The sequence below is a fragment of the Schistocerca cancellata genome, chromosome 4, assembly GCF_023864275.1.
Source record: "Schistocerca cancellata isolate TAMUIC-IGC-003103 chromosome 4, iqSchCanc2.1, whole genome shotgun sequence".
Classification (NCBI taxonomy): domain Eukaryota; kingdom Metazoa; phylum Arthropoda; class Insecta; order Orthoptera; family Acrididae; genus Schistocerca; species Schistocerca cancellata.
Genome location: NC_064629.1, coordinates 772,356,554 through 772,500,732, shown reverse-complemented (window position 1 = coordinate 772,500,732; position 144,179 = coordinate 772,356,554). Strand labels below are relative to the sequence as shown.

The 144,179-nt window shown below is 42.6% G+C and overlaps 1 long non-coding RNA gene across 1 annotated transcript; it reads right to left on the bottom strand.

Annotated features, from left to right (window-relative positions):
- Nucleotides 1-35,914: 35,914 nt before the first annotated feature.
- On the bottom strand, nucleotides 35,915-99,667 carry LOC126184585 (uncharacterized). The gene is made up of 2 exons (XR_007536846.1): nucleotides 99,586-99,667; nucleotides 35,915-36,195 (listed from the first exon to the last, which is right to left on the bottom strand). It is a non-coding gene; the product is annotated as an uncharacterized LOC126184585 (long non-coding RNA).
- Between the last annotated feature and the right edge of the window lie 44,512 nt (nucleotides 99,668-144,179).

Below are 144,179 nucleotides of genomic sequence, written 5' to 3'. Positions count from 1 at the left end.
TAGCCGGCCGCTGTGGCCGAGCGGTTCTAGGCGCTTCAGTCCGGAACCGAGCTGCTACTACGGTCGCAGGTTCGAATCCTGCCTCGGGCATGGATGTGTGTGATGTCCTCAGGTTAGCTAGGTTTAAGTAGTTCTAAGTTCTAGGGGACTGATGACCTCAGATTTTAAGTCCCATAGTGCTTAGAGCCATTTGAACCATTTTTGCCCCCTTTCTCTTTGGCTTCCATTTTCTATGGCTTCCACGGTCACTGCAGATCACGTCTACAACTAAACTCTACAAGCCACCTTAAAGAGGGTGGCGGAAGGTACTATAATTTCACTATAATTTCTCCCCTTTCTGTTCCATTCGCGATTGGTAGCCGGGAATACCGACAGTCAGTAAGTCTGCGTACGAGCTCAAGTTTCTCTCATTTCCACGACAGACCCATTTCGCTAGATGTGCGTGGGGGGGGGGGGGGGGGGAAATGATATGATGCCCGATTATTCCTGGATAGTACGCTCTCGAAATTTTAATTGTCTCCGTTGTGTACAACGCCACTCTTGTAACGTTTGCCATTGAAGTTTGACGAGCACTTCCGTAATGCTCTTCTTTAGAGCTTCTCTATCTTCTGTATTAATCGTACCTGGCAAATATCCCAGCAGAAGAGCAATACTCAAGAAACGGTCTATCGAATGTTTTGTTAGTCACTCCTTAAGTAACATAATTTCAGTTCCATAGGATTCTTCCAATGAATCTCAAAGTAGCCGTTACTTTTCCTACAACAACTTGTATGTGGTCATTCCAGTTTAGTTCATTCTGGCCGAATGCTCTTGGAGCTTTTCGTTTCATATAGTTAATAGTGATTTACCGCCAACGACGTAATCGAACATTAATCAGTCTCTCCCACTATTTGTGCGCAATACGTTTCACGTGTTTACGTTACGGTGCCCTGCCATCCGCTGCATCAAGCCTCGATCCTCTATAGGCCTTGTTTCATGTTGCTACAGTTTTCTTGTGATGTAACTGTCATATACATGGTGATTCAAAATTCCTATTAAAGACTTCCAGGGGTTGAAGAGAAGATAGAATTAGTTGATGAATTTTTTGATAAGGAATTCATGTCCGGAAATGTACGGTTAGGATATAAAATAAGTTTGAGAATCGGATCAGTTTCAAATTAACCGCTTCAAAGTACGCACAAAAGGTGAGAAAAGAGCCCCGTCGTTAGTCCCTGTTGTAATTATGACATTGCTTAAGACCGTCATTCGTCTACAACAACGGCTGCAAGATACTGGTTCGTGCGAAAGAAGGAGGGTTGGCTGTGATACTCCACGGACGCGCTGCACTTTCAGCGAAGTCGTTCGTCACAAAGAAGAGAAACCGAGGACAAGTACTCGAAACATTTCCCATGCCTTGTGGTCCTACAGCACACAGGTTAGACCTCATTGTCGCCTCTGTGCGAGTACCGTGGAGCAGTAGATTTGAAAGTGATAAGCCGGACGGGTTGACCGAGCGGTTCTAGGCGCGATAGTCTGGAACCGCGCGACCGCTACGGTCGCAGGTTCGAATTTTGCCTCGGGCATGGATGTGTGTGATGTCCTTAGGTTAGTTAGGTTTCATTAGTTCTAAGTTCTAGGGGACTGATGACCTCAGAAATTAAGTCCCATAGTGCTCAGAGCCATTTTGAAAGTGATACGATCATCAAACTGTTGCTACTTCCATACGGTACACTTCCTTATCAAAATATTAAGTTCCTTCCACAATCCTTACAAACCTGTAATAGGAATTTAGAATCATTCCATATATTGCAGCGTCACCCACGAAATGTAGCCACCTACGTCATCCACCACTAATAACAGCTCCGGAATAAATCTTTCGAGGCTGCGGTCTATTCTAGGCTAGTTATACGAATGAGTGTTCTACCTGATGACTCACTATCGGCAACCAAGTTGCTTCTACCGATTTGAGATTTCTTCTAAGAAGAGAAAATACGTATTCGTACAGAAACGGCTAACACATTTTGACATTATTCTGATTTCAGGAAGAGGATCTTCATCGATTATGTTGTCTGAAGTAATCTTACACAGTTTCCACAGAGAGCTGCTCGTCTATTTTGCCAGTCCATTGTGCCTGAGTGGTGCAATTCATTTCCGTATCAACTATTGTGTTGGTAATGACAGCCATGAAACTACGCAAGCCCTTTCTCGGCTGTTATTATTTTCCCTAAGTAAGCAGCTTTGTACTACATTCCGCCCCAGAATCGTACTGTCGCAATAACTTCGTTCAGCATCGATTTCAGAAATTAAGACAGATTTCTACGGTATATTTGGAAGAGTTTCCAAGTAAATACAGCAACTGACGTAAAATATTTGACAAAGTAAATTTTTCGACAATTTTTTTTGTTTCTGTAACCCTCTTCAGTCTCTGCCGTGTCGTTGTTATCCAATACGCCCAGGGGTAGGCCCAGAAGCCTTTAGAGGGTGCGACGTGCTACTGTCTGTAATTGGCGCTTACTTAAAAACCTTTACATTTTGTGATGGTTCATATTAGTTTGCTTCAATGTATTAACCATTAAGGCAAATAGCGATCCATACAGAATTTAGTCGCTAAAATTCTAATACGTATCTTCAAGACCATTACATTTACTGTAATCAGTAGTGCCGTAAACAGGTGTTGACTAGAAGTCTCAAACGATAGATTCTGACTTCCATTTTTCAAAAAATTATACAGCAAGGTTATTGGTTGTAACTGGTTTGACACTTGATGATGTTTTGTAGTTAACATATGTGTTTTATTTAATTTAGATCTTCTTGATATTTCACATGTTTTATACTACTTCAGATGTGGAGCGGATTTCATAAGCAGACAACATATAACGAAAGTTAAATCTGACATATTTCCACACTTCTTATGTAGTATCCCACTGACTGTTGCAATACTGGAATAACGCCTTTAACGAAACCACAGTCCATTCCTTTACCCTTATCTGACAAAAAGAAATCACTCTGGTTTTGTTGACTTACTCGAGGAAAGTAAAGTCAGATCTTGAAATCTGAAGAACCGAAGTCGTGGAGAGCAAAGAAATAGTATGTCATTGATCGTAGGATCTTACCTGGGTTATGGAAACGAAGTAGCGCGTTTCTCCGCTTCGTAATGCCACATCAGGTGCTGGTGATTAAAGAGGCACTAACGTTAGTGTATATGTCCCATATGCTGACTACCCGGGTTCGAGTCCCGGCGGGGACAGGGATTTTCACCTGCCTCGAGATGACTGGGTGTTTGTGTTGCCCTTATCATTTCATAATCATTCATGAAAGTCACGAGATTGGACTGTCCAAAGGTTGGGAATTTGTACAGGCGCTGATAACCGCGTAGTTGAGCGCCCAACAAACCAAACATCATCAAACAAAAACATATGCTGAATAAAAAGGTTAATTCGAGGAGACACTTGTAATCTGGACTGGAATAGATGTTATTTTGGTTTGTATTGTCACAGAAGCCAGATGATTCTGCCATATGCGAAGTAATTAAGTAAAAATGAACTTATTGTGGCTTATCCTACAATAGGCAGAGAATGTAGTTCGTGCAACTTTAGTGTCTCTGTCAGTGTTATTAGTACGTTTCTAGTTTGGTAGGGGTAATATTTAAAAAAGCTGTCAAATCTGGTATTGGCGTGAGTAAGTATTTGTGTAGAGAAATCACACCGAGAATCATTCACCTTCGCGTAAGATACACGGTATAAGCAGCTGCGTCTCACCACCAGTAAAATCTGCAGGCTACACTCGTTATCCTCCGTCGCTACAAACTGCGCTTGAATTTAACAGCCCAAATTGACTTTTGCGGATGCAGACCATTAGCTACGTATCACAAGCTGTACACAGTTCCAGTACTCCGACCCTCTGTTTGGATGTTCATAAGGTTTTCATTAATGTTTATTTCTCTTTCTCATTACTTAACAATTTACTAACGGCATTGGCATCGAAAAATGGTAAATATGAATGTAACTTAGTGAAAGCGTCTCCCTTTTAATATGTTAATGCGACATTCCACTAATAGCGTGCGGTTTAGCAGCGCGGCATCGGACTGAATGGTTGGCTCTGAGCACTATTGGACTTAACATCTTAGGTCATCAGTCACCCAGAACTTAGAACTACTTAAACCTAACTAACCTAAAGACATCACACACATCCATGCCCGAGGCAGGATTCGAACCTGCGACCGTAGCAGTCCCGCCGTTCCGGACTGCAGCGCCTAGAACCGCAAGACTGATTCGGGGAGCTTAAACACTTCTTAAAACACATGAACTTAATGTCTTTGGTCCTGACTAAAAGGGGTCAGCAAGGTTAACATTTAAAGTTCAGTCAGAGTCGATGTCCTTGCAGGAGGCTCGCCAACTCCAATGCATAAGAAAGCTAGTGGAAATCGACCATGGAGTGGCTGAAAGAAATACCCTTTGATTTTCATGAAATGGCTAAAGGAAACCGTTGACGACTTCACCGTGCGTGATTGTAAGAGATTTGACGTTGTTTCCTGTTGAGAGAACATGAAGAGCTCACACACGTAGTTGTAGAAGAAATTATTTGTTCTCAAATAACGATGGACATATATGTACGATGGATGAAATCGAGCTAGAAGTCGTAAAGTAAAGAGAATAATTGCAGGCAGAACTTCCGTGAAGGTAGCGCCGCTGCATCGAAATGCGGAAGTTGCTAGATCGTGCCCCGCTGGGTCAAGAGCGAAGATTTTAGTAGTGCCGCTACTATGAGTGTCTGCGCAAAGGCATACACAGTGGATCATTTAAATTTTGTGACCTGAAAGTGACTGAGACATCCAGATAACCAGCAAACTGACTGAACAAGCCGCCAAATGCCTGTTTTTTCTCTTTTAAAACAATGTACGTGAATTCCTCTTAGTAGCTTCAGAGCTTCACTAACGGAAGTATCTACCATCCCCTCGATATCTTCAATTTTGTCAAGTGTATTTCTCAGCCGTTACGCCACAAATTGTATCTCTCTCACTCGGTAATAAATTTATGGTGTTTTAGTTTCTTGCTAGTTAGTACGTAACCGACTGTATATAATAATTTAATGCCTTGAACCTTTCACATGCTGAAAATACGCTGCTTTTCCCTTTAAGCAGTTATTCTCGAAAGGTTCTCAAGCTAGCGTAGGCGTTAATAATTTCTGTCCAATTTCTTACATAAACTCCCATTTTGGACCGAATTAGCCGGCCAGGGTGGCCGAGCGGTTCTAGGCGCCACAGTTTGGAGCCGAGCAACCGCTCCGGTCGCAGATTCGAATCCTGCCTCGGGCATGGATGTGTGTGATGTCCTTAGGTTAGTTACGTTATTTAGTTCTAAGTTCTAGGCGGCTGATGACCTCAGCAGTTGAGTCGCATAGTGCTCAGAGCCATTTGAACCATTTGGATCGAATTTTTCTTGAAAATTCGTCCTTGTAGACAAAAGGGGTCCATAAAGCCATATATTAATAAGAACTAAAGAATTCTCTTTATGTTGTTAGGCCATCAGCAATCATCATTGCTTCAAACTTCAGCCAGTCTGATATTCTTCTTTTACCATTGGTCTTGCGTGTGTTGTGAATTTCAGTGTGCATCCCAGGTTAACAGCTGATTGTGACAAGTTTCGTTTCTACTTTATAACAGTTTCGTTATTTCAGAAGTAATTACTTCGACTTAGAAAGAAAAAAAAATACTATTGATTGATCTCTTAGCCTGTATTTACCATCGACTTGAGAACTGCCGAGGTTTAATTGAGCAACTGATATTAAACTTTGATCACCGAAAACATAATAAAAATAACGAATTTGAGAAGTTATGTGTCTAAATAAACGTCATTAATCAGGCGACAACTCCATTCCAAGAGTTATAAGAGTTATCGTTTCCACTAGCAAATTTTCGCAAAGTGAGATGCTTGTGGCGCGCCAGAAACTTGTGAAGAATTACAAATAATTTTTCACTGTAATCCTATGAAAAAGTTGAACTACGTTGCTTCCATGTTTAGAAATAATCGAGGTAGGAGTATCTGCTGGAAAGACTGTCACTGATGTAATGATCAGCACTTGAATTTTAGTACCTAACTGAATTTCATGTCACACGAAACGCAAAGGCCATTACCATGCACTTCGTAAATGAGAGGTACACATTTAAGTCGCATTATGTCCGTTTTGATTTTGAAAATGAACGCGTCAAGTTAGGTGGTAAACATAATAACTGCTACCATTAGGAAATGAATCCGCTCCTATCTTCAGCGAGAATTTTTTTATTCCTCTGTTTTCTTTTCTTTTCCTTCGGCTTTATTTCACGCTGATGGACGTAGTCATTTACGGCCAAAGAAGAGTTCTTCTAACGTCGCACAGCATATCCTAACGATGACAAGGGCGCCTTACCGCGATATTAGCGTGACACACAAATTTAGCCATCTAATCCATTTAGCTGTCTGATATTAGGGTCAGACAGTAATGCACGTAAATTGCTACTCGCTTTCGAACGTCCTGATGAGCTGCCGGAATGCAACCAAAGAAGAGCGCTACTGCATAAGCTAATCGGCCGAGCTCTGCGCCCGCTGAAGGAACACGCGCGGCGCACATTCGATTTGTGCATCGGAAATCCATACAGCGACGGGATTATTTGCGCTCTGGTTCCTGGCGCAGTTTCTCCCACGGCGCTAGGCTTTCTTCCCCGGCCCTCAATGAACTTGTGTTTCCACAAATTTTTGTTGCTCTCCTTTTGTACTATGACTAACGAGCGCTCGGGAAATCGATGATAAATAATTCATACGAGACATCCTTACTTTTTGCTCGTACAGCCACAATGAAGACTCGCGTTATAAGATGCGGCGCCAACGTTATTGCCACTTCCCTCGTCCACTCCATATGGATGGCATAGCGTCACCGCTGACGCTCCGTTTCCAGTATCTTTTCTTATTTCGTTGCGTATTAACTCTGTCGTATTACGCATAAACACGTTTATGGTTCACAGCGGGCATGGCAGCGCGTCGGTCTTTGTAATGTAATAGCGAGGTTTCAAGTTCTTTGCGCCGCTGTAGGCTCTTGCAGAACCAACGGCTGGTAGTCTTCATTTCACGGCAAGTTACATCTTAAAACGTGACCTTAGTACAGAATGTCACTGGCTTTAATGCCTCATTAGGCTAAACTTACTGATTTAACGCTTTCACATGAAGAGGAAATCAAATTACATGTTGTAATGGTTAGACTGACGTTCTGCACCGAAAGGTCTCGCGCTGCACCCCCTTCAGGCTCTTGAGAATTATATCTCTCGTTTTCATCTTCGCGTTCACCGTGCATAAAGAATCAGCTGCATCTCACATTACGCACTAATGATAATAAACCGCCATAAATTAATAGATATGTATTACTTAAAGTGATTCAACCTGTTCTACTTGTCCGTTAAGTGAGTGCAAAGCGCTATCGATTTCTGTGAAAGTGTAGCTGAATTCTGTATTCAGATCATCGTTGACAGTTCCAGTAAATCAACAAGTTATAAAACTTCCCGTATTCCTCAGCGTTCTTCAGTTATAACAATGGAAGGAGTAATTGGAAACGAAAGATGAACTGGTGATCCGGAATCAATCAAGTGCGATAACTGAAACTCATTAAAATATAGTTTCATATCTTATTCAATAGCGATAACATCATTCGTATTCAGTGATATGAAAGGCGTGATTTCGATCAGTTCTAGGTGACCGTGATCGCGTTGCATAAGCAGGGAATGAGAGTAGGAAAGACAATACTTATTAGTCATTACCTTTGCATTCAGATTTCCGATTCAAGCAGCTGAAGACGAACATCGTACCTACAACTGGCTCAAGAAGTATTTAAACGAAATCCAACCCAATTCTCACAAGGTTTCTAGGAATATTTTTCCGTTGATAAAATCTGTCGGGAATTTTATCTCCAATATAAGCAACGTTATCAACAGTTCGCCAAACGAAGCTCACCCAACCGTGGAGGCGAACTTCGATAGTTGGTCATATCTTCAAACATCAATAAAAATTCTCCCAACCAAGTACATTCTTTCTCCCTCTCTAAAAATGATAAAAGCTTACGAAGCATAGCGTTACTGAAATTTGGCAATACCACAGAGTTTACACAGCGCTTATTACGTACACAGAAATTCGATTCTATGGAACATTACATCCGTTTTTTCTCATGTGACAAATGAGACGCAGCTGTTCGAGATTTCCTTGTGTTGTTCCCACGTTCTGATTCAGATTGTAGGCGTTCTTCTCATGGTCTGTGCTTCACAACAAATAGCCATTTGCCATCTCTTCAGTTTTCGAGCTACTGCCTCACGCATTTCGTATCTCTTAATAAACAGAGAGGTGTAAATGTTAGCCCAAAAACTCTTAGACCGAAAAACTTGTTCTTCGTCCGTTTAAATATGGCATTCATATTTATTACAACTTAAATTCTAGTAAGCAATTTTAGAACATCTCGTGACCAATATACTGTACATTCCATTGTATGTCTTTGTGCAGATGAAGCATTTCGTGATCGTATGTCTGTTACATGTACAAGCAAAGAGGACGAGTAGAGGCCAATGAAACAAACAAATAATCCCAGTAAACGTAGATCCGGAAGCCATACGACGGAGTACATTGAACACTACATAATTTAATCCCCGAGGACCCAGACCGCTGATATGCATTGGAGGACACAAACATTACACCAAGCGTTCCATATGGCCACCATTCATGTGAAGACATCTCCTCATCGATGCCTGTACACGTTCAAAGCGTGTTCTGAATGCATTGACATTGACCCACAATCCGTTCTCGGAATTCATCGACACTGTTAAAAAAATGGTTCAAATGGCTCTGAGCACTATGGGACTTAACATCTGAGGTCATCAGTCCCCTAGAACTTAGGACTACTTAAACGTAACTAACCTAAGAACATCACACACATCCATTCCCGAGGCAGAATTCGAACCTGCGACCGTAGCGGTCACGCGGTTCCAGACTGAAGCTCCTAGAACCGCTCGGCCACTCCGGGAGGCATTGACACTGTCAACAGGGCTGTACAGCAACAAAACTGTTCAGTACCCCCATCCCCCAAAAAAGTCCAACGAGTTGAGCTCGAGGGACCTGATACTGGCGAAAGATGACTGATACACTTGCTGTCGAAACGCTGTTTACCAGTACTTAGGTGTCTGCACTGATGATGAAACCAAACGAGCGCAGTTTATCACTCTGTAATTCACGCCACACTTGCAGTGTTTCGAAGTAAACGTACCCTTAGACATCAGCGGTGTTGCATGGTTGCAGTTGTGTATACATCGTAACGGTGCCCATGTTTATTAGGATTATTTGCTTGTTTCGTTTGTTCCTATAACCCAGAACAGAACTGCAGCCTGCATAGTACTCCTGCTAAAAGTAGGGTTCGAGTAGTGTATAGTGTAATTTCATGTTACATACTCGAGAAAATATAATTTTATCGTGCAAGCACATTAATACTGCTGGGCAGGACAGGCAGCCCTAATAGCTTCGCAGACATACAAGTAACCTGGAACAAAATACCCTGTGACAGACATGGAAGAAACCGGTTGTTGTCACTCTTATATAAATAGCAGACACTGCTTTCCATATTTTTCCTTCTTTTCTGTCAAAAAACTTAAATCACGTAAAAATTTCGACTTCTTGCTTTTCTTAATGCTATTGTTTCCTTACTTGCTTTTCATATAATTTTGCGTTTACCTTTTCCATCATTTTGTTCCTGGTTAATCCCTTAATTATTAATTATTAATATTTTATTATGAAAAGAGATCCTTGATATTATTACCGATTCTTGAGTAATGCTGTCCTTTTGTTTATTCCAATCATTCAGTAAATTATAGTCATCCTGCTGCACATATATTTGTTTAGCTCATTAGCTTTCAGTGTACTTTGTATTCTTTCTATATTTACTCGCTACTACATCGTTTCCTGCTTCGTTTTTCTATTACGCGTATCACATTTTCTTGTAATCCAAATATTTTTTGTGCCCAATTTACGGTTAGATTTTAATTACTCGCCTGAAGCTAAGTATTCCTACCACAGGAACAATATACTAATGGTCTGTATTTACAGAAACAAGTTTCTCACTACACGTTTGGATAGAAGGGAGGTAGACTTGTCGATGTCGAGTTTACTAGCCAGTAGGACTGGGATGCAGTGTCAACCTGTTTGAAGAATCATATTGACTGGATTAAAGGTACAAAATAAAATTTAAGCAGAGGAGTTTGGATGGGGAGTCAAGCCTGGCTCCTTATGAACATGTGCCCAGCGTATGAAGCACTGCAACACAGTTTTCTTCCCATGTTAGCAGTGTACATCCGTATAAACAACTTTTTTCTATTTTATCTATGATTTCTAAATTCGCTTTCTGATTCTGCTATGCCTATTTCCTTTTTGACTCATTTTTGTACATTTTGTCCTCTTTATAAGGTTTCATTCCTGTTATAACAAACGCAAAAAGTCATCGTCGCAAACGAGCAGCATTGTTGAGTTTCCAAGCCGACTAGATATACTTCGTCTACGAGGGTGTGATTCGGTAAACAACCTCACACATGGGAATAGATTACACCGCGGCACAGAAAGGAACTACGTGCCGCCATTTGGCGCCATCGCTGCCGATAGCTATTTATAGAGAGCGTTTTTTTTCCCCTCCCTAATGAGTCCGAAAGTCTCTAGCGGGAGAAAAAACCGTTGTCTGGGTGAAGTAAATTGAGGGAAGAGTAAAAAAAAATTGTTTCACTTATGTATTCTTCAGACGTGGGGATAATCAGCAACGAGCAGTTATTTTTCGTTTTTTAATAAAAGAATAGTGTGTATAGGACAAAGATGGGTCGGCAGAGGGAAGGGCGGCGCTGGCGCCAGCGCCGGCAAGGGTTGCGGCCGCTCATTACAATAATGATTGTCATTTGGCGGCGCGCCGCGCCAGTACAGCTCCGCGCAGAGGCGCCCGCCACTGCAGCACTGCCCTGCTGTTTGCCTCTCTCTCCCCTCCTCAGGTATCTACGTCTCGTCAACCACAAAATGTCTAATGTTTCCTCTCTGCATCTCCACACTTCACATCTCGACTGTACACTTTAAAAAAAGGGGGGAGGGGGGAGGGGGGAGGGGAAAGAAACTACGCGCATTGCAACTCCGTGTTTATGTTCTCCATCATTGTACAAGGAAATAAGAACGAAATTTGTATAACCGTGAATAGACACAGAGCTAACTTCTATAGTGCGTGAAGAAAGTGTCAGAGGAAATGAATGAAATTATCGCGTGGCATTGATGGGCAGAAGTCTCCACCTGGGAAGTTCGGTCGTCAAGTTGCAAATGTTTTCAGTTGACGCCACACTGGGTGACCTGCGTGTCAATGATGACAAGGAAAACACGACACCCAGTCCTCGAGGTGAGGAAATCTCCGAGGCGGCCGGGAATCCAACCCGGACCGGCTGTATGTCAGTCAGACGCCCCGAACCACCTAGCTATGGGGACGGACTATATCATAGTTGCATATAGTTCATAATATATAGTTGCCATTTCACAAATAATACTATTTCTAGCCTCAAACGAACAATTGGATACAATATGGAAGACACTAGGCTCGTATTCGGGTTGGAACGATAAAAGCAATGAACTACCATATGTAAGGAGCCAGGTTGACAACAATATTCAGTTATCATAGTCTAGGCGCTCTGGTTTTCATAGACCACTTGAGACGAAAGCCGGAACGACTGCTTTGCCACCTACGTCATTCTGCAATTGAGCTACTGTTCCGTCTTTGATGAGCTCCCAGTTAGGCTCCAACCTCCTACGTTCCTTGATTATTTTGTTTTCGGAGAGTGTGTGGTTCCCACCTGCGACGGACTACCTCGATTTTGATTTCCTATGGTTTCTGTAAATTGCCTAAGGAAAATACCGGGGTGTTTCATTTCACTGGGGCATGTTCTGTTTCGTTTCCCATCCTTCTCAAATTTGAATCTGTGTCCGTGCTTAACGACCAGTGTTCTACTGCTAATAACCAGGAAGACGACAAGGATCTAAATTACGGCATTTCTTTCGTCCTTCATACCTCCCTTCTTAGATGTAGCCTAAGTCACTTCACTGATGATAGAGCGATGCAGAGAGTAAATGGTATTCGAAATTCAACCTATTTCTGGGCCTGTCTACCTTTTACTATTGTAGAAATACTCTAAAGTTGCGTATTAATAACATATCACACTCTGACAAAAAGTTTCATACTCACAACTGCAGTCCACTGTATCACACAGATATTAAAATCTACAATTGAATGTGTGAAGTAAGAAAGCGTACGGATATGAAGTAGACCAATGGCATCGGTTGAACAGCAAATAAACCTAGTAGCAACTCATTACTGAATTATCAGGAATCCACAGTCCATTTTGCAAAGATGAATACTGACAGAAGTATTGTAGCCGTTTGTGGGATCGAATGATTATACTAATATGGTACAGAGGGTATAAGCAAATACGGGCAGCAGCGATTATCCTCACATTGCTCCATTTATGGTAGAGGAAGATTACAAGTGAACTCGTAGATGCTAGTTACCTGGCGAAAACCTGCTTACAATATTTCGAGGAAGTATTCTAAGTTTCAGAATAATCGACACTCCCCGTAAGTAGCTAATATAAGGTGCGTGAAAATAAAATTACGTTAATTAGATTTCGCCTATAGTCGTCTACGGAATCGTAGTTCTCACATGTAACGAGGTATATGCCTCATACATGCCACAAAGAAAAGTACTGTATGCTCTGTTTGTCTCTATTGTTATTATTATTACTATTAATATTGTTGTTGTTATACTTCTTCGAGAAGCAGTACAACCGAATACGGAATAAAGTGCGCTGGGCGCGCGGCCAGCTTGTTCGTGGCAGCAGCGGCAGCCCCGACGTGGCGACATGTTGTCGGAAGCTTGCGGGCTGCTGTCCAAGGACTCCGCCCACGGCGCCAGCCCCAAAACTGCTTTCGTGTCTTCACGCCGAGGCCGGTCTCTGCACGCCACCGCTTGACGTTTCAATCCGCTACAAACAAGATCCATCTTGGAGTGCACATCCAGTTCTCTCTTGCCCCACATGATCGCATTCTCTAATCATACGTGACGTAGCGTCTCGGAATGTTGCGAGCGCTAATGTAAAATAACGTCAAGTAATTTACTAATACGTTGAATTAACTTGTAATGAGTAAAAACAAAGCATCCGCAAGGAAAATCAGCAAAAATAAATCAATAAAAGTTCATTTTATCACAAGATCTATGATCATAGCCAGGAATATATAAAAGATTCAAGCTGTAAACTTTCCTGCAACATGAAACTAGCACACATACATTTGCATTCGTTAAATTATCACTTCATGAAGTATAGTGAAAATATGGTGATAACATTACCAGCCATTTCTAAAATAGAGTTTCAAAACAGTTCTTTCTATGTTATCAAGTTATTTGTTTGGCCCTTAACCAAAAAATTATAGTATAATGTCGAAATAGTCCATTATGTTTACACGACAAAGAACATCATTTTTTAAAAAAATCTTCGTAATATTCCAGATAAAAGCAGTTCCCGTCCTAAGCAACAAGAAAAAGAAAAAATTCTACTTGTTTGCAATGGCCTGTGAGTCCTTCAGAAATAACTTCTTGAGACACTTTTAGAGATAATGTGGACTATACCTTAAATTCTTGCTTGTAAAAATTAGATTAAACCTATGTTTGATCAATTTTCTGAAGCCGAGAAAGTCGTGGAAAATATCTTAGGCCTATATACGTAATAAGGTGATCTTTCCTAGTTTAACTGGGTATTTCTCGAACTTGGACATAAAAGTACAGTTCATTTGAATACGGTGCTAGTACATGAAAACCAAGAAGCTATCCCTATCCAGCTTAAATGTTGTAATTTCAGGAATACTTCTGAAACACAATGACTATCATTATCAACAAAAGAAACAGTAAATTAATTATATTGAAAAAATTGTGAGGGCAAGTTTTATCTGTTTTCAATAATTTACAAACATTTTCCTTCGGTAAATATATTCATGGGAACATTGCGGATGGTTTTGTTCAGGCGTGATACGATCATAATAATCCTGGAAAGTTCTTGGCTGAGTCTAACAGGAATTGAATTTGACGACTTTGTATGAGGGCAGCTCACGCCCTCTATTGTAATAAAATAGTCAAGAACCTGTTATTTTGAACCCATACATATTTAGTATCTTCAAATACCTGAAGTTACTCCAGCTCCGATCATAGAGAATTTAAATGAAGATTCACATCTCACTTTTGTACAGTCAAACCACGCCAGGAGTCATGCGAACTCACAAATGCTTCTTAATACCTTTCGGTAAACCATATATAACCGTATATAGCAATAGTTTTCGGGTCGTGTTACATTACCTAACGAACTTCCCACAGACTGATACCTTTCATCAACAAGTCAGTTACAACGAACAACCGGAAACAGCTGTTAATAACTTGAGTGTTTTATAGCACAACGCAATGTACGCCCCGTTGACGTTGATTCCTCTGTTGCGTCAGTCGAAACAAGTAATAGCTGTTACTTTTAGATTGTTTCCCTTTGACGGAGAGCGCTGTTATTCTATCACTTCGAATGCCGTTATCAGCAGAGTATTTGTTACCCGGTGCTGTAGATTGCATGCTTTTGATTGTATGGCTTCTGCACTGTGCCAATATGTTTGTGTGTTCAGGATACAGTCTTTCTCTTTAAACTGCACTGGATGTTGCAAAGAAAAGAATGAGCCAAATCACATCGCGATACAAAAGATATTTCCATACATGAATTAAGAATTAAGGGCGTAAAATTTCACATAGTATTTTTATATGTCAGGTAAGGGTTTGACATAGTTGTCGACAAATTCGTATAAGTCACTCCAATGCTGACTGCAAAAGTGATGCCAAATATAAAGAAAGTTGTAATACTTGGTAATAGCTGAAATAAATGGAACCAAAGAAATCAGAATAATTTATGTTACAGCGATACTGAATTAAAGCAAGGGCCACACTTTTCAAAAACTGCCTTTCGCTTTTTAATTGTAACGCCAAGTTTCTCATTTATCTAAGTGTTAGATCGGCGATTTACCTACTGTACTCCAAAGTAATTTCCATCATTGATTCAGGATGGAATAAAAGCCCAAATGTTAAAATAATTCTCGTTACCCAAAGTACATGCGTAAAAATGTGAAAACACGAGAAACGCACATGTGCACATATAAAGACGCAAGAACTATTAAAAAAAGAAAATTTTCGTGTAATGGTATGACAGTATATTAGTAATAGCTTATAAACGAGATCATAAACTGGCAAAATAATTAACAGGCTGAGATAATATCCACCGAAAAGGCTTAAATCGGTGGATGTGGAAACAATCAGCCAGTAATCTACATTCACAAAAGTAGTATGACCTGCCAGTATAAAAACAGCGTAGTATTTGTCCAAAAAGGTATCCATATCTACCGTTACTTGTGAAATAATTTACAATTTGAAAAATCTTAATCAAAGATTGCAAACTGTGATTTAGTGAAGATAAAGCAGTTAGTGTCAGGAAATAGCAGCAAACAATAGATACCCATATACTGCCCATTCTGTAATATTATCATTAAAAATAGTACGTGAGAAGAATAGCAAGCGAAATGAGTATCGTTCTTCAGATGGTAGTCGTCAGAGTTTACGACGAATTCTTAACACTTCTTGCCCTTTTTTATTTATTCTCTGTTTTTTAGGTTACTGAGGAACAAACACCTCTCCCGACCTGTAATGCTGTTGATGAAACGACAACATCTTACTTCTTTAAAGTGTTTCAAGAAGAAAACATTCATTTTGATACAACCATATTCAACTAATAGTAAACATGTTACTGAATTATATAAAAAAAGAGTGATTTTATGGCGGATTCTGATTTTGGCCTCACAATGAAATCTTATAAGAGCTTTTAGTTACCTACTTCATTAAACACACTGTAAATCACCTACGTCACTGTGATATGTAGAAAGTGGTTTTCCTCCCTCTTTTCTATCATATTTTTGCCGTCCCTACCAGGCAGTGCATTAGTCATATTTACTTGTTCCAGTTTTGTATAGTATCTTGAGCTAAATCCTTGTAGTTCAGCAGTTTTCAACAAATTTTCAAAGTGACGTTGTTCTCTGTGAGTGTATCTACTGTGAAACGTTAAGCGCCTCGAACGGAAACTGGTTTAAAATACGATTCGCAAATTACGTTTATTTTTTGACACCGTCTTTTTTAAATGCTGGAATAATTCATTCAGTTAGGTCACTCCCGGTTCATTCCCATGTTAATGAAAATTCCAACTCTGGCTTTGCTCGTAGTCTGTCAGTTGGAAGTAAAAACATAAACAAAAAATAGTGCTGATCCATTTTTTATGTTTCAAGTATTTTAAAAATTGATAAGTCAATTATCTTCACACAACCCAAAAATAGAAAGCATGTAGGTCGTTTACTAATATAATTAAAAAGAAAAATGTTTTTAAAATCAGAATCTTTGTTGTTTGTATCTGTTGTCGAATCTTGACCCGGAACAGGGGCACAGGTTAATTTGTTAAAATGTGTGATCTGTTTCAAAAATTTTAAATTAGTAATGTATTCGACTCTATATGTGTCCATGTTTTATTCATCAAATCATATTTTTCTGACCCTCAGTACCTCTGTGCGATCACATGTCAAGATTAAATTTAACACAATAAATGTCTCAACTCAATTTACAGAATAAAGAAAAAAGAAGAAACTGCAAAAAGAAGAAAGCGAGTAAAATATTATATTTCTTGAAGTTCATAGCAGTGTAATTTTGTCACTTGTGTCAGTTTTTATTTGTAACGATAAAACAAGTTTTATCTTATCTTTGATAAGTATGCGATCGCATTGATCCACTTGCGACTTCTACCGAGAGAGTGAAGTCGACACAGACAGAGTGGCTCTGCGGTGTGAATTGGTTGCCTACGGGTGTCAATCAACGGAAATTAGCCCGATAATTACAAATAAGGCAGATATCGAATTATTTCCGACACACATCCAAATTTCTAACATTCTCGTCTCTAGCGAGATAACACAGTAGCAGCGTCAATGTATTGTACTATGTTACAGTGAAGAGGAGTTTTTTCCGTACTCATACGTCCATAGTGATAAAATTATTCCCAGTTTAATTAAATCAGTTCAAGTGAAGGCCCCGGCTCCTTGTACAAGACGAAGCTCGCGATCGACTTCGACGGCAGGTTAAACACTTCCCCTCTCAAGCTTTTGGTGCTGCTGAAAATAGTTGTGCTGCAGAAACCGACTATCGTAATTTACTAAAGCGCTTTACCTATTAAGCTTAAGCTGTTTACAGGTAGTAGAATAGCGATATGCATGTTGACTCAGAAGTAAACATGTGATAAGTTTTCACGACATGGTATGTTGTGTGCATGTCGCGAAGCCTGTATAAGTTGCGTGACTCCGATTCTCTCCTAGTGGAAGTGTCACTTACACGTAATACCGATATTTTTCTCATGTATTTCTTTATACGTAATATAGTTTTTCTGTTGTGTTCTAAATATACTGTGTCTTTTACTGCACAATCAGTAGTAATGTACATATCCTTTTCCACAGGTATCAGCTGAATGCCCTGCCATGAATTACTTTATGCGACCAGCTGTAACGACATTTCCAAGAGTTTGATATCAGTATTTAATCGGTTGCAGTTTCGAGGCATATTTTTAATAAAGCCGCTCGTGTGTGTGTGTGTGTGTGTGTGTGTGTGTGTGTGTATTAACTGTAACACGTCTGTTCCATTGGGTATTTTTTCACTTTTCGCTGGCGTGGTGTCCGACGCAAGGAAATCCAGGGGATGAGAGTGCTTTATCCGGATCTGTGTTAATTGTCGTCACGAAGAGGAGAGCGTAATGCCAGCTGGGATGTGCGCAGTCGCTGCCGCATCGATTGCAGCGGCGCAGGCGGGCTCGCTTCAGTCTAAAGAAACCTCCTCATTCAGCGCGGAACAACATGTTCACCAAGCAACAATGCGCCACACGCCATTCTACTACGTGACAGCTTGTCTGCACAATTGCTCACTATATTCCATTTAGTAGGACCACCATGTTTTCCAACACTCGCTTTTTCTTCCACGTTTCTCTCAAAGTAATTTGGCTGTAGGAATTAACAGTCAAATCAAGTGATAAATTTTGTAATAATTTGTTACGAACTTAACAATTTTTTCTATTTTCATCTGTATTTGTCTGCTTATTTAAAGACTCTTTAATGTATGGATTGTCTGAATGTCATGCTCCGTGTATTTCTATACCACGTCAGTCACTTCATCAATCTCTGCAGGTCTTGCCGTATACAGCAACTTCCTCTGTCAGTTTAACCAGTCGTGGGTGCTTCAGAATATACCCTTACAGTACTTTGATTACCACAACCATTTATTCCATTTCCTTACCCATTCGAGAATGGAAGAATGACTCTCTATAATGCTCCGCATGAGTTTAGCATCATGGTCACTTCACGTACTGTGTTTCAGATGACAAATATTGGGTAACTCTTCTTCCAGTGAACGCTGCCGGAATTTTATCAGCAGATCTCTCTGTGACGTACAAGGCCTCTCTTGCAGCGACTGCCACTATAACCTTCACACTCTCGCGCATATTAAACAATCACGTGACGAAACGTGCTTCACTTCTTGGAAGCTTCTCTATCTACTATGTTAATTATATCTGGTAAATGCCACAGAAAGAGGACAAATACTGAATAGCGTTTGATCTAGGCTTTTGTATGCTGCCTTATTTGTGAGTGAAATATGTCTCCACAGAATTCCTCCAGTGAATTTCAATATTGGATCTCCTTTTTCTACAACCAGCTATACGTGGTCGTTGCATTTCACGTCGTTCCGACAAATTTTTCTTTATATTTTATTGTTTTTATTGATTTCAGAGATTGGTAGCTAATCATGCAAGCGAAAAATAATTATTCTTTCCTCTTATTATGCGCAATACGCCATATTTTTTGTGTGCAAAGGTAACCGCTGATCTTTGAACTACGCTTTCGTTCTATGTGGGGCATCCTGTATTTCGCTACATTTTAATGGCCATCTGACTTCCCGATGAAGAACAGTATCCACTAACAACTTCGGACCGAGCGAGGTGGCGCAGTGGTTAGACACTGGACTCGCATTCGGGAGGTCGACGGTTCAATCCCGCGTCCGGCCATCCTGATTTAGGTTTTCCGTGATTTCCCTAAATCGCTCCAGGCAAATGCCGGGATGGTTCCTTTCAAAGGGCACGGCCGACTTCCTTCCCCGTCCTTCCCTAATCCGATGAGACCGATGACCTCGCTGTCTGGTCTCCTTCCCCGAAACAACCGACCAACAACTTCGGGAAACTTTCAGCATCTTCAATCAGAACATATGTGTAAATCGAGAAAACAGTATATCTATAACACCCCATTATCGTACTTCTGAAGTCCGTTTCGCAGTGGACGATTTCTCCCAGTTAATGAAGTCATACTGAATTCTGTCTGCTAGGAAGCCCTCGCTCCAGTCACAAAGCTAGTCAGATATTCCATAAGCTTCTTCTCCACAGATCTCTTTCATCCACTACTTTATGCAAAATGGTTTTAGTTTTTGCTCTATTTCATTGTTTGCTTTTAAACAAACGTTTAAACCAATACAGTATTGCATCTCGCAATGTTCGGACTGTTTACGATTAAATTTCTCACTGAGTTCTGCATACAGCCCTCATATTAACCCGCTTAGCAGAGACTGACACGCTAACTTGTGTGCGTCGCTCAACCCAGAGGTGTCGAGCCCTGATAGTGGCAGACAGTTTTATCTTCATAACTTTATAGGAAAGAAATCAGAGACAATGGTGTCAAGTGCTTAATCACCTATATGCTTGGGTAGATCTCAGATCTCACTTAAATGTCTCTTGATTTGAACATAAACGACACTGGTGATAGTGGATCATTATTTATCATTATTTCACTTTCTTATACAGCGCGTAACAAAAACATTTGGATAAACTTTCAGGAAATATTCCGCACACATAGAGGAAGAAAATACGCTTTGTTTCGAAGTTAGAGCTTAGTTCTACAAGTTTTCAACACATTAATCATAGGAAACAGATAGGAAAAGTACGTAACACCACACTATGAAACTCTTTTTGAATGAAATGTTCAAAATGCCCTCCATTGGCAAGGATACATGCATCAAACTGCCATCGCATTGGTTCCCTGATGCACTGATGTATCTATGGAGAGCTGCGTTGTTGTTTCGCAGATGTCTCCAATACATACACAATGACTCTGCACTGTACACATTGTACCAGGATTCCGTGCACATTAGATTTCAAATGAAGCCACAAATAAAAATGTAGTGCGGTTAAGTCCAGTGAGCGTGGAGGCCAATTGGTCCACCTCTGCCTATCTATCTGTCACGAAATCTGTTGTTTAGAAGCTTACCACCATTAACACTGAAATGAAGATGAGTTCCATATTGCATGAAGTACATGCTTTGTCGCACTAACAGAGGCACATGTTATAGCAGAAGACGTAGAGTACTCTCTAAGAAAGTATGGTAAGTTACTCCGTTGAACCCAAGTGGAAGAACAGCAGGCCTTGACAGTCACCAACATTGCCGGCCAAAACGTTAACAGAAAATCTTTATTGATGACGTAACAGCAAAATTTCTTGAGGGTTATTGAGAGCCCATACGTGCTAATTGTGACAATCTGCGCTAAAGTGAGGACTGACACATTGTTGAGTGAGCCATTCGCAGAAGTGTACCCGTGCAGGGAAATCAGCTGATGATATTGCCTGCACACGCTGTACGTGGTTCGGATACTACACGTCCTCATGTAGCACTCTCCAGACAGTCGTGTGGTGAACATTACTTGTTGCAGCTAATTGTCTTACGGTGACAGTAGGATTGTCGTCAAAGGCACGAAGAAGTTTCTCCTCCAGTTGAGGTATCATCGTTCTTCTAGGCCTCCCTCAATCGTGACTAGTAGGCTTAAACGCCCCATGCACCGTAAGACGAAGATCAGTTGCATCAAAGGTCTTTCTGTCGGAGCACCGTAGTTCTGGAAGTCTATTCCGATGCAAACATTGAGCGTTACAGTCATTACCATCTGATAATCAGTACAGCAAATGGGCATCAGGCAATTTCGAACTGCACATCAATTGCACTCTTGTAAACCAAGTCCGTGATGCGCCAAACAGTTGATGCTTCATGCCTGCACAGTCCTTGATGATAGTTGATGCTAAGTGCTTGGTGCTAGGAGAGCAATGAGGTTAGTCGCAGTTCAACACAAGCAATGAAGTGAGTCAGATTTCAACATTATCTTCGCTCCATTGGAACAACAAACACTGGCGATCAACCTAAGATTTAGAACTTACCGTAAATCCTAACCAAACGCAACCAAGAGGGTACTTTGAACATTTCGTCTAAGAAGGCCTTTCATGTAATTCTAGTACATTGTGTTTCTGTGTGCTTCCCATGATTAATGTGATTATGAAGAGAAATAGAAAATGAACCCTAACATGGTAATAAAGCGTTTTGCGATCCATATCCATAGTTTAATTCTTCAATGTATGAGGAATGTTTGCCGAGAGTGCGGACATATCTTCTGTTACATCCGGTATTCCTGAGCAGCAATGGCAGTATTCTAAAAGCGAACTGTATAACGGAAGCATCGTACATCCTTATAAAACAATAATTATTACAGATTTCGGTGGGCGTATTAGACAGTTTCTTGGGCTTCGTAGTCGGGAGGAAGATAAGAAGTTAACGTCTCGTCGACAACAAGACGACCAGAGGCGTGGCTCTCCAGATGGATGACTGAGTTTAACGCTTCCCTTGCGTTTCCACTTCACCATAACACAGCTAACTTGGGCACATAAAACTCCTGCCAAATCCGTCTGACGGAACAACTGGGAACATAATGTATCCGAACACTCTCAACTCTCTTCGCGGATTCATTCTGACAGAAAACGTATCAGTAACGTTGAGGAATTATGCCTACACTCCCACCTCGCTGGATGCGTGGCTTGGGATAAAAGACATGTCTTCAATTGTCTATCCGAAAACTTATGATCAAATGATGTACAACTGCAAGCTAAAACATCCACCTCGTTGCTACATAAATAAGCAAAACTGTCAGTTTTGTGTTAAATAGACCATATGTATTTGAAACCATCATGAAGGAAAGGGAAGATGGTTAGGCTTGAACGTCCCTTTGATGATGAGGCCTTCAGAGACGGCACACAATGTCAGATCGGAAAAGGAGATCGACCGTGGCCTTTTCAAATGAACTATCACGACATGTATCTTGAGCAGCTATGTAAAAGCACGGAAAACTGAAATCTAGATGGGATTTGAAGCATCGTCCTCGAAAATGTGAGTGCAGTGACAACCATTTCACTAGCCTGCACTGTCAAAACTATACTAAAAATGGCAATGCTCAGCATTAAACAGGAAAGGTCTACAAGGTAGTAAGTTCAGTGAAACACTTTATATGTTATATTTTGTATGAAGGCAGATTACATAGCCAGAAATTTCATGAATAAATTGTCTCATGAAATTATTTCTCTAATACATGTTATTTAAGGCCATTCAATGGTAATTTCTGGGAGGGTTACTGAGTCCATTCTGTTGTATATATGTGTTCAACATGTCAGTGTGTTATTGTTAAGTAATTCTAGAAATATACGAAATGTTAGTATAAGTTTTTGAGCTGTATAGGGAAACATAATTCGTGTGACACTTCGTTGCATCATGAAGCATAAGGTACGCAGCTTATTTTTACTATAAACTATGCTTTTTATGGTCGTACGAAATATTTCACTTTTGTTAGGACACCTAGTAAATGAATAAAGAAGCAACTGAAAGTCTGGACGTAGAGGACTGAATCCTAAGCGGACTCCGAGACACGTCGTTTACACCTTTCTCATCGGAAAAGTAATATATTAAAGGAAATCCTTGCTACTGAAATAAATTTTAGAGAGCATTATCAATAGTCCTCACATATCAGAATCTGGGGAGGTCTCCGTGTCTTGGTCCTCCTGTATTTAACACTGCGTCTCGTTTCTTCTCGTTATGTTCCTTATGTTATTGTAAACATATAAATCGTTAGCGTCATTTTATATCAAATAAAGTAGTTTAATTTTTTCTTATTTTTTCATGGAAGTTAAGAATAGCTTGTTTTCAGATTAACCAGTGTTTATGGATTTTCAAGGACGAAACTGATTACTAATACATCGCAAATGGAAGGCGGGAATGCTTACAGGATTTGTTACCTAATATAAAAAAAAGTTTAATCTTATCAAGAAAATCGTAGCAATAGGTTAAATATAAAAATCTAGATTATTTTTAATTTAAATATTTGATAAGAGGTAGGAACTAAAATGAAGTACTTCCTACGGCGCTATATGTAGCGATCGCCTGGTGTATCGTTTGGGAAGCTTAGCACTCAAGTCACGCATAAGATTTCCACCTTTTCCCGTAAACTAGTGGCCACGTTTTAAGCTGTTACATAGGCGGGTCAGCCACACGACATATTTCAAAAGCCATCAAAATCGATGATTTAAATGGTCGCCTCTTAGGCTCTACAGGTTTTTACTTAAAAGCTGTCTCGCCGCAATTATAGAGACCCTTTATGCTAGATGCTTATTTATACATTATCTCTTGTTTTAAGCGAAATAAGCCGAGAACAAAAATTTCTCGGTCTCGGCCATTGGCCGGGCTAAGTATTAAGGAAGAATCAGATAGCTGGTAATAACCACGCCACGACAGTGCCTTCGCATCTTTTACGCTCGCGAGTAAGGGCGCAATAAAGCACATGCAGCTCCCGCCGTTGATTAAAAATCTAATGCGATATGCGCCGGACGGACCCTCCCCTCCGATACGATGGGTGCGTGCGCCCGCGTGCCCGTGTGGATTTAATTTATCGGAGCCCTCTCATTGGCTCAATGTTTCGTGACGTCAGCTACAATGTACCCACACAATATGAGCAGCGTGTACAGTCGCCTCCACCTCACCATGGCTCAACAATCGCCCTCTCGCCGAGCCGCCATTTCCCGTAGCCCCCGCCGCCGACGCCGCTCACATGCGTACGACATAATTTACCTACCATCTCTTTCCACTTTCCTCTCAATGCTAAAATGTATTCAGTTTCACGTTACCGTAAAGCAAAGAAGGAAGTAACTGAATTAACAACGCCATCGTGGTTCTTTACGAAGACAGCCTCGATAGATTTTGAGCAGCAATGTGGTAGAAGCATGGTATTCTGTTATATTGCCACTGGATGAGAAATTGCTAAGTAATTTTCCGAATTACGTAATGGTAGTTCTCGCGACGTTTACAGCTATCTAATACGTATTTTTCCGTTCTCTCTTGAAATAAGAGTTTATATGTGTCACAGAAACTACCAAATAAAATTGTAGGGCTCAGTCCGATCTACAGAATTTTCATACTGCAGTAAAAGAAGACCATTATTCACTGGTAATTTAAGATTTAATGTAGCAATCCTTAAGCCAAAAAATGTTTCTGAGCACTATGGGACTTAACTGCTTAGGTCATCAGTCCCCTCTAACTTAGAACTACTTAAACCTAACTAACCTAAAGACATCACACACTTCCATGCCCGAGGCAGGATTCGAACCTGCGACCGTAACGGTCGCGCGGCTCCAGACTGAAGCGCCTAGAACCGCTCGACCACTCCGGCCGGCTTAAGCCAAAAAATTAGAAATTTAATCCGAAACTTGTTTCTTAAGGAATAATAATCACTGCACATACGTCTAGAGGGAGCTAAATTTTCGCAGAACCACTGTACTCGTTTTACACGAGTAGACGAAATACGGCGTCCTGGTAGTGAACAGAATCACGCATTAATTTAAAGTAAACCAAGTTCTACATTAGCACTTTTCAATCTCACATACATCCTTTACAAAGAAAAAAGTTCAAAATCGGTGTCCCGTGCGTACTTTTTTCGCTGCTGAATACATCACTCTGAAAAATAGTAACCGATTCCATCATCATCATAAACTGCTAGAAAACTTTTTGCTCATCATCAGAGTATCAGTCGTGAAAACAAAAGTGAATAAATTTCTTAATTGCTCTAAGTGTATCTCTATAATTGCAATAAGTTCTTTATTTTCCTCGGGGCATTAATAGCCTTGCTTTCCGTTGGGTCTTCATTATGATGCAACCTTTATTTCTTACAACTCTTAGCATAGGAACAGAGGGAAAACTTTTTTCTATGTTACTAGGGGCGTCGGCAAAATACTAAAACAACACGTGTCGCATGGATTTCGAGTGTTCACTCCATATCCCCGAAGCGTTAAGTATGGTAACTTCTGAGAGTAGCTGCTGCGAGAAAGATTCAAAATCTTAGAACAGACAACTTTGGCTACATTGAAAGTAACAGATTTCCTATGCGAGCCAGTTTTGTTTGTCTCTCGCTGGTCTCAGACAAACTCCAATCAGAAAACAGATTTCAAAAGTTAAATAAGTAGTAGAGCAAATAAACTCTTACTGTAGAAATGCGGACCTACCAAGGATACTACGCTTATGATGGAAAAGAACTCAGTCACTACCACGGCAACACTGCAGCGAAATCAGAGTAGAAGTCATTTTGCTCGTAGCCTCCTAATTGCTGATTTCAAAGAAAGTGAGATCACTGTGACACTTTCAGACTCTCAGTCTGGCTAACAAAACACAGAACAGTTACTACTGTAGTCCACAGAATTGGGATTAACAGAACATGGAAGCTTGTTGTCTGCCAGATGGCTGGAAAAAAAAGATTAGTTGTAAGGATGCTTTGTCATGAAAAGTATCTGGTCCCTATTAGCGCGCCGGCCAGTGTGGCCGAGCGGTTCTAGGCGCTTCAGTCTGGCACCGCGCGACCGCTACGGTTGCAGGTTCGAATCCTGCCTCGGGCATGGATGTGTGTTATGTCCTTAGGTTAGTTAGGTTTAAGTAGTTCTAAGATCTAGGGGACTAATGACCTCAGATGTTAAGTCCCATAGTGCTCAGAGCCATTTGAACCATTTTTGAACCTATTAGCGCTCGTTCATGTGAGTTGTGTCCAATCTTCGCCTCTATGATGGCTTGACCTCTGTAGGGGCCACTTTCAGTGAGGTCTCTGAATAACTGTGGAGGAATGGGCTACCATTGTTCCTCAAGAGTCGAAACAAGAGATGATGATGATGTTTGTTTTGTGGGGCGCTCAACTGCGCGGTCATCAGCTCCCGTACAAAGCCCCAATCTTTCCACAGTCCAATCTAGCCACTTCCACGAATGATGATTAAATGTTGAGGACAACACAAACATCCTGTCCCCGGGCAGAGAAAATCGAACCCGACACCACGTGATCGAGACGCAGCAATGCTAGCCACTAGACCACGAGCTGCGTACGAAACAAGAGAAAGTAGTGATATTTGACGCTGAGGTCTGGAGTGAAGTCGACGTTCCAACTCTTGGGAAAGGCGTCCCATTGGGTCATGTCGGGACTCTAGGCAGGCCAGTCCTTCTAGGAATGTTATTATCTGCAAACTATTGCCTCACTGATACTGCTTTATGACACGGTCGATTGTCCTCTTCATACAAACATTAATCGTGTCCAAAATGGTCCTGTACTGTACGCATTGCTACAAAATGCGTCCATATTCTTCCGCATTTAGTGTCTTCTCAACCGCAGAAAGGAAGAAGGAAGTTTAGCGTCCGGTCGAGAACGAAGTCATTAGAGACGGAGCACAAACTCAGGGAAGGATGGGGAAGGAAGTCGACCGTGCCCTCTCATAGGAACCCTCAGGGGAGCATAAGGGACAACACGCTAGCCACAGAAACACACCTATAGAAAACAATCTTCTCAGTAGTTCGCTGTTGGCACTACATATGGGCCGGCCGCTGTGGCATGGATGTGTGTTATGTCCTTAGGTTAGTTAGGTTTAAGTAGTTCTAAGTCTAGGGAACTGATGACCTCAGATGTTTAGTTCCATAGTGCTTAGAGCCATTTGAACCATTTGAGCCACTACACATGATGGCAGTTAACGTTCTCTATGCATTCGCCGAACGCCAACCCTGCCATCGGACTGGCACAGGGTATATCGTGATTCATCGCTCCAAATCACTCAAATTCAGTCATCCACTGTCCAGTGGCTTCGCTCTCTACATCACTTCAAGCATCGCTGAGCACTTACTACGAAAATGTACCGGGTGATCAAAAAGTCAGTAAAAATTTGAAAACTTAATAAACCACGGAATAATGTAGATAGAGAGGTAAAAATTGACACACATACTTGGAATGACATGGGGTTTTATTAAAACAAAAAAAACACCCCATATTGCTAGATGCGTGACAGATCTCTTGCGTGTGGCGTTTGGTGATGATCGTGTGCTCAGCCGCCTGTTTCGTCATGCTTGGCCTCCCGGGTCCCCAGACCTCAGTCTGTGCGATTATTGGCTTTAGGGTTACCTGAAGTAGCAAGTGTGTCGTGATCGACCGACATCTCTAGGGATGCTGAAAGACAACATCTGACGCCAAAAATGGTTCAAATGGCTCTGAGCATTATGGGACTTAACATCTGTGGTCATCAGTCCCCTAGAACTTAGAACTACTTAAACCTAACTAACCTAAGGACATCACACACATCCACGCCCGACGCAGGATTCGAACCTGCGACCGTAGTAGTCGCGCGGTTCCGGACTGAGCGCCTGAACCGCTAGACCACCGCGGCCGGCTCCGACGCCAATGCCTCACCATAACTCCGGACATGCTTTACAGTGCTGTTCGCAACATTATTCCTCGACTACAGCTATTGTTCAGGAATGATGGTGGACATATTGAGCATTTCCTGTAAAGAACATCAGCTTTGCTTTGTCTTACTGTGTTATGCTAATTATTGCTATTCTGATCAGATGAAGCGCCATCTGTGGGAAATTTTTTGAACTTTTGTATTCTTTTGGTTCTAATAAAACGCCATGTCATTCCAAGCATGTGTGTCAATTTGTACCTCTCTATCTACATTATTGCATGATTTATTCAGTTTTCAAAACTATGCTGACTTTTTGATCACGCGGTATGCGGAGCTGCTCGACCATTGCAACTCGTTCCTTTTAACTTCTTTCGCGCAGTCATAGTGCTAGCTGGACTACTGCTACCACTTTAGAACTCAATAGAGATTCCGTCCACTGATTTCAAGCTGCTTTTTACAATAATCCTCCGCAATGCTCGGCAGTCCCTGTCCGTCAACACATATCGTGCCTCAACGTGGTTTAGCTATGGTTGTTCCTTCCAGTTTCCTCTTAACAATCCCAAGTGTTGACATGTCGCTGATGTATTCGATACTCAGGAGACACCCAACGACTAGTCCATCCTCGAAGTAGAGTTCTCCCGGCCGACCCATCTACTGCTGCGGCTAACCGGCAGCACGATACTGCATGAATCCTTTTATACTGGCGGATTCATCTCTCTTGACATCAAGTACTCAATGTCGGAGTACAGGTGGTGTCCGGATTCTTTGATCGGAATAATCTGTCATTGTAGGGGAAAAGGTACGAGTCTAACATTGTTTTCTCGTGGCATAGAAAGTAATTAATGGTCGAGGTAACGTTGTCGTTGAGAATTTGACTCGTATTCGGAAGGTGTAGGCTTCATTTTCCCGTCTGTCTATCTGACGTGCATTCCAGATGCCACCTACAAATAGTCTAATTTGGTCTCACCCTTTCCGAGATAAACCTGTAGGGCAGTCTCTGAATACCTAGACGTTTCCGGGCATTAAAAAATACACTTCCTTCAACAACTTTAGGTACTTCCGATTGTCGCAGGTTCGAATCCTGCCTTGGGCATGGATGTGTGTGATGTCCTTAGGTTAGTTAGGTTTACGTAGTTCTAAGTTCTAGGGGACTAATGACCTCGGATGTTAAGTCCCACAGTGCTCAGAGCCACTTGAACCATTTTTGAACCTTCCGATTGTCGTCCCCATGTACGTTATCGTAAGATAAAGTCATCTTTTGGCGAAATATGGTCATTACTTGGTTTACTTCTGAGTGATTATGCCACATAATTCCAGACTCGATGGTTATCTCCCTTCATTGTTTCTCTGTTTTACTAGAAGTGCACTGCATACTCTTTGTGATTGCTCTTTTCACCTCTACCTACTCTCATCGTTATAAACATACAAAATAAAATAATCAATGAGTGTAAGGATGATTCCACAGTGCGAGGCTCGCCTCAGCCACCGTACAGTTATGACACAGTCTACACAGTTGCTCTTTGGTCTTGTATGTTTATTTTGGTCCACAGCAGTCTCCTATAGACAGTGCTTTGGTGTAACTGTTTAAATTTCTCACACGCCGTAAACGGATTGCTGGGGCCAGAAACGATGAACATTATGTGTAAACTTCGGGAATGATAGTAGTTGTCATGTTGTGTATCAGAGAACTCACAGCATTGGACGTTTCTAGTATGCTGAGTTTCGTTGCCATTGGTGATGGAGTCATCAGTCTCAGGTACTTGAAATCTGCAGGCAGCACACACCCCACAATGGGGACCGACTCAAATCTTAAATACAGTTTGTAGATGAGAGTGTTCTTTTTTGGTGTTATGTGTGGTATGTTTCACGTCGGGATCTTATATGCACATGCTCCTGTATTATGTCATTGGAAACATTTGTTCAATCTGCTTTTTAGACAATCTGACTGTCAGATGCCACTCAGGACAAACGACCAGGATTCGCACATCTTCTGAATATTCAAAACCGATTTGTAAATAAAGCGATAGGTTGTGTTAAATTAAAAATAGCAACCACCCACCCACCCACGCACAAACACAAACACTAACACACGCACACACACACACACACACACACACACATTATACTGAAAGTTGCTCGATTCAAGGTAGACGAGGCCTCTTTGATGTACATCTATTCCAAAAGTTTTAAACAGGGTTAAGGTAGGGCATTATTAGCCACTTCTTCGTCTAATTTGGGGTCGCACAACATTCAGTGACTTGTGCTCTCTCTAGGAGAATGGTTTCTTCGTTTCATTCTCTGTGAGTCGTCTAACATGATTCAAAATGCCGTTCCTAGCTAGACGAGCAGTAGTTTCTCAACGTGAGAACATGAAGCGGTGGAGGTGTCATCAACCAGAAGGCTAGTTTAAACACTGTAGCACTATGCTAAGCATGATATCATACTGACTGGTGATCCCAACTTCTCTTTCCATCTATAAAACTAGGAAAACCGCCAATTATAAAGAATTCTAAATTCGGATGTCACCTCACACTGTTCACATACATAAGCAGCACAAAGGGTGAAATCCACGAAAACTACAGGACTACATTCAATGATAGTCTTTGAATGAAAGGTCATTCGAATTTGTATCCCAAACCTTACCCTCTACATATGCCCGTCAGAAAATACGCTATCCCAAGGAACAATAATTACAGGTTCCTATTGAACATTTTACATGATTTCAGGTGACCTTGTCGAGAATATCTGCGAAGTAAAATCATGCTCCCATTTAAGGAGGAGACTGTACAGTACAGCTACTGACTTCAGCTCTCACAAACTTGGACCAATATTTAAGAGGTCTGATGCTTAAGTCCCTCTTCGAGCCGTTCCAGGTTTCTCTAACTATCGAAAAAGTTCCTTAAATCAGTCTATGACTTTCTTCCCTAGCGTTGTCCGTGTTCCATCTGTGATGACCTCGACGTGGACGACACGTTAAACGTCAAGTCTTCATCTTGTTTTATTCTCCCATTTGTGTAATACTCTAACAGAATAAATTCTTACTACTGCAGCAGCAACTATTCTACATGCAGTGGATATCACAAAAGTTTTATGTAATTCCAAAGCAATTTTTGTATGCTTGTAAGGCGCTGAATCATTCATTTTAATTACCTGAAGTCGCGGTGTATGAGTAAGTGATTGCAAATTGAACTACGTGTCTGTAAACGTCTATAACACCCTGTTACCTACCCAGATATATCTTCGAAACGACATCGAAGTGTGGTCACACAAAGAAAGTTTCTGCTATAAGCTCTGGCTCGTAGTTCAGATTCCATCATCTCTAATAGGAGAAACTTCCACATTCTTTTCTTTCTTTCTTCATTCATAGCACCATCACTCCAGTAAATGTGAGGATAGTTCCCTACAGTTATAGCGTGACTCAAATTGTTATTTGAGGACAATAGTGATGTCGGGAAAAAGCTGTAATTTCCTGATGCCGATATTTACTTCAGTCTTCTAACTGGTTTGATGCAGCCTTCTAGGACTTATGTTCCTGTCCCAATCTCTTCACATCTCAAAGTAGCACTTATACGCAACGCCCTCATTTATTTGCTGGATATATTCCAATCTCTGGCTACGCCTACAGTTTTCACGCGTTACAGCTCCTTCTAGTAACATAGAAGTTGTTCCCTGGTTTCTTAAGACATATCCTATCATCCTGTGCCTTCTTCTTGTCAGTGATTTTACATATTCCTTTCCTCGCCGATTCTGCGGAGAAACCGCTCAAACATTCTCTTATCAGTTCAACTAATTTACAGCACCTTTCTATAGCACCACGCCTCAAACGCTTCGAGTATCTTCTTTTCTAGTTTTCCACACTCCATTGTTCACTCCGAATAATGCTGTGCTCCAAAAGTACATTCTCAGAAATTTTTTCTTCAAATGAAGCCGAAGTTCGATCTAGTAGACTTCTTTTGGCCAAGAATGCCATCTTTTCTGTGACACTTTGCTTTCTATGCCCTCTTTGATTTGTCCGCCGTGTGTTATTTTGCTTTCTTCATATCATTAACAGCGACAGCGTCTGTGCTTATGCACTAACTGCATTCATTACACTATAGTGTCCTTCACACAAGATGCTTGTCTGAGGGAATTTTATCGTAATAAATACAGTTACTGCGTAAACACAAACACTGTCGCCATTAACGATGTAATCACACCTGGCAGGGGTGAAATGAAGATACAAAAATAACATTAGTCTTCCTACGGTTTGTTTCACGAATGTGCGACCATTTAGATTGCGACTGCGTGATATATGGAGGTTTGGACCCGTCTAGGGGCGTTCTCGGACAGCCGAAGGGTTTAAGGCGACCACTCATGACAAACGGGAAATCCGTTCTTGTCGCGGTCCAGCTCAAATTTTCATTTGTCACAAGTAGCTTATCTTCACAATTTGTGAATCAATTCCACAATTCTTTCGCTTTGTCTTTCTCGTGATCACCAATTTTGATTTTAAATTTGCTTTAATCACAGTCCACATTCTGCGCTCATATGGTAGGTCATTTAACAGGTGAAATAAAGTTTACTTTTACATTGTCAGTTCCATGAGATGACGAAGGATGGTGAGGTAGTGAAACATTCACTTAAAATTTCGTCTTCTTTAGTTGACAGGAGTTGTAATTTCTGAAATACAGACTAAAATGTTCAAAAGAAATGAGCACCTTACTGTGATTTAAGAGTGCTACTTTTAAACTGATACGTAACTGAGGGATGGAGCTGACAAAAGGAATCGGAAAACCGCTTTTCGACAGGGCAGGAGCAGGTGAGCGTTAGGACAGAACAGCGCCGGGGCAGGAAATCAGTAGGGCGGCTGGAGAGCGAAATTGTGAAGCAGCGGCCACGGCGTATCGGAGAAGGGCGATCGCGCTTAATCGCGGCTATTGTATGTTAAACTGCTCCTCCTCTGCCGGCGACGACCGCGCCAATTGGCTGCAGCAGGACGCGGCCGCCTACAACGTAAATGCACACAGCCTTTCAGGCGGGAGAGAACGAAAGAGTACCAAATCCAGGCACAATTATCACAGCAAGAGTGTCAAGATGCTTCGCGAATGGCCAAAAACTGAGGCACCGATGATTCTCTTGTGCACCTCCCATTATGTTTCATTCCTGAGATACGGTAGGCGCAGGTACACATATTTAAACACACAGTATTTTTCGGCCAGCATACTGTGCTCAGCTTCTGACTTTCATCGTAAGTAACAGCAAACAAACTCACTAGCCCTCAGATTGAAAGATTAGCTAACACCATGCCAGCTTCAACTCTTTATTACCAAAATGAAAGTCGTAATAGTTTGTAAAAATAAGTAAGAAATACCCTTTCCTTGAGAGAGACTGATTTTTATATGAAATATACACTTCATTTCATTGTCGTTAAGCTAATTTCGATCCCTTCTTTGTTAGCAACATCACATAAAAGTTACGTTATATATTTCCGATCCAAACAGGTGAGTGGGAAGAAGAACATGTAACGGCGTCCCATATTCTCGCCGAATGGTAAAATATAGGACAGTCCCAGATACGTTTTCATTTCAAGACACAGGATGTACTGACCTAATTTACTAAGTGCTGGTACGGTAACTTATCCCATACGTGGGCTACACTTTTTTCGTTCTAAACATAGATATTCATAAGTGTGAGCTTAGGATACTACGCAATTCAGCGAAAGTGCCGAATGCAATTACATGTCGCACTTCCCACAGTGCAAGTTCGATCTCGACGTGATGACAAAAGAAAGCATTAAATGTAATCTTTGTGTGACGTTTTCTAATACTGATCAATGACATTAGCTAGTAGCCAATGGCATAATAGTTTCTTTCAAATAAAAAACAGGTTCACGTAAGGAAACAATTTTATTAGAAAATTTAATGTGAATGACTATAGCAAAAAATTAATGTGAACTACTTTCGTTCAAATTAATTTCTGTGATTGATACATATGAGAAACTGATATGACAACAATCTGAAACTACAAAGTGTCACCATATGCAGCACGGGCAGTAAATGGCTGTGAGATATTACACGTAAAAGGGGGAAAAACGAAGCCATTGTCAATTAGAAGGCTAGTTTGAATGCCCCAGTACATGTTTAGGTATGATATTTTACGAGATGGTGCGAAGTTTATTTCCTCTGATTTGTAAACCACTTTGAATAGGGACATACAGATTATATGCAGCTACGGTGCTACATAATTTTGTGCTTGCGTAACGTATTGCCAAGAGTGGAGCTGAAGTTCCCAGTAGAGGTACTAGGCCTGCACGATATCGAATGTTAAAATTCAGGACTTAATAAAACGAAATTATGCCAAAAGAATTGGTGAAGTAAGTTTTTCTTTATTCCATATGGCATTATTGAAAGAAGGTATGTCAGTTTGCTCATTTGTCTCTCTCCATGATTTGTAGTGATTCTAACTGCAAATGTAGCTGAACTATGTTTGTTTAGGAGTTCCAAAATGTGCTTCTTCAGTTTAAATTTTCATCAACATGAACACCTAAGAATTTTGAAGTTTCCAAACTATTTATTATTTCTTACACTTATAACCGGTATTATTCCTAGGTGTGCAGAACTGAATATGTTGTGATTTGCAGAAAACTAGTCAATGATAGTTTTAACAACAGTGTTTACCATTTCTACTGTTTCTATATGTCTGCTTGTATTGATTACAATGCTAACACCACCGCAAAAGAACTGTTCTTCTTGTTGTATATTAGACGGAAGATTGCTTAGACGTATGAGGAACCGTAGCGCATCTAGGACTGAGCCTTGGGGAACTCTATACTTTATTTTTCCCCACTCAAAATAATGTGCCGGGACTACATTGGTTACATTATTAAGAACAACTTTCCTTTATTTGGTTAGTTATGACATTATCCGTTGGTTGACTATACCATTAATCCCATGAAACTTCGATTTATCTATGAGAATACTGTGATTCGCGCAGCCAAATACCTTAGACTGGTCGCATAAAACACCAGCCGGTGCTATTTTATAATTTAATGCTTGCAAAATTTAGTGAGTGAACATGTAAATGATATTCTCATTAGAGCAACTCTTCTGAAATCCAAACTGTGACTTGTTGAGAATATTATTGTTGCTCAGGCGAGATACTGTTCTAGAATACGTCACCACCTCAAAAATTTTGGAAATTGATGTTAGCAGTGAAACAGTTCCGCAGTTATTGATATCTCTCCTCTCAACTTTCTTAAAGAGGGAGGTTTGTCATAAAATACAGAGTTTAAGTAATGTCTTTTTGTACCTTCATTTGGGTACACGCAGCACCTAGGCTCGTTGAGTACAATCACTTCCATGGCTTAACACATCATTCTGCAATCCACATCTCCACACATTACATCTTATGTTGCCTAAAATGCTATCTTAAATGATGTCTTATAATTTCCTTGCTACCAAGAGAAATATTTCTTCCATTAAAAGATGTCTTAGTATTATACAAAATAAATTTAAATTAAATTAAAATACGCAGGAATGGAGAGAAAGACATAAAAAAACGTCAGTTACTTGCTCGCTTGGCTGTATTTAACCTCCTGTCCTCACGATATTCTCGTGGTACAGTTCTTACAGAACAGTTATGGACAATAAATGCAATGCTTTAAATACTAATCAACATGCGTACGATGCAGTAGGAATGACGTAAGTAGGCGAAAGTAAGTAGGGAATATTGATATGGTGACAGTTATGATTGTTTAGTATGACGATAGCAGTATGAGTGATATGTAATGGAATCCTATTCTTCAAGTTTCTAGTAGACGCAAAAAGTAATAATGACAGATACACTCCAATGGCGTTTTATGTAGCCAGATGATGATCGTATTGACCGACACTAGTAGCAAGTGGAATGTTGCTCATTTATCAGCTTCTAGTGCTTTACTAAAAACTGCTACAGTTAAAAATGTTTTACTTCTTCGATCAAAAATACAGAAGTGGATTCTGTAAATTACTGCAAACTGAATCAGAAACGTGAACAGCGATCAGCGCTAATTCTGTTAAGTCCAAGATCTTCGGAATCACTTGAGGCATGTTGTAAAAATTTCTTTGCTTCTTACTCTGCTCTCATAACCTTGTGTTTTTAAGTGTTGTGGCAAAAAGGATAAAGCAAGGTTTGGCATAATTTTACACTTTTCATTACAGTCACTCTCGTGTATTTCACATTTCGTATGACAGCATACAGTGGGAATTTCACAGACCCTTTCGTTTGTTTCTAAAGTCTTATATCACATTTTTCTTGTACACAAACATGCTTACACGGCAGCTCTTTCAAACTTTCGCGGATCGTTCTGAAATCCAGCGGGCTGCGCTTGTGGAGAAGGAAGAGTGCTTTGATGTGAGGTGTGAGGTGTCCCCTGCAACTTCAGACAGCCGCTGGTCAACGGCTGCTAGCTTCCGTTCGTTTGTCGCACCTGAAACACAACAAACCAAACGCACTTCAGTTCCGGTTCATTTATCTGGAACTGAATTCGTTTGTTACGCCATCGGCAAGAGCATGGAACGCAGTGCCTAGGTATTCACAAGCGCTAGCGGGTCAAACAACGTGGCGAGTGCATGATGTCAGTTAATGCATGGATATTTAACCAGATATAAAGTGAATTCCGCGTCGTGCAACAAACTCGAAACACAACTTGAAAGTAGGTCACACGTTCCATGTATATAGAAAATTAAGTACTATTTTCACACTTACTCCACATTTTTACAATTTATGACCCTAGCTTTTTGTAATCACGGTAGTTTTTGATAACAAGGGATCGTCTTTAAAATTCGAATACATTCGATACTTGCATTTATTTTAGTTTGGCTTTTTGCGTGAGTCATTTCTGTGGGCTGTTGAAGGGTGGATTAGTTCCACGGATAAAAATGCGTCTGTTTCCAGGTTCTAGAAGTCCGAAAATGTCTCAGACTGCAAGTTCCACGTAAACGCCGCCGCTAACGTGCTGCGTGTAAAAACGTTCTGGTTTCGAACGCGATGCACTTCACCCTAACTACAGTGATATCCGGAAGCGTGTTGCCGCTGCCGTGTTGATAGCACTCTACCAGACAGCATTGTTATCTACATACATATACACATTCCGCAAGCCACCACACAGTGCATGGCCTAGGGTACCTTTAGTATTGTTAGTCATGCCCTTTCCTGTTCCTCTAACAAATGGAGGGAAGGGAAACAACTGTTTATACATTTCAGTACGAAACTTGATTTTTGATTATCGATCCTCATGCGAGATGTATGCTGGTGAGAACAGGATTCTTCTGCAGTCTATCGCAAATGCCGGTTCTGTAAACTTTCTCCATAGTGTTTAGGGGAAAGAACTCCTTTTTCCTTCCACGGTTCCCGAGTTCACGAATCAATTCCGTAACACTTTGTGTTGATCGAACATACCGGTAAGAAATCTAGCAGCAGCGATATGTCATAACTGACAAACTCCGAATATGATGGTTTGACCGTAACTGCCGATTCCACTTCCACCATCAGAGGACTGTTTATAAAGAACTGAATATAAAGTTCAGCACGAAAATACTCAGTCACATACGACGAAGATTGTTCGAGTTCTTGCTCAGCCTCCCATCGAACAAATCTGGAATATACCAGGTCGCTAATGACTTCCTACTGCAACAATTGCTGACGCCTTACGGACTCGAATCAAGAATACTTTGAGGGAGACTTCCTCCTGTCACATCCAAGCCATTTTTGATTCTATGCCTGGGGATGTCCCTACATTCCTGACATGAGTAGGTATCGATACCTTTGTTTTGAAATCGTATCGATGTCAAGTATTCGATAATTTCCAATTAACGTAAGAAATTTCAGAATACTGCAATCAGGAGTATCGAATAGTGTCGAGGAAAATAATAATATTTTGATATTAGTTTAATGAGAGTTAAAATGCTTGTAGAGTATATACAGTAAGCAAGACCAAAATTTCAACGGCGAAAATTGTGCCATACTAGTAATGAATAATAGATTTCGGCAACATGTGAAAAAATATTAAGAATGTACCTAGTACTGTGGAAAGGTGGTTCAGGTATTGATGTTAAAGTCGATACAGTTCTTACAAAAACATATTCTGAGGCAAATTCTAAATGAATGGCAAAAAACTTATATCTGTACTTCACTTTCAAGGTTTTTATCTAATTTTATACCCAAATTTGTTATGAAAACATTCACTAATTTATCCATTTCTCCTGGTACTGTAAAAGAGTCTCAAGAAGAGCTTAAAAACACGCACGAAATCAGTAACTTGATACGTTGTTGATATCGATGTTTTCTTCCTGATTGATATAGATACCAAATATCGTATCTACTCTACAAGACCCAGTGATATAGATACCTGTACCAAATATCGTATCTCCAGTCACATTAATGTGAACGACTGCTGTGTTCGAGGTCAATATGCAATAACCACTCACGCACTACAGGTAGCAGCACTAGCAGTGGAGGTTATATTAGGTGTGTTGGGGGGGGGGGGGGAGGGGCGGGGATGAGCGTGGGGGGTGGGGACTCGGAAATCAGTACAGTCGTTGTCGCGATGCGGAAACGGAGCGATTTACCTGGCGTCCAAAAGGTCACGATCACTGGCTTTCGGGTCAGGGATGGGTCTATTTTCGGAACGGCTAACTCTGTAAACTGTTCGCATGCTGCCGTGGTTAAAGTATATCGTGTATGACAAAATGACGCTATCCAAAACCGGCGCCGAGGTTACAATGGTACACACACATACAGAATTAAAAGAATGTGAACTGGCGGATGAGCGCGCAACTGTTGGGCAACTGATCTTTCAGATGAACCAAGAGGCTACCAGCAGCGTCTACCCAACGACTATTTATCGAATGTTCCTGCCTATGGGCCTCCGCAGCAGGTGAATGGGTCATGCACCTATGCTGATTCTTGTTCATCGGCGACGTAGACTGGCATTTACACGCCAATACCACAACTGAAGGTCCAGTTGGTGGTGGCAGGTGATATTTTCAGACGAATCACGTTTTATGCTCCATCGGACTCAAAACCAACACCCTGCAACAATTTTCGGAAAGGTCTAGGACACAGGAGGGAGCGTTATGCTCTGAGGAATGTTTTCATGCATTCCCTAGGTGATCTCGTCCTTCTGAAAGGCGCAGTGGATCACCAGAAGTGTGCATTTATCCTTGGGAACCATTTCCATCCCCAAGTGCAGTTTGTTTCTCCTGGGCACCATGGCATATACCAGCAAGGCAATGCAACGTGTCATTCAGCTCGGATCGTACGTGCGTACCAGGATGAGTATGGCGTACTCTTCTGGCCATCAAAATCCCCGGATTTGAGCCCCATCGATAATCTGTACAACAACGTCGATCGGTCTGTTCACGCCATAGATCCCTCAACCGACGACCTTGCGCAGCTGGCCACGGCGCTAGGGTCTGAATGGCTCCACATCCCTGTTGATCAGCCAGTACTAGAAGGGTCTCGTTTGTGTCATGGCGCTTAGGACTGGTCAGTTTCTTCGCTTTGAGCAAACAATATCCAAGAAAACAAAAAGAATATTTACGATAAGTTAGCATGGGTTGACGGTTGTGTCACACACTGTCCACTCACATTAATGGGACCATCTACCACAACCTCATTGACTCTCTTCCCTCTCGTCTCGCAGCCGACCGCTCTGCAAAAGGTGGTTATTCAGGCTTTCGAGAGGTGGTCGCATTAATGTGACTGGACTGTGTATAACACAAGCGTCAATCCATGACAATTTAATGTAAATATTCTTTTTGGTTTCTTAGATACTGTTTTCTCAAAGTAAAGAAACTGACGAGTCCTAAGCGCCATGGCAAGTGATATATAACTACACAAACGAGACCCTTCTGGTACTGACTGATCACTTGGTCGAAAATACAGCTGATGAAGAATCAAATATCATCCCATTTGGTAATAGATGTAAACCAAGTTTCGTAATGCGACCTAAAGTCTGTTGGTACGGATACTGGCCTGTGATGTATGACATGCTATCTGATCCGAAGCATTCGGACACCTATTAGGGGACAATCATATGGGATGTGTCCACCTTTCGCCTTTACGACGGCTTGAATATACTGGGGACACTTTCAGTGAGGTGTCTGTGGAGGAATGCCAGCCTTTTACTCCTCAAGAGCATAAAGTGATGTTGGACGTTGGGGACTGGAGCGAAAGTGTTCCATTGGGTTCAGGTCGGGACACCGGGCAGGCCCGTCCATTTCAGGAATGTTTTTGTCCACAAACCACTGCCTCACAGATGCAGCTTTATGACCGGTGCATTGTCCTATTGGTACAAAAATGGTTCAAATGGCTCTAAGTACTATGGGACTTAACATCTGAGGTCATCAGTCCCCTAGAACTTAGAACTACTTAAACCTAACTAACCTAAGGACGTCACACACATCCATGTCCGAGGCAGGATTCGAACCTGCGACCGTAGCAGCAGTGCGGTTCCGGACTGAAGCGCCTAGAACCGCTCGGCCACAGAGGGCGGCCCTATTGGTACAGATAATCATCGTCTCCGAACGGTTCCTCTACAGTTTGCAGTATACGATGCTGTTAAAGGCGTTCATACCCTTCCGCACTTCGCGGTTTCTTAAGAGGAGTAAGAGGACCACATCCCAACCACACCCATGCTGTAACACCACCTCCTCCGTCTGTCAGCAGTGGGGCTACACATGATCCCAGGTAATGTTCTCCAGGTATTCGCCAAACCTAACCAGTTTTATTTGGTTACTGCTGGATATAATGTGATTCATCTGTCTAAATGACTCGTTCCCATTCATCCCCTGTCCAGTGACATCGCTCTTTACACCATGGCGAGCGTGGCTTAGCGTTGACTACAAAAATGTGCGGCTTATGAATAGCAGCTCGGCCGCCGTATTTAACTCTGTACTCACAGTCATTGTGCTAGCTGGACTTCTGGTAGACTTTGGAACTCACGAGTGACTGATTCCGCAGATTCCCTGCGATTTCTTATTTCCAGTATCCGATGCTCGACGGTCCCTGTCCGTCAGTGCATGAGGTTTGCCTGTCGTGGTTTAGCTGAGGTTCTTTCTTCCCATTACCATTTCACAATCAAAGCGCCAAAGGTCAACTTGGGTGGCTTTACAAGAGTGGAAATGTCCCTGACTGCTTTGTTACTCATGTGACATCCACTGACAAGCCCACGTTTGAAGTCACTGAGCTCTCTTGATCGACTCGCTTTGCTGTTACAGCATCTCTAGTGACAACACTATACTCCGCACCTCCTGTTATACTCGTGGATCCTCCTCTCGTTGTCAATTCCATATTGCTCTGGACTGTTTAGATACTTTTAATTCGACGATGAATTTGACAATTCCCCTTTATATTATTTATAGTATTTTATCTATGACTGCGTGTGTGGCCTCTGTCAGCATGTAAGTATATCATCATCATTATCTGCATGACATGTACATGTACTGGCTAATAGTGACAAAAAAGGTACATTTTATTCAAATAAGAGACAGCATACGCGTAAACGTGACATCTTTCAATCGAATATGGCCTGAGGGCCTGAGCTTAAGGAAAGCTGGCCGAGCGGTTCTAGGCGCTACAGACTGGAACTGCGCGACCGCTACGGTCGCAGGTTCGAATCATGCCTCGGGCATGGATGTGTGTGATGTCCTTAGGTTGGTTAGGTTTAAGTAGTTCTAAGTTCTAGGGGACTGATGACCTCAGAAGTTTAGTTCCATAGTCCTCAGAGCCATTTGAACCATTTGAACCATTTAAGGAATGCACTATTGTTAAATGCATTTGAAGTGCAGTTTTAGAATTCCTTTATTAGACCCGCTGCAGAGCCAAGGAAACTGGTACAACTACGTAATACCGTGTAGGGCCGGCGCGAGCACGCGGAAGTGCCGCAACAGGACCGGTCATGGACTCGACTGAACACCACGTTGCCAGGCATCCCAGATATGCTCAATAATGTTCATGTCTGTAGAGTTTGGTGGCTAGAACAAATGTTTCAACTCAGAAGAGTGGATCCTGAAGCCACTCTGTGGCAATTCTGGACGTGTGGGGTGTCGCATTGTCCTGCTGGAATTGCCCAAGTCCGTCGGAATGCACATTGGAAATGATTGGATGCGGTGATCAGACACGATACTTAAGTACGTGTCACCTGTCAGAGTCGTATCTAAACGTATCAGGGGTCCCATACCACTCCAACTGCACACACCCCACGCCATTACAGAGCCTCCACTAGCTTTAACAATCTCCTGCTGATATGCAGTATCCGTCGATTCATGAGGTCGTCTCCGTACCCGTACACGTCCCTCCACTCGATACAATTTGAAACGAGACTCGTCCTACGAGGCAAAATGTATCCAGTCATCAACAGCTCAATGTCAGTGTTGACGGGTCCAGGCGAGGCGTAAAGCTTTGTGTCTTGCAGTCATCAAGGGTACACGAGTTGGCCTTCGCCTCCTACAGCCCATATCGATGATATTTCGTTGAATGGTTCGTATGCTAACACTTTTCGATAGCCCAGCATTGAAATTTGCAGCAGTTTCCTGAATAATTGTACTTCTGTTACGTTGAACGATTCTCTTCAGTTATCGTTCGTCCCGTTCTTGCAGGATCTCTTTCCGGCCGCAACGTTGTCAGAGATTTGATGTTTTACCGGATCCCTGATATTCACGGTACACTCGTGAATTGGTCGAATGTGAAAATCCCCACTTCATGGCTACCTCGGAGATTCTGTGTCCCATCGCTCGTGCACCTACTATAACACCACGTTCAAACTCACTTAAATCTTGATAACGTGCCATTGTAGCAGCAGTAACCGATCCAACAACTGCGCCAGACCCTTGTTGTCTTATATAGGCGTTGCCGACCTTAGCTCCGTATTCTGCGTGTTCACATATCTCCGTATTTGAATACGCTTGCATATACCATTTTCTTTTGCGCTTCAGTGTATAACGAACTGATTATGCATATCCGAATCGAAAAGCCACGAATATTTGTAATAAATATCGTCATAATATAACATTCGTTTAGATTCACGTTCGTAAGTGTTACAGGAAGCCCTTGAAACTGACAAAAATGCTTAAAGTGGAGGGCAACTGAAGACAAAACCACCTCTGTCATACCGTAAATGCTCAGGTTACGAAAGGTGATAGGAAATTAGACGATTTCACGGGAGTCTAGTTAAACTCTCCGTCTCTCAGTATAAGAAACAACAGGAAAGTGTCCAATAAATAAATAAATGATAATCATTACGAGGAAATTAGTGTCACGAGAAGTTTTATCAGTATTCACAGCGGCTGAACGATGATTAGTGGTGGAGCCCTCATCAAGATCGGCTATCTCTCTTGTCGGGACGCAGCGACGTCTCAATTTTTACGGTTTGCGGAGACAAATGGCCACATCAATAAGGCAGCGGGCCGAACCGGCGCGGGGCATAACATATTCACGAAGATGAATCAATTTGTCTAGCGTGCGAAAGCTCTCACGTGGCTGCAGGAGTCGCTGACAAATTGAGCGCAGGTGGCGCGCGACGTTTTCGAGCAGTTACGTCTGCCGTGGCAAGCGTTACGCGACGTGCGACGTGCACTCCGCGACTTCTGAATGAGAGCGGCGTGCGACTCCACAAGACAAATGCTGCGCTCGTGACAATGAATAACGATGCCCCGCCGTTACGTGAAAGCAGAGCTTCCGCCGCAGCCGGAGCAGGAAAAAAGGCACGAAACGACCGGGCGACATGCGTTAGCAATACTTCCGTGCGTGTTGCTATAGTTACAATTTCCTGTACATCGTACGTGACCCTACGCTACAGTCCATGGATCGGGTACCTATGAGCTGGGTGTATAAACACAGGCATCTGAAACCTTAGGAATGTATTCTTGACGTCAAAACCTTATACCCTCGTGATGACTGGGTGTTGTGTGCTGTCCTTAGGTTAGTTAGGTTTAAGTAGTTCTAAGTTCTAGGGGACTGATGACCATAGATGTTAAGTCCCATAGTGCTCAGAGCCATTTGAACCATTTAACCTTATATAAAGTTCGAACGATCGTGTGTCCGAAATTCCTTCGCTAGAGAGGTACGAAAGGATTTCACTGTAGTGACTGCTGCTTATGAAATTTACTTCAGATATGTATTTTTCTCACTTTCTTGTTTACTGTTGACATGACATTTGTTTTGTTTAGTGTGTTTGTCGCTTATTGTGTATTAGAGTAGCTTCCACCGTAACACATCACTTGTGCAAGAACATTTGTACGACTACACCAACGCTTGGAAGAGACAGGCTCATGTGGTAAAAGAGATGGAGATGGTGGAGACAGATGCTATGTACGAACGCCTGAACTTGAAGAACGAGTTCTTCGTTCTGTGGGTGAAATGTCTTCAGCTAGTGAAAACAAAATTGCAAGAAGGGGAGGCGTTATTCCCATCAACATCTGATACATTGTGCATGAAATCCTCTGTATTTATAGTTTGACAATTATTGAACTATACGAAAAAAACGTAAATTAGTTACAAACTACGGCGTACACACACTTTATTAAACATGTAAACGTCACTACACGTATTCGGATTTAGGTTAGCGAATGTCTGCGTAATCTGCTGAAGCGTCGGAAAATCGATGCTGTCGATGACCTCCTGAATGACTGTTTTCGGCTCAGAAATGTTTTGGGGCTATTGCTGTAATCCTTGTCTTTAACACAGCCTCACAAAAGACGTCACGTGCGTTCAGATCCGGGGAATATGGTGGCCAATCGAGGCCAATGACAGTGGCCTCTGGGTACCCCAGAAACAGAATGCGCGGTCCCCAAAGTGCTCCTCCAGGACATCAAACACTTTCCTGCTTCTATGGGATCGACCTCCATCTTGCATGAACCATATTTTGTCGAAATCAGGGTCACTTTGGATAATGGGGATGGAACCATCTTCCAGAACCTTTACGTACCGTTCGGTAGTCACCTTACCATCACCAGATGAGAATGAAGAAACTTATCGATAGCGAAATGTGGATTCTCAGTTTCCCAAATGCAACAAATTTTGCCTGTTGAAGAACCCGTCCAAATGAAAGTGGGCTTCGTCGCTTACTAATTCCCATTACGCCTCGCGGCCAACCGTGCAGTTTGAACGCCCTAAGGCAAACCTTTCAGAAGTTATGACGAACAAAGATCAATAACTATCGCCCTCTACTATCGCCTTCAACGGATGCAAGAACTGAATGAGGCAGACTTTCAGGCAAGAATAACTTTGTCAACACACTTTAGAGCACTGTGCTGTGTTCCTCCAGTTCTTAGATTGGTGTCATCGAAAGAACAAGGTGCCAAGGCAGGAATGGTATCTCGCGACGAAACCACAAGTAAGCATAGTCGTCGACTCAGCGACGCATGTGCGGAGTCGGATTAGACACGCCCATAAGTGTTTCCTTACGTCACCGCATCAACATGCTTGCTTACGTCTGAGAACAGTGCCGCTCAACTCCGTCAGCAATCATCGTCGAAGACGACAGCATCGTCTCTCAACCGAGCGAGCAGTGCGACATTTGTGTTAAGCGGAACACTGCATAGATATTTATCGTCAACAGTACTGTGTGATAAGAGACTAGTATCTTTCCCTGTATCAAGTGATGCGTTATTGTTCAGTGACAGTAATAAATTCCCATGGCATTCCGATGGACATGGATTGTTACAGTGTTGAACATCTTGGTCTAGTTGTAATTAAGTTCAAAAAATGGTTCAAATGGCTCTGAGCACTATGGGACTTAACATGTGAGGTCATCAGTCCCCTAGAACTTAGAACTACTTAAACCTAACTAACCTAAGGACATCACACACATCCATGCCCGAGGCAGGATTCGAACCTGCAACCGTAGCAGTCGCGCGGTTCCAGACTGAAGCGCCTAGAACCACTCGGCCACAATGGCCGGCTGTAATTAAGTGTTTTAGTATTTTATGTCTCGTAGTATCAATTCGGCCTCCTCAAGGAGTAAAGCTAAAGACCCACCACTGCACCGACAACTTATTTCATTCTGTACAACACTTAGCATGTAATTTATTTACTGATGAGGTTGGCCTTTTAACTGAGGGGATGTTCAGTTAAAGTAATAATCACATCTGGATTTACGAAATACCTCATGAACTGCGACAAGACAGACATCAACAGATGTTAGCGTCAATGTGTGGATTGGAATCATTCATGATCATGTCGATGGGCCCTAAATCTTTCCACAACGTGTCACTGGACATATGCATCTACATTTCCTCAGACATTAATTGTATAATTTACTTGATGATCCATCTCAACACGTCGTCCAATGAATGTGATTTGTGCACGATGTGGTGCACCTCCATTCACAAGGATAGTTCGCCAGTATCTCGATATTCAGTTCCTGAACAGGTGGATTGTTCGAGGGCAACCATTGCATAGCCTGTCCGCCAGATATGAATCCAGTGGATTTTTTTTTTCTTTGAGGATATTTAAAATGCTGCTTGTGTTCAACTCCCGTACCCAATATCGATCTTCTGAGTAAGTGCATCCACAACGAATTTGACCAAAATGCAATATAGGGGAGGTTTTTCACAGCTTACGACAAAGTATGGAACGTAGGTTCAGAGGACGCATGGAAGCAGAAAGTGGTCCATTCGAACAATTTTTGTAAATGTAAATGTGTTTGGTAAATGTATGGTTTTTCTGTCATGAATAATAAATCCTTTCATACATTCCTCACGATGGACTTTTGGAGACATATTTGGTAAATGTATGGTTTTTCTGTCATGAATAATAAATCCTTTCATACATTCCTGACGATGGACTTTTGGGGACATATCCATATGAACTTTTTGTAATATTTTGCTGTCAATAATAAATCACTAAGTGTCCGACACACGTTGCCACACACCTTGTATAATGTGGAATATGTATAGTCACTTTTCAGGCTTTCCAGACGGACCTGTTGCAAATACACCTCTCGGGTTTGCCGACGAATCATATTGTGCAAATCGCAGAATATTTCATCGATGCAACTGCTCGATATATTCAGGTGATGGGCGTTGCTGCTGTCACTGCTGCAGGACGCAACTAATAATGACGAGGCGGTGTCGAAATTTGTTTAGGCCAGGAACAGGCAACACGCGTGTGGGAGAGGAGGAAACTGCGAGCGTCATCCTGCGCAGGGCCCATGGATTCATGAGGTTGTCTCCATACTCGTACGCGTCCACCAGCTCGATACAATTTGAAATGAGACTCGTCCGACCAGGCAACATGTTTCCAGTTATCAACAGGCCAATGTCAGTGATGACGGGCCCAGGCGAGTCATAAAGCTCTGTGTCGTGCAGTCGTCAAGGGTACAAGAGTGGGTCTTCGGCTCCAAAAGCCCATATCGATAATGTTTTGTTGAATGGTTCTCACGCTGACACTTGTAGATGGTCCAGCTTTGAAATCTACAGCTGGTTGTGGAAGGGCTGCATTTCTGTCACGTTGAACTATTCTCTTCAGTCGTCGTTGGTCCCGTTCCTGCAGCATCTTTTTCCGGCCGCAGCGATGTTGAAGATTTGATGTTTACCGGATTCCAGATATTCACGGTACACTCGTGAAATGGTCGTATGGGAAAATCCACACGTCGTCGCAACCTAGGTGATGCTGTGTCCCATCCTGATAACCTGCCATCGTAGCAGCAGTAACCGTTGTAACACATGTTGTCTAATATAGGCGTTGCCGACCGCAGCGCCGTGTTCTGGCTCTGAGCACTATGCTACTAAACTTCTGAGGTCATCAGTCGCCTAGAACTTAGAACTAATTAAACCTAACTAACCTAAGGACATTACACACATCCACGCCCGAGGCAGGATTCGAACCTGCGACCGTAGCGGTCACGCGGTTCCAGACTGAAGCGCCTTTAACCGCACGGCCACACTGGCCGGCGCCGTGTTCTGCCTGTTTACATATCTCTGTATTTGAATACGCATGCCTATACCAGGTTCTTTGGAGCTTTAGTGTATTTTCTATGTGGAAACTCTGTGTGACGTGACAAAAGGGTGTAAACTGAAAGAAAAATGGCAGGCAGTCGAAAGTCGTATTGGCTTATATTCAGGTGGTTGAAATACGTCTTACACATTGCATACCACTGTGCGCAGATACACTGTTACGAGCTATGGAGAGAGTTTGAATCCTCACTGGGGCAGGACGTGATTTTCCTCTTAATTTTCCGTTGTAAACATAAACATTGTAGGGACGGGTGAAGTCTGCACAAGTTTACCAAGTTAAAAGATACGTCCATACGTTACTTGCTGCAGTGAATTAAATACATTGAGAATATAGGACTCTACGAAATAGAAATTAGAGAGCATGAGCAGCCATCATCTATGCCTCAAAATTTTATAATGAAGCTTGTCATGGGGTATTCACACGAACATCGAATCAAGCAACAACTCAGACGCAATTCCCACCCACAGCTCATAGCTGGTAGCGGTTTTTCCTTTAATTTATAATGCTTGAAACACATAGTCCAAGATGCTACTCCAGGCGGGTGTAAAATGAATATGCGCAACGGAAAATACTGAACCCGAAATTGAAGATTTGGCCCTGTCTGACTACTCCCTGAAGCAGATCTTAGGATCTCTTAATGGTGAGATTATCTCCTCCTTCTTGCTCTTTAACATATAAATTACAACAGAAACATAAATGAATGATAAGGGAACTAGTAACTGCAAATGATAAATGCTGTTTCTGCTTCTACATTTATTGTGGATTAAAACCCCTTTATATGTTATAAATGTTTATATATCAATGTCCAATGGATATAAAGAGATACAAATGGATTTCCTAACTAATATGATTGATAAATTGCCCAAATCTACCCCTTTTTTATGGCTACACGATCTAATATAAATAACGCGAGATGACTGACATTACCTATGTACCCAACACTAGAAGACACTACTTTCAAAGATGATCTACAGTGGTGTCAACCTCAGTGAAAATAAAATTTACTTGATCACAGCTGTTTAACTTTATAGCAATAATAAGCCAAAGCAATTAACAATATCACTGTATATAGTGCATCCGGTGCGTCGGAGTGTTGGTTCTTGTACACGTCTGTGACAACGGAAGAATTTCAGGCACAAATTATATATATATAAAAAAAAAGTCATTCAAACACTAGGACGGCAGAAGACGGTCCTCTGACTAGTATAACCTAATACTGTCTTCTCCTCTCTGAGTTCTACAGAAGAGAAACTCGAACTCCCAACCACAAGGACGGAGTTCTGATAACGTCTCAGCGTGAGTATAGGCGGAAGAAGTACTGTCAAACACTGAACGCTGCGTACCCAACGACAACTCCCTACCCGGAGGCGAAGTCCAGATAAAATCACCTGAGACCAAAGACAACAAGTTCATCTTCTGTAGCAACAATGCTGATACTGAGCGACCATCAGACACGGATGCTCAGAATGGAAGACCTCTTTCTCTCCACTGCTGGTTTCCCAGCAAAGCTCGGCTCCCCTCCCTCGTAACTGCAGAAGACTAATAATATTCTCAAAACCACGGAATATTCTCCCTCTCTACAGATTCTTCCGAACGCCGGCCAACCATATTTTAGTCTTTTGTCGTTCAGTGCGGAAAGTTTTCGGGGAAGTACCTATATCCGTTAATTAGGAATTCATGCAATGGTACGCTTCTCAGAGTAAAAATCCTCGGAAATAACCCAGCCTGCATGATTTCCAAGGTAACGCCTCCTTGTTCCTCTCTGCTGTGTCCAAGATTTTCATAGTTTCCTGTTATCCTTCCGGCCTGGCTACAATATTGGCCAGCCGCCACTCTATTGCGATTTAGCGCTCAGGTGCCCCGACCGTCCGTCTTGGGATACTTCCTGTTTTTAGCAGGACCAACACAGCTGTGCGGGCTTTTCCATCCAGGGCCTGAGTAACGCCTGACTTTTCATTTCCTCTAGCGTTCCAACCTCTGCTGATCTCGGCAATAATTCATTACGCCATTTTGATAGTAAAGAAATCAATCCATCACCTTTCATGCAGTAAGCGTTAGCAACTATTTAAAAGGTGTACGTGACGATGTCAGTCTTCTTTAAATATTCTTATATACGATGTAAAACCTATCAAACGATATCCAATTCCAGTTTTAAATTACGCCAAGGTATGTAGATAAGTGATTGTAAGGTGCGAAATTATAGCCACCTTACAATAGTTCTTCCCCACATTTGGTTCAAAAGGGTTCAAATTGCTCTGAGCCCTATGGGACTTAACATCTGAGGTCATCAGTGCCCTAGAACTTAGAACTACTTAAGCCTAACTAGCCTAAGGACACCACACGCATCCATGCCCGGGGCAGCATTCGAAACTGCGATCGTAGCGGTCGCACGGTTCCACACTGAAGCGTCTAGAACCCCCGGCCACACCGGCCGGCCTTCCCCACATTTATAGAAGTCTCTGTGCTACATTCAATACGACTGCTAATCAGATTCCTACAGTTCGATGAAATGGCTGCATTGCTGTATCAAGAACATTTCGATTTTTAGTGATCACCAAAGTCTTCGAAACCTCAAAAATGAACTATATATTGCCTCAGGTATAACTTCAGCCTTTCACCTTGTACAGCCTTTAATGATTTTACGTTCGAGGAATAACATAGAACAAATTCGTTTACTCTAACGATTGCCTAGGCCATGAGACTAGACAGAGTGGGAAAACGGAAGCACTTCTAACAGCAAACTACACCTTAATCAACTTCTGATTTCCAGTGTGGTTATTAACATTAAGACCCACAAAACCTGATCTTCCCATAATGCGGTGCACGACCATATACGGTAGCAGATACCAATCATGGGATTGTCTGCGAAATTCACCTGTGACACACAAATTTTCCAAGAAGTTAGAAGCAAACCACACAGAAGAAACTACAGTCTTCTAAATCTAAATTGTGTAGCAGGTAGCAGGTGACATATCGACATAATTTTGTTGAAGTGGTCTCAATATTTTTTACACTTATAGAGGCGTCCCGTCCCTTAGGGACTATGGATCTTGCCGTGGTGGGATGCCTTGCATGCCTCAACGATACAGATAGCCGTATTGTAGGTGCAACCATAACGGAGGGGTATCTGTTGAAAGTCCAGACACACGTGTGACCCCTGAAGAGGGACAGCAGCCTTTTCAGTAGGTTAATGGGCAACAGTCTGGATTACTGAGTGATATGGCCTCGTGATATCAGCCAACATGGCCTTGCTGTCCTGATACTGCCAACGGCTGAAAGCAAGGATAAACTAGAGCAGTAATTTTTCCCGAAGACATGCAGCTCTACTGTATGATTAAATGGTAATGGCACCCTCTTGGGCAAAATAGTCTGGAGGTAAAATAGTCCCCCCATTCGGATCTCCGTGTCGGGATTACTCAGGACGATGTGATCATCAGGATAAATAAAATTGGCATTCAACTGGTCAGAGCCTGGAGCCTTAGATCTCTTAATCGGGCATGTGGGTTAGAAAGTTTAAAAATGGAAATGGATGGGTAGAAGTTAAATGTAGTGAGAGCTAGTGAAGTTCAGTGGTAGGAGGAATAGGACTTCTGGTCAGGTGAGTACAAGGTTATAAGTACAAACTCAAATAGGAATAACGCAGGTATAGCTCTAATAATGAATAAGAAAATAGGAATGCGGGTAAGCTACTACGAACAGCGTAGTGAATGCATTATCGTAGCCAAGATCGTCGCGAAGCTAGCACCCAATACAGTAATACAAGTTTATATGCCAATAGCTCCACATATGATGAAGAGATCGAAGAAATCTATGATGAGATAAACGCAGTAACTCAGCTAGTTAAAGGAGGCGAAAACGTGACAGGGGACTGGAATACCATAACATGAAATGGAAAAGAAGGAATAATAATAGATGCATACGGACTGAAGGAAAGGAATGAAACACGAAGCCGCCAGGTAGAATTTTGCTCAGAGTACAATTTAATCATCGCTAACACTTGGTTTAAGAATCATGAGAGAATGCTCTATACGTGGAAGGGACCTGGAGACACCGGAAGGTTTCAGACTGCTTGTATAATGGCAAGAAAGAGATTTCGGAACAATATTTTAAACTGTACGACATTTCCAGGGGTAAATATGGCTCTGACCGCAATTTATTGGTTAAGAACTGTAGATTGAAATTGAATAAATTACAAAACCTTAGGAAATTAAGAAGAGAGGAACTGGACATGTTGAAAGAACCAGAGGTTGTTGAGAGCTTCAGAGGGAGCATTAGCCAACGATTGACTAGAACAGGGGAAAGAAATACAGTAAAAGAGAAATGGGTAGCTTTGAAAAATAAAATAGCGAAGGCAGCAGAGGATCAAATAGGTAAATAGACAAGGCCTGGCTGAAATCCTTAGATACCTCAGGAGACAATGATTTTCATTGACAACTGGAGAAAATGTAAAAATGCAGCGAATGAAGCAGACGAATTGGAACACAAACGTCTACTAAATGATACTGACAGGAAGTGCAAAATGGCTAAGCGTGAGTGGCTAGAGCACAAATATATATCACTATGGGAAAGAGGGATACCACCTATAATCAAACTAAACAAGTCTTTCGAGAAAATAGAAGCAGCTGAATGAATATGAAGATCTCAGATAGAAAACCAGTATTAAGAAAAGAAGGGAAAACTGAAAGGTGGAAGGAGTATCTAGAGGGTCTGTACAAGGGAGGTGAAGAAAGGGAAGAGGACGTAGATTAATATGAAATGGGAGATATGATCCACGAGAAGAATCTGACAAAGCACTGAAAGACCTAAGTCGAAACAAGGCCGCTGGATTAGGCCACATTCTGTCAGAACTATTGATAGCCTTGGGAGAACAAGTCATGACAAAACTCTTCCATGTGGTGTGCAAGATGTATGAGATGGGCGAAATACTCTAGGACCTCAAGAAGAATATCATAATTCCAGTTACAATGAAATCAGGTGCTAACAGGTTTGAATATTACCATACTAACCGTTTCACAAGTCATGGTTGCAAAATACTGATAGGAATTCTATACAGAAGAGTGGAAAAATTGGTAGAAGCCGACCTCAGGGAAGATCAGTTTGGAGTCCGGAGAAATATAGGAACACGCGAGGCAGTTCTGACTCAACGAGTATTCTTAAAAGATAGATTAAGGAACGGCAATCCTACGTTTACAACATTTGGAGACTTAGAGAAACCTTTTTATACGTTTCACTGAAGGTAGTAGGGGTAAGGGAACGAAACACTAATTGCAACCACTGTTGTAGCCTAACCCCAATGTTATTCACTCTGTACAACGTGTAAGGAGTAAAGGAAGAAAAAATCGAAGAAGAATTATAGTTCAGACAGAAGAAATAAAGCCGTCCGGTGTGGCCGATCGGTTCTAGGCGATACAGTGTGGAAACGCGCGACCGCTACGGTCGCAGGTTTGAATCCTGCCTCGGGCATGGATGTATGTGATGTCCTTAGGTTAGATAGGTTTAAGTAGATCTAAGTTGTAGGGGACTAATGATCTCAGACGTTAAGTCCCATTGTGCTCAGGGCCATTTGAACCATTTTGAAGAAGAAATTAAAGTCTTTGAAGTTCCCTACAAATGATTTCTTAACTCATTAGTGAATGGGAAAATGAATAATAAAGTAGTCTCTTCATTTGTAGATATCTCCTCATAGCTTCAGAAGTTCCTACAATTAACGTTCAATAAGACTGTTATGTGTTTATAGATTAACAGAAAATATGGAAATACAAGAGCAGTTCAATTAACTGAAAGGTCGACTCACCTCCAGGAAAATAATCAAGAACTAAGATGCTTTTTACAGAAATATTCGCTCCTAAACGTTATGCAAATGCACTTGGCATTCAAACGTGTAAGCTGATGTGCGCTATGTCATTAGAGATTTAAAAGCGGCCACATGCGACAACTTTCCCGTACACAGATGGTTACAAACAACCTATCTTCAAATCATAAAGAGTGTGATTACAGTTTCATAGTCTATCTGCAAGAACATCAGTATAACTTCCATACTAAACCACAAAATTTCTTCTTCGTTACACAATGAGCTCGACACTCTAAACGAATTGTACGTCGAACTGAGATTCCCTGATGGATTAGAAATGTACATCGTACTGGGAATCTTGACTATGGTTAGCAGCTCTCTTGCCAACAGCATAATCCAAACTCGCTCCATGACCACACTCAGAACTTCAGTCAGCGGCTAGTCTCCCGTCCAAACTTCACAAGGGCTTCCTCCATACCTAACTGCTCTGGCTCCCGTACAGGAAAGAACCTCATTTGGCCCCAGCGTATGGGTTTCAAAATGAATCTTTCACTTCGCAAAGGATTACTGAAGTCTTCTGACGGATATTATTGTTTGCTGGAATGAGAACAAGACCCAGAACGTGACTTTCTAGGGCAGTGATTTCATCGACTAAATATCTTATATACACTTCACGGCCACTCTCAGCGCTTAAATATGCTATCCTCAAACTGAGTTGAAGTGTATGAAGACTTGAGTCCGCCCGGTTGGGCGTGCGGTCTAACGCACGGCTTTCCGCGCGGAAAGGAGCGCCGGTCCCTGGCACGAATCCGCCCGGCGGATTTGCGTCGAGGTCCGGTGAGCCAGGTGAGCCAGCCAGTCTGTGGATGGTTTTTAGGCGGTTTTCCATCTGCCTCGGCAAATGCGGGCTGGTTCCCCTTATTCCGACTCAGCTACACTATATCGGCGATTGCTGCGCAAACAAGTTCTCCACGTACGCGTACACAACCATTACCCTACCACGCATATATATGGCTTACACACATCTGGTGTGAGACGTTCCCTGGGGGGATCCACCGGGGTCCGAACCGCACAATAATTCTGGGTTCGGTGTGGGTTGGCGGAGGGGTGAAGTGGACTGCGGTAGTCGTCGTGGGGTTGCGGACCACTGCGGCTGCGGCGGGGACGGATCCTCGCCGTCGTTTATAGGTCCCCGGTTAATATAACATAACATAACACACGAACACTTAACATTAACTAATGATTGTGAATGTACTTGCTAAGTTTCCATTCCTTAAGTTAAATTAATGAGTATATAAAAGTGTCAGTTGCGTTCTTCTGCTGTGGCAGCAATACACGCGGCTGTTACTCAGCAAACAACGGTGAGCAGAGTGGCTGGCTTTGGGCTAATTTTCGAAGGAAGGAAGGACGGTTAGGGCCTAACGTCCCATCAACGAAGAGGTGGTTGGAGTCGGAGCACTTCCTCAGGTTAGGGAAGAATGAGGTAGGAAATCAGCTGTACTCGTTCAAAGGAAACGTTCCATCCTCGAGGGATTTAGGGAAATCGCGGAAAACTTTAATCTGAGTAGATGGACTGGGATTTTAACCGCTGTCCCCCATATTGTTAGCTCCGCTCTAGCCACCTCCCTCGCTGCTACAAGGTTAAAGCTACAATGCAATATCCTCACAATGTTCCATTAAAGCAAATGAAAGTCTAAATCTAAATACTACAAGCGGAATACTTACACAAGTCGACAGAGGAATACGAGTGGCGATCAGTAAGCAATGCAACACTTTTTTTGTCAGCCAGTTTGGTTGAAAAATGCGGAATTTGTTGTGGGCATCGTGGAATATTCCCGCTTCAGCCCCCCCCCCCCCCCCCCACATCCTGATTTAGGTTTTCCGTGATTTCCCTAAATCGCTCCAGGCAAATGCCGGGAAATCGGCCGATTTCCTTCTCTATCCCTCCCTAATCCGATGAGACCGATGACCTCGTTGTTTGGTCTCTTCACCCAAACAGCCCAACCCAACCCCCCCTCTAGTTTCATGAAATTCCAGTAGGTGGCATGCTGCATGTAGCCTTCAAAATGGCGTATGTAACTGAAGTGCGTTAGAAGCAGAGAGTTGTCATTAAGTTTCTTTTGGCGGAAGACCAGAGCATCACAGATATTCGTAGGCTCTTGCATAATGTCTCCGGAAACCTGGCAGTGAATAAAAGCACGGTGAGTCGTCGCGCGAAGCGTCTGTTATCATCGCAACAACGTCTTGCAAACCTCTCCGATCTACCGCGTGCTGGCCGGCCACACACAGCTGTGACCTCAGGAAACTGAAGAGACGACTTTAGTTTGCAGTTCGTCTGCTCAGAAATGAAAACGAACTTCTGATTCTTCATTACAACCCAAGGCATCCGAGAAGAGCTCACAAAATTTAATTGGACTGATCTTCCCAATCCACCCTACAGCCCGGATCTCGCATATTACGACTTCCATCTGTTTGGCCTAATGAAGGATGCACTTTGCAAGGAATAGTACGTGAATGATGCAGAGGTTATTGAGGCAGGAAGACGTTGACCCCGACGTCGACCAGCAGAGTGGTACTATGTGAGCATACAGGCCCTCCCAGAAAGGTGGCGTAAGACCGTCTCATTGAACGGAGATTATGTTGAAAAATTGGGTTTTGTAGCCAAATGGTGCATTGGAAAACTGATTACAACTAACCTGCTTTCAGAAAAAAAGTGTGTTCCATTACTTACTGAACGCTTCTCATGTCACCCGATTCCATGACAAATCAGCTAATGCTCCGTCTCCAATGCCGTTGATGTAAATGAGAAGTTAAGCTTTAGCTTTTCTCCCGTCTTAGTGCTAGCGGTACGTCTGACGCCCTGAATGCACCGAAATGCTGTGTGGGAAATGACCTGAGACCCTCGTAACACACACAGTTATAAAATTCCCTTAATGGTCCAAAATACAGACCAATAGCCGGTCATCAAGAGTTTTCGTCGCCGGGATTTGATCAGCTGTGTGAGCTAGCTGATGGAATAGAATTTGTGATCTACATATCGATCGCCATTGTCTTGAATTACTTTACAAATTTCGCACTGTCTTTGGAGCGTGAGTGTAAAGTATCATTTGTTATGACTGCTCTTTAACCAGAAGAAAACAAATAATGAACAAGAGTTAACGTTCCGTCGACAATGAGGTCAATGGAGACTTTCCAAGAGTACTATCATGGCATGTGGTTTCAGTTGCTCAGACAAGCAAAACTTAAATCATGACTGCGATACGGGGATTTGAACTGCCATCCTCCTGAACTTGAGAGCAGTGTCTTAGCACAGCGCCATTTTGCTCTTTTCTCTTAAACAGAAGTGCCTGGGCACCGCTACGAGTTTAGTATTTTCCACCCCTGCCACATCCTATTCGTCGGAAAGAAGAACAAAGACATAGTACCTCTAAAGCACTAGAAACAGGTTTCTGAAAACTAATAGCAAGCAACCTTAACCGGGTCCTTGCACAGGACGACAATAGCGGGTTCATAATTGCACCAATTAGTGTACTATTCAGAGCTCTTCTGTTAACGCAGTGATACACAAGCAGTAATAAGTCAGTTTACTCTACGTAATTATCATTGTTCTGCTGTCAGTTGGGTTCTGCTACAAATCACTCTTGTAAACAACAGTGTGTCAAAGACGGGCATGTCTCACTTCATAGATGACCTTATTCGCTATCGTATGTTTCACAAGTTGTATACTAACACATCAATAAATCGTACAGCAACGCTAGTCTAAATTTGGTTTGAACCAACATTTTTTCCTCTTTTTAAAAAAGAAAAACAGTGTTTACTCAGGGCGGACACTTATCCGTAAACAAACACGGACGCAAGAATGAACTTCAACCTCAAAGTTAATATAGCAACGCTAGAATATGTGATAGAGTTCTGTGAATATGAAACTGGTAATGAAAACCTTTCCTGTTACGTCTTTTATATATAAGTTACGAGATTAAGCCATGGAGCAGTATTCCAGACGTCCACATAACGATTAATATGGTCTCAAATCAACAACAGAGAATACCCACGGCAAGTAGTACATGAAATCGAACTCTGAACTGAAATACACTGAAGCGCCATGAAACTGGTATAGACATGCATATTTAAATACAGAGATTTGTAAACAGGCCGAATACGGTGCTGTGGTCGGCAGCAAGTGTCTGGAGCAGTTGCTACGTTGGTTACTGTAGGTACAATGTCAGGTTATCAAGATTTAAGTGAGTTTGAAAGTGGTGTTATAGCCGGCGCACGAGCAATGGGACACAGCACGTACGAGGCAGTGGTGAAGTGAAGATTTTCCCGTACTAGCAATTCACGAGAGTACCGTAAATATCAGGAATCCGGTATAACATCAAATCTCCGACATCGCTGCAGCCGGAAAAAGAACCTGCAAAAACGGGACCAACGACGACTGAAGAGAATCGTTCAACGTGACAGAAGTGCAACCCTTCCGCAACCAGCTGCAGATTTCAAAGCTGGGCCATCTACGAGTGTCAACGAGCGATCCATTCAACGAAACATCATCAATATGGGCTTTCGGAGCCGAAGCCCCACTCATGCACCCTTGATGACTGTACGAAATAAAGCTTTACGCTTCCTCTGGGCAGGTGAACAGTGATATTAGACTGTTGATGACTGGAAACATGTTGTCTGGTCGGACGAGCCTCGTTTCAAATTGCATCGAGTTCAAAATGGTTCAAATGGCTCTGAGCACTATGGGACTCAACATCTTAGGTCATAAGTCCCCTAGAACTTAGAACTACTTAAACCTTACTAACCTAAGGACATCACACACACCCATGCACGAGGCAGGATTCGAACCTGCGACTGTAGCAGCCTCGCGGTTCCGGACTGCAGCGCCAGAACCGCACGGCCACCGCGGCTGGCTGCATCGAGTGGAAGGGCGTGTACGGGTATAGAGACAAGCTCATGAATCCATGGGCCCTGTTTGTCGTCAGGGGGCTGTTAAAGCTGGTGGAGGCTCTGTAATGGTGTGGGGAGTGTGCAGATGGAGTAATATTGGTCCCCTGATACGTCTAGATACGACTCTGACAGATGACACGTATGTGAGCATCCTTTCTGATCACGTGCATCCATTCTTATCCTCTGTGCATTCGGGTGGACTTGGGAAATTCCAGGAGGACAATGCAACACCCCAAACGTTCAGAACTGCTACAGAGTTGCTCCAGGAACACTCTTCTGAGTTTAAACACTTCCACTGGCCACTAAACTTCCCAGACAAGAACAATATTGAGTATATCTGGGATGCCTTGTAACTTGCTGTTCAGAAGAGATCTTCACCCCCTCGTACTCTTACGGATTTATGGACAACTCTGCAGGTTTCAAGGGTTCAGCTCACTCCAGCACGACTCCAGACATTAGTCAAGTCCATGCTACGTCGTGTTGCGGCACTTCTGCTTGCTCTCGGTGGCCCTACACGATATTAGGCAGGTGTACCAGTTTCTTTGACTCTTCAGTGTATACAGATCTGCAGAAATTAAGGACTGGCTAGATAAACTAACATATCACATTAGCTACTACGTATGAATGAATGAAAGCGCGAGAGCACGTTTCCAGAGCTGTCCCTGTAGTGAACAGAAAGTGGGAAGTCACATGGCACGAGGTAACCTGACGCTAGAGTCGAAAGTGTCTGGTCCTGAAAATCGAGGCAAATGAATAGACGGGAAAAGATAGTGGGTCAGTCGTCCAGCACTCTGGCGGTGATCTTCATTACAAATGGCCTAGAGTCATATGGATGAATTCACACGAGGAAGAATCATCAGGAAACTGGACGAAGTACGGAGTGCGACAAGTGTAGCCCAAGAATTTGGTATTTCTCACACTGTTGCTCGAGCACGGGGAGCGTTCCGAACCACAGGCACTGCTGCCTGAACGAGACTAGGTGGTTGACCAAAGTCGATTACAGTAGCAGATGACCGCTACACTGCACAATAGGCGAGAAGAAACCCACGTCAAACAGCGGGTGCAGCTGCAACCACGTTTAATAGGACTGCAATATAGGCAAACTCACACTCCACAGTGGAACGACGACTGGACAGGCGCTGCGTTTGGGAGACATTTTGCAGAATGTCCATGTGCACCAGCTACCATCCAGCAGCTGGCAACCGCCCTGGTGGAGGAATGGAACGCCCTACCACCTTGTCAAGCATGGGAGCAAGTTATAGAGCTTATTAACAAGGGAACCTCCCCATAGCACCCCCCTCAGATTTAGTTATAAGTTGGCACAGTGGATAGGCCTTGAAAAACTGTACACAGATCAATCAAGAAAACAGAAAGAAGTTGTGTGGAATTATGAAAAAAATAAGCAAAATATACAAACTGAGTAGTCCATGCGCAAGATAGGCAACATCAAGGACAGTGTAGGTCATGAGCGCTGTGGTCCCGTGGTTAGCGTGAGCAGCTGCGGAGCGGGAGGTTCTTGGTTCAAGTATTCTCTCGAGGAAAAAGTTTAATTTTTTATGTTTTCATCATTTTTTTGGGAGTGATTGTCACATCCACAAGAAACCTAAATCGGACAAAGTAGAAGAATCTTTTTACCCATTCGCCAAGTGTACAAGTTAGGTGGGTCGACAACATATTCCTGTCATGTGCAGCACATGCTGTCACCAGTGTCGTATAGAATATATCAGTCGTGTTTTCCTGTGGAGAAATCGGTTGACCTATGACCATGCGATCAAATGTTTTCGGTTCCCATTGGAGAGGCACGTCCTTTCGTCTACTAATCGCACACACTAAACTTATTACAGTGAACAGAGACGTCAATGAACGAACGGACAGATCATAACTTTGCGAAAATAAAGAAAGTAAACTTTTCACTCGAGGGAAGACTTGAAGCAAGGACCTCTCGTTTCGCAGGTACTCACGCTAACCACGGGACCATGGCGCTCCTGGGCTTAGAATACCCTTGATGTTGCGTATCTTACGCATGGACAACTCAGTTTGTATATATTGCTTATTTTTTTCATAGTTCCACACAACTTCTTCCTGTTTTCTCGATTGATCTGTGTCCAGTTTTTCAAGGCCTAGCCACTGTGTCAACTTACAAAAAAATCTGAGGGGGATGTGATGGGGAGGTTCCCTTGTAAGAGACACGTCCCGCCTTTTGTAACGTACGGGAGACCATCACGAATCATGGTGACTTCAGTGTAATTACCGTCTGTGAATAAAAGAGTCATTTCTGTTGGTCTCATTGCGTATTTTTCTCAGTTAGCTTCTGTATATACTGTACTGTGCTGTATTATACTGTTGCAGTTCTTTCTGTTTATGGTCCAAGTTTCATCGACCTAAGTTACTTGGCAGTGACACATGATGCGAAAGCTACTTTAGTCCTGAAGTTTTACACACGTGTGTATACATAAATATCTGAAATAAAAGACGCAGCCACGAGGTGTAGCCGCGCAGTTTAAGGCGCCTTGCCACGGCTGCCCCCGTCGGAGGTTCGAGTCTTCCCTCTGGCACGGATGTGTTTGATGTCCTTAGCGTAAGTTAGTTTATGTTAGGTTAAGTAGTGTGTAAGCCTAGGGACCGATGACCTCAGCAGTTTAGTCCCATACGAACATACCAAAAATTTCCAAATTTTTTAAAATATGCATTTTTGTACTATCATTTAAAGGAAGGATTGCAGTTCGTCGCGTGTTCTGTTTCCCACCCGTAGTTGTTAATATGATGTTTGTTAATTTGTTTCAGGACATAGAAGAAGCTGGACTAATTGAACGTTTCTGTGCTCCCCTAATTTTTAATTAACAGTTCTTTTTCCAGCTCAATGTTGTTAAAATTCCGAAAATATCAATTGACCGCTTTAACCGTAGAATTTAGAGCAAGAAACTGATATGGCGTCTTCAGTTTGAAACAAATTAACTTTCCTCCGTCAAACTCATATTAGCACCTGTTGTGGTTGGCAGGAGAGCCAACACCGTGTTACTAGAGGAAGCCGAAAGGCACGCGTTTTAGCTCACGCAGGCTGGCGTGAGGTCTGGAACAGGACAAGGAAATTAGAATTTAGAAAAAAACGGACGTAGCTGGTGGAATACTTAACTTTAATCCATTAATGGTGAACGTCGCTCTTGACGTTACATTATTCACAGCATCAATAGTAACTGGTAATGGCGCCTTGCTAGGTCGTAGCAAATGACGTAGCTGAAGGCTATGCTAACTATCGTCTCGGCAAATGAGAGCGTATTTTGTCAGTGAACCATCGCTAGCAAAGTCGATTGAACAACTGGGGCGAGTGCTAGGAAGTCTCTCTAGACCTGCCGTGTGGCGGCGCTCGGTCTGCAATCACTGATAGTGGCGACACGCAGGTCCGACATATACTAACGGACCGCGGCCGATTTAAAGGCTACCACCTAGCAAGTGTGGTGTCTGGCGGTGACACCACAGCACCGGTACTGCAAATAACACACATTTCTTCTATTTATATCCAGTCTCTACGAGTATATGTGTTTATCTCACAACGGAAGATTAATCCAATAGTTCTGCACATAAGAACTTCCATTTTACCCCTGATGCGTTATGTCAGAAGGAGTATGCAGCTAACTAGTGCTTTAGCAGAAGACTCCAACGGTAACTAAGTAACAGATGAAAGAATACGAACTAATTCGTCAGTCTGCTAAGTTTGTCTGTGGGGAACAGTACAGTATTTTATTTCTTTTATTGGTATCCTAACTTCTGAAGTGCCCTTGTTCCATCATAGTACTACTACTACGTTAAAGCTTACGTCGTAGCTGCTCGAGAAATAGAAAAGAAAAAGGTAGAATCTGTTGCAAGTAAAAGACGCTACATAATGGTAACAAAAGTTCATCTGCGGCCAGTTATTACGCGAAAAATAAAGTTGTGCTGTTATTATTTTCGTAAACACCAGTTTTAACAAGTCTGAGTTGTCCTTATAAATTCTTGTATTACATAAAAGTTTTAAAAATTATATTTCAATTAAATATTCAAACATTTCAGACGATTTCCTTCTGATGATATATTTATATTGCGAAATGTTTCATACGTACCATAATGTGTACAAAACATTGTGAGTCAAGGGATATGCCGAACAGACTGAGCAAACACTGGAACTTGTCTTACATACACCGCAATCGCTCTGAGTGGCACATAAGTGGGATCTGTTTTAAAGTATCTACGTAGACACGAATCACGCTCGAATCACTATTGAATGAAAGAAATATGGTATTTTTCTGTTTTTCGGTTACTTACGGCGTTACGAAGCAACTGAATAATACGGTAACAATGTTCACTGTTAGCTGCTGTTATTGTATGCGGAGATCCCAAGTATATGGCTTGACTCGTGAGTACTATACGTTTTTTCCGCCTTTATTTGCTATTGTTGCCACATTAGTTAGTTGGATGTAGATAAAATATATATGAGCAACAGTAAAGTACTGTATTTTCTCACACAGGTGGCGCAGACAATATTTCCAGCTACATCTCGGGATACTGGATACCGTTCATATCATTACCTACAGGCTGCCCTCTTCACATTACAGAAGACGGTATGGAGAATTGCTTATTATGGAACAGTTTCTACAAGACGAATTAGGTCTATGCGGGAATTTTGGTTATTACTATCTGTACGTGCAATCATTTCTCTCTGTGAACTCACATGAGGGTCGTGGTCAAAATATCCGTATAGAAAATGGGGTTTTAGAATTTCTGCTGTAGTCGTGAACAAAAATTTCCTTCGCTCAACTAACGCAACTCGCAATGGACAGAGATTATGATTGTGTCTGACAGTTATTAGTATGTAGCAGTCGTCTAACATACGAGAAGCATTTTTAGTGCCGTCAACCTAAAATATGCTGCGATGTGCTAGATATTGTCAACTCTACACATGAATACACTGCATGTTTTCTTGTAGTAGGTAGGAAGTTATCGCACAGTAAACAATAGACGGGTTGCTACAACTGAAATGACTTTCCGGGGCACGTTACACGATTTCTCTCACTATCTTTCGGTTATTTACAAGTGTACACCAACACTGGTAAAACCACAGAGAGGATACAACATGATATAGGTCATGTAGTTACACTGCATGTGTTTTGAACCTTTCCTAGGGTTTTATGCAGTGATTATTGTGTTAAGTCTTTCTATGTTGAGTGTTTATGGAAAAAGTTCAAGGCAATCGTAAAATGCGTTTTAGACAGGTACGTGCCGAGCAAAACTGTGAGGGACGGGAAAAACCCACCGTGGTACAACAACAAAGTTAGGAAACTACTGCGAAAGCAAAGAGAGCTTCACTCCAAGTTTAAACGCAGCCAAAACCTCTCAGACAAACAGAAGCTAAACGATGTCAAAGTTAGCGTAAGGAGGGCTATGCGTGAAGCGTTCAGTGAATTCGAAAGTAAAATACTAGGTACCGACTTGACAGAAAATCCTAGGAAGTTCTGGTCTTACGTTAAATCAGTAAGTGGCTCGAAACATCATGTCCAGACACTCCGGGATGATGATGGCATTGAAACAGAGGATGACAAGCGTAAAGCTGAAATACTAAACACCTTTTTCCAAAGCTGTTTCACAGAGGAAGACCGCACTGCAGTTCCTTCTCTAAATCCTCGCACCAACGAAAAAATGGCTGACATTGAAATAAGTGTCCAAGGAATAGAAAAGCAACTGGAATCACTCAACAGAGGAAAGTCCACTGGACCTGACGGGATACCAATTCGATTCTACACAGAGTACGCGAAAGAACTTGCCCCCCTTCTAACAGCCTTGTACCGCAAGTCTCTAGAGGAACGGAAGGTTCCAAATGATTGGAAAAGAGCACAGGTAGTCCCAGTCTTCAAGAAGGGTCGTCGAGCAGATGCGCAAAACTATAGACCTATCTCTCTGACGTCGATCTGTTGTAGAATTTTAGAACATGTCTTTTGCTCGAGTATCATGTCGTTTTTGGAAACTCAGAATCTACTATGTAGGAATCAACATGGATTCCGGAAACAGCGATCGTGTGAAACCCAACTCGCTTTATTTGTTCATGAGACCCAGAAAATATTAGATACAGGCTCCCAGGTAGATGCTATTTTTCTTGACTTCCGGAAGGCGTTCGATACAGTTCCGCACTGTCGCCTGATAAACAAAGTAAGAGCCTACGGAATATCAGACCAGCTGTGTGGCTGGATTGAAGAGTTTTTAGCAAACAGAACACAGCATGTTGTTCTCAATGGAGAGACATCTACAGACGTTAAAGTAACCTCTGGCGTGCCACAGGGGAGTGTTATGGGACCATTGCTTTTCACAATATATATAAATGACCTAGTAGATAGTGTCGGAAGTTCCATGCGGCTTTTCGCGGATGATGCTGTAGTATACAGAGAAGTTGCAGCATTAGAAAATTGTAGCGAAATGCAGGAAGATCTGCAGCGGATAGGCACTTGGTGCAGGGAGTGGCAACTGACCCTTAACATAGACAAATGTAATGTATTGCGAATACATAGAAAGAAGGATCCTTTATTGTATGATTATATGATAGCGGAACAAACACTGGTAGCAGTTACTTCTGTAAAATATCTGGGAGTATGCGTGCGGAACGATTTGAAGTGGAATGATCATATAAAATTAATTGTTGGTAAGGCGGGTACCAGGTTGAGATTCATTGGGAGAGTCCTTAGAAAATGTAGTCCATCAACAAAGGAGGTGGCTTACAAAACACTCGTTCGACCTATACTTGAGTATTGCTCATCAGTGTGGGATCCGTACCAGATCGGGTTGACGGAGGAGATAGAGAAGATCCAAAGAAGAGCGGCGCGTTTCGTCACAGGGTTATTTGGTAACCGTGATAGCGTTACGGACATGTTTAGCAAACTCAAGTGGCAGACTCTGCAAGAGAGGCGCTCTGCATCGCGGTGTAGCTTGCTCGCCAGGTTTCGAGAGGGTGCGTTTCTGGATGAGGTATCGAATATATTGCTTCCCCCTACTTATACCTCCCGAGGAGATCACGAATGTAAAATTAGAGAGATTAGAGCGCGCACAGAGGCTTTCAGACAGTCGTTCTTCCCGCGAACCATACGCGACTGGAACAGGAAAGGGAGATAATGACAGTGGCACGTAAAGTGCCCTCCGCCACACACCGTTGGGTGGCTTGCGGAGTATAAATGTAGAGTATAAATGTAGATGTAGATGTAGATGTAAATACAACGAAATAATTCTACTGAAAACACGGATAAGTCTCATACAAATGCTAAAAATGAGGAAAAATTCTACAATTCTTACGGGACGAATTGTTTTCTTATCTTAAAAAATTTAAATTTTGTATACTAGGTGTCTAGTATTCTTTTAATAATTTGATAAAATTAAATAAACATTTTTATTTTGTGGAAAATGGTGGTTGTAGTTTGTAAATAAACATTGTTTACAATATGCCGTGAATCACATATTGATTAATTTGAATGGCCTGGCTTTACTTACTAAACTACGCAATATGCTCTTTGTTCCAAGAACGTGCAAGAGAAACGAGAGGAAATTGCAAATGGTACAAGTTTAATTATTTTGACGAAGAAGCGAGAACATTACACTAAAGAAATAACAAGTATCTTAATTTCTTGATTTTCCAACAAGACGGTAGAAAGCCAATGCAGTCCTAGGCATTGCTAGGTATAAAGTGCATACTGCACATCCGTAAACTGAGTTAGAAAATTTCATGTGGGTTCCCGAATGAGACCACTTAAAGGACAAAGGCAGCCCACAGATGACTTACTTCACAGATTCTATGTTATTCGTATTATTACAAGTAACAAATTCAGAGAATATTTAATCTTTAAAAAATAATTGATGATCTATTCCACAGAAGTGAGATACATTTCAACAGCCAATACATAAACATCCAAAGTTTGCAATAGTTGTTATAATAATACCAAATGTAAATTATCGTAGGTTAATCGATGCCATCTAGATACCACTTCGCCGTTAATACAGACATACTGTGATTAAATTGCCAGAATAAGAGACTCTTAGAATGTATTATTTAACATATCCACCGCCTTACAACTATTTATTAAAGCATTTTACGTTGTATTATTTCTAAATGCTTCACATGAATACAGTTCCTGAACATTATAAAACGTCTGCTCGACGATACAAAATATTAATCAAGTTCCATGTCAAGTTAAACGATCAGCGCATAGAAAATACCGTACAGAAAAAATAAATCGAAATATCTCATCTAAATTCACAGTATTGCTGACGCCATATTGAGACACTGCATTTTTAATGAGTCAAGTGGGCGCTGAATGTAGACCTGTGAATGTAACAGAAGTTAGAAAACGTTGTTGTCTTGTCCGGGGCGGCGGGCAGAAATTCTGGAGTCGCCTTTCAAAGCTGCGTCTCAAGATCCTATATCTAGAATCTCATATTCTCATCTCGTAATAAGCCCTCATTAATTATAATTACTAACAACGGAAACCAGAGGGGTTAGGGAAATAATAAACCGAGGGATGAGATTTCGTGGCAGCTTCCAGTTCACTGTGTTGAGTGCGTTGCTCACGCAGCTATCCTGAAACTTGGGCGTAAAATAAACCCTCCCTAAAAAGAGTTATTTCAAAAGTGGTTACACTGCACGTCATGCGGAGTAAAGTTATTTACTGCAGTCCCTGTCAGGGAAAATTTGCAGGGAACCAATGAATTATGCAGATTATGCAGCGTCTTCTTCCTGTCTTTTAAGTTATTTATTGACAAAGTTGAGACTAATAAGTTGATAAAGTCAAATGAAATTTTGTTAATATTTTGTTATTGTTTATAAAGAGAAAGTAGCTATGGATGCGAATAAAGTGCCTCGTGAAGATGGAAATACGCTTATTACTATCATATGCAATCGCCACTGATAAATTATCTCAAATTTGTGTTTGTTGTCTTTGTTTTAAATTAACAATCGAAATTTTCTCTTTATACTTTCCATTACGTATAGTAAATCGACATTTCCGACAACAAAGTCGACTATTCTCGATACACAAGATCTTTACGGTTGAGAAATAATTTTCAATTGTTTATGAAGTAACAGCCAAAAAAACCAAAATCTAGATCATTTTGGATAGAATTGATCGCTGTTGAGGAAATTATTTTTTAAAAAAATTTGATACTGACCATTACGACATTTATAACTGGGAGAAAATTATTACTATCGAAAGAACTTCCTGTATCGAAAAGAAATATACGTAGGAGGATGCTCATACTACTAATATGTAGCACACGATTGCCTCCGAGCGACTGTACTCTTGTCTTTACCACCTAAATTTATTTTCATCTGTCACAGTTAATGCTACGCTTGTACGCCTGTTTATGAAAAATTATAAATGCAAAACAATGTAATGCAATCAGAGTCTTCACTTAAGAAAACCTTCTTCTTTGACTTTCAAGTAATTTCATTGAATTTACAAAAGATTTGAGTTTATCGCACATTTGAGTCTGCCATTAATTTATCGAGTAAAAACGAGTGGTTAACGCCAGATGGAATTTTAGCGGGGAGAGGAGAAAAATAGTATTCGCAAGATGAATAGGCATTCTACTTTAATTTTATCGTGAAATAAGTACCGTAACGTGTAATAACAATAATAACAGTTGTTTCATACTTTACTGGGTGTGGTTCAAAAATTATAAAGTTCCTTGAGGAAAGGAAATACTTGTCTCAAAGATTCAGCAGCAGGTCAGGAAGAAACAAACGCGTGAAACGTTTCTTCCTTTTTTCGCATATGATGCCTTGCAAGTAGGAGATGCAAATGAACAAGTAGTCTTCCTAGTTATCTGAAAGACATTCGTTACTGTAACATATTGTCAGCTATAGCCATCCTATGGTCATACGAAGTGTATTCACAAATATTGGACTGACTTGTGGAAATGTCTACTATGAGAACGCAGTGCCTTATACTGGAAGACAAAATCGACTCAGGTGGCGCAGTAGCAAGATACCATTGCGACATGATGGTCGTTCGGATCCCGGCCCGGCCATACATAGTTGGGTTGTCCGTGGTTTTCTTAACTCTCTTACGGGGTTCCGGAAGGGTTGAAAGCTTGAAATTTTCTATTTTTGATCATAATCTACGAAATTTCCCCTTTCCAATGATATGTAATACATATATATTATTGTTTTAGTTATGGTTTATTCATTCACTTAAACAAAATACTCTGGATGTGACCATGTACATTTCACAGTTCTCAGACTGAAATTTGATTTTTGAGTCCTCTGCCGCCGAAGACAGTTATTTAGGAGGTGGGAATTCAAAAGCTTTCGAAGCAATTGAAGAAGAGAATCCATACGGAGAATATGATTTTAAGGTTTGGGCATCCACAGCTTAGGTACATGATAAAATATTTTAAATTTTTTTACGTATTAATTTATTCTAAATACTCTTTGGTAGCGGCATTAGCTGTTAGCAGTACCTTTATTGTGGGATTACACTCAACTTAATCGCATCCTGAAGTGTATACACGTAACTAATTTAACGTTGGTTCGTTAAAATACACTCTCTCCCAGTGTTCAGATGGAGTTAGAATTTCCAGAACCTCTTAAATTTAATAGTTACGATTTAGGCGGTTCTGGCAATTCGAATATCGCCCGAACGCTGGGGAACCGTGTATCTTTACGAAACAATGTTAAATTCGTTATATGTAGGCTAGACACCTGAGGATGCGATGAAATCATCGTGGAACCGGTTGTGTGTGCACCTGAAATAAAGGAACTGCTAACAGCTAATGGGGCTGCCAAAACATTTTTTTAGAAGATTTTAATAGTTACTTACGAATTTTTAAAAATATCTTTCCATATGGATAAAATGTAACTACCACTAAGCGAGAGCGCGTATGTCATGTACAAAAGCTAATGAGTACGAACCTGCGACGTCTGGAAACTGCATACCAGGGAAAGAAATTTAAATATGGTAGCGGACTAGATAGTAATAACAGACTCGCAGAATCTGTCAAAGAAACAATTCAATATTATTATGGCATAGCCATCAGGCAAAACGTTAGCAGAAGGAATGAGAAAAGCTGTATGGGTAGTGTTGTTTCACATCTCGCCAACAGATGATAAACCCATTCATGACCTATGCCCTCCAGATAATTGTTCATGGTGCAGATACAACAAAGCACAGAAAAATGCTGAGAGATTTATTAACAAATCATGTATTCCTTTTGAAGGTGGAATACATGAAAGAAACTTTCAAAGATTTTTCAGGTGCAAGTCTCTTGAAGAAATGTCTTAATGATCTCACCCAGAATTCTATCGATTTCATAACAGCATAATACTGGCCAGAATTCCTAAGACAGTGTTTGTGGTAATTAGTACACTGCATTTTTGTGCCTTCGATGCAGTGACAACTTTCAATAAAGGAAATGTTATAAGTTGTGTATTCCCGAAAAGACTGCTGCAAACTGTTGGTAGTTTCACAGCGAAAGGAATGTTAAATTTAGATAAAGGAAGACTTATAGCATCAGAGAGAGCTGTTAGAGACCTTGAATCAAAGTGAAGACACCGCAGACAAGCATGAAGAAAGATATTGCAAGACTTGACGGAAGAGGATACTGATAACCCTTCATATGAAGCTGGAATGCATTGACAACTTTGATGGCTGTTTCCTATAACTTATATTTTTTTTCAGAATAAAATGTACTTTCTCTCAGCTTCTACAAGTCAGAATTTGTTCACAATTACGAGGTATGCTTACAGGAATATTGTGCATATTTTAACACAATAGTTTTCTTATTCTGTAAATTTCAAAGAAGTTAGAGCCTTAATTAAATAGGAAAGTGTAGACAGTTTTTATTTTTAAGTCCACTTTTTACAAAAATAATTGTCTTAAAACCAATCAATACTTTTAGAATTTTCTTTCTTGAAGTGTTTAGAAATGTGTGACCTACACGTAATTTTTTTTATTTTTATTCCCAATAGTTTCTGAGAAAAGATAACTTATATATGAATAAACTTTACATTGTTTGAGACCGGTATTTTCCAGTCTGTCCGGAGCCCCTTAAGGCAAACACCAGAATTGTTGCTCTGTGAAGGCTACGGTCGATTTCCTTCTCCGTTTTTCTCCAGTCGGACGTAGTGCTCCGTCTGTAATAATCTCCGGAAGACGAATGTGTAACACAAACTACAGTAGCATTGGCTGTGTCCCTGGGAAGTAATGAGAACGTTCTCCATATACATTTAGCATTCGTCATATAAGATCAGCAGCACTACTCGATTGTTCGTTAAGGGTGATGATGTCTGCCGAAAATTGTCATCGACAGACGACCGTAAGAATGTACAGAACAAATTTGACAGCACTTTCGCTTGTTCTACTCTGTGGTAGATCACATTAAATGTGTATGAATTCCAAATACTCGTGATAACAAATGAAAAATCATGACAGTATAAGATTACGAGATTGGAAGTAATTTTCTGAAGTCCCTCACATCGTTAAAATATTTAGGAATGGTTCGACGAAGAGAAATGAGATGGAACGGACACGTAAAATCAGTAGTGGGAAAGGCGACACGAAAACAAATTTGTTGAGAGAGTTCTGTAAAAGTGCGCTGATTCTGAGAAGGAAACCTCATCAAGGATACTAGTACAAAAAATTGCAGAGTCTACCCCGGAGTTTTGAGCCCTTACCAAGTAGGCGAGTTTGCAGACATCGCACGAGTTAAGAGATCCACTGCAGAGACCGTTAAAAGTCAATAGAGCCCCTACGAAAATACAGCGGACAGGCTCTGAAGATGTAATCTGTGGAAGAACGATGACGTTGTTGTCGCGAATACCTGTTGGAAGGTTGACATACACTACTGGCCATTAAAATTGCTACACCAAGAAGAAATGCAGATGATAAACGGGTATTCATTCCACAAATATATTATACTAGAACTGACATGTCATTACATTTTCACGCCATTTCGGTGCATAGATCCTGAAAAATCGGTACCCAGAACAACCACCTCTGGTCGTAATAACGGCATTGATACGCCTTGGCATTGAGTCAAACAGAGCTTGGATGGCGTGTACAGGTACAGCTGCCCATGCAGCTTCAACACGACACCACAGTTCATCAAGAGTAGTGACTGGCGTATTGCGACGAGCCAGTTGCTCGGCCACCATTGACCAGGCATTTTCAATTGGTGAGAGATCTGGAGAATGAGCTGGCCAGAGCAGCAGTCGAACATTTTCTGTATCCAGAAAGGCCCGTACAGGACCTGCAACATGCGGTCGTGCATTCTCCTGCTGAAATGTAGGGTTTCGCAGGGATCGAATGAAGGCTAAATCTACGGGTCGTAACACATCTGAAATGTAACGTTCACTGTTCAAAGTGCCGTCAATGCGAACAAGAGGTGACCGAGACGTGTAACCAATGGCACCCCATACCATCACGCCGGGTGATACGCCAGTATGGCGATGACGAATACACGCTTCCAATGTGCGTTCACCGCGATGTCTCCAAACACGGATGCGACCATCATGATGCAGTAAACAGAACCTGGATTCGTCCAAAAAAATTACGTTTTGCCATTCGTGCACCCAGGTTCGTCGAGTACACCTTCGCAGGTGCTCCTGTCTGTAATACAGCGTCAAGGGTCTCCGAACTGATAGTCCATGCTGCTGCAAACGTCGTCGAACTGTTCGTGCAGATGGTTGTTGTCTTGCAAACGTCCCCATCTGTTGACTCAGGGATCGAGACGTGGCTGCACGATCCGTTACAGCCATGTGGATAAGATGCCTGTCATCCGACTGCTAGTGATACGAGACCGTTGGGATCCAGTACGGCGTTCGGTATTACCCCCCTGAACCCACCGATTCCATATTCTGCCAACAGTCATTGGATCTTGACCAACGCGAGCAGCAATGTCGCGATACAATAAACCGCAATCGCCATAGGCTACAATCCGACCTTTATCAAAGTCGGAAACGTGATGGTACGCATTTCTCCTCCTTACACGAAGCAGCACAACAACGTTTCACCAGGCAACGCCGGTCAACTGCTGTTTGTGTATGAGAAAGTGGTTGGGAACTTTCCTCATGTCAGCACGTTGTAGGTGTCGCCACCGGCGCCAGCCTTGTGTGAACGCTCTGGAAAGCTAATCTTTTGCATATCACAGCATCTTCTTCCTATAAGTTAAATTTCGCGTCTGTAGCGCGTCATCTTCGTGGTGTAGCAATTTTAATGGCCAGTAGTGTACAAGGTCTTTGATAGGGAAGGTTTCAGTGATTGAAAGCACACACAAGGGAAGGGGGGATGTTCTTTCTGTAGCAGTGTTTTAGCTCCACATTAAAGAGGGTGGTAATGTTGTCCACGTCAACTGCCATTGTCCGTGTCTGTTATACGTCTACGTAGATACTCCGCAAGCCACTGTACGGTGCGTGGCGGAGGATACACTGAACCACTACTAGACATTTCCTTTCCAGTTCCACTCGCAAACAGAGCGTGGGGAGAACAACTGTCTCCATGCCTCCGTATGAGCCCTAGTTTCTCCTATCTTATGTTTGTGCTCCCTACGTGCAATGTATGTTGGCGGCAGTAGAATCGTTCTGCTGTCAGCTGCAGGCAGGTCAACGCGTGCAGTCCTTATAATCTACGGACTCGCCTCCGCATTGACACCGTCCATGCTCTCTTGACTGTCGAGCTGGAGCACGAGAAGAGAAAGAACATTCGCACTTGCCTGGTGTGTTGCCATGTGTGCCTTCAGTCATTGAAATCTACAATATCAAAGATCTTTTATCTCCAAGTCGGCGTACCTCCCTTGGAGCTCATTATTACATGACCGTTCTTGCTCCTTATCTTCCATAGGGAGTGTACGTGGCTCCTAGAATCCACGCTCATAAGATAACGGAGTTTAGGGGGCTTTCAAAGCACATGAGCGCTGTGGTGCAGTGGTAAGCACACTGGACTCGTTTTCGGGAGGATGACGTTTCAGATCCCTGTCTGTTCGCCCAGATTTATATTTTTCTTCGTTTCCCTAAATCGTTTTGGGCAAATGCCGGGATGGATCCCTTCAAAGGGCACGACCGATGTCCTTTCCTAAATCGAGCTTGTTCTCCGCCCCTAATGATATCGTCATCGACGGGACGTAAGCCTCTAATTTTCTTTCCTTTTTTCGTGCAAGATATTCGGACAATTATTTTTCCCTTAAGTTTCGAGGGCGAAGCTCTTATTGACTCAGCTATCTAAGCAGGACTGACGACTCACCCTCACAGCTTACCTCCCTCCTACTTTCCCAAGTGCCTGGATAGCTAAGCTGGTAAGATTATAGCTGGCAGCAGGCAAGATTAGTCCCACCGACACATAGTCAGAATCTGCCAGGAAGTTTCAAAACAGCATACACTCCACTGTAGGTCGAAGTATTCATTTTTGAAATATTCTTACCTTGTAACATACGTGAATGGGAAAGATCAGAAAGGCGATAATATTGATACGAAATTCTCTCTGTCACGCACTGTAGCTTGTCTCTGAAAGCGTTCGTGTAGGCAAAGTTTTCAAAGTATTTCATGATGCCGGACGCCATATTAAATTTAAAATCCCACATAAAAGAGGCAGAGCCATTGAAACACACAACAACAGCTGTACAAGACCAGAGGTAGCACTGAAGACAGATGCTGAAGAAACTGAACTGGCAGACACACGCAATGTACCCCGAGAAGGGATACTTACGAAGTTCCAAAAACTAGCTTTAAATGATGAATCTAGGAGTATACTACAGCCCTCTACTTACCGCTACCGTAGGGACCGCAAAGACAAGATTAAATTTATTACAGAGTGCACAAAATGGCGATAGGAAGCGCTTCTGACCATCCTCTACAGCTAACATTGCCAAATCCGAAAATTAACGTGCCGACTTCGTGATATACGAGACAAACGTCAGAGAAAAAGAGAAGAAAGAAAGACAATACGCACAGACACACTTACACAGGTCTTCTTCTTGCGCTCCATTAGTGAATGGAACGGGAAGAAGCCCTAATAACTCGTACAGTCAGAACCACACTCTGCCATGCACTTCACAGTGGTTTGCAGAATATGGATGTAGATGCGGATGTAGAACGGTTTAGTTCTTATCAACTGATTTGTGCTTTGAGTCAGTGACTCTTTGTGTGGTGTTCCAGTATTGTGAGTTTTAGTTAATGTATGTTACATCTTCTTTCTCTTTGTTTACTAAATAATGTTAAATAACTAATGTTAATAATTGGAAATAATAGTAATAGACCGATGAATCAAGCATTAAAATTTTTAATTGTTGTTTTATATTATGGCACTGATGACTGCGGAAACTAGGAAATATATTCTGGATGTCCATGCTTCCGGCTGGAGGTTTGAGGGACCTCGGCCGTTCACTTATGTAATAAAATGGAACACCTACAGCTCTCTTTACGATGTTATTTATTATATGGCACACAGTTTCGGTGCTTCAATACATCATCTTCAGGTCTTAACTGACGCTGAGTGGGTTAATGGAATCATGTATACGATTGCAGTTAACACCCTCAGCATCGGTTAAGGCCTGAAAATAGTGTACTGAAGCGCCGAAATTGGTAGCCAGATAGTAAAAAACATCGTACGGATGGCTGTAGGCGTTCCGTTTTATTACATAAGAAATATGTAGTACAACCAGGAGACGTACATTGATAAAAACAGGCAAAAGCATAGCTATGCCCGAACAGTGATCGCAGTAGGTAGCGAAAATCAGCTAATAGAAGTTCGGCCAGAGGAAAAGAGAGAAGAAACGTGAAGCAATCATTGACTCACTTGTAGTCTAAAAGATATTTCTACTCTTGAAGAACAGCCTCAAGGCGAAGTATATTTACAGGAAAATTGTCAGAAAGAATTAAAAAACGGGGTCTGACTTGTTCGAAACGTATATTGAACGTCAAGTAATAGTTGGGAGTGGACGTCCATACAAAATTTTTATAAATAAAAAAAAAAGATACCACCGGAACTAGATTGCGTTGGACAAGGAATTACCAATAATTTAACAGTTTTGAGTAATTCAATAGATGAACAGTCCACTAAATTAGCAGCAAAACTGAAGATTGGCTGACCCTAGTAAGGATAAATTCGTGGGGAAGTGTATGCAGGTAGTACAAGAATAAAACATGGAAAACAAAAGAAATCGACGATTTACTGGAAATGACTGCTGAAGTGCGTGGAAGCATGAATAATTAGGAGAAGAGTATGTGAGTGAGATCTAATAAGAGATGTTTTATACCAATGTAGGACTGCCTTTGAGGGTAATAAGGGTGATATGTAAACCATGGTTTTCATTATTACATATAATAGGCAAATCTTAGAATACTATAATAACAACTGACATTACAAATTAAAAATGGATGCCTCTAGGTGAATATAAAGACGACGAGAAATTACAACTTTATTATAGATTTTACCATTATATTTTTTGAACAGTGTTGACCCTAGGAGAATTTGAGAGATGCTCATGGCCAATTCGAGGATACTCTCAGTTATCGCAGAGATAGCAGACAAATAAAAAATAATATTACGAGAGTTTATACAAAAAGAAAACACCAATATTTCAGCAGGGTATTAGACCAAGACGTTTTATTGTACTTCTTGCATCGCAATGCATTAGTATATATGACTGCGCATAGGATGGGTATCTGAAAAGAGTGAGGGAAGGTATGATGCAGGATGAGGGATGATGGCACTTATAGTTGGTACTTATAGAGACGACCTTTGCAACGTGATATGCGAAAGACGACAGATAGAGCTCAGAAGAGGGAAAGAGCGGAATAATAGCGGCTGGACAAGCCAGTATGTAGGAACTAAAAATTCAGAAACAAACAGTTGAAGGCTAAAACGTGGGTCTGTATATAAAATATCTCATGAGAAGTGAGGTGCACTTCAGTTGGGTGGAACAAAGACGGCGTAACGTGTCACACTTTCTCGTAGCAACTCAGCATTGCCACCATTTACTCTGTTATGCGTGATTCCTTTTTTTAACTTCACACAGATCCATGTTTTAGCCAGAATTATAACAACAAAAGTATTCATTACACATGGAAATGTGCAAGCTAAAACTATAAACTGATGAAAGATAATGATAAAGAAGTAACGGTAGACTCAGCGGACGATTGTAATGAGAAAGTTGACTGTTGAACTGATTCTGTTTCCTGGTAACACTACGACGAAAAACCGGATGAGGAGAGTTGATAGCGCATGTCTTTATACATATGTCACATCAGAATCTGATGTTGAGTAGCACTCAGTGCTGTAATGTTCCATCGCGCGCGATGTAACACGTTTGGATCCTGCTCGGCGTTCTATGCACAAGTGACTGGGACAGTACTGCTCAAGCCTGTTCCAGTCTTTGATAGTAGCCCTGGTGATGTGCCACACGGTGAGAAGGGTTCCTGTGACGATGCATGGCAATTTTCAACTGATCCCACGTGTGCTGAATCATTTATACGGGGTGTTACAAAACGGTACTGCCAAACTTTCAGGAAACATTCCTCACACACAAACAAAGAAAATATGTTATGTGGACATGTGTCCGGAAACGCTTACTTTCCATGTTAGAGCCCATTTTATTACTTTTCTGCAAATCACATTAATCATGGAATGGAAACACATAGCAACACAACGTACCAGCGTGACTTCAAACACTTTGTTACAGGAAATGTTCAAAATGTCCTCCGTTAGCGAGGATACATGCATCCACCCTCCGTCGCATGGAATCCCTGATGCGCTGGTACAGCCCTAGAGAATGGCGTATTGTATCACAGCCGTCCACAATACGAGCATGAAGAGTCTCTACATTTGGTACCGGGGTTGCGTAGACAAGAGCTTTCAAATGCCGCCATAAATGAAAGTCAAGAGGGTTGAGGTCAGGAGAGCGTGGAGGTCATGGAATTGGTCCGCCTCTACCAATCCATCGGTCACCGAATCTGTTGTTGAGAAGCGTACGAACACTTCGACTGAAATGTGTAGGAGCTCCATCGTGCATGAACCACGGGTTGTGTCGTACTTGTAAAGGCACCTGTTCTTGCAGCACAGATAGAGTATCCCGTATGAAATCATGATAACGTGCTCCATTGAGCGTAGGTGGAAGAACATGGGGCCCAATCAAGACATCACCAACAATGCCTGCCCAAACGTTCACAGAAAATCTGTGTTGATGACGTGATTGCACAATTACGTGCGGATTCGGTGAATTGAGGCGGTGAATCGAGGAAGTACAGTACATACTGACGAAACTAAAATGAGCTCTAACATGGACATTAAGCGTTTCCGGACACATGTCCACATAACATCTTTTCTTTATTTGTGTGTGAGGAATGTTTGCTGAAAGTTTGGCCGTGCCTTTTTGTAACACCCTGTATATTAGAGGACACCTCAGACAACTCCATTCGATTGAATGCTGCCTCCTGGACGAGATATGCAACGGTGTGGGTGGTGTGTTTGAGATACTGTCCATCGCCGGAATGTTGAGAGTAGCGCTAAACAATAGGATGGAGGTCCCTCTCCTGTTCTTTCACTTTAGTGGTTCAATGTTCCAGTGACATTGTTGTGATGCATTACAGTTCGGTGCAGAGCTCCCCGTACTGTCAACCATTATTGTTTTAAAGTGGCAATGCACACACAGACCGGTAAAACGTTTAACTTTGAAATTATGTTTGAGTTACTCGTGATTCAAATTATGTTAGCACCATTCTCCTTAAGAAACACTGTGTCATTTAATACTACTTCAGAAAATTGACGAGTAATTCTCGTTTTTGGGACAACGAGCCAATGTTTATGTATTCACATGGTTCTTAATAATTTGATAAGCGTTCATCAACGCATTGTTAAAGGAGAGTAAAACATCAAAAGAAAAGAAAAGGAAAGCATATGATGAACTAGAAACTAGAGTTTTTCAGAAAGGCAATGCATTCTTGAGTAACAGTAAAATACTTGTGTATCTCCATATCCATTCCTTCGCTTAACCCACAGGAGAATCATTCAGCTATATAGCAATTAATTCATCCTCGGAACCACTTTTTCAGATCTATACATTTCTGTAGCTTCATTCTGAAATCACCTTATTTAAGCTTCTACTCTCACTTTTGTGGTTTAAATCTAACATTAAATTCTGTCGTTGATCGTGTATTATGTACTAGTTGAATATCATGTAACAGTATTTCAAAAATCGACTGATTTTTAACTTGGTTTCTGTTATATTGTTGTTGCATCTTCAAGTAACACCATTTACGAATAAAATATATGCACAAAGAGGAACATAATCGAGCTGTGCAGCAGCGAAGCACCTCTTGCGATCATTAGCTAATGAACCCATGTATCCAATCACAGTGTACTGAGAATGTGGGACAGCCGACGCTACCCGTATGTTCATGTTCTAGTGAATGTGAATCGCAATTTTGTTAGTCCAAATAATGGGTGGTGTATCAGATGTGTAAGTATATAGTGTAGAAGACAGTAATGAGGGCTAGATCCGTATAGTTACACACCACGTGTGTTTGCAGTCGCAATAAATGCCATATCATAAACGTCTTATATGTATCTGAATTTATCACTAGCCACGAGAGATCAAATGCGTACAATTGTAAACAGGCTCGCGATTCGTGTTTTATAATACGGAGAGCAACAAACTCGACGCATACGATGAAGTTCGTAAGATCTATATAGTCCAAATGGTACGTATCTGTTAATGAAATCGCGACGTCACGAACACAGAGGAGGAAAATTACCAAGCATGCGGCGTAGAAACGTTGTGCTTCATAGAGCATTTAGCCGTAATTCTTACGCAAGGCTTGTTCCGCATGACCGCAGTGTAAAAACGAGGAATGTACGGGCGGGAGCCAGCTCAGCCGTGTATAGCCTCAACACACAATACATGGTATGGAGAACGGAAATGAAACCATTATCAATTCTTAATTAAAGGAAGTCAGTCGTGGAATTGTACAAAGCAAGTTGCACACAATGTTTCCAGCACCAGCGTCAATGCTTACGTTCAGAAACGTGCTGAATAAGTGTCGAGAATACGGAAACTTCCATTAAACGCAGTGCGTAAGAAATTTTTTGTTCCAGTCAAGAAAAGGTCCCCAGAACTATTCATAAGCAAAAGTACCTACCCCATTCGTAGCCGATAATGATAACGCACACTCGCACAGCGTCACTAGACTCGCAAGGAGCCGTTTGGAATTCTCGTGGGTGAAGAAATATTCGTAGCAAGTCGTCGGCGCACAAGCGGAGGGCAAGTGGTAACGCGCAGGACCAGACAACTAGACTTTTCACCAGAGTCCTGGATTAATTTGCAATTATCTTCGCAATGCATCATGCATTGAGAGCATTTAGCGTTCCTGATTGTGACCTCGGTCTGATGGGAACATTAAGCACGGCGTCTCCTTGGCGATATTCCAGAGAAATAGTCTCCCCCCATCTTTCTTCCTCTCTCATTGTCATCAATATTCAAAACACGACGCTAAAACTGTAATCCTCCACTCTCAACAATCATACAGAAGAAATACCTCAACGTTTCATGAAGGAAACGTGGCATGACATGGGAAGAAAGACATTCTTTCCAATTGGGCGGCTGAATCAACTCTCCAGACCTACAATGGAATACGATTTTACTTTCTGTAAACGACTGCGTACGTACGTACATCCAGTGTAGCTTATAGAAATGGTGACGTGAAGATATGTGTAGGGGCTCCAAATGAACCCGCAATGAAAACGTACTCCTCGTCGTTTCTAGTCTTGAAGCTCTCAACGGCATTTCAAACTGTCAAAAAATTTCCTATTTTTTAATGCCTGATGCTATACTGTAGATACTTCGCAGAAGTCTTCCATACGGCATGTTAAACACACACTTCGAGTTACCATCATTAAGAACTAAGCTAGGTTAGCGAAATATATTTTTTATCTCGTGAACTAGCCGTGAAGCTAACGCGAAAGTAGGTAATAAGGTTAAAAATATTTTCACATACATTTCACGAATTATTTTACCTGGTGCATTGCTCACCTCACTGACAAACGTTTCTACGTGAGATCCGCTTCCTTGACAGAGAAAAACAAACCGCTCAGTTGTGTTGATGATTCAAATCCTACCGATGAAAGAAATTATCTTCTCCAGAAGTGGCGAGATACTGTCGGTGACCTGCAGAATGTGCGCCAATATCATGGGTTACATTTGAATCCTCTCCTCACTGTCTCGTGTAATGAGATCAAGTGACATCGACCATGCTGTTCCTTCTGCCGGGTAGAGACTGTAAATGTGGTGCCTTACGTAAGGGATCGACTATGGGCAGGCATGGGGATTCATTTCCTTTCACCCAACATTCCTTTACAGCAACAGCAACACAACATTACACATCTCTATAATATATTACGATCAACCACACAACATTATTATACGCCTGTCGCAACATCCACAGCTGAGAGGTTACAACGGCAAACTGTGACTAATAAGAAGTCATCGAAAACCTAAGTCTGCGTTCCTTGTCAACTCTCAAATGTTCAGTGATTACGAAAACAAACCGAGAATTTTTCTACTGTCGTTCATGAATCTGTACAGCAGACTGAAGATGTCGTTCTTTGAATTTTTTTTTAAGAGAATTCCTGATTTACGATGGAGTGTTTCTTGTGTTTTACGTTGAAATTACGACGTATCGGATGTGAAAAATATCAGAACATATTTCCTTTATCCTTGTGTCTTGTTTTCTATTATATTCAAACAGTTATACTTGGACTACAGATACAACGCATAACTCGTTTTGCCTGGTAATATACGTTCTACGATGATGATAGGTAATGTTTTTATACAAACATAAACTTCCACGTGTGAAAATACGACAACTTTATTTCATTGTAGAATTGCGCTGTTTATCGAGCAACATTTACGAATTATTAGAATAAGGTTAACTGCGCATTTGTCCTTTAGCTAGCGGTGTTATTGCTACCATTGTAACGGAAGCACTTACTTTTCAAAAACAATATTTTCTTTCAGTCTGAGTGTGTGCTTTAATATCTTACCTAATATCTTTCTCACGGGTCTACACTGTAAACGATGTCTTAAAAGTTTACTATGAAAATGACTCGGATGAAGGAGTACACTACGGCAAAACATAACAGAAATATGTAACTGTCAAGTTACAAACAGAAAAACTTAACTAATGACCTTCAAGGATAGGGACATGAAAACACACATAGACTGGGTCTGTTGAAAATGAACACTGCTGTATATATGGGTATAAGTAGTCGTGAGTGTAACACGAATGTGATAGAAATACCAAGACCAAACTATTTACTTCCTTGTAGATATGAACTGTTGAGCCAAAACATTATACCACTGCACATCGCAAACTGAACGGTAACTGGCAGCGTGCTGGTGAATGATGCGGTAATGAAAGTATACAAGCGAGGCAGAGATGAATGGCGACTAATTCTAGCTACGATACGGATCAGAAAAGGCGAAATCCACTGACATAAGGTACTCTGACAAAGCGCAAATAGTTGTGGTGCGGCGCCTAGGAAATACATTTCTGAATCGGTGAGGCTGGTCTGTTGTTCACGTGCTACTGTCTTGAGCATCTATGAACTGTAGTTGAAGGATGGTGAAACCATGAATACATGATTACGTGCTCGACGTCCACGTCTCATCAAAGAACTTGGGGGTCGAAGAAGTGCCCAGTCTGTAAAGTATGATAGGTGGAGATCTTTGGCAGATTGACGTCAGAGTACAATGGTGTTACCAGCGCATGTGTTCCGGAGAACACCGACCAGCGCACAGTGTTGAACATGGGGCTTTGTAGACGACATCCACGTGTTCCCGTGTTGACCCAACAGCATCGTCAATTATGACTGCGGTGTGCACGGGATCATCGAGATTGGATCTTTCATCAATGAAAACGTGCCACCTGGTCGGACGAATTACGTTTGTTGTTACACCAGGTAGATGACCGTGTCCGTATATGGCGTAATCCGGGCGGGCAGCTGCTCGAAACATGCACCAAACCACCATTTCTGAATCGGTGAGGCTGGTCTGTTGTTCACGTGCTACTGTCTTGAGCATCTATGGACTGTGGTTGTAGGATGGTGAAACCGTGAATAGATGATTACATGCTCGACGTCCACGTCTCATCAAAGAACTTGGAGGTTGAAGACGTGCCCTGTCTGTGAAGTAGGTTAGGTGTTATTACGGGGGACGTGTGGTAGTAATCCAAGCCACCATGGCAGCTATGGACTACGTGAACATTATTGCGGACCATCTGCATCCCACAACGCTTGATGTTTCCCCCGACGGCTTGGTATATTCAAGCAGGATACCTTATATGTCTGTGTGACAAGGCCAGATTCTTTTACAGTCGTTTGAGGAGCATGATAGTGACCTCACGTTGATTTCATTCATCAAATACGCCTGATCTTATCCTAATGGAATACGTCTGGGATGTTACCGGGCGACAACGCCGTGGTCATCAAACATCGGCCCGTAACTTACGGTAATTATGTTCCTTCTGTGTAGACACCTTCGGAAAACTAACAAGAAATTTTCGGATCCATTGCATCCAGAATAGTTACTTTATTGGGTTCCGAAGGTGAACCATCACATAATTAAGCAGATATTGATAATTTTTTGGCCCATGAGTGTATATGACGCAGTAAGAAAAAAAAACAGTTAAAAGCAGCATCACAAAACCCAAATCAAAAAATTTCATTTCCAACTCTTCTTTACAGCAGCAATGCATTGATTCTGGAAAAAAAGCGGTAGAACTTGAATTTAAACTGCTTAAATGAAGTTATTTGGAGGAGCTGAAGGTTGTAGTATACTAAAACGAATCCCAAACGCGTAAATTAGGCTGTAACCGAATATCTCCTGAATTCCTAAGAAAACTGAAGAATACGGTGAGATGTTGCATAATTGTGTTAGAATGGGCTATAAAAGGCTGCAGAAGTATGTTGTGCAATGCTGACTGTGACACTGAAAGTATTTGGCGCAACCGAGGAAGAAATTTAAAATAGTTCTGAAACATCATACGTGTCTAATATATTTAGTAAATAATAATAACGATGATGAGCTTGTAATGACGAACTTTTATAAAGGTACATACAGTCGCTTAAATTCATACATAAACAAAATTTTTTATAGCGCCGATTTAGGTCTGCTTCTGAGAGAGTGTGTATAGATAAGATAGTAGTCTCAGATTTAGGGGCAGAGTTGATTAGTTCTTCGAGTAACACCGCTCCTTTTAGTTTACACCGGTACTCTGTATTTGAAGAAACCTGTGAGTGTTTAATTACAAAGATCGGATGATCTAAACTTATCCCAGGGAGGATTCGCAGCGCTGAACTGCGGTAGGCGCAAACCGCGGAAGGCCATCAAACCAATGAAGGCAGCGGACGGTGAAATTCTGAGCACTCGAGCACGGCTGCGGGAATCCAAGCGTGCCGACGAATCCCACGCCGCTCGGCCACCACTTCTTTTTTCTCTCACAATTTGTTCCTTTCCATAGGTTTCTGTCAACTACAAGTTCTTTTGTTGCCTACAAAGGGAACACGTTTGTCTCGACTCGGACGTCACTCTGTCACGGAAGAGGAAAGATGTTGTTGCCCCTACAGCGGACCACTATACGAAGAGTGGAAACGTCTGATGGTCATATCTCTCGTTTGTCAAGAGAATCAAGAAACGAAGTATGTCTTTGTGTACATAACTCATTTGTATAAAATAATGAGAAGGTTTTCTCATACCACAGAATTATTCTGCTCGCATCATCATTTCAAGAAATAACGAGACAAACTAGAAAATAAATGGTTTACTAAGATTGTTCTAGGCTCCATAACAGGAACCTAACTAGTTCTAAGCGTCAGCACGAAAGTTTTGTTTCATATGCCATTAATACTGAGGAACTACGTTTCATTTGTGATAGTACAAGTAAAGAAATACAGCAGTAACGTTTTAACTACTATAAATGAAGTCAATCTTTTGCGAAAAAATAATAAAATCAAATTCAAGAAAAAAATCTCTCAGTGTTGATTCCTGTTTTTTATGCAGCGCCATTCTTGGGATCAGATAGTGCAAAGTTTACCGTAGAACTCTATGTGCTGCTGAGGAAGAAATTGCAACATCGTTGCCAGGTCTTTACTAGAATGATTACGACGTAATCGAAAACTGTTGCCTTCCAGTCGTGGCAAAGTTAACGTGACTAGATGGTAAACGACTGAAATATTTTTCTTCTCATTTCCTTTAGATATCGTAACTTGTAGCAGAGTCTTAACTAAAATACTGCAAGTGGTGTTGTCACTTTCGGAATTTTCATCCAGTTACTGATATCTTTACCTAAAACTTCTGAAAAACACAAATTTCTCTATTTGTTAGAGAGGCTCTATTATTTCTCAAGATTTAAGATTAATTATACATACAGAGGAAAATATTTTGTTATACGGATACGAGTCGGGTATTGTTCTATTTCTATATTCTACTGCTATTTTTCTATTTCTACGTTCTTCTAAAAATGGTTCAAATGGCTCTGAGCGCTATGGGACTTAACATCTGAGGTCATCAGCCCCCTAGAACTTATAACTACTTAAACCTAACTAACCTAAGGACATCACACACATCCATGCCCGAGGCAGGTTTCGAACCTGCGACCGGAGCGGTCGCGTGGTTCCACACTGAAGCGCCTAGAACCGCTCGGCCACACCGACCGGCCTACGTTCTTCTCTCTGAAGCTCTTGACAGTACATGAACCATGGGAAACGGACATGTATAGAACGCAGCAGTACGCAACATGGAACGTTTTCTCACCTGGAACGTTCAACGCTACCACGTCAACCCACCGTCGCATTGAATTTCGCATTCATTGATAGATCAACTGGAGTACTGCGCATCATTTCTCAGCCCTCTACAACACAGGCACAAAGATACACAGCTCTTGTACCGGGGTTCGATATACACCAGCTTTCAAAATACCCACACATAAACGTCTTGTAGGATTAGGGCTCGGAGAATGTCGGGGCCAGGAAACTGGTCCAGCTCTTCCCATCCATCAGTCACGGGAATCTGCCCATTAGCAATGAAATGATACTGCGTGTAAGTAAGGCGCTGAAGTGAGTAGCACTTCAGTCCAAAGTACTTACGTGACTCGCATGTCAACACTACCTTTGTCGGAATGAAAATGAAAATAGGGGTTGTCATTGGGGCGTTAACAAAAAATTTCTTCTTTTATTTCTCCAGACACTGTTTTCGGTACACTATTTCCTATGTCTGGTTTTCTGGATTCTTCAATAAAAAGCACTTGTAACACTACAGTGAAAAGCAAACGCTTAGTAACGAAAGTTAGTTTCTTGAAATGTTTTTCTCTTGGCTCAACTCGGTGCTATCCAATACAACGCGTATTTAGGTTGATACGGCAAGACTTGGGAGTATTCTCAAACGAAGATATAAACTTAAGAAAGTTTGTGCATCATTAATCGGCAAATACGTTTTTTTTATTAATATAGGAATCTCTGTATCATATTTTAATTCGGTCCGTTAGAAACGATTGGTGAAAGCCTGCGACAGTAAAAACAATGGGTTTTCTGCTACCAGGTAGTAGGAAAGTTATTTCATAAACAAACCCTTAACCGTCATATTATTTTAGGTATACGTTGTTTCGAACTTCTCTCGAAGAACTCCTTTATGTAACACTGTAATTTTCATTTCAACGATACCATAAGGGAAAACGGAATATTTTCAGTTTCATTACCACCCACCATGGTAATAAATTCTACGTCCGCAGCTCATGGTCGTGCGGTAGCGTTCTCGCTTCCCGCGCCCAGGTTCCCGAGTTAGATTCCCGGCGGGGTCAGGGATTTTCTCTGCCTCGTGATGACTGGGTGTTGTGTGCTGCCCTTAGGTTAGTTAGGTTTAAGTAGTTCTAAGTTCTAGGGGACTGATGACCATAGATGTTAAGTCCCATAGCGCTCAGAGCAATTTGAACCATTTGAGCCAATAAATTCTACAAAAAAGTAGGAAGCATTGCGGTTAATGAAACATATAAGACCGTTTTTCAGATGTTAGCTATACTAAAATAGAACAAGATATGCCAACAACGTGCTCTCACTTAAAAACAAGAAGTCACCAAAGACACAACAGCATTTTCGGAACTTGACGGAAATTTTCACTTAATTATACATTTATCGGTCAGCATTCCATGTTTGACAGTCTCTATTTGCATAGGAATTCGCTGCACGATTACATATTCCTCATCTTCGCTGGAGGTATGGGGTGAACTTTCCCGGCACAGTATTGGGAAGCGATTCCGGGAAACTCGACGCTGACGACAAACACCGGCGGGCTATTGAACGCTTCGGCCCCCAGGGCGGCGAACCGTAAAAGAGCTCTGTGGGAAGCATGGACGCCGGCCGGCCATCGCTGCGTGCAAAAGAGGCGCGCGAGCACCTGATGAATTCCGCCACCCATTTCGGTAATTACATTCGATCTCGGCGGACCGCGTGTCCAACGTGTAATTTCACATTGCTGCCTTCCACGAGTCCATCGAGCCTTGTACCCGTTAATTACGCCCAAATATTTATGTATATCGTATGCAAGGGGTCAGAATAAATTAGCAATTACTATGTTACTGGCAGCGAACATTAAGGGATGATAGCATGATACTTTATCTTTAGCTCACCCGACTGGAGACAGCGTTTCTCATACGACAGAAAATTTATAATTAAGTTTCGTGAAGGCTTTTTAGTACTTAATGTTCATTCACCATTAAAACAGTGAATGCATAGGCATATCTAGCAAATGGGAAAAACAAAAACAAAATGCTATCGGCTCTGAAAGTGTTTCAGAGCTGTCCTCGACTCTAGAACAAATAACGTATATACATCGAAGCGCCAAAGAAACTGGTATAGGCATGCGTATTCAAATGCAGAGATATGTAAACAGGCAGAATGCGGTTCTGCGGTCGGCAACGCCTCTATAAGAAAATAAGTATCTGGCGCAGTTGTTATATCGGTTACTGCTGTTACAATGGCAGGTTATCAAGATTTAAGTGAGTTTGAAAGTGGTGTTATAGTCGGCGCACGAGCCATAGGACACAACATCTCCGAGCTAGCGATGAAGTGGGTTTTTCCAGTACGACCATTTCACGAGTGTACCGTAAATACCAGGATTCCGGTAAAACTTCAAATCTCCGACATCGCTGCGGCCGGAAAAAGAACCTGCACGAACGGGACCAACGTCGACTGAAGGAACCGTTCAACGTGAGAGAAGTGCAATCTTTCCTCAAATTGCTGCAGATTTCAATGCTGGCCCATCAACAAGTGTCAGCGAGCGAACCATTCAAACAAACAGCATCAAAATGGGTTTTCGGAGCAGAAGGCCCACTCGTATACGCTTCATAACTGCACGATACAAAGCTTTACGCCTCGCCTGGGCCGGCAAACACCGACACTGGACTGTTGATGACTGGAAATATGTTGCCTGGTGCCGGCCGAGGTGGCCGAGCGGTTCTAGGCACCACAGTCTGGAACCGCGAGACCGCTACGGTCGCAGGCTCGAATTCTTCCTCGACGTGGATATGTATGATGTCCTTAGATTAGTTAGGTTTTAGTAGTTCTAAGTTCTAGGGGACTGATGACCTCAGAAGTTAAGTTCAAATGGCTCTGAGCACGATGGGACTTAACTGCTTAGGTCATCAGTCCCCTAGAACTTAGAACTACTTAAACCTAAGGACATCACACACATCCATGCCCGAGGCAGGATTCGAACCTGCGACCGTAGCGGTCCCGAGGTTCCAGACTGTAGCGCCTAGAACCGTACGGCCACACCGGCCGGCTAGAAGTTAAGTCCCATAGTGCTCAGAGCCATTTGAACCATTTGTTGCCTGGTCAGACGAGTCTCGTATCAAACGGTAGCGAGTGGATGGTCGTGTATTGGTAATCCATGGACCCTGCATGTCAGCAAGGGACTGTTCAAGCTGGTGGAGGCTGTGTAATAGTGTGAGGCGTGTACAGTGGGAGTGATATGGGACCCCTGATACGTCTAGATACGACTTTAACAGGTGACACGTACGTAAGCACTGTGTCTGATAACCTGCATTCATTTATGTCCATTGTGAGTTCCGACGGACTTGTGCAATTCCAGTAGGACAATGCGACACCCCAAACGTTCAGAACTGCTACAGAGTGGCTTCAGGAACACTCTTCTGAGTTGAAACACTTCTGCTTGCCACCAAACTCTCCAGACATGAACATTATAGAGGATATCTATGATGGCTTACGAGGTGCTCGTCCTCTGCAGAACTCATGGAGTCAGGTCCCTCTAGCACTACTTTAGACTTTTGTATGCTCGCGGTGGCTCTACACGATATTAGGCTGTTGTACCAGTTTCTTTGGCTCTTCAGTGTAAATGCGTCTACGTGGCTTATCCACAGTCATAGTTTCTTACATGTTTATTGTTATCCTGTCTACTTATGTGACAACAGAACAAATGAAAGAGAGAGCTTATGTTCGTCTTGAAAAGGAGTATTTCACTATCATCAACAAGTACCTGGTTGCAAACAATGCCTCGGGACAAGGAGTGGAACTATGACACGCTGTAAAGGAAGGAAATAAAGGTTTGATGTCCTAATGACGCACAGTTGGCCAACTTGCTCCGAAACCTGGACGGAATAAGAAAATAAAGATGCGCGTTCCGATTTTAGTCCCACGAAATAATTGCACAGGTGCATTCTTGTCCAGTTCTGTGGTGTCATTCCAGTCTCAAGTCGATATGATACGTGCCGTGACATTTGAGGGCAAACAGTGAATAGGACAACGACACATTTTTGAGATATTGTTTATGTGGCCTGTTTAATATATGACAGCGATCCTACCTAGTTTTCAGGATAAAATAAGATGGGTAGCATTCCAGCAGGTATGTTTATCACAATTTGTAATGATGTATATCGACTTAACACTAAGCTTCTACCTGTGTTAGGACTATCCGAAATCGTTGCTTACAAAATTTCCTCTTTGTGGCTCCACTTTTTGTAAATGACTCTCCTACTACCTTAACGGTAGAGTTAACGAGTTCAAATGTATTTGCGTTCACATATTTGAACGTTTTTAGCGGATGGTCACTTTTCTACCATGCTGCAGGGCCACACGGTAAAAATGGGTCCCTCATTATTGCAGTCTCATTAGCTATTATTTGCACAAAAATTGCCATTAGGGTTTTGTGCAGAATTCTTCGGCAGAGATTCGGAATTGTGATGATAATTTTTTCCTCAAATTGGCAAATAATTTTTTTACAAAATTAAAATTTCCCCAATAACGTTGTTCTGTTTGCGAAATGCTACATAACTATTCAGATTTTGTACAGAGAACTCTAAAACATAGCTATCAAGAAATCTGAAAAGAATGTGTATTTTTCAAAAACCGAGTGTCAACTTCGCGGGACTCACAATATTCTGCAATAATGAGCGAAGCCGACATCAGTCTACATATTTTTGATGCACAGGCATGCCATAATCGAAGCTGCTCCTTTAACCGACTGGAAGCTCAGAAAAAGGATACCCAACGTTATCGAGAAGATTTTACACCCAAAAACCCCAGTGAGAAAGCGGTGCATGTTGTGTTTCATCGGCGTCTAGCATCTTCTTATTTATTCATCTCCATAGTCCAGCAAATGAGAATTGGAGAAGATAAACAGATGTCATCTGAGATAAAAGATCTGCTTTTCGAACACACAGAAAATGTTGCGGGGAAGGCTAACCAAATACTGCGTTTTATTGGCAGGACACTTAGAAAATGTAACAGATCTACTAAGGAGAATGCCTGCACTACGCTTGTCCGTCCTCTTGTAGAATACTGCTCCGCAGTGTGGGATCCTTACCAGATATGACTGACGGAGCACATCGAAAAAGTTCAAAGAAGGGCAGCACGTTTTGTATTACCGCGAAATATGAGAGAGAGAGTGTCATTGAAATGATACAGCATTTGGGCTGGACATTATTAAAAGAAAAGCGTTTTTCGTTGTGACGGAATCTTCTCAGAAATTCCAATCACCAACTTTCTCCTACGAATGTGAAAATAGTTTTTTGACACCGACCTAGATAGGGAGAAACGATCACCACGATAAAATAAAAGAAATCAGAGCTCGTACGGAAGGATATAGGTGTCCGTTCTTTCCGCGCGCTACACGAGATTGGAATAATAGAGAAGAGAATTGTGAAGGTGGTTCGATGACCCCTCTGCCAGGCACTTAAATGTGATTTTCAGAGTGTCCATGTAGATGTAGATGTAGATGTATCTCCCACTGGACAACACGACACTGACCCTTCTGAAAGTTATAACGATACAAGCGACGAATGTCACTATTATTTCAATTTAAAAATGTAAAATATCGTATAAAACATTTCAGTAAAGTAATTTCGACTTCTAGTTCGCTATCAGCGACCCCACAATACTTTATACCCGAGGTTTCACACGAATCCGCTAAATTTATGATCTTTAGTTTGGCAAATTGTACCCGCCATTTTGAATTTTTTAATTCCGACATCGTATTCCTAATAAGTGATTAAAATAATCTAAAAATAACACAATTTTGTTGAATTTTACATCCATTTTATGTTATATCCAGGTTTTGAGGCGAGTTGGCCCACTCTGCGACATAGCAAAGACTTGGACTGTATAAGAAGGGGAAGGAAATCGGCCTTGTCCTTTTCAAAGACATCTTCCTGGCATTCGCCTTAGCCGAGTTAGGGAAACGTCAAGAAAGATAAATCTGGATGCTGACCTGGTACTGTTATTCTACTCCTCCCGAATGTGAGTGCAGTATATTCACAACTGCACTTTCGCTCTTGGTGGTGATGTAGGTTAGTTGAAGCATGCAATTCTTTCGTAGATTGCAAACCGGTGAACTGCAATTTTTGTAGAATAGAGGTTTCCTATAAAACCCCTGTTTGGCTTATACAAGAATACCGTTCCATATAAAATAGTATTAACAGATAGCATTGTGTGTATATGGAGCTGAGTAGCCTGTGTGGGAAGGACTGTCTGATTAATGCGGGAGTGTAAAAGAAATGTTGCGAGATCGGAAATGGTAGACCCATGAAGAGAGAAATATAATATTTACTGAAAACCTTAGCCATGAATTACAACAACCGTTTATCGTTTCCGAATCTACAAATATTGTGTAGATGGAATTAGACTAGTAACGGCTCTAACAGAAGCACGTAGAAGCGCATTACTCTCATTCTCCCTCTGTGATTACTACAGGAGGACACTTTAACTGCAGTAAGAAGTGCTTCTTGTCAAATATTTTTCGGTGATTTTCGTGAACAATACTAAAAGGTTGGATTTTGCTATAAGTATAGAGAAATTATTGATATAATAAGAATAAACTTGCTATAAACTCTAACTCAAATATTCTCGCATCGCCATATTCTCGTGTTAAACTTCCGGTACTTGTAGCTAACCAAGCATATGCTGATTCGTTTATAATACAATCTACAATATTTCAACGAGATTATGTAACGTAATTACATTTACTGTGTGTCAATGCTATACTTTAAAAATACTTCATCACTGGATTCTGACCGAAAGAGGTGACGCAGAGGTTATGACACTGGATTCGTGAGTGGGGCGACTGGGTCTCAACGCCACGTCTAGGTGTCCAGTTATATTTTTTCTGTGGTTTCTCTAAAACACTCAAGGCAAATGCTGTTGTTGTTCCTTTTAAAAGGACACCGCCGATTCCCTTCTCCATCCTCTCCCATTCCGGGCTTGTTCTCAGTCGCGAATGACCTCATCATCGACTGCCCGTCGAACTACAAACCTTGTTCGGAATTGTATCCAGATAGGAGACACTAAAGCCACACCTTGCCCGTGTCGTACATCAGAAAGACAGATGCAGTTCGTTACTTGAATTTTTGTTGCTTGCAAAATATTGGAATTTAATTTCCCTAAAAGTCATTAAAATTTGTTCTCTATCATTTCTGAAATATATTCTCGAGATACGTACAGTATGCAGCTGATACAATACTGATTTAGTATCTCTTGCATATCATAATTCTCTTACTGTCAGACGAATAAAGCCAGCTTCCTTTGAATAAGGGAAGGTAACTAAAATCAGGCACTTTTTAACTTCTTAGAGTCTGTTTAGTCAAAGGTCCACATAGGAATCTTAAAAATATCTCTGCTGTATGTTTCCTAAGTTTTCCCGGCGGACAGATTATTGCTTCATGATTCGGGCGTGCAGCCCGGATACAGCTGGTAGATGTTGGAACATGCTTGCTATATTGCATATATGCTTACTCACACAATAAATAACGTATTATGAGCAGAGGTTATACTAACAAAGGAAGTCACAAAGAGGGTAATTTCAGTAGTTTACACTACATCGCCTAAAGCAACTGAAAAAGTTATAATGTAACTACATATTTTTTAAACAGCAAGACATTTGACTTATTCCTAATTTTGTTTACCTTTCAGTGTTTCATTTTCATTAATTATCCCTGTCTTGCTGTATCGTGACTGTAAATTGTGGTTAACTCAACCTGAGTATGACAGCTGTCGTCCTTAATTCACGATAAATGACCGATACACACCACAAAAATTGTAGTTAAGTAGGAATTTGTGTTGGGGAAGAAGAGATCGGAAATGATGGTTTATTTTTCTTTCCTAGCATATTTATGTGTTTCTCATTTTGATGAATTTGCTCTTCGACATTTTCCCGAACGGTCTTTTGTAAGCAGATGCCTTTCCTGACACTAACGTGAACTCATACTGGTAAAACTGAGGACACACAACAGGCGCATGTGCATATCCAAGGTAGTAATGAGAAAATGACCCATGTTCTCCAAAATAAGCATGACCACGTTCTGAAAACAGCACGAAGGGCGGTTTGCTAGAGCACTGTTCGTTGCTGCGGCGAATGGAATCCATTTACTTCTGGCTCGCCTTCCCGAACCCGGAAGAAAACGCTTAGCGTGGTATGCTGCCTGAGTAAATCGCCAGAGAAGAGAAAGTAAAGCAGAATAACGCACTGCGATGAAACTAAACACTTAAGGTTCAACTCTTCTTTATCTTAAATTCTAGAGCAATGTAAAACTGACTTACTTCCTCTTGAAATCCATTATTTGAGTTAACATTCAAAACTTCATTCAAGTTCTTGGGCCACTACGTTGTCGCTAAATGAGGAATGAGGATTGAAAACTCATGGGAAAGGTAAGAACGCTGTTGCATAACGCCTGTCAACCGGTTTCACAAAGCTAGTGGAAGATTTTTTTTTTATCCAGTACTTCATCATTGGGTTCAGATGATGATAATCGCATCAATGAGTTTCCAGAGCGAGGAATTAAACACACATAGGAAAAAAATCGAAGTTATATGTTTAAAAATATCAGCTGGCGAGTCACGGTGTCACGGTGTCACTTCATATCAACGCAAACAACGATGTTTTCGAAGTATTATAGATGGTAGTGATTTTGAATTTGTCTCTCAACCAATAGAAATCGTTTAAGTTTTGCGTCATTCGGCATCAGTTTTTTTTTTCAATAACAGTTAATTAGGGTACCTGTACTTCAAGTGGATTACTTTTAGTAGATTTCCGAAGAAAGGGATAGATTTTTCGTCGCATTTTGAAGAGATGTGAAAAAGGTTAGGTTATAGAATCGAACGCCGGTTTGCTCTTCATTCAAATGAGGTTTATCGCCTTGTGAATGATCTCAATGTGTTCTGTAACTAAAATGCTAACTCCAATTGTAGCATATCACTTTTAGCATAAGAAAAGGGGTTTTCGGCATCTGCCTGTGTCCAAAAAAGCAATAAGCCTTTTTTATTATTTGCTCCCGTATTTTAAGGTACTGTCACCTGAAGACGAGCGCTTCTTTATTTGTGTGGCGCTGTGCCTGACCTAATGAGAAGATCCACGTTTTCCCTACGGATGGACGTGTTAGTTATTTGCTCAAAGAAGGAAAAAAAGGAAGATGAGTGTTTAATAGGTCTATTTCGTGACCTTTTCGATCACGTTGGAGCTATCCTAACTGACTGTGAACAAGAATTGGCATGGCCAGTAAGCATTAAAAACAAGGTCTACAGTCGGTTTCACTGAAATCTCTCGGAATATTTAGATAATTTCTTGATTGTGATTTTATGGAGTTCACCTTCATTATTATGATGAACATATTTCCGCAACGCAGTCAACAATAATTTACGTCGTAGAAGCGCCGTGACGAAGTCAAAATCACAAGAAGCAGAACTGTATGTTACAATGGCGATAATATTTCACACACTAAGTGCAAACTTACATATTATTATCCGAAAGTGTCACTACGTGTATGACATATTCGCGCATCCGATAACGGAGTACGTCATATGTGCTCCTCATACAAAAGTAAATTAAATTTGTATATGACAAGGTGTAATAAACTTCATAAACTATCCTCAGAAGATGCTCACATCACTAATATGTAATTTACACTTGTTTTATAGGAACAGAGAAACAATTAGTATGTGTATTGTAGTATAATGACGTTTCTTCAAGGAATCACTTAAATCTTTATAAGCGAATCATAAGTTAAGATTTGACATCGATATCGATCAGAAGAATCCCTTAAAAATTGGTGTGTCTTTATGTATATAGTCCGCAGCTCGTGGTCGTGCGGTAGTGTTCTCGCCTCCCACGCCCGGGTTCCCGGGTACGATTCCCGGCGGGGTCAGGGATTTTCTCTGCCTCGTGATAACTGGGTGTTGTGTGATGTCCTTAGGTTAGTTAGGTTTAAGTAGTTCAAGTTCCAGGGGACTGATGACCATAGATGTTAAGTCCCACAGTGCTCAGAGCCATTTTGAACCATTTGAACCATCTTTATGTATACACCTGAATATGATTACACCGGAAATTTCTGTTCTCTCTCTCATTCTCTCCTTTCTCGTTTATTATTATTATTTCTTTACTTTCTCAGACGTTAAGTCTGGTTAAAAATGGAAAGTGACTCGGACCTTGATCAAGCGTCATTTCCTTTTAACTGTACGGTATATGTTATATTGCATTTAGGAACTTTAGGGTAATTGAACATGTATCAATAACTACGGATTTCTGTAGTTGTCTATATAAGTTTGGATGTAGCTGTATTGCATTGATGTACTGGTGGATATTGTGTGGTATGACTCCTGTGGTTGATAGTATAATTGGTATAATGTCAACTTCATCCTGATGCCACATGTCCTTGACTTCCTCAGCCAGTTGAATGTATTATTATTATTATTATTATTATTATTATTATTATTATTATTATTATTATTTTTAAGAAAACGAGACGACGTAGAGCTTTCAATTTTATCAGGAAATGCAACGAGGTGTCTGTATCTTGCTTTACATGGGTCTATTCGTAGTCCCAGACTGTAAAAGTAGTTTAAAAATACATAGTGGCAACACAGGTGCCGTGATAAGTAGTCTCTACAGGGACCTTTAAGATGTCTTGTAGGTTTCTTACTTGGAAACGTCCTTTCATCATCTCACTAACACGAGTGGAGTATGTTTTTGAGCCAGGAGTTTTCTGAGACTTCCCACCTTTAACTCAATATGATGTAGATCTCTTGATCTCAACGAGCGCCATTACACTACATATTGACCACTGAACAAAACAAAACAGCAACATAGTCTAACTCCGTAGGACAAACATACGTTTTAGTGACATCATAATGAGCGGCATTTTACTTGTTGCAGAATGAAGCGCACTATGAAACTAGATTTAAAGTCTAAATTACCGAGGTTCTTATTACAAATCAGTTTATTCAGTGACTGTCGAAAATTTCATTGAAGACATGACGAATTTTTATCGTTTCTATTCAAATGAACTGAATGCACTGACAGAAGAAATTCCAATATACCAAGCTGAACTTGTAAAACTACCATCTACACACCATATGCTAATTTGAAATTGTGTGACTTGGATGCACTCATCGATGGCAGTTGTCTATTGATCACTAACTAATACCCTAAGTAGTTCATGTGTTCTTCCCGGTATACAGTTTTTGTTTAGTTAATAATAGAGTATTCATTATCTGATTCACTTAATCGAACATACTATCCTACTTCTGTATTATTTGCGATGAAAGTCCGTCATGTTATCGTTTTTTTACCTTTACATACGCCTACCTCTACATACATACTTTTGAAAACTCTATGAAGTTCATTGTAGAGGGTACTACATGTTATTGTTTTCGCATTCCCGTCGCATATGGCGCGTGAGAAGAATCACAGCTTGAATGCCTTAAATAGCCTAATCAAGACTCCTTGGTACCTACGGAGTTATACTGAGGGGCCTCAAGAATATCTCTAGATTCTTCAACTGATGCCGGTTTTTGGAATTTTGTAAACAGGCTTTCGCGGGGTAACTAGCGTCTTTCTTCAAGGGTCTAACAATTAAAGTTTTTCAGTATTTTCATTAAGTTCTCCCGTGAGCCAGACAAACCTTACATACTTAAGTAATGGTAAGTATTTATGTGCCTATAGCCACTTTTGGAACTGTAATTGAAGATAAAAGGATTTATTGACAAAGAGATGTGTACTAATGTGTAAGATATTTTAGAATGATATGGTTGTACGGATTTCTTTACTGAATTTGCTACATACATATGGTTCCTCGGAAAGTGGTTGTGGAATCGTTAAGCGCTGGCTAAATGGTTAAAATGGCTCTGAGCACTATGGGACTTAACATCTTAGGTCATCAGTCCCCTAGAACCTAGAATTACTTAAACCAAACTAACCTAAGGACATCACACACATCCATGCCCGAGGCAGGATTCGAACCTGCGACCGTAGCAGTCCCGCGGTTCCGGACTGCAGCGCCTAGAACCGCACGGCCACCGCGACCGGCGTTAAGCGCTGGTCTCGTATTCGATGGAAGTAGGGTTAAAATTTATTATTGTTATTCTGATGTTGTTCTCTATGATTTCCGCGATTAGCTTAAAACAGGTGCTGTATATTCCATTAACGTGGTCATGGGTGATATCCTCCCCGCTCATTTGTCGACAGCACGTTAGGCGCTGTTATTTGTACCTTAATTTTCAGTTCCCAACATGGTACTGAACTGACACATACAGACGGACCTTCTTGAAAATGTGATTTTTCTTTTATAATATCATGACGGTTAAGTAAATTACATCACAAGAAAATATGTTTGTTATTTAGTTCAAGAGTAATATGTTTCCTCCAGTGTCCTAGCATTCAGTACAAATTATCAGAAAAGATTTAGCCCCTCATTAAATGTAGAAGTGAACTACACGCTGTTGAGGTATGCACTTGGTTTTAAACTGATTAGTATGACAGTATACGGAATTATATGAATCCTGGCATTCGTTCAGAAACTAACTGAATAATCTAAAGATTCCTTACTTTTTACATCATAGATGGCTTAACTAAGGTTCAAGCTATAATTCTCTTCCGTTCTACAATTTCAGATTTGGTGTAGTCTTCAGACAAACGACAGAGATCTGGCCCCTAATTATGTCACAGTCTCATTTATTTAAAATAAATTTATTTTACATTCACCAAGAACTCATGGCGCTGCGTAATACAACATACTTCTGATGTATCTGCTGAAATTTGTTAACTGGTCTAGAAATATTTGTTTTCCAGTTACATAACAGCAGAAAAACAATATTTACGAGATTAAAATATGTAGGCGTGACACATGGTTAATAATCTATCTGCCGGTACCATCCTAAGCATGACATCATATCATTACAAACACCACATAAATATAGGGGATAGCAGTTATAAAATTGATCAAACGTCAATGTAAAACATGAGCAAAGGCAGCAGGGATTGAAAATAGTGTAACCACAACAACATAATCAAAACTAAAATTTTACTGTGTTTTGGCAGGTACTGACGAAACGAAATATATCTATAGTATGTTCCGTATTCGTAAAAATTTCTAATGAAAAACTGAAATTGAAACAAAATCTCGGTATACTTGTACAGTGAACGAGCTGAGCATGTCAAGTTCCAAGGTCTCTGATAGCTCCGATGACCACGTGATCGAATGGTTATGTTGTGCGTCAGCGGATCAGTCTTGTGTGGTGCTGTTTCGATTACAGACACAAAGCTGCTACTGATTTAACAAACTCACTGTAAGGGGACACAAGGTGAGCTGTAAAAAAAAAAATCAGTTGGCCGAACAGTAAATCACTCAACACCGTACAATATAGCAAACTCTCAGAAAAGTTCGTTCCTCTAAAACAGAAAAATGAGAGAGTGACTTTTATTCCGTAAATTGAATTAGTGAAACTGCTGCAAGATTTGAGGGCTAACAAAAGATCTTGAGAAAATCTATTATCTACTGAATAGTGGTGATACTCGGAAGTAGATTTTTTCCTAAGTCGTTTGTGATCAGATCTTCAACTATTACTGCGAATGACATGGCTCGATTACTCGTAATAAAAAAAATACAAATTAAAGCTAAAGCAAAACCAAATTCCATCGAGCTTTTTCCGAGTGCTTAATCATCCAATGTTTACATTTTTCATACAATATACCAAACTTTGGAATAAATATCGAGATTTACTACGTGTGCTTTCGAATTACTTCAGTGCGGTTGAGCCCGATTTACTTGCAAACAACCACTGCTAACAGTTTTCATTATATCTGTAAGAAATGAGTAAAAGGTTCATACTTTGACCGTGAGTTTTCAAATTACTTCAATACTACTGAAGCTGACGTAGTTGTCTATTTATATATCGAGTTCGAATGCGATCGATTTTCGACCAAACATTGTGGATCAACAATGTGTTTTGCCAGTGTTATTTCGGATTGTAATACTCTCTTCCCCCAAATCCCCTAAGATTTATTTGCAAGTTACCAAAGAACTTAAAACGCGGTATCCTCAGGCGCCTATAACTGCTTATACTGTGGCTCCACGGTGCGTGCATCGAACCAACTTCCGCACTCGCGTATCGATACGGCGCACGCAAAAGTACCTGGAAAGGCGCAACAGCTACTACGAATTTTTCCGTGACTACCGACGGAATGTCGCTGAAAAAAGACGAGGCACTTCCGAAGAGGTGAAAGTCGCCCCTGCGCGTCAGGCGTTTGAAGACGAGAGGGGAAAAAATCCGCATCGAGGGAAAGGCGGTGGCGACTTACCGGAGCCACGCCCCCGCGTCGGCACGGCGTCGGTCGGCGCCGGCGTCGCGTCGGCGTCGGCGTGCTGCGCGGCGCGCGTCCGCCGAGTGTGTGCGCCGGCGGCGCCGTGGCCGCTGCGCTTCCCCCGCTCCCTGCCAGCAATAATTGGCGACATTACGGCCAGGGACACTAATGGCCTGGCCTCCCCGCTAACCAGCAATCACACTTCTCTCCGCACGCCGACCTACACACCAGTTTTTTGTACTGTGGCCGGCCTTTATTACAGTTCTCCGGGCACGTTTTATTTCTTATTTCACGTCTTTCCGTCTTAGCATCCTGCGATCCGTCGCCAGCACCTGCATCCGGGCTGTCGATTCTGTCGATACAAAACTCGCCTTCTATGGGACGAGGTCGCATTCCGGGCACGTATTAGGCCTCTTTCCCCAATACAGTTTCGCTATATTATAGCTCCGGGGAGGTGCTGGGCTAATCACGCGCTTCTCGAAACACGGAGGTGCCACTGCTGTCGATAACCATTTTCGGTCTTCATCGACCGCCGATTCCTAGGAATGACGGAGACGATGTGTGTCAATGTTTGTCATGTTCTCTACAAAAGTGGTACCTTATTTTAAGTAACTCTGTCACTATTTCACCCACAGCATTGTTTTAGTCATTCGGCACGAAAAATTATAAGAAGAAAGCAAATTCACAGGTGTGAATTCAGTAGTAATTCCTCATAGGCCAGAGATTATACCAGCGTCGAAGATGATGCATCGCACTTAAGGCTGGCCATTGAAATTACACTACCATGAAATAGACCGAATTGACAACAGTCATGGGATACCTCCTAATGTCATATCGGGCCTCCGTTTTCCCGGTGTAGTGCAGAAACTCGAAGTGGCATGGACTCATCAGGTCGCTGGAAGTCACCAGCAGAAATACTGAACCGTACTGCTTCTATAAAAAAATGGTTCAAATGGCTCTGAGCACTATAGGACGTCATCAGTCCCCTAGAACTTAGAACTATTTAAACCTAACTAACCTAAGGACATCACACACATCCATGCCCGAGGCAGGATTCGAACCTGCGACGTAGAGGTCGCGCGGTTCCAGACTGAAGCGCCTAGAACCCCTCGGCCACACCGGCCAGCGTACTGCTTCTGTAACAGTTCATAATAGCGAAAGTGTTGCCGGTGCAGGATATTGTGCACGAACTGGCCTCTCGATTATGTATCATCAGTGTTCGATAGAATTCATGTCGGACGATCTGGGTGGCCAAATCATTCGCTAGACTTATCCAGAATCTCCTTCGAACCAACAGCGAACAGTTGTGGCCGGTGACACGGCTCATTGTCAGCCATAAAAATTCCATCGTTCCAGAATGAAATTTTCACTCTGCAGCGGAGTGTGCGCTCATATGAAACTTCCGGGCAGTTTAAATCTAAGTGCCGGACCGAGACTCGAACTCTGGTCCTTTGCCTTTCACGGGCAAGTGCACTACCAACTCTTTTGTTTTGTTTGATTTTTTTTTCCTTGTTCGATATTGTTCGTTGCGTTTGGTCTGGACGGACGTCACAAGACATCCGTTCAAGTTGATCGTTGATTTCTTGACTCAGTTTATTTTATTAAAGAGAGCGCGCAGCCCTCTGACCGAACACACTGAGCTACCGTGCCGGCAACCAACTGTGCTACCCAAGCACGACTCATGCCCCGTCCTCACAGCTTTACTTCTGCCAGTACCTCGTCTCCTACCTTCCAAACTTTACAGAAGCTCTCCCGCGAACTTTGCAGAACTAGCACTCCTGAAAGAAAGGATATTGCGGAGACATGGCTTACCCACAGCCTGGGGGATGTATCCAGGACGAGATTTTTCACTCTACAGCGGAGTGTGCGCTGATATGAAACTTCCTGGCAGTTTACAACTAAGTGCCGGACCGAGACTCGAACTCGGGAGCTTTGTCTTTCACGGGCAAGAGTTCTACCTACTGAGCTACCCAAACAGGACTCACGACCCCTCCCCACAGATTCAATTCTGCCAGTACCGTATCTCCTGCTTTCCAAACTACACAGAAGCTCTTCTGCGGACCTTGCAGAACTAACACTCCTGCAAGAAAGGATATCGTGGATACAATGTTTATCCACAGTCTGGGGGATGTTTCCAGAATGAAATTTTCACTGCGGAGTGACCGCTGATCTGAAACTTCCTGGCAGATTAAAAATCTGACCGAGACCCGAACTCGGGACCAGAAGAGCTTCTGTGAAGGTTGGAAGGTAGGAGACGACGTACTGGCAGAACTGAAACTGTGGGGATGGGTCGTGAGTCGTGCTTGGGTAGCTGAGTCGGTAGAGTACTTTCCCACGAAGGCAAAAGTCCCGAGTTCGAGTCTCGGTCCAGGAAGTTCCAATTCCGTCGTTATCTGGGACCATGATGTCCACGAATGCATGCTAAAGGTTTACAAGTAGCCGAACATAAACATTTACAGTGAATGATCAGTTCAGTTGGATCAGAGGGCTCAGTCCATTCCATGTAAACATAGCCCACACCAATATGGAGCCATCACCAGCTTGCACACTGCCTTGTTGACAACTTGGGTCCACGGTTTCGTAGGGTCTGCGCCACACCCGAACCCTACCATCAGCTCTTATCAACTGAAATCGGTACTCATCTGACCAAGCCACAGTTTTCCAGTCGTCTACGGTCCAACGGGTATGGTCACGAGTCCGGGGAGGAGCTACCGGCGATTTCGTGGTGCTAGCAAAGACACTCTCGCCGTTCGTCTGCTGCCATAGCCCATTAACACTAAATTTCATCGCACTGCCCTAACGGCTGCGTTCGTCGTAAGCCCCACGTTGATTTATACTGTTATTTCAGAAAGAGTTGCTTGTCTATTAGCACTGACAACTCAACGCTAACGCTGCTGCTCTTGATCGTTAAGCGAAGGGCATCGCACATTGCGTTGTCCGTCGCGAGAGGTAATGTCTGAAATTTGGTATTCGCGGCACACTCTTGACACCGTGAATCTCGGATTATCCAATTACCTAACAATATCCGAATTGGAATATCCCATGTGCCTAGCTCCAACTACCATTCCGCGTTCAAAGTCTGCTAATTCTCGTCGTGCGATTATAATCACGTCGGAAACATTTTCACATGAATCACCTGAGTGCAAATGACAGGTCTGCCAATGCACTGCCATTTTACGCCTTGTGTACGCGATATTACCTATGTCTGTATACCTGCATATCGTTATCCCGTGACTTTTGTCATCTCAGTCTATAGCCAATAGCGAAATTTCATTTATTATATATTCACAGTAAAGGAGAGAGAACACATGACTAAGTTAGTAGGTGGCTTACGGCGTACATACACTGCTGAGACAAAACATTATGACAACCTGCTTAATATCCTTTCTGTTCACTTTGGAACGAAATACATGTTGGTTTGTTGGTTTGGGGAAGGAGACCAGACAGCGTGGTCATCGGTCTCATCGGATTAGGGAAGGATGGGGAAGGAAGTCGGCCGTGCCCTTTCAGAGGAACCATCCCGGCATTGGCCTGGAGTGATTTAGGGAAATCACGGAAAACCTAAATCAGGATGGCCGGACGCGGGATTGAACCGTCGTCCTCCCGAATGCGAGTCCAGTGTCTAACCACTGCGCCACCTCGCTCGGTACGAAATACATGCCTGATTCTGGGTATCAGAGAGCTAACAGTTTTTTGGTAAGTTTATGGGGTATGTGGCATTAGATTTTTACGCACAGGTCATGAAATTCGCATAAATAACGGGCCGCTGGTAATGGCGTCCGATACGGACCTAGACGGGTTCTATTCTAAAGGCGAATTTGATCGCGGAGACATTATCGTGATTTCACTACAATGCTCATCAAACCACTGTATGGTAGTGCGGTTCTGGCACCGTAACACGAACAGTTATACTGCTGAAAGATTACATCGTCGTCAGGAAAGACATCAAGCATGAAGGGATGCAGTTGATTTGCAGCTGTCAGAGTGTCTTCGATTACTACCAAATGTCCAATGCAAGCGTAGAAGAATGTCTTCCTTAGCATAACACTGCTCCCACCAGCCTGCGTCCGTAGCCACTGCACGTTTCGAGCCGCCGTTACTGTCGCTGACGGCATTTGTGGAGACGACCATCGACCCAGAGTAACAAAAATATGATTCATCCGAAGAGCAGACACATTTCCACTGATCGACGGTCGAATATGGTCCCATGCACACTTCAGTCGTAATTGACGTTATCGTTGGGTCAACATGTGAACACGTACGGGTGGTCTGCTGCGGAGTTCCGTGTTCAGCACTGTACGATGAACGGTGTGCTCCAAGGTGTGTGCACCAGCGTTCTGCTCTTTCGGCAAAGATGCCACAGATCACCATCTTTCCTGCTTTCCGAATCCCACTTCCCGTGAAGAGTCGTGGACGTCCAACCATTTAGCACCTAGTGGTAGTTTCACTGTCCTCCTACCCCTTTCTGTAGATCCTCACAACATTATCAAGTGAACATTCGACCAGCTTCGCCATTTTCGAGACACTCATCGACAGATTCTGCGTAATAATAATCTGCCCTTTGTCAAAGTCGCTTATCTCAATAGATTTCCCCATTTGCAGCCCATATCTTCGTTAGGGTGATCTTCCATCAGTGTCTGCTCCGCTTACATACCTTTGTTACCGCATCAAGTGCCCGCAAGGCCCCCAGGCGGCACATAACGTCGTGGTGGGCAGTGATCATATTATTTCTTTTGTAAATAAAAACCGACTTTTCTTGCTGCACTGTATTTTATTTCTCCCAGATACCGTTTTGTCTTTTTCACTTTACGGCATCATCAGTGGGATCTATAATGATACAGTTTTGTTTTGATTTGTATTATTTGTAGATTATAAAACAGTTCACGTCACGTATCTTATGTAAATACTTATAATTCTTCTCCTTTTTTGTCGGCATCTGCGTTTCCTCTCATCTGGTCACTACTTAAGGTCGCTCTACAGCTCTATTTACGAAACATAAGTATGTTTTTTGTTCCCACTTTTCATCTTCAATGCCCTTATTGTTTTGATATGCTAAATATTCTTTATATCTTTATCGGTCTGTGTGTGTGTGTGTGTGTGTGTGTGTGTGAGTGAGCGCGCGCGCGCGTGAGAGAGAGAGAGAGAGAGAGAGAGAAGAGAAGAGAAGAGAGACGGATAGTATATACATTTTCTTTTCTTTTTTTGTGGGTAGGTGTGTTTGTGGTTATTTTGTGCGAGTTGTGGAATATTGAATATGAATCTAAGAGGTGTCAGAGAATGGTTGAAAGTTCTGGTGTTCAGCTGATTTGAGTTTTGTTTTAAATGTTTTGGGGAGACGTTCATAGAAGGTTGAGTGGCAAGGAGTTACGTGGTATTATACACTCCTGGAAATTGAAATAAGAACACCGTGAATTCATTGTCCCAGGAAGGGGAAACTTTATTGACACATTCCTGGGGTCAGATACATCACAATCACACTGACAGAACCACAGGCACATAGACACAGGCAACAGAGCATGCACAATGTCGGCACTAGTACAGTGTATATCCACCTTTCGCAGCAATGCAGGCTGCTATTCTCCCATGGAGACGATCGTAGAGATGCTGGATGTAGTCCTGTGGAACGGCTTGCCATGCCATTTCCACCTGGCGCCTCAGCTGGACCAGCGTTCGTGCTGGACGTGCAGACCGCGTGAGACGACGCTTCATCCAGTCCCAAACATGCTCAATGGGGGACAGATCCGGAGATCTTGCTGGCCAGGGTAGTTGACTTACACCTTGTAGAGCACGTTGGGTGGCACGGGATAGATGCGGACGTGCATTGTCCTGTTGGAACAGCAAGTTCCCTTGCCGGTCTAGGAATGGTAGAACGATGGGTTCGATGACGGTTTGGATGTACCGTGCACTATTCAGTGTCCCCTCGACGATCACCAGTGGTATACGGCCAGTGTAGGAGATCGCTCCCCACACCATGATGCCGGGTGTTGGCCCTGTGTGCCTCGGTCGTATGCAGTCCTGATTGTGGCGCTCATCTGCACGGCGCCAAACACGCATACGACCATCATTGGCACCAAGGCAGAAGCGACTCTCATCGCTGAAGACGACACGTCTCCATTCGTCCCTCCATTCACGCCTGTCGCGACACCACTGGAGGCGGGCTGCACGATGTTGGGGCGTGAGCGGAAGACGGCCTAACGGTGTGCGGGACCGTAGCCCAGCTTCATGAGACGGTTGCGAATGGTCCTCGCCGATACCCCAGGAGCAACAGTGTCCCTAATTTGCTGGGAAGTGGCGGTGCGGTCCCCTACGGCACTGCGTAGGATCCTACGGTCTTGGCGTGCATCCGTGCGTCGCTGCGGTCCGGTCCCAGGTCGACGGGCACGTGCACCTTCCGCCGACCACTGGCGACAACATCGATGTACTGTGGAGACCTCACGCCCCACGTGTTGAGCAATTCGGCGGTACGTCCACCCGGCCTCCCGCATGCCCACTATACGCCCTCGCTCAAAGTCCGTCAACTGCACATACGGTTCACGTCCACGCTGTCGCGGCATGCTACCAGTGTTAAAGACTGCGATGGAGCTCCGTATGCCACGGCAAACTGGCTGACACTGACGGCGGCGGTGCACAAATGCTGCGCAGCTAACGCCATTCGACGGCCAACACCGCGGTTCCTGGTGTGTCCGCTGTGCCGTGCGTGTGATCATTGCTTGTACAGCCCTCTCGCAGTGTCCGGAGCAAGTATGGTGGGCCTGACACACCGGTGTCAATGTGTTCTTTTTTCCATTTCCAGGAGCGTAATAATAATAATTATTATTATTATGATAATAGTTCTATGTTGTAGTGTTACGTTACTATTTAATCTATTAGTGTAAACAAGGGCTTATTTGGCATCTCTACTTGATCATTCAACAGGGTTTCCTTTTCTGCTTTGGTTTTCTGTGTGTGGTAATTTTCTTCTGGGATTAGGAAGTGTTTTTTATTGTTGATTCTAATTATTTTCATGTCTTCCTCTCTTGTGGTTGGTTTTTGATTATGTTCTCGTACGTCTTCTGCAAAAGTGGAGTTTAGTTCCATACTTCTAGAATCTTATATATTCTTTGTTTCTGGTATCAAATGTTCTGCCTGTTTGTTCTATATATCTGCCGTCACAGTGTTAGACTGTATTTGACATAACCTGCTTTCTGGTGTATGTCTCTGTTTTTGGCCAATTTTGGTGTGTATGTTTACACAGAATTGTCTGCTGTGTGCTATGTTTATCCCTGCCTTTTGAAAATGTTGGTGATTTTATGAGTGGGGTTGTGTTCGTATGTCATTGTGTAGCATATTGTGTTTTCTCCTATATTTTCCTGATTATTCTGTGTAGTTGTTAGGGTACAGAATGTTTGTGATTGTGTATGGTTCTGTTATGATGTTATCAATGGTTTCGTGCTTTCTGTCTTTATTTTACTTTTAATTTTGTTGTTTGGCTTTATGACTGTGTTACTATTGTAACCATTGTTCTGGATTATCTGTATTATTATGTCAAGTTCTTTTTAGTAGTTTTCTTTGTTGAGTGGCACTGTGTTGAGCCTATTAAACTTGTACTGAAGTGTTGTTTGCTTGTCTGAATATCATTGATTCGAGGGTTACGGAATGATAATGTCAGTTGCTGTGGGTTTACAGTGAATTGTAAACATACGCTAATTGTTTTGTTTTTGGATTGTTATATCAAGAAAGTTAATTTGGTTATTATGTCTTTCCATTGCGAATTATATGTTTTTGTGTATCTTGTTGATATCAGTATGTAATTTTCAATTTTTGTTTGTGGTTCATCTATTAAGCAAAGAAGTCATACATATACCTGAACCAATATATTATGTTATATTCCTTTGCTTTTATTTTTCTGAAAATTATCTGTTCAGTGTGGTTTATAAAAATATTTGCTAAGGTTCTTGATACTGGGGACCCCATTGGTAATCCATCTTGTTGTAAATAAAATTTATTACTGTCCTGCTATGAATTTATTAATGTGAGCACTTCATTAATGTGTTCATCAGGGCGTTTACTGTGTGTTTTCAGGTTCTTATCTATGATTTCTATTGTTTCTGGTACTGGTGTGTTGGAAAACATGCTTTCTATATCAAATGAGAGGAGTGTTGGTGTGTCTGGGACTTTTATATCTTTTATTTGTTGTGTTACTTGAGTAGCGTTTTTAATGTTTCTGTTTCTTGTAATTTGGAATTTCCAGACAATAATTTTAACATGTATTCTGCAAGTTTAAAAGTGGGGGATTTTTTCAAATCCACTAATGGCCTCATCGGAAGATTCGGTTTGTAGACCTTCTGCTGGCTTCGGAGGTAAGGTGCAGTGGGACTAATCTGCGTCAGCTTTCTTTTACCTGTGTTATTTAGTGTGAAGTTCATATTTTTCATAGTGGTCTTTGCTTTTGTCTGGAATCTGTTGGTTGAATCTGATTTTAATTTTGTAATGTTATTTTTTGTGATGGATTCTTGTGTTTATTTCGTTGTATTGTTCTTTGCCTATTAGCACTAGTGCATTACCCTCGCCTGCTTTTGAAATGATGACATTTTCATTTTGAATTTTTTTCCTAAGTTTTTCGAGTGTTACAGACTCTTTGCTTGTGTTCTTTTCGTGATGCTGTGTTTTCAAATTGGTTATTATATTATGGCTTTCTTTTTAGTCCTCTAGTTAATCCAAGATTGATATTGCTGTTTTCTCTCCTATCTTCCGTTGTCAAAACACTTTCTGCTTCCATAATTAGATTTTCTATGTAATCTTCATTTATTTCCGAATTTAGATTGTATTTTAATCCTTTTTCCAACAGTTGTCTGTGTCTGTAAGATTCACTAATGATGGGTAGAATTTGTGTTTGTTTTGGTTGAGTGTGTGTGTGTGTGTGTGTGTGTGTGTGTTTGTGTGCGTGTGCGTGCGTGTGGAGTTATAGTGTTGTGATTGCAGTTTTCTGAGTTGACTAAACTTTCTTCTAGGAACTGTTCCCATTCTTTGTGCAGCAGTTTTTGTGTGACTTTCGACCTTGTCGACCAGATGGCAGAAAACAGCCATATAATTAGTGATTTTTTCAAGTTCCGAATGTGTCGTATATAACTCGTAATTTAGCTCTTGTTTTATAGAGGATAGGGATTTGATTTCTAATCTTATCCTCATTTTCTGAGCAGCATGCATCGCTTTTTGAGCGCTGAAAGAACTGTTTTTAATCTTTACATTGATATATTTCGGTACAAGATCATTGAATTCGCATATGGCGTTCAGTTTTATGTGTTGTGTGGTTTTATGAACGTTTAGGTGAAGTCTTCTGCATTTCTGGTATAAACCACATGGAAATGCCTAGCATGGCGTAAATAACGTGTTTGTTTGCTTGGCCGTCCTCCGTAGCAAGCACAGAAGTATTATCTTGCTGCACTTTATTTTATTTCTCCCAGACGCATTTCGCCTTTTTCACTTTCTGGCAACATAATATTTTGGGTCCTCAGGGTAAAGTACACAGAGCTACTGTCTCTGGTAGCAATGACTGTAATCTGGCTGCTCCTCGAACACATACTGGGGTGCATCATTCCACGCTTCTTCAAGTCTTTCTCACAGTGCAAGAATCATATGGCTGCTGAGTGATGACGTGTTGTCTCTGGGCAACCCATCACTAGATGGTTTACAGACCTGAGTGATGCTGTGGCCAGGCGTACAGTCGAACACACCCTATTTCAAGGTAGATCAGGGCAGAGCGGGCAAAATGCAGTCTCAGGTTAACTTGTTGAAATACAACGAGCCGGAGCCCTCAACATGTCAGGAATGTAATCGTTCCTATTCAAAATGCCGGCTTTGCGAACCAGAGGTGATTGTGTTATGTACCCATTGGCCCCGCACGTCTTTACGTCAAATGCTGGGCTAGTAAGACGATGAAGAACGTGAGCTAGCAACGTTCCTTTTACTCCAAAGCGTCACACACTGCTGTATCCATCGTGATGCTGTAAGTGTATCAGTGATCTAGTGGAGAACTGGCAACGGCAGTCTCTCCCATCTATAGTGGATGGCCTCACTCTTACTTTATTTGTGAAGTTGCTAATCATTTGCATATTCCAAAATGCAGTACACTTCGCACCAGTATGACTATTGTCGTATGTCAGTTCACTGTATTGCAATCGTAATGCCCTGTCGTGTAAAAGAATACTCCTTTAAAAAGGCATACTTGTCCAATATTGGTGCATTATAGGGAATCATACTCCATAATTTACGCCGTGATGGGAACCATAGTTCCATGAACGATATAATACTATTGATACCGGTGTAATCTCTGGCCACAGAGGGCCCATCCGTGTTATACACATCGCCCGAGCGAGGTGGCAATGTAGTTAAGGCACTGGTCTCACATTCGGGAGGACTGATGCACACACGGCCATTCTGACAAACAGATATAGTTTTCTTGTTATTCCTTTTAATCGCTCAAGGCACCGCTGATATTCTTCCTCATCGTTATTCAATTCAGTCTTAAGTTTTATCTATCTGGCGATGGGAGATTAAAACCTGATCTTCATTCTACGAGTAGTATCGATTCCGCTGTCCAGCATATACGTAGTTCAAGTTTCCGCCACATGTCAGTAGCGCTGTCGCCAAAAAATCCAATATGTTGGTGGCGGGAAATTTAAAATTATAATATGGCGGTGATGGAAAATTTAAAAATCTAAGATGGCGAAACGAGCCCATTTGTTCATTGTACTCCGTTCAACATCCCTCTCCTCTCACCGTTTCCCTCTCCTCCTTCCCTCTCTAGTCAGTCATCAGTGTTGTACTAAAATGGTCGAAATCGTTTCAGTCAAATGCCGGTATGGTTCCTTTGAAAGGGCACGACCGACTTCCTTCCCCATCCTTCGCTAATCCGATGGGACCGATGACCTCGCTGTTTAGTCAGCTCCTTCAAATCAACCAACCAAACAACCAACAAAAATGGCAAGTCAGTCAATTGCACTGCATAAAAATGGTGCCAAGTTTGAAGATATTTGTGATAAAGGACGTCATTTTCAAAGATATTTGCCTGTACTCCTTATGTATGTGATCTCTCTCTCTCTCTCTCTCTCTCTCTCTCTCTCTCTCTCTCTGTCCCTGTCCCTCCCTCCCTATGTTTCACAAAAATTATACGTGTTTTTACTAACACTTTACATCGTTTCTCTTCACACATTGACACACACACACACACACACACACACACACACACACACACACACACACACACACACACACACACAGCTGCGTTCTATCTCTCTGTGTTTTCACATGTCAAATACTGTACTCCTTAAACATGTGCAGCCACTTGATGGCTACTTTGGGAAGTCTAGTGCAAGAGAAAGAGAGAAGTCTTCTAATCTCAATGTTTAGAGGTTTCTAATAACATGGCCAGACGGTCTGCTAACAGAGGTGATGATGATGATGATGATGATTAGTGTTGTAGGGCGCACAACAGCTAACAGAGGTGACTCATGTCAACCTTGCTAACGCTAAATCACTTTCCAGCTATCTCTCTTGAGGGAATGAGAGGGAAAAGACTCAAACACAAACTACTCTGGATTTAAAATTTATTACAAACATTTCTTTTCATTTCCGTACAGTAAATTACAAGCGTTTAAATGTACAATATTCCCATATTTTTGTACAATGGTTTTACAGTCAATGTTCTTGAATTTCAGCATAGCCTATTACATTCGCTCTATCTACAACGAAGAAAATTCAATGTTTAGATTATACGATGTTTTTAGAGTCACTGATTTTACTCATTCACTGTCTGAGCCATTACGATTGACATTTCTTGATCGCAGACGTCTGTGAAGAAACTAAATTATATAAATTTCTAATTTATCGAAAATCATGCGTCAGACTCGAAGACACACACACGCACACACACACACACACACACACACACACACACACACACACACAGTTTCATCATTATAATCAATTTTCTTGTGGTAGTGACCCTAAACCAAAGTATTGACCCTATTCTGAAGTATATAACGTTTATCGTCATTTGCAAATAATCATACACTGCTGGGCATTAAAATTGATACACCAACAAGAAATGGAGATGATAAACGGGTATTCATTGGACAAACGTATTATACTAGAACTGACATGTGATTACATTTTCACGTAATTTGGGTGCAGATATACTGAGAAATCAGTACCCAGAACAACCACCTCTGGCCGTAATAACGGCCTTGGTACGCCTGGGCATTGACTCGAAGTTTGGATGGCGTGTACAGGTACAGCTGCCCATGCAGCTTCAACACAATAACACAGTTCATCAAGAGTAGTGACTGGCGTATTGTGACGAGCCAGTTGCTCGGCCACCATTGACCAGAAGTTTTCAATTGGGGAGAAATCTGGAGAATGTGCTGACCAGGGTAGCTGTCGAACATTTTCTGTATCCAGAAAGGCCCGTACAGGACCTGCAACATGAGGTCGTGCATTATCCTGCTGAAATGTAGGATTTCGCAGGGATCGAATGAAGGGTAGAACCACGGGTCGTAACACTTCTGAAATGTAACGTCCACTGTTCAAAGTTCCGTCAATTCGAACATGAGGTGACCGAGACTTCTAACCAATGGCACCCCATACCATCACGCCGGGTATTACGCCAGTATGGCGATGACGAATACCCGCTTCCAATGTGCGAGCACCGCGATGTCGCCAAACACGGATGCGATCATCACGATGCTGTAAACAGAACCTAGATTCATCCGCAATAATGACGTTTTGCCATTCGTGCACCCAGGATCGTCGTTGAGTACACCATCGCGGGCGCTCCTGCCTGTGATGCAGCGTCAAGGGTAACCGCAGCCATGGTCTCCGAGCTGATAGTCCATGCTGCTCCAAACGACGTCGAACTGATCGTGCAGATGGTTGTTGTCTTGCAGACGTCCCCATCTGTTGACTCAGGGATCGAGACGTGGCTGCACGATCCGTTACAGCCATGCGGATAAGATGCCTGTCATCTCGACTGCTAGTGATACGAGGTCGTTGGGATCCAGCACGCCGTTCCGTATTACCCTCCTGAACCCACCGATTCCATATTATGCTAACAGTCATTGGATCTCGACCAACGCGAGCAGCAATGTCGCGATACGATAAACCGCAATCGCGATAGGCTACAATCAGACATTCATCAAAGTCGGGAACGTGATGGTACGCATTTCTCCTCCTTCGCGAGACATCGCAACAACTTTTCACCAGGCAACGCCGTTCAACTGCTGTTTGTGTTTGAGAAATCGGTTGGAAGCTTTCCTCATGTCAGCACGTTGTAGGCGTCGACACCGGCGCTAACTTTGCGTGAATGCTCTGAGAAGCTAGTCATTTGCATATCACAGCATCTTCTTCCTGTCGGTTAAATTTCGCGTCTGTAGCACGTCATCTTCGTGGTGTAGCAATTTTAATGGCCAGTAGTGTAGTTTGTGTTGTTTAAAAGTAGAAATTACTTAGTGCTCTGATTGAATTATACACTGAACAGCCAGAACATTATGACCACCGACCTACTATCGATATAAAACCGCTCAGGCGATAACAGCGTCAACTGGCGAGGAATGGTTGCTATTCGGCAGACGCACGGTGCGTGTGGTACCAATGAGCGAGCTGTCGATGTGTAGAAGGGGAAGGCGCATGATCTATCTGAGTTTGACCGAGGGTTGATTATCATGGCCCGACCTCTCGGCATGAGCATTTCGGTAACTGCACGACTTTTCGAGTGTTCGAGGAGTTCTGTGGTGACTGTCTTCAACATGTGGCGAAACCAAAGTGAAACCACGTCCAGACGTAGTGGGGTTGGGAGGCTAGCCGTCACTACAGACATCGGACGTCTCAGGCTGGGCAGACTGGTAGAATAGGACAGGGGGCGAAATGCGGCGGAACTAACATCAGACAGTAATGCTGGGCAGAGTACAAGTGTGTCTGAACACTCAGTGCACAGAACACTCCTAACGATGGGCCTCCGTAGCTGACGACCCAAGCAAATGCCAGTGTTAACTCCACGACATCGACAACTACGACTGAAATTGGCACACGACCATTGGCACTGCACGTTGGCGTAGTGTCAGAGCGTTGCACGGTCTGATGAATCCCGATATCTTCTTCATCATGCCGATGGGATTGCGCGAAACCGTCGTCTTCCAGGGGAACAGTCCATGGCACCTGTACTGCAGGATGGAAATGAGATATCGGCGGCTCCATTATGCTCTGGGGACAATTCATGTGGGCATCCATGGGTCCAGTGGAGCTCATGCAAGGCAACATGACGGCAAAGGAGTATCGTACATTGGTTGCAGAGCACGTACACCTCTTCATGGCAATCATGTTCCCCGACTACAGTAGCATTTTTCAACAAGATAATGCACCACGTCACAAGGCCAGGATTGTGATGGTGTGGTTCGGGGAACACAATGATGAGTTCCAGTTGATGTAGTGCCCCCCACCCCCACCCCCAGCTCGCCGCACTTGAACCCACTCGAACAAAACTGGTTTGTGATTTGAACGTAGTGTCAGAGCTCATTGCCCTACACGGAATTTACGGACTTTAGGTGACTTGTGTGTGCATTTACGGTGCCAACTCCCTCAGTGGACCTACCAAGGCGTCTTTGCTTCTATGTTACGATGCGTCGTCGCAGTTATCCATGCCAAAGGTGACACACCGGCACTAAGGTAGAAGGTCATAATAATCTGGCTGATGAGTGTATTGTGTGCACCATTTGAACTTCTTAACGCAACACACATTGCCTATGGCTACACACTGACGGGAAAAAAATCGCAATACCAAGTAAGATTTATGAGACATAAACAACAGGTGATATGTGTGTTTCTACAACTGAAATATGATGTCTATTTAAATTTCGCGCCAGTCGCATAAGAGTGGAGGATGTAGATCACGTTTGTTTTAAATACACATTCTGACGGTCCTGAGCGTTAGTTATCTTTGAGACAGAAGACGATGAGTTGGTGTTAGTCAAGGTTGCCTTTAAGGCGACAGCCGGCCGGTGTGGCCAAGCGGTTCTAGGCGCTACAGTCTGGAACCGCGCGATTGCTACGATCGCAGGTTCGAATCCTTCCTCGGGCATGGATATGTGTGATGTCCTTAGGTTAGTTGGGTTTAAATAGTTCTAAGTTCTAGGGGACTGATGACCTCAGAAGTTAAGTCCCATAGTGCTCAGAGCCATTTGAACCATTTTAAGGCGACAAAGGCTTCATTATCAACATATCACTGAGTTTGAACGATGTGGTATAATAGGGATATGAGAAGCTCCTTACTTGGCAGGAAGATAGTTACTGTAAATGATTGTTGGCAGCGTTGGTCACAGGAATGTCCTGTCGGGAGAAGACCAGGCTCCGGACGGTCACGTAGCACTACCGAGAGGGAAGACCTTTGCGTTCCGCGTATGGCTCTGACACATCGTATTGCATATTTATAAACAATCTGAGCAGCGCTGCCAACACAGCGAACTCTTATAAATCGGTTACTTCAAGGACAGCTCCAAGCCAAGCGCCGTGCTGTGTGCATTCCACTGAGCCAAAGCCACCGCCATTTGCGACTTCAGTGGTGTCAAGCGAGGGTCCACTGGAGGGCAGGGTGGAGGTTTGTTGTGTTTCCTGGTTCTGCCTCAATGCCAGTGATGGCCGTGTGTTGGTAAGAAAGAGGGCAGTTCAGGGCTTGCAGCCAAAAAAATGGTTCAAATGGCTCTGAGCGCTATCTATGATCATCAGTCCCCTAGAACTACGTAAACCTAACTAACCTAAGGACACCACACAACACCCAGTCATCATCTATGATCATCAGTCCCCTAGAACTACGTAAACCTAACTAACCTAAGGACATCACACGACACCCAGTCATCACGAGGCAGAGAAAATCCCTGACCCCGCCGGGAATCGAACCCGGGAACCCGGACACGGGAAGTGAGAACGCTACCGCATGACCACGAGCTGCGGACGCAGCCGAACAGTCTGCGTGCTAGACATACTGGAGCTACACCTGGAGTTATTGTCTGGAGCTAGATTTCGTATGAAAACAGGAGCACTCACTTGGTTATCCCACGCACCATGTCTGCAAATTTGGTCGTCAAAAAATGGTTCAAATGGCTCTGAGCACTATGGGACTTAACTGCTGAGGTCATCAGTCGCCTAGAGCTTAGAACTACTTAAACCTAACTAACCTAAGGACATCACACACATCTATGCCCGAGGCAGGATTCGAACCTGCGACCGTAGCGGTCGCGCGATTCCAGACTGTAGCGCCTAGAACCGCTCGGCCGGCTTTGGTCGTCAGTCTGGTGACTCGACCTGTTGTGCTGCCATTCATGAACAGCATTCCTGGGAGTGTTTCCCGCTCTCTCACATAGCGCTGTTGTAAACCAACAATCTCTACAGAATGTCGACATGCCCCCTTGCCCTGCTCTATCACCGTATCTGTTTCCAATCGAGGACATATGAATCGTCATACGTCGACAACACCAGCGGCATCCTCAAACAGCATTAAGCGTCCCTCTATTGACCGACCAAATGCAACAATCACGGAACTCCACCCCACAGACTGATATCCGGCATCTGTAAAACACAATACATTCATCTATGTATCCTGGAATCCAACATTCCGGAGGTTACACCGGTTATTAATGTACCAGATTTTCACTTTTGTGGTGGCTTATCTCGCACTTCCTTTAACCTGTGACCTTGCAACGTTAATCACTTAAATACGTTACTTAGACAAATGTATTCTTTAGTCTACATTAATTATTGGTTGCTGTTGCTATTTCTTTCGATCAGTGTATATGGTTGACCTATTAATATAAGACTCCTTCAAACTTTTTGCTCTTCACATTTGCGTCCAGACTGTGTTTCGAGTGCATGCGTTTTTATATGTAAACTGACAAATTCTGACCTATGTTACCCACTCAATTCATCTTCCGTTAATCCGATTTCTTTTTTGTTTACCAGTGGAATAGCCCTGATACTTACAGGGAAGCCATGTGTGGACACTATGACTGATCCGTTACACGCATTCGGAACGACGAATATGGACAACCATTAGCTGTAGAATGGAATGACGACAATGAAAATTTGAGCCGGACAGGGGCTCGAACATGGATTTCCCGTTTACCGCGAGCAGTCGCCTAACCGTTTGGCTATCCGCACATGACTCGCGGATATCAAGTTTGTTCAACAGTTTATCAATGACATTATCCGAATACCAATCATCATAATGACTCGTGTACATCAAAAACTATTTAAATATGTTACTGGTTATCATGATGTGACATCAGTATCATTTATTGAGTGGAAGCTCTTCTTTTATGACCCACTTCCCTGGTGAATGAGCAAATGGTGTTGAGGGAATGAGTCTGAATATGGGCATAATATCTCGTCTCAAGTGAAGTGCCTACTCAACAAAATCGCAACTGTTCCCAGACTTTTTATAACAGGCAAAAAAGCGATAAGTTGACTCTGGTCCATTTGCATCATATTTCACTTCTACATTTCAAGCAACAGAAAACGGATATACTTCCTCATCTTTGTGGTGCGCGGATCACAGTAGCTGGTCATAATTACAATTTCACTGTGCAGTTAGACAGGTTGTCTAATTCTTGCTAGCACATGAGCGAATCTCGCAAGCTCTAACAAAACCTTCTTGTCACACTCAGCTGCCCGTCAGAATAGCGCTAGCTGTCAGCCGCCTGCTCCTCTCTCCACTCACTGAGGGAAGAGGTGGAGGCATGCTGTTGTAAGCATTAAATTTCATGTTACGGAAAACTAATGTACAGCATATCGTGGCAAGCCAAATCAGACCAGTTTGAAAACATCGGCATTTAAGTCTTAGAGAAAATGTACACTACGGGCCATTAAAATTGCTATACCACGAAGATGACGTGCTACAGACGCGAAATTTAACCGACAGGAAGAAGATGCTGTGATACCCAAATGATTACCTTTACAGAGCATTCACACAATGTTTGCGCCGGTGGCGACACCTACAACGTGCTGACATGAGGAAAGTTTCCAACCGATTTCTCATACACAAACAGCAGTTTACCGGGATTGCCTGGTGAAACGTTGTTCTGATGCCTCGTGTAAGGAGGAGAAATGCGTACCATCACGTTTCCGACTTTGATGAAGGTCGGATTGTAGCCTATCGCGATTGCGGTTTATCGTATCGCGACATTGCTGCTCGCGTTGGTCGAGATCCAATGACTGTCACCAGAATATGGAATCGGTGGTTTCAGGCTGGTAATACGGAACGGTGTGCTCGATCCCAACGCACTCGTATCACTAGCAGTCGTGATGACACGCATCTTATCCGCATGGCTGTAACGGATCGTGCAGCCACGTCTCGATCCCTGAGTCAACAGATGGGGACGTTTGCAAGACAACAACCATCTGTACGAACAGTTCGACGACGTTTGCAGCAGCATGGACTCTCAGCTCGGAGACCATGGCTGCGGTTACCTTTGACGCTGCATCACAGGCAGGAGCGCCTGCGATGGTGTACTCAACGACGAACCTGGGTGCACGAATGGCAAAACGTCATTTTTGGATGAATCCAGGTTCCGTTTACTGCATCATGATGGTCGCATCCGTGTTTGGCGACATCGCGGTGAACGCACATTAGAAGCGTGTATTCGTCATCGCCATACTGGCGTATCACCCGGCGTGATTGTATGGGGTGCCATTGGTTACACGTCTCGGTCACCTCTTGTTCGCACTGACGGCACTTTGAACAGTGCACGTTACATTTCAGAAGTGTTACGAGCCATGGCTCTACTCTTCATTAGATCCCTGCGAAACCCTACATTTCAGCAGGAGAATGCGCGACCGCATGTTGCAGGTCTGTACGGGCCTTTCTGCATACAGAAAATGTTCGACTGCTACCCTGGCCAGCACATTCTTCAGATCTCTCACCAACTGAAAACGTCTGGTCAGTGGTGGCCGAGCAACTGGCTCGTCACAATACGCCAGTCATTACTCTTGATGAACTGTGGTATCGTGTTGAAGCTGCATGTGCAGCTGTACCTGTACACGCCATCCAAGCTGTGTTCGACTGAATGCCCAGGTGTATCAAGGCCTTTATTACGGCCAGAGGTGGTTGTTCTGGGTACTGATTTCTCAGTAGCTATGCACCCAAGTTGCATGAAACTATAATCACATTTCAGTTCTAGTATAATATGTTTGTCCAATGAATACACGTTTATCATCTGCATTTGTTCTAGGTGTAGCACTTTTAATGGCCAGTAGTGCATTACATACAAACTGAAATATATCGTGCAGTCCCTTAGTACGGCATGAGCGCAGCAAGAGCATGTCAATATACAATTGTCTTGCTGACAAACTTGTGAACGAAATTTATTTTGCAAAACTTTTTGACACTCTATATGAATAAAATTCCGTGACGTACCTGTCTCAATAAAAAGAAGGCGGGATGAGAATCGTCGTAAGAGCAGCTGTAATAAATTGCTCAGTGACTTCGTGGACTGGTCACCAGTGTCATCCGAGTAACAGCGAAACACGGAGGAATAACGATCACAGCTACACCAAGACCAAACAGATATCGCGTACAGACGGACAAGGATTGCCGAGCGTTGCCGAGGCTGGTCGTCATGAATTACATGGAATCAGAAGCAGAAATCATTCGTGAGTACCAAAGTAATACTGGGAGTTCAGTTTGCACAAAGACTGTGCGTACAGAGTTTAGAAGATGGGGTGCAATGGTCGAGCAGTGCCTCGTATGTCACACTTATTTGAAGCCACTGCTAAGGAATGCTTGAGGGGAGGTAAAGAGCATTGCTAGTGGGCAGTGTATTACTGGAAACGGGTGATTTTGAGTAGTGAACGTGACCTGTCATCCCTGAAATATGGTGGTGATGGTGTTCTGGTATGAGGGTGTGTTTCGTGGTTAGGGCCTGGTCCCCTTATTGCAATTGAGAACACACTAAATACGTCAGGGTATGAGCACATTTTACATTATTGTGTTCTATATACAGCGGAGGGACAGTTTGGAGAAGGTGATTGATTCTATCAGCATGACAACGCACCCTGTCGTAAAGCATTGTTTGTGAGGTAATTGTTTGTGGACAATAATGTTCCTGAAATGGACTGGTCTGACCAAGTCCTGACCTTAGCACGATGGAATACCTTTGGTATGAGTTAGAACATCGATTCAGCTCCAGAGATCAGTATCCAAAGTAAAGATGGCTCTCTGATCTGTCGCGGCTTGACGATGGTTCCATATTCAACCTGTGTTTCCGTGGGGCAAGTGTCGTTATTGGCAACTGGTACCTGCATACACAAGTAGTGGAGGACGAGGCAAATGCACATTGCCAGTGGGTGTTGGCACTACGTCAGTCGAGGGGAGGCTCGTAGCGCCAGGCGAGGCACACCCGACACGGCGCCGATTCTGGTGACTCAACGGACGGAGACGCAACCAAGTCAGCGGCGCGGTGTAACGTGCAGTGCCCGCGCACTGCATTGTATTGGACATCAAATGGGGAACAGATGTATGCAGGATGGCACTTGAGAAGGAACGGCGGTAACCGAAATGACCAACTGAAATTATAAGAGCCAAGACAAAACTGCAACAATTAGAATATACTAGATTGGTGTTAAGACTATATAGTATTAATTAAATATTAATTTTCTGGGCATGAAAGGACACAGGCAAGAGCAACCGAATTAAAAATGGAATTAAAGGATAAAATATTACAATGGGCAGAAAAGCAAGCGTTATTATTTGGCAGTTAGCAACAGTTGCAAAAAGGAATTGACAATTATAGAGAAAATCCACAAAAAGAGAGAAAAAATAAGCAATCGCAGTGCTAACGATGGCGCCTACTAGAAAGTGCAGCAAAAACTGACGACCTTAATAAACTCCACCAAAGAGGAAATTTGGGTAAAAAAGATAAAGCACACTAATACTATAGTCGTCGTGTAAACTGCACACGAAGTGACACGGAAAGGCACGTCATCACAGAGGACACAGATGCTAAGACACTAAAACTCATAATTTCGTTCGGGTTCAGTGAAAGATTACCTAGTAGTGAAGCGGTGTGCGCAATTCCGAGACCTTAAGCATCTGGCAAATCATTGTGATAAACAAGTAGTAGATTAAAACTGTTTGCCCGACCGAGACTCGAACTTAGGACCTTTGCCTTTCGCGGGCAAGTGCTCTACCAACTGAGGTACCGAAGCACGACTCACGTCCGGTACTCACAGCTGTACTTCTGCCAGTATCCCGTCTCGCAGGAGAGCTTCTGTAAAGTTTGGAAGGTAGGAGACGAGATACTGCTAGAAGTACAGCTGTGAGTACCGGACGTGAGTCGTGCTTCGGTAGCTCAGTTGGTAGAGCACTTGCCCGCGAAAGGCAAAGGTCCCGAGTTCGAGTCTCGGTCGGGCACACAGTTTTAATCTGCCAGGAAGTTTCATATCAGCGCACACTCCGCTGCAGAGTGAAAATTTCATTCTGGAAACAACTAGTAGTTTGTGGACACTGTAGGGAAGAAGGTCATATCAGAAAGACAGCGATAAAACACACAAGCGGTAGCGTGTATAAATTTAGGGGTAAAAGGTGCACAGGGAACCGAGATTGTAGGTTATGGGTTAAACCTGTTTGCAAACACACTGTTTTTTCATTTTATCCAAACATGTATCAGCACTTCTGTGGCATTATCAGTGGGTTCAAAATCACCACACAAAGACTAAAACAACAAGGAAACACACCAGTCTCACACATTCAAGACCATAACTGTACAAAATTGCTTTATGTTGAACGAAGAATTTTATTCCCAACACGAAGTGCTGCCAATGGGGTCACCAATTAGTGGCCTCCTAACCAACGTATTCCTGAACAACCTAGAGAACAGGATCTTCATACACATAATAACACAAAAAAAAAAATACAGTCATATACTGGTACCGAAACGTCAATGACATAATACGCCTGACTTATGAAACACACACATGTGTAGAACAGCTACAAGAGGAAATAAATAACTTACAAACAAATTTCACTTCACACTAGAAACAGAAACAGACAACACACTAAATTTTCTGGACGTCACCGTGCAGGAAACGAACAACACCCATGATTTCACAATATTCAGGAAACCGACAACCACGAGCATCACCATTCAGAAACTATCAAACCACGCAGTGGAACACAAGGAAGCAAGCTTCAAATTCATGCGCCTCACATCGAACACAACGTCCGTAAGCAAACAGAATTACACACAGGAGCTAAACATAATGAAACAGAGAGAAGAGGAAAATGGTTACTAGCCTCACACGATAGAGAAATTAAATCACCAAATTTGTAAATAGAGAAGGAATGAAAGCACAACACACACCCACAAAACCTGAAACAACACAACATACAAACAATGACCACATACAAAACATAACTGCACAACACACACACAAAACAAAATGGCACACACTCACCTACAATAACAAAATTTTCCACAGAATAGGCAACATATTGAAGAAAGATTGACTTCAAATAGAATACAGCACAAAAAACACAACAGAGAAAAAACTCAGAACGCAGGAGATATCCACAGATTAATTCAACAGATCAGGAATATATGAACTCATGTGCAACACTTGTCAATCAGTATACATACAACAAACATGCAGGGACTTTAAAACAAGATACTCAGAATAACTCAGAGCCCCAAAAAGTAACAACACCCACAGCATATTTGCTGACCACCTAATATCCAATAACCACCACCCAACTACAATAGCGACGAATTTAAAACTACTGAAATACAGCCGCAGCCTATTCCACAAACTGACAATAGAAGAGAACTTCCACACACAAAAGGCAATAGCAGAAGGCAAACAAGTTTCAAATGAAAACACTACACTATGTAAAGGCACATTATATAGCACATTAAAGGAACTTGACAGAAAAGGCAACACAAACAGCTAAAGCAGCTTACTCATACACACACAAACACACAGAAAGAGAAACACAAACAAAATTAAAATTCTGCGTCAAAATCGGTCGGAAACAAATGAACGCCGACGGGGTTAGGAAACACAACAACACAGTGCTCACCGTATTTCGCGAAGTGAAAATGAGTTTATAAAGAAAGAAATTACACAAAGTTCCTTACTATGTGCGTGCAGTGTCCTCGGAAGGCAATAGGAAGAAGGATCGGTAACAACAAAACGTGAGTAGTAGTAAATATATGCGCAAAACATTTTGCCACGCCAAAATAACGTTTTTTAAAAAATCGAGGAGTGTGTTAACTCGCCGACAAAATTCACATTTACATCGTTTGGTTTGCAGCTGACAAGCTATCAGAGCAGTTGGGCCTGCAAAACCATACAATGTAATATCACGGTAATAAGCAAAACGAACAGAAATTTTCTTTAGGCATCACTTTGTTAGATCAGTTGCAAACTAAAATATGTTCACTTTTTAGAGTTTTCGATAAACAGAAACCCAGTGATGATGGCTCAGAGGTGCTGAAATATGTTTGGGTAAAATGAAATAAAGCAATGTGTTTGCAAAAAGGCGGAACCCATAGCCTACAATTTAACTGCAAACGCTGAAAGAAAGGACAAAAGCTGCAGATCCAAAGAGGGAAGCGAGATGAATGTCAAACGCTTCACACGCTCATAACTAACCGATTTTAAGAACGGATTATAGGCAGAAGTCTCGTAACACTAGAAGGCAGTGATGACCCTGATGACACCATTACGTCCCGTCTATGTAAAAATAAATTCAGCGTTGTGGAGGTGGAGGGATCCCTAAAGAACGAGACAGTTCTGTCTAAAAGTGAGCAGTAAGTACCATAGAAAATAGAATGTGACACAAACCGAAGTAGAAATTCGTGTACCTACGAAAAAGCGGGGCCGGCCGTGTGGCCGAGCGGTTAAAGGCGCTACAGTCTGGAACCGCACGACCGCTACGGTAGCAGGTTCGAATCCTGCCTCGGGCATGGATGTGTGTGATGTCCTTAGGTTAGTTAGGTTTAAGTAGTTCTAAGTTCTAGGGGACTTATAACCACAGCAGTTGAGTCCCATAGTGCTCAGAGCCATTTGAACCAGTTTTTGAAAAAGCGGGAAAGAAGATTTTGGTGAAAATTCCGAACTACGTGCCACAATAGAGAAGCAGTATCACAGGCGGAAGTAGCAGTGACATATGATTTGGGGACAGAAATTGGGCAGCCGTATGCAGAATGCGACAACACACAACCTGAGAATCATTCTGGGCTGTCTATAGAAGTAAAACAAGATTTTCCAATACAGTGTATGTATCTGTAGAACCAACGGTATGACATTCACAGCCAGTTCATACAGGAAATAAACGCGTACTAAAGAGAAGTAGGCAATGGAACACAGACTGGAACGGATCCACGATAGGTTAACAAAAGCATAGAGAGCTTGACGCAGCGCACTAGCCTGCATGAGGATTTGATTGTTTGGGGGAAGAGACTAAACAGCGAGGTCATCGGTGTCAGCGGATTAGAGAAGGACGGGGCCGTGCCCTTTCAAAGGAACCATCCCGGCATTTGCCTGGAGCGATTTAGGGAAATCACGGGAAAACCGAAATGAGGATGGCCGGACGCGGGATTGAACCGTCGTCTTCCCGAATGCGAGTCCAGTGTGCTAACAACTTCTCCGCCTTGCTCTGCGGCTGGATGAGCTGATTGCCCTTACTGCAGCATTAAGACATCTGATAAGGAATATGCACCCAAAATGAGAGTATATCACTCGTTCTGTACCTCATTTCGCAGATAGAATCCCTCTGAAAGTGAACTATCTGCCAACACAAGTGGAATAACTGGATAAGTTACTGAAATAGATCTCTGCCAGAAGAAATGAGTTATTTTTCTTAGATACTTTGTACAGGCATCCTGTGATGCTTGGTCGTGTTACATGGGACTACAGATGAGAATGACCAGAATGTCTAACATATACCCATCATCCATATGGACAGAAGAACAGGACAGCTTAATGCCATGAGAAGTTACATGAGACTACAATATTGTCAGGACAATTAAAGTTAGATATATTAGATGTATTGTGTCTCATATCATTGCTTACTAAAACACAAAAGGTCACCAGTACGCCAACAGTTAGTCAGGTAGTCACCTAAATGCAAGGTCCTGTGGCAGCAGTAACAGCAAATGATAAGGTCGTTACACTGACCAAAATATCACAGTAGCCGGCCGGTGTGGCCGAGCGGTTCTAGGCATTTCAGTCTGGAACCGCGCGACCGCTACGGTCACAGATTCGAACCCAGCCTTGGGCATGGGTGTGTGTGATGTCCTTAAGTTAGTTAGGTTAAAATAGTTCTAAGTTCTAGGGGACTGATGACCTTAGATGTTAAGTCCCATAATGCTCAGAGCCATTTGAACCAATGTCACAGCATTGTACAGAACACGTAATCTGCATGGAAACGTTAACTGAAAATGAGAATTTCAACTTGATTACAACATACTTTCAATTTAGTGATGATATCGTCCAGTATCTGCTAAGGCTAAAGGATTTTAGTCACCTAGGATGTGTGTACCCCACTGATGCAAACGTAAAGTCAGTATTGTGGCAGAGCTGTCTCACTGAAGACCATGGTAGGCAACTAGGAGAACCATCATGGAACTCAACCCACAGGTACTGAATACCTTTTGCAGTCCAACCTACAAGGGAAGGTCCGGAACAGAGTGAAATGCAGTCGTCACTCTAGGAATTACGCACCGGCGTACCGTGTGAAAGGCTGGGAGATTGGGAGTGTAATGACATATTGTGATCACACTATCGTACAATATACACTGAAGCGCCAAAGAAACTGGTGTAGGCATGCGTATTCGAATACAGAGGTATGTAAACAGGCAGAATACGGCGCTGCGGTCGGCAACACTATATAAGACAACAAGTGTCTGGCGCAGTTGTTAGATGGGTTACTGATGCCACAATGACAGGTTATCGAGATTTAAGCGAGTTTGAACGTGGTGTCATAATCGGCTCACGAGAAATGGGACACAGCGCCTCCGAGGTAGCGATGAAGTGGGGATTTTCTCGTACGATCATTTCACGAGTGTATCAGGAATCCGGTAAACATTAAATCTCCGACATGGCTGTGGTCGGGTGAAGAACCTGTAAGAACGGGACCAACGACGACTGAAGAGAATCGTTCAGTGTGATAGAAGTGCAACCCTTCCTCAAATTGGTGCAGATTTCTATACCGGGTCATCAACAAAAGTCAACGTGCGAACCATTCAACAAAACATCATCGATATGGGCTTTCGTAACCGCAGGCCCACTCGTGTACCCATGATGACTGCACTACGCAAAGCTTTACTCCTCATCTGGGCCCGTTAACATCGACATTGGACTGTTGATAACTGGAAACATGTTGCCTGGTCGGAAGAGTCTCGTTTCAAATTGTATCGAGTTGTACCGAGCGGATGGACGTGTACGGGCATGGAAACAACCTCATAAATCCGTGGACCCTGCATGTCAGCACGGCACTTTTCAAACTAGTGGAGGCTCTGTAATGGTGTGGTACGTGCAGTTGGAATGATATGGGACCCTTGATACGTCTAGATACGACTTTGACATATGGAACGTACGTAAGCATTCATCTGGTCACCTGCATCCATGCATGTCCAATGTGCATTCCGACGGACTTGAGAATTCCAGCAGGACAATGTGCCACCCCACACGTCCAGAATTGCTACAGAGTGGCTCGAGAAACACTCTTCTGAATTTAAACAATTCTGCTGGCCACCAAACTCCCCAGATACGAACATTATTGAGCATGTCTGGGATGCCTTGCAACGTGCTGTTCAGAAGAGATCTCTTTTCCCTCGTACTCTTAGGGATTTACGGACAGCCCTTCAGGATTCATGGTGTCAGTTTCCTCCAGTCCATGCCACGTGGTGTTGCGGCATTTCTGCGTGCTCTCGGGTGCTCTACACGATATTAGGCAGGTGTACCAATTTCTTTGACTCTTCAACGTATGATTGCAACGGCAATACAAGACATCACAGAATATTTGCGTATAAGGCCCAAATACAACGTCAGTGTGGTTCACTGTCATGAACTGAGAACGATGGTTCACTGTCCAGCAAGTCCATCGCTGGGTGATGATGTAGGCGTTAAAGCAAGACCTGACAGTGTCCATACATAGAACAATGGTGACGTCGATATCTATCAGAAGAGGTCCTTCTAGAGGTGCACCCTGTATCTGGATCGAGGTGCAGCAGGAATTAGAATTCGATACAAGAAAAGCGAGGGATCTATACCAGAGCAGCATAACCCACGAAGAAAGACTCTGAAAGCCCCATAGATGCAGGCACATCAAACAACGTTTTAAAGAGGAGTTACAGCAAACAAAATGGAAATGTGGTGTCGTTCAAAGAGTGTGGTCTTATAGTAAAGCTGATACCTCACGCTGGAAACACAAGATAACGACAGTCCCTGCCAGATGCAGCCAAGGATGGAAGACGCCCAGAAGAGATTCCGTTCGCCGCCACTGCTGGATGTCTACTTACGTTAGGGCGCAGCGCAACTCTCCCCACCCTTTGATAGTCGACTATGATAGCAGCATCATAGAAGTCCATACCCGGCAGAGAGCTAGTTCGTTAGTCAGCAATGTGTACCAAAGTTAATTGTTAAATGTATAGTGATATTTGACTTCCATTCAGTAGAATTGATATAATAAACAGTTACCACTGTGTCTCACGACTGTATTAAATATACATTACCACTGCTGCTGACATGGATTGCATCCACGTTGAGTGTTCTATATTAAAGAGTTTTACTAAACTGAATTTGTGGTAATTTTCTATGGGAAACTTACCAACTACTTAATCTAACTTAAACTAATTTACGCTAAGGACAACGCATACACCCATTCCCGAGGGTGGACTCGAACCTCTGACGGTGCGGAGGGGAGGGGGGGGGGGGGTGGTCGCTGAACTAATACTCTTTGTATGTGTAGCAGTATCCGGTCGACCTCCACCAGAAGTAAAACCTTAAAACTATTGAACTGTCGTCTAGGTTTGCAATGACAAATATAAAAATGGAGACGATTGTGTTCTCATGTATGTTCAAGTATAAACAGATTTCAGCCTCCGCCTGCTTATGTGGACGTGCTTGTGTTTCACTAGTCACAGCGGATATCACATGTTTATGTATTATATCTAGTGTAAAGTGTCTAACCATATCGGCAGTCATCACGTGAACTATCACTAAACGAAGTTTTTCAGTTTCAGGTACAGCAGACTGAACGTATGCTGCTCAGTGTTCAGAAGATGACGATTATACTATAACAACAAGCTGCACTACAGCCGGTTGCTGCATCCCAGGTTCACCAGTTCAGCAACAAGAAAGAAGATTGGTCGGAACGTAGCACTCACCTAAAAGCACGCTTCACTAAACATGGAATTAAAGGTATTGCGCGCACTGCATTAGTTCTTTTCACTGCCGAAACCGGTGTCGATCGCCCGTGTATCAAGTTCTTTCCCGAACCTACTCCATAAGATTTTGATACTGAGTAACTCGTTAGAAAAATCGAAAAACATTAGGAGACACAGATTCATGTCGTTCTGGAGAGGTTCAAATTTTTTTTGTCTTAAGAAGCATCCTGAACAGTCCTCGATATACTTGATTGCTGAAGTAAAAGGGCTAAGCAGACACTGCACGTTGAAGTGTTCATACGGACAAAATTATAGTTACGTTACACTGAAGAGGAAAAAGAAAGTGGTACACCTGCCTAATATCGTGTAGGGCCTCCGCGGGCACGCAGAAGTGACGCAACACGACATGGCATGATGGCATGGACTCGAATAGTGTCTGAAGTAGTGCTGGAGGGAACTGACACTAATAATTCCTGCAAGGCTGTCCATAAATCCGTAAGGGGGTGGAGATCTCTTCTGAACAGCACGTTGCAAAGCATCCCAGATATGTTAATTAATGTTCATGTATGGTGAGTTTATTGGCCAGCGAAAGTTTTTAAACTCAGGAGAGTGTTCCTGGAGCCACTATGTAGCAGTTCTGGACGTGTGAGGTGTCGCACTGTCCAGCTGTAATTGCCCAAGTCCGTCGGAATGCACAATGGACATGAATGGATGCAGGTGATCAGAGAAAGCTGACGAACGTGTCATCTGTCAGAGTAGTACTTAAACGTATTAGGGGTCCCATATCACTCCAACTGCATATGCCGCACACCATTTCGGAGCTTCCACCAGCTTGAACAGCCCATGCTCACATGCAGGGTCCATGGATTAATGAGGTTTGTCTCGTTACCAATACACGTCCATCCACTCACTAACGTTTGAAACGAGACTTGTGCGACCAGGCAACATGTTTCCAGTCATCAACAGTCCACTGTCGGTGTTGGCCGAGGCCTAAATCTTTGTGTCGTGCACTCATTAAGCGTATACCAATGGGCCTTCTGCTCTGAAAACCCATTTCGATGATGTTTCGTTGAATGGTTCACACGTTGACACTTGTCAATGGCCCAGCATTGAAATCTGCAGCAATTTACGGAGGGGTTGCACTTATGTCACGTTGAACGATTCTCTTCAGTCGTCGTTGGTCCCGTTCTTGCAGGATCTTTTTACAGCTGCAGCGACGTCGGAGATTCGTTGTTTCACCGGATTCCTGATATTCACGGTATACTCGTGAAATGGTCGTACGGGAAAATCCCCACTTCATCGCTACCTCGGGGATGCTGTCTTCCATCGCTCGTGCGCCGACTATTTTTACGTTCAAACTCACTTAAATGGTTCAAAATGGTTCAAATGGCTCTGAGCACTATGGGACTTAACATCAGTGGTCATCAGTCCCCTAGAACTTAGAACTACTTAAACCTAACTAACCTAAGGACATCACACACATCCATGCCCGAGGCAGGATTCGAACCTGCGACCGTAGCGGTCATGCGGTTCCAGACTGAAGCGCCTTTAACCGCACGGCCACACCGGCCGGCAAACTCACTTAAATCTTAGTAAACTGCCATTGTAGCAGCAGTATCCGACCTAACGACTGCAGCAGACACTTGTTGTATTACATAGGCCTTGACGACCTCAGCGCCGTATTCTGCCTGTTTACATATCTCTGTATATGAATACGCGTGCCTATACCAGTTTCTTTGGCGCTTCAGTGTAAGAGCGCCGCAGCTAATTCTGGTCACACCGCTGCAGCATAGACAAACCTTGGGCTATGTAAAACGAGTGACTAAAAAGTTGCGTGACAACACAGAGTTCCCAGTGCTATTTCTTGACATAAACGTGGAATAAAACTTTGTCCTGAAGTTGAAATTTTGTGTTACCCAACTTAACAAACTGTTTCTGTGGCAGCCGCAGAAAATGCAACAAAATAGATGATTACGACTGTGTAAAAAGTCTGGCAAGGAACGGTAGGAGGAAAGAAAAATCTTTAAAGATCGCAGCCACGTGTAGGAGGGACGCAGAATCTCCATATGACTTTTGAATGCTCGAGAGAACCATTCAGCTTCACCGCTAGACTGAGGGTGAAACGGATCAGTAGTTACATGCTGGATGACACTGTCGACACAAAACTGTTGAAAATCCGCTGTCGTGACCTGTGGTCCATTGTCCATAGGTAGAACCTCAAGAAGACCTTTGAGACAAAAAAGCCGATGCTGATGATATTTGGTTTAAGGGGCGCTGAACTGCACGGTCATCAGCGCCTGTACAAAGTCCCAGTATTTACAAGTCGAATTTTTATACAATCCAGTCAAGCTACTGTCACGAATGATGATGATGATGATGATGATGAAACGATGAGGACAACACAAACACCCAGTCCCTGGGCAGAGAAAATCCCCAGCCAGGCCGGGAATCGAACCCGGGACGAGGATGTGGTGTCACCGCCAGACACCACACTTGCTAGGTGGTAGCCTTTCAATCGGCCGCGGTCCGTTAGTATACGTCGGACCCGCGTGTCGCCACTATCAGTGATTGTTGACCGAGCGCCGCCACACGGCAGGTCGAGAGAGACTTCCTAGCACTCGCCCCAGTTGTACAGCCGACTTTGCTAGCGATGGTTCACTGACAAATTACGCTCTCATTTGCCGAGACGATAGTTTGCGTAGCCTTCAGCTACGTCATTTGCTACGACCTAGCAAGGCGCCAGTACCAGTTACTATTGATGCTGTAAAACATGTACCATCAAGAGCTATGTTCACCAATTATGGATTAAAGTTAAGTATTCCAACAGCTACGACCTTTTTTGCTAAAGTCTAACTTCCTTGTCCAGTTCCAGACCTCACGCCAGCCTGCGTGAGCTTAAACGCGTGCCTTCGGCTTCCTCATAGTGGATTGGCTGTCTTGCCAATCCACAACAGAGGACAAAGCCGATTCAGTACTAGCAATAGTGGCAGATGTCATGAGAGCGACAAATATAAATTTACTTTGCGCGTCTACCACCAACAGCCATCACGCTTATCACACCTCAGACAATAAGGCGTGGGGTGCGTCCCATATGTCTTGGAAGAATGGTCTATGTCGTACACGCAAACGAACTTCCAAGTGATCCACTGACGCCACCAGTCAAGCCGTGCACGTCGATGCTGTGGCGTGAGTGGAAGACGAGCTAGAGGTGTGCGTGCCCGTAGTCCCACTGCTAATAACCGATACCCAAAAGTGCTTGCTGATAGCCTGGGCACACTAGCCCTCTTATCTACGCTGTGGTAGCTGTACGATCTGCCACGGCTGTCCTTTCCAATACGACGATCTGGTAGCGATGCCGCTACGTTGTCTTTTAGCGGACTACGTTAAAGCCATGATCAGCACATCTACATCCCACAGGTGGGATATGCTGTAATCGGATCAAAAACGATTTCATCTTTCCAGATTTATTTTTCCAGTAGTATACATAATGCCATACATGAGGACATGCGTTGCATCCACGTCAGTATTCTGTATTAAAGCGTTTTACAAAACTGAACTAATTTTCTGTATATCTGTTGTAAAATCCACTCGACCTCCTCCACAAGCAAAACTGTTGAATTGTCATCTAGGCTTGCTACGACATACATAGAAGATACAGTGGCAACAAATTTTGGAGACTTACTAGAAACTGATCCCTGGGGAACACCACACAAAATAGTCTGCGACAACCAACAGTCTTGTCCATTCTCAGAGAAATGATGGTATGGTAACAGAAAGATGGGAACAGTCAACTCCCCTGTTAATGGAAACACTGTTTCTAGGCGGCGCCGAGCGGTTTTAGGCGTTTCAGTCTGGAACCGCGCGACCGCTACGGTCGCAGGTTCAAATCCTACCTCGGCTACGGATGTGTGTGATGTCCTTAATTTAGTTAGGTTTAATTAGTTCTAAGTTCTAGGGGACTGATGACTTCAGATGTTAAGTCCCATAGTGCTCAGAGCCATTTGAACCGTTTTGAAGAAGAAGAGGAGACAGGACTTGTGCATTTGTTACGAACAACGTTGTGGAAAAACTACAGAGGCAGTAATTTTAAGTACGTCCTTGCACAAGTAGAAATCAAGAAAATAATCTTAACACTCAAAAATAAAAAAAAGCTCTTGGAGGGGATGGGATCCCTGCCGAAGTAATACTGTACAACGAATGTCTCTTGCAAGGAGGACCCCTACCCCTTCGAAGGGTGCTGAGGTGGTGATTTTAGTAAAGGGCATGATAAGGATCTTATTATACCTAACTCCTACAGACCAGTTTGTCTTGTGAACGTTCTCACTAAGATATTTGAGAAACTACGATGCAAGGGGTTATGATATCATAGACTGCTACATGGCTTGAGCACTCACCAGTATGGCTTTCAGAGAAGCAAGTCAGCTGAAGAGACTGTTAATAAAGCGATATAACTTGCGACAGACAATCATTCCACGTACGATCTAGCAATGATGATCGATACTACTGATGCTATTGATAACCTACGGTGCAGTCTTTCTCTAATCGTTTTAGGGAGTTGGGGTGACCAGAGGCGCTGTACAACTACCTGAGAAACTACTGCAGCGGGAGACATGCATCTTTCATATGTCCACGAAAGTAAATGATGAGGACCATATCAAAAGTCTATACACAGGGAACAATGTGTGATACAGAATTTTGGGATGTAACATTGGAGTCCACACTACAGAGGTTATATGACAACGGTAACATAAGCGTAATGGTAGCATTATCTGGTGAAATGTTGTTCGTCATAAACGGCGACTCCACAAGAATTATAGAAGACAAATGTAATGCAGAGCTACATGAACTTTAAGGTTGGTGCCGAAGCATGAAATTGTCACTCGCACATCACAAAGTTACGTCTCCCATGCTGCAAGGGAATCCAGCTAGGAAGCCTGAAATAAAATTAAACGATGGAACGATTTGAAGCAGCTTAGGAAAGAGGAAACTGGGCGAACGTCGTAATTTATATGTAGAGGAGGCAGACACAAAAAGTAAAAATGTGATTAACAACATTTTTATCATGGCAAATAGGCAATTTCGACTTCCCTTGAAACGATTAGCGTATACCACCAACCAATATTATCATCAATTCTAGGAAATGGCACTAGCGTTTGGACTCATAGACTACAGCTTGTGAAGCCAGCATCAGCAGCCAGAAGAGCTCTGCGAGGCATGATACTAAGACTAGAGGCCACATACTGCACTACCCCGAATTAGGCATCGTTAGAAATTCTAGGAACATGCTCAATGGACTTAGAAATCAGGAAAAGGGACACACCTTTATTGATTAAATAGAGGCGATGAAATGGAATTACAAATGATACTTAAAACTGTGACCAATACGAAAAATTTAATATGCAATGTCGGAAAAAAATCACAACGCCAAAAATAATTAATTTACAGTATTGAAATTTCGGGAACACATTTGTCTAGGTAACACATTTAAATGATTAACCCTGCAAGATCACAGGTTAATGTGAACGCGAGATAGGCCATTGCAAATGTGAAATGCTGGTACATTAATAACGGCCAAAATGTTACATGCAAGCACGCAAACGTGCATGTATCTTGTTGTGCAGGTGGCAGATGGGGAATGGAGTTCCATGCCTGTTGCACTAGGACGGTCAATACAGTGACGGTTAATGCTAGCTGTGAAGGGCGGTGGAGCTGTCGTCCGATACGCGCTCGCATGGAGACAGTTCTGGTGATCGAGCAGTCCAAGGCAACATGTAGAGCACGTTCGCTTACAACAGCTGCATTTGTTCGAGTGTTATCCCGCTGGAAAACCCCTCCGGGCACGCTGTTCATGAATGGCAGTTCAACATGTTCAGTCACGACACTGACGTACAAATTTAGAGTCACGTTGCGTGGGATAAACACGAGATTGTATAAAGCTAACGTATATAACCCTAAAGTGCCGCGAAACACGCTAATGTTACCCTCTGAGAGGCTTTAGAAGTTTGACCGCACGTACGTCCAATGGACAAAGGTATGGGACTATAATTTCGAATTTGGTGAAATTAACAGATTAACAAAACGGACTTTAACCTTGGGAGATAATGAAAGTGGCAAAATCATAAATGAATGAAAAATAATGAACGGTCGCTAGCCCAATTAGGCACATTAATTTGGAAATATATATTTACAAACATTGCATGTTGGTTATTGAAGTTACTTTCGTTGAGATTTCCCTTTGAATAGCAAACAGGATACAAACTGACACAGTGCAAAAAACAGAGGGACAGAGTCAATGCTACTTCATCTGCGAATTCGTAGTCTCACTATCGATAGCTTTGACTTTGGTCATCTTTGGTGGCACTAATGTTCAGTCTGTGTGTGTTATCTTTCTTGCATCAGTCCGAGAACCGAGGTTATATATTTGCATGTACGTCGCCTGCCCGTTGCAGTTTGCCTTGGAAATGGCGGGGTGTTCTCCCGCCGAAAAATCGGCGGTCGCTGGCTGAATTCCCGGAAGTTATTTGAAAGTTGTATACGCCAAGAGAAACTCAGGTCTCACAGACGTGCAACTGTTAACCAGCTGACCACCTAGATGAACCAAGGAACGGCCAGCGGCGTCTCCTCAATGACCGGTCAGCGTACGTTGCTGCATATGGGCCTTCGCAGCAAGTTCATGCACCCACGATGAGTGCTAATGTCGCTTCTGGGCGTCCACTGAGTGGCGACAGGTTGCCTTTTGCAATGACTCACGTTATTTTTCTCTGTCGGACAGATGGCCATTGGCATGCACGGTGTGAAATGTCTGAAAGCAAACACCTTGAAACATTCGTCGCAAGGATCCAGGCCGGGAGAGGGAGCGCTACGGCCTGGGGAACGTTTTTTAGGCATTTGCTGGGTGATCGCGTCATTCTGTAAATTACAATGGATCAACGCAAGTGTGCATATATTCTGAGGGGCGATGTCCAGCCCTTCATGTAGTTATTTTCCTCGAGACGACGGCATGTACCAGCACGGTAATGTAACGTACCAGGCAGCTCCCAATGTACGTGCGTGGTTCGAAGAGCACCAGGGTGATTTTATCCTACTCCTCTGGCCACCATACTCCCAGCCTTTAAATCCAATTGAGACTCGGTGCCACCACTTTGATCGGGCTGTTAGTGTTGTCGATTCTCAACCAAAAAAACTTAGCGCAGTCGGCCACGGCATTGGAGCCGGCATTTCTCCACATCCCTTTCGGTACCTTCTAAACCTCACTTCACCCTCTTCTTACAAGTCTCCGCTAGAAAAAGTGATTATTCAGGTTTTCTACACGTAGTCACATTAAAGTGACTGGACAGCGTAGTTGTAGTGCAGTGATGGCGTGGGGCAAGACGAACTTGGCCCACTTCTTGTCTTGTATAGATGGGTTACAAAACGGGATATATCAGTATTATTGGCAGCCATCTACATCTATCTACATCTACATCTATACTCCGCGAGCCACCTTACGGTGTGTGGCGGAGGGTACTTATTGTACCACTATCTGATCCCCCCTTCCCTGTTCCATTCACGAATTGTGCGTGGGAAGAACGACTGCTTGTAAGTCTCCGTATTTGCTCTAATTTCTCGGATCTTTTCGTTGTGATCATTACGCGAGATATATGTGGGCGGTAGTAATATGTTGCCCATCTCTTCCCGGAATGTGCTCTCTCGTAATTTCGATAATAAACCTCTCCGTATTGCGTAACGCCTTTCTTGAAGTGTCCGCCACTGGAGCTTGTTCAGCATCTCCGTAACGCTCTCGCGCTGACTAAATGTCCCCATGACGAATCGCGCTGCTTTTCGCTGGATCATGTCTAACTCTTCTATTAATCCAACCTGGTAAGGGTCCCATACTGATGAGCAATACTCAAGAATCGGACGAACAAGCGTTTTGTAAGCTACTTCTTTCGTCGATGAGTCACATTTTCTTAGAATTCTTCCTATGAATCTCAACCTGGCGCCTGCTTTTCCCACTATTTGTTTTATGTGATCATTCCACTTCAGATCGCTCCGGATAGTAACTCCTAAGTATTTTACGGTCGTTACCGCTTCCAATGATTTACCACCTATGGCATAATCGTACTGGAATGGATTTCTGCCCCTATGTATGCGCATTATATTACATTTATCTACGTTTAGGGAAAGCTGCCAGCTGTCGCACCATGCATTAATCCTCTGCAGGTCTTCCTGGAGTACGTACGAGTCTTCTGATGTTGCTACTTTCTTGTAGACAACCGTGTCATCTGCAAGTGACCCAGTGTTACAGGCTGTGTAGGCTGAGAAACAACCCAAGTTCTAGAGCCATATAAACTCTCAATTACATATCTGAAAATATCCAATTAACACGTTGGGGGGGAAGTAAAACATCTCGTGCGGCCTCCTGAGCTCCCTGATGCGATTATTGTAAGAAATCAATTTTCTTCTCCAAGGACACTTACCGAATTCAGTATTGCACATGGCTCATTTGATCTTACCATTCCATCTCGGATACAAGTTGTAATCCGTGTAAAAAGATGGCCGACTGCCTACTAACAGAGATTTGTCTCTTTTCACTGCTGTTCATATTGTTTTGTATAACCATTCCATATATTCCGTTTTGCTGAGCAGACTGCGGGCTTCCACCTGTTGCCAGCAGCACGGAGAATCGTGGCCCCTCTCCAGGTGTTGGCGTTGACAGCTATCGGTGGCCTAAGTGAGTATAATTGGCACTCGTAGCCTTGTGCGAGGGCCTATGATGTAGCATACAACATTGTGGGGTCGGTATCAGCGGATTACAGGGGCAGAATGGTATTGTATTCTGCTGGAGCGTCGCGTGACTATCGCAGCAGCGGCAGCACGCGTCTCAAGTCAAGTGCCCGCACGTGGTGAGTTTTCCACGTCAGGCCACTTTAAACACGGTCCAACATGTTTAAACGTTCGCATTAAAACAAGGCAACAGGATATCATTTACATCTATTAAGTTATTTCTGTATCTTAGAAATTACGCTTTTTTCTTTCTCGGCTTTTAGCGTCTTGCTCACACTTTACTGGGTCGCTGATGAAAACTTTATTACACAGCATTTCCTGTCCATTTAACCATAGTCCGTGAATATCTCGTAATGGAACATTTTCATTGGGGGATAATTATTATGAATCTCTTATGCTCGCTGAGTGCTTTGGGTCTAACTAAAACGGCACTCCCCTCTATTTATACAGTAGGGAAGACTGGGGACAGTTAATATTGTTCTTAGTTTTTAGTTTTTCGGTTTTTTTCTAGTAATACTTACTGTTTACGTAACAGATGCTCGTGATAGTGTTCTTATTTCACTACCAACTAATGATCAAAATACCGTCTTAAAATTTTACATCAATGTCAACTTATCAAAGACGTGGGAACAGTTGGCATACACGCTGGAGTAAGCTTACATAGATTGATGGTTAACAGGCTCTGAGAAACAAACTTAAGTTACTAACTAAAAATTTTAATTTGAACAAAAATGCTGTAAAAGTGATGAGACTATTAAGTATCAATATTAAAAATTAAATAAAGTAATAAAACTTCCTGGCAGATTAAAACTGTGTGCCCGACCGAGACTCGAACTCTGGACCTTTGCCTTTCGCGGGCAAGTGCTCTACCAACTGAGCTACCGAAACACGACTCACGCCCGGTACTCACAGCTTTACTTCTGCCAGTACCTCGTCTCCTACCTTCCAAACTTTACAGAAGCTCTCCTGCGAACCTTGCAGAACTAGCACTCCTGAAAGAAAGGATATTGCGGAGACTTGGCTTAGCCACAGCCTGGGGGATGTTTCCAGAATGAGATTTTCACTCTGCAGCGGAGTGTGCGCTGATATGAAACTTCCTGGCAGATTAAAACTGTGTGCCCGACCGAGACTCGAAATCGGGACCTTTGCCTTTCGCGGGCAAGTGCTCTACCAACTGAGCTACCGAAGCACGACTCACGCCCGGTACTCACAGCTTTACTTCTGCCAGTACCTCGTCTCCTACCTTCCAAACTTGCCCGCGAAAGGCAAAGGTCCCGAGTTCGAGTCTCGGTCGGGCACACAGTTTTAATCTGCCAGGAAGTTTCATATCAGCGCACACTCCGCTGCAGAGTGAAAATCTCATTCTGGAAATAAAGTAATACATTGCGCATACATAGGAAAAGAAGTCCACTACTTACAGCTACACTATTGATGAAAAACATGTGGAGACAACGTCTGCCGTAAAATATCTAGGCGTAACTATCCTGAGCGACCTTATGTAGAATGGCCACATAATAGAGATAGTGGGAAAAGCAGATAGTAGACTCAGATACATCGGAAGAACCTTAAGTTAATGTAACTAATCCACGAAAAAAGTGGCTTATAAGGCGCTTGTTCGTCCGATTCTTGAGTATTGTTCATCTAACTGGGATCCCGGTCAGGTAGGACTGATAGAGGAGATAGAGAAGATCGTACGAAGAGCTGTGCGTTTTGTCCCGGCGTCGTTTAGCTGGCGAAAGAGCGTTACGGAGATACTAGACAAACTACACTGGCAGACGTTTCAAGAGAAGCGTTGTGCATCACTGAAAATTCTTGAAAGCACTTTTCAGGAGGAGTCGGACAACATATTACGTCCCCCACACACACATTTCGCGTACGGACCACGAGAAGAACTTTCGAGAAATTGGAGCCAATACAGAGGCTTACCGACAATCATTCTTCCCACACACTATTCGCGAGGGGAACAGGGTTGGAGGGATCAGATAGTGGTATCGAAGGTACCCTCCGTCACACACCATTAGGTGGCTCGCGAAGTATGACGTAGATGTAGATGCAGATGTAAAAGAAAATACTGCATAAATATCAGTTTACATTTGTTCCTTTTTAAGTTGCAGCATCTACGCCATCTTATCTAAAATAGGTCTACAAAATACGTAGCACTTTCTTTCGTTTAGATACGAGGGTTGGAACTTAAATAGTGGCAACTATTTATTCACAACCGATACAAAAGAGCTACATGTTTGCACCCGTTACTGTCCTTCAAAGTAGTCACCAGTGTTGTGTAGAGCTCGTTGCCAGCGATGTGGAAGGCGTAGTATACCGTTAGCAGAGCCTGTTCTGTTGATGGTGCGAATGGAGCGGTCTAAGTTATGGTGATTCTCGTATACGACTGTGATGGTGTTATCCTAACGCATTGCTTTCCTCCACGGCAGACCGTCAATGCACAGCATTACTGTTCGTTTTTGGAGCATCACCTGCTACTAGATTTGCGAAAGAAGCTTCGACACTTTCTGTGCAGTCCACCCATCATTTTGCACGACAATGCGCGGGCGCAAACAGCGCAAGCTGTGGCTGCTCTGTTCGGTCGATGGGACTGGGAAGTGCCATCCACCATACTCCCCGGACTTGAGTCCTTGTGACTTTGATTTGATTCCGAAGATGAAGGAACCACTTCGTGGCACTCGCTACAAAACTCTTCCAGAGATTCGACAGGCAGTAGCGCTCCATTCGCACCATCAACAGAACAGACTCTGCTAACGGTATACTAAGCCTTCCACATCGCTGACAACGGGTTCTACACAACGCTGGTGATTTCTTTGAAAGACAGTAACACGTGATAACATGTAACTCTTTTGTATCGGTTGTGAATAAATAGTTGCCACTATTTAAGTTCCAACCCTTGTATTTCTAATCGCAGTGCATTTTTAATGGGGCTGTCTTTCAAAATAGTAAAGTGCCTCCTTTTCCTGTCGCTGTTGGCCTGCTTTCGTGGCTCTACGTTTAGAAAATTCTTCTGGTTTCACGATTCGCCTCGATTTTGGTGTGCTTGGAGTAAGTGGATCACCGCGAGATGCGCTAGAAGAAAGGGAACAAGGAGGCGGATCAGTGGCTCCGTCGGAGCAGAATGTTTCGCTCTTTCGCATTTACCTTTGTAATTCCTAGTGATAAAACTTCATCTCACGTTATCAGGAACTAGTTAAAATGTGTCGATAGATATCCATGTACAAAAAATTCGAGTGCAGAGGGTGTTTCTGCCCGTGACATGAAGTGCACCAGAATGTCCGTAAGCTGAGATGCCAACTTGACACAGCATTAACTTTTAGAGAACATGGATGCCCCCTGTTTGTCAAAATCTTTATGAAGCAATTCAAGATATGAATACAACTGTTATTGACACCTCTAGCCATTATAATTTTTCAAAATGACTCGATGCGTTGTAGAGCTTCACATAATAATAAAAGGTTTGTGTGACAGAAAATACCATGCTTACGTGGTGTTTGGGAATCCTCTCTGACAGATCTCATGACATTGAAACTTCAGTGGAAGATGCGATGTTTTTAGATTATCTGAGTGTGGCGATACTAGCGCTCAGTGCTGATAACAAAGCTAGAGTGACGTTCTGCACTAACTTACTTTTTATGCCATCTAGCCCGGTCTTCCCTACTTACAGATAAATCTACGATAGTGGCGTACACTACTCTCTTGTGTCTTTTTGTGATTTTTCGAGACATAGTGATTTTTGTTCACTTATTATTTTCAGAAATTTTGTCCTTTAAAACTTATTTTCTGTGGGTTAAAGTCATTTACGATGTTCTACAAAGTAACCAAAGTTTATTATCAAAATCTAATCACTTTACAAGTGGCTTGTTTCCTTATCCTTACAGTTTTGTCACTAGCATATGTGGATGTTTGTTTATAGAAGATCTGCTGCATAGAAAGTTACCCGTTTGAGTCGAAACCAGGAATCTCAAAGTAGATACGTTCTCGAATTCGTTTCTTGTACTTCATGAAGTCAGAAAATGGTAGGTAGTGTAGTTTAATTCTTTTGGAAACAAGTCTTTTGTTTGCTGATAATATCACCAACTCTGAAAATAAGTGAGTACCATTTATTCAATTTTTTTTTGTTGAGACCTGTAGATTCAGTTAGCTGCGTTTCAAATGTCTTTAGTTTTTAGCAACAAGGTCTTATCTGAACTTGTAGCACGTTAATCCATTTGGAGCAACCGTGAGATGTGAATCCTCTTATACGTTCCATTCTAGCGTTTGGCAACTGAAGCTTTCAGAACTGAAAACGTGGAGTGATAATTAACATCTCGTGAAGAATAATTTGTACCCGGTAGGGATTAGTGACCAGATCTCCTGCTTATCACGACTCCGTCACCTTAAACCATTAGGACATCTGAACGAACTTCACTGGTACAATTTTATGTCATTGCAATTAACTTTGTTTATCGCTAATTACTACATTTACTTTATTTCTTTAAATTTAATTTCAGTGATAAGTGAAATCGATAGTCTGAGGGCAATATTTTGAGACCATGACAAATAAAGAAAATTCTATACCTGCTCGATTACTGTTTATATAACCTGAAATATGTCGCAGGTCGTAGAAGTTGATTTTACACCTACATACACTACGCAATCACATTAATGTGCCCACCTGTCAAAAGCCTGAATGACAATCTTTTGCAGCATTGACTGCTGACCGACGTGCAGGAAGAGAGTCAACGAGTTTCTGGAAGGTCCTGACAGGGATGTGGAGAAATGCCGACTCCAGTGCTGTGGTCAGCAGTGCCAGGTTTCTCGGTTGAGGATCCATGACGCAATCAGCCCGACCGAGATGATCCCACAGATTCTCGATTGGCTATAAATCCTGGGAGTTTGGTGGCCAGGACGGTACGGTAAACTCATCCTGATGCTGTTCGAACCACGCACGTTCACTGCGAGCTGTGTGACACTTTGCATGGTCCTGCTCGTAGATGCTATCGTGCCTAAGAGAAACGAACTGCATGTAAGGGTGGACGTAGTCCCCAGGGATATATGCAAACTTGCGTTCATCCATTGTGCTTACCAGAATGACGTTATCATCCAGGGAATGAGAACATTCCCCAGATCATAACGCTCCCTCCTTCGGCCTGGACTCTTCCGAAGACTGTTGCAGGGTATTTGCTTTCAGATGTGTCACTCAGTACACGGCGACAGTCCTCTGTCCGAATAAGCATAAAACGTGGTTCATCTCAAAGGACTTCCTATTGCCACTCAGTGGACGTCCAGTTTTTGTATTGATGATGAACAGCAGTCAGTTGGGGGTGCATAAACCAGGCGCCTGCTGCGAAGCAAAGTACAGTGAACGATCGTTGAGACATTGTTGGTAGCCCCTTGGTTCATCTGGACGATCAGTTGCCGAACAGTTGTACGTCTGTAAGCCCGTACAAATCCCCGCAGCCGTCGTTCAGACTTTTCATCTATGTCCCTTGGTGCACCACAGTTGAACAGGCGCCTGTTTTGGATAGCGCCATTGTGCCACGCATGGTGCCCTTCAACTAGGGCGGCATGCGAGCTGTTTACAAACTTAGTCGTTTCGGAAATGCTTCCATCCTTGGCCGGAAAGTCAGTGATCACACGCTTTTGGGCGTCAAAAAAGTCGCTCCGTTCCCGCATTACGACGTCCCACAGACAATGCTAGTGCTGCCGTGGACTCTCTATGCTGTCCGAATCGCTGTTAACCGGGTATCAGAGCGTAAACTTTATCATACGATGTCTTAAGGCTTCTTCCCGTCATTTTCCTCGACGCATCGTGGAAAGAATGACCGCCTGTACGCCTCTGAGTTAGCTGTTAATTGCCTATGTTTATATGCACGTTCTCTACATGATAGATGTGGAGGATGCACGAATAGTGCACTTCGTCCCTGAAAGACGATTCTTTATGTTTTCTAGGTGAGATTTATGACGTCAAGAGCCTGTCAGAGAAGAAAAAATGTCTCTGAGCACTATGGGACTTAACATCTGAGGTCATCAGTCCCCTAGAACAGAACTAATTTAACCTAACTAACCTAAGGACATCACACACATCCATGCCCGAGGCAGGATTCGAACCTGCGACCGTAGCAGTCACGCGGTTCCAGACTGTAGCGCCTAGAACCGCTCGGCCACCATGGACGGCCTGTCAGAGAAGATTTTTCAAATTCGTGCAGTACTTTTTATCCATTAAAACAAGTATCTGACAATTCGCGTAGTTGCATGATGTCTACACCTACACCTACAGGATTGCTCTACAATTCACAATTAAGTGACTGGCAGAGGGTTCAAAAAATGGTTCAAATGGCTCTGAGCACTATGGGACTTAACATCTTAGGTCATCAGTCCCCTAGAACTTAGAACTACTTATACCTAACTAACCTAAGGACAGCACACAACACCCAGTCATCACGAGGCAGAGAAAATCCCTGACCCCGCCGGGAAACGAACCCGGGAACCCGGGCGTGGGAAGCAAGAACGCTACCGCACGACCACGAGCTGCGGACGGCAGAGGGTTCACCGAACCACCTTCAAGCTGTTTCTCTACAGTTCCATTCTTGAACATATAGTGGGAAAAACGAACACTTAAGTGTTTCAGTACGAGCACTGATTTCTCTTATTTTATTATGATTATCATTTCTGTCTATGTATGTGGGCGCCAACAAAATATTTTCACAGTCTGACTAGAAAATGGCATTAAAATTTCATGAGAAGATCCTACAGCAACGAAAAACACCTTTGCCTCAATGATTACCACCCCAGTTAACGTATGATTTCCTTGCACTCACTCCCCCATTTCTTGACAATACCAAACGAGTGACCCTTCTTCGAACTTTTTCGCTTTCGTCCATCGATCCTACCTCATTCGGATCCCACACCGCACAGCAATACTCCAGAAGAGGACGTACCAGCGTAGTGTAGGCTGTCTCTTTAGTAGATCTGTTTCATTTTCTCAGTGGTCTGCCATTAAATCGTAGTATTAGGCTTGCTTTACCCAAAACATTGCCTATGCGATCGTTCCAGTTTAAGTTATTCGTAATTGTAATCCCTAAGTATTTAGTTGCATTTACAGCGTTTATATTTGGCTAATTTATCGTGTAACTGAAATTTAGTGGTTTCTTTTTAGTACTCACGTGAATGACTTCACATTTTTCGTTATTTAGAGTCACACCATACAGATGTCTTGTCTAAATCATTTTGCACTTTATTTTGATCATCTGATGATTTTGTAAGACAGTAAATGACGGCGTCATCTGTAAGAAATGTATGAGTGCTGCTCACATCATCTTAAAAATCGTTTATGCAGATCAGGAACAGCAGAGGTCCTGTAACACTTCCTTGGGGAACGCGAAATATTACTGCTGCTTCACTCGATGACTGCCCATCAGTTACTGAGAA